The 131,469-nt window shown below is 40.3% G+C and overlaps 6 protein-coding genes and 1 pseudogene across 11 annotated transcripts; 6 read left to right on the forward strand and 1 right to left on the reverse strand.

The window, feature by feature from the left end:
- Window positions 1-23,113: 23,113 nt before the first annotated feature.
- Window positions 23,114-31,402, forward strand: LOC117549051 (arylamine N-acetyltransferase, pineal gland isozyme NAT-10-like). Of its 5 annotated transcripts, XM_034220634.1 has the most exons (4): window positions 26,335-26,554; window positions 26,639-26,697; window positions 29,397-29,649; window positions 30,674-31,402. In XM_034220634.1, the coding sequence occupies exons 3-4, from the start codon at window positions 29,399-29,401 to the stop codon at window positions 31,296-31,298; spliced, it is 876 nt and encodes a 291-aa protein (XP_034076525.1). In that variant the 5' UTR covers window positions 26,335-26,554; window positions 26,639-26,697; window positions 29,397-29,398; the 3' UTR covers window positions 31,299-31,402. The 5 variants fall into 5 exon arrangements, with proteins under 5 accessions (XP_034076527.1, XP_034076524.1, XP_034076525.1 ...); XM_034220636.1 differs by lacking the exons at window positions 26,335-26,554; window positions 26,639-26,697 and adding an exon at window positions 23,114-23,137; XM_034220633.1 differs by having other exon boundaries at window positions 26,284-26,697.
- Window positions 31,403-37,934: 6,532 nt separating this feature from the next.
- LOC117549056 lies at window positions 37,935-39,150 on the forward strand. The gene is made up of 2 exons (XM_034220645.1): window positions 37,935-38,060; window positions 38,332-39,150. The coding sequence occupies exons 1-2, from the start codon at window positions 37,990-37,992 to the stop codon at window positions 39,005-39,007; spliced, it is 747 nt and encodes a 248-aa protein (XP_034076536.1). The 5' UTR covers window positions 37,935-37,989; the 3' UTR covers window positions 39,008-39,150.
- An 8,540-nt stretch (window positions 39,151-47,690) lies between these two features.
- On the reverse strand, window positions 47,691-62,900 carry LOC117549054 (alpha-2,8-sialyltransferase 8F-like). 2 transcript variants are annotated; one of them, XM_034220643.1, is made up of 8 exons: window positions 62,680-62,900; window positions 52,326-52,400; window positions 51,806-51,880; window positions 50,908-51,055; window positions 49,479-49,591; window positions 49,283-49,375; window positions 48,838-49,205; window positions 47,691-47,763 (listed from the first exon to the last, which is right to left on the reverse strand). In XM_034220643.1, the coding sequence occupies exons 1-8, from the start codon at window positions 62,778-62,780 to the stop codon at window positions 47,738-47,740; spliced, it is 999 nt and encodes a 332-aa protein (XP_034076534.1). In that variant the 5' UTR covers window positions 62,781-62,900; the 3' UTR covers window positions 47,691-47,737. The 2 variants fall into 2 exon arrangements, with proteins under 2 accessions (XP_034076534.1, XP_034076533.1); XM_034220642.1 differs by having other exon boundaries at window positions 47,693-47,766.
- Window positions 62,901-67,502: 4,602 nt separating this feature from the next.
- On the forward strand, window positions 67,503-71,785 carry LOC117549057 (annotated as a pseudogene).
- Window positions 71,786-77,236: 5,451 nt separating this feature from the next.
- Window positions 77,237-81,992, forward strand: LOC117549058 (arylamine N-acetyltransferase, pineal gland isozyme NAT-10-like). The gene is made up of 2 exons (XM_034220646.1): window positions 77,237-80,102; window positions 80,871-81,992. The coding sequence occupies exon 2, from the start codon at window positions 80,873-80,875 to the stop codon at window positions 81,746-81,748; it is 876 nt and encodes a 291-aa protein (XP_034076537.1). The 5' UTR covers window positions 77,237-80,102; window positions 80,871-80,872; the 3' UTR covers window positions 81,749-81,992.
- Window positions 81,993-83,424: 1,432 nt separating this feature from the next.
- On the forward strand, window positions 83,425-88,244 carry cnep1r1 (CTD nuclear envelope phosphatase 1 regulatory subunit 1). Its single transcript, XM_034220638.1, has 6 exons — window positions 83,425-83,543; window positions 84,303-84,374; window positions 84,743-84,816; window positions 86,325-86,434; window positions 86,615-86,669; window positions 87,945-88,244. Exons 1-6 carry the CDS (start codon window positions 83,519-83,521, stop codon window positions 87,984-87,986), a joined length of 378 nt encoding a protein of 125 aa, XP_034076529.1. The 5' UTR covers window positions 83,425-83,518; the 3' UTR covers window positions 87,987-88,244.
- A 379-nt stretch (window positions 88,245-88,623) lies between these two features.
- Window positions 88,624-121,406, forward strand: heatr3 (HEAT repeat containing 3). Its single transcript, XM_034220644.1, is given in 16 exon segments — window positions 88,624-88,907; window positions 89,683-89,855; window positions 90,605-90,692; window positions 93,982-94,079; window positions 95,008-95,117; window positions 97,196-97,336; window positions 99,919-100,199; window positions 103,958-104,048; window positions 105,132-105,286; window positions 108,174-108,256; window positions 112,642-112,778; window positions 114,260-114,348; window positions 115,955-116,098; window positions 118,157-118,315; window positions 118,317-118,334; window positions 120,326-121,406. Coding segments are annotated over 16 exon segments (2,022 nt in total). The 5' UTR covers window positions 88,624-88,766; the 3' UTR covers window positions 120,440-121,406.
- The last annotated feature ends 10,063 nt before the right edge of the window (window positions 121,407-131,469 follow it).

Genomic DNA, 131,469 nt, shown 5'->3' on the forward strand with positions numbered 1-131,469 from the left:
TTCTCTTTGTGATGAATTCATATTGACAGAGACTCCCAGCTAACCCAAAGTATTCTGACAACCACTTTCACAAAACAGCTGTCTCAGTTGATGAAGTGATGGAAATATATTTGTATTCTGCAACGTGTCAGGATGTGAAGTGTTTATTGGCTAAATGACAATGATCTATTTTCAATTTCTCGCTGATGCCTCAAGCTGCCAAAAAGATTTAACATGAGTTTTTCTGTGTTTTTTAAAATGACACCTCGCCAGCAACAGACAGCAATATATACTGTGAAACAAACATATACATATATTCAAGTATTGAGATAATCCTCGTTATGTTCTGCAATTCAGAATTTTCAAAACCTTTTTCTGACCCTCCTAAAGGATGTTCGGTCCACCCCCCACTTGTAAAAAACAGCACTGTACCCCTGATATGGAAGCAAACAAGAGACAGAAGTATTTGAATTTGATTAGACACCGAATTTATGGCATTGAAAATAATTACTTTGAAAATCATGTATCTGAATGTTTTTGCTCCGAATGTACCTATGTAAATAAAAAATAAATTCGAATGTTCAAATTCAGATCCCAAAAATTAAAGTGAAAAGAATTCGACGTCAAAAAATTCGATGTATAAAATTCGATGTCCAAAATTGCGATGCAGCATCATCCGGGCTACGCAGACAGGATAAGCAATCGAGCCCTAATGCAACTCCGACTTCTGGCCTATCAGAGCACGGCTTTGTCAGTCATGTGATCACAACAACCCGGGAGAAAAATGACGGAGAACAGCGGGGCTCGCCACTCGGGTAAGTAATCAGTTTGTGCTCTTTATTTTACAAGCAGTGAGGGCTCGACAGCATTTGTATCTTACATTAGCTAGCTAAATGAGTGAAGTAGCCTTGTGCCTTGCTGTTAGCAAGCTCCGTTACCGTAGTTATCATTAATTGAAGTGAATCACAACGTCACCGTGTCCTTTTGTGTGTGTGTGTGTGTGTGTGTGTGTGTGTGTGTGTGGTTGGTTGGTTGGTTGGGGGGGGGTTTGACGGTTTGCAAAGTAACGTAACGATCACTTCGGTTAGATAAGTCAAGTAGACCATGCTACACTATACGAAATACTCTCTTACAAAAGCCCTGCATTTAAACATGTTAATGTTACTTTAGTAAAAGTATGCTAGTATAATTAGGAAAGTGTTGTTAAAGTATTTAAAGTAGACACAAGTTATACTATTATATTATATCATTTGATGTATTGTTATTACCGATGCACGAGTTGACTTAACTGTTGTAGTTGGAGCTCATTTTGAACAATGAGCTAACTAATTATTACTTTCATAATGGTGTAATGTGCCGACTATTTTCTACATTAATAGATGAAGGTCTGGTTTGTTCAAAGTCTCAAAATAGTAGGACCAGAGCCCTAGAGACTCTAGGGCTCTGAGTAGGACATGCTGTCATAATTAGTCCGAAGTGACACCTTTACAATGTTAAAGCTGTTAGATAAATGTAGTGACGTAAAAACTAAAGTATTCAAGATAGTGTGGAAAAGAGATGTTTTTTTAGTTTTTTTTAATGTTACCAAAACAAAATCTCTTGTTTTGGACTGACAGTAATAATTCAAGAAATAGTAGATAAATAAATACACACACATCAATTTGTTGTGGATGGAACACAACAAATGGTGCTCTTACCTGTGATGCCTCCTCCACACATTATAACCAGACTGTATCATTCAAACTATAAGTAACAGTTCTAGCTACTTGACTTCAGACAAACAATTCAAAAGACAAAATCAACACAATTTATTGAAAGACCAATCTTTATTTCTCTCCTTTTGTTTGTGTTATTAAACCCTTTCAATCTAAAAAAACTGAGCAACTCAACAGTTAACTTTATATTTCTTATTGTCCAAAGCATCTATTACACTATTTGTTCCCCTCTCATATTGGCCTGAGGGAGGAGGACCAGACCTGATGGAGGAGGACCTGCACCAGCTGCACCTACAGAACTTAGCCCATGCTGGGCATAGCTGTTACCACCTGCACAGGCCTGTCAATTAACAGATTTAACATTTAGTGTAACTTATGTATATTATTTCGTTTTTATTTAAAAAAAATGGTGATGGTTCATGCTTGATAACTTTTAGTTCACATTTCAATAAATTGTATTTGCACTCCTTTTGTCCGTTATTCTTGCTGAAAATGTTAAGTTACACATTCACATCTGACTGAAGATTGGCACCATTTATTTATGACGTTGCAAACTCTAAGGTACAAGGCACAAGTGATATGAAGCTCATAAAGTGAGGCAAATGCATTTGATCAGCTGACTTTTTTTTTTTGCCAAACTTTATAGGCCTGACAATAATCACACTGTCTCTGAGGTGCAAAGTAAAACACAAAACAACACAAATTAAGTTCCTGTTAGACTACAAAACTAGTCAGTGTGCAGGTCTTTGTGTTACAATATAAGTGTCTCTTAGTGAATGTCCTGTACTGCTCTTAAATCTCATAACATAAGCTTTTCCTTTCCCTCTTGGATGTTCTTCTGGACCCTCAGAGAAAGAGAACATGGTGAAGCAGTCCTGTCTCTCAGGCATGTCCTTTCCTAACAGAAATATCAAAAAACATATTATTGCAGAGCAAGTGTGTTATTTAAGAAAGAGGTGTGTTTGTTTGTTCATAAATATAATGATTTTTTTATTTGAATGTGTTTTTTAAATCCAACAGTGTACTACAAAGATAATCAGATTATGAATAAACCGTTCTAAATTCATCAACATTTAAATAAATGTATTATTAAAATAATATTGAACTGTTATCAAAACTTAGTGCAACTGTAGAAGCTTGCTATGTCCGGTTGTCTCACTGAAAGACAAAGGGGCGCAGCTCTCACTGTGTTCAATAATATTTGCCTTAAATACATTGAAATGTGAAAGTTGAACAAAAAAGTTATGTTGCTTGGTCAAATGTAAATGTAACCTTTTGCTAAGAAAGTACACTCAACATCACTGATGTGTAGGTGATCTAGTATTCACTCAGTCATGTTTAATGGCATGTATATCAGTGTATTAGAGTCATTACTTTATGCATTCTTTGTAAAGCATGAAAAAGGTGTACCTTGGAATCCGTGCTGAAGTTCTCTGCTGTGAGGAGTCCAGATCTGTCTCTCCTCCTCTGGTCCAGCCTGTCTGGATCACCTTAAGGACACTTTGAACAAACAGATGTAAAGTTACATGCGTGGGTTACAGACTTCTTTACATGCAAACTACTTTTTATCTTCTTTTAAAAACAGGTCATAATCTTATTGTTATACTTAAGAAATTGCTGGATATCACAGTTCTTATACTGTATCAGTTTGATTGAGTATTATTGTGTAGGTCCTTTTTATTTTACTGTTACTTTGGATGAGGTTTTCATGAGTCAGTCAAATTAATTTGTTTTCATATGCCATATTCATATGTATCACACACGTAGGGGTAAGACACAAACCTATTTAACAAATACAATGGATACGCTTAATTTCCACTGAAGTCACAGATAACGTCATATATAATATTTAAACAAATCATTTCCTTGTCACTAAAGCATTGACTACTACGCTATTCATCGTCCTTAAATGCAGGAATGAAGTTACATGTTCCGTTGTACAGCCACGATAAGGCTGTTTCTCAAGTGTGATGATAATACAATTAAAAGAGGCATTGGTAATAATATTAAAAACAACAATGTTTGTGTCGTTCGTCGGATAGGCGGTTAGCTGCAATAAATAACTCCAGTTCAACAAACCATATTACAATATCTAAGGGAGCGTTATTTCTGGACCATCTGGAAATGTGACGTTCATATTTTAAAGATACACACATTTCATTGTGAGGTTAATTTAATATAAACTAAGCCTCTCTTCAACAATACGTTGAAGTTAGCTAGTATATTGTATGCTATAGTCAGGGCTGCACATAACTGGTGCGCAGGTGCGCATGCGCACCTCCGCCAAAAAAAGAGCACCGGGTTATTTGAAACAAAGCGCATTTGCGTACCAACATTGAGAGGGAGAGAGATAAGAGAAAAGAGAAAAGAGAAAATAGAGGAGAGATGAGGAAGAGAGAGAGAGAAAGATATTTGCGAGTTGCATATGAACCATGATATGAACTCAGGGCCTAGGGCGCCAGATCTGGGGAGGTGCTGCGCTTGCAGTTCTGGGAGGGAAAAAAACATTTTGACCGTTGGGGCTCATCCTAATTTTCGGCCTTGATATAACAATATTCACAATTAAGTAAATGTAACACCCTTTTCACCCCGGTTCCACCTTTAAATTTGCCCTGTACGATGGGCGCTGTAAGTGATGAAAATGGGGGATGTTGGCTTATCTGGCGCCCGCAGCTCACAGACAAAATGCGAGTGAGCGAGGGAGGGAGGGTGGTACCAGCGCTGTCGTTATTATAATCTGGTGCCGTGCTAGCTGCTCTAACGGAGATAAGAAGATGTTTCTACAATAATGTGGAGGGAGAGTCCTCTCCAGTCAGACTGAGAGGCTGATAAGTTAACTACAGCTCAGTGAGGTAAAGGACTCTTAGTCTAAATTCAAACGGTTTGGTCACAATTTATGTAAACACATATTTCGAAGGCACTCCTTTATAATTATTGGGATAAACAGGTTTTAAATCATCCAATGTATACTATAGGACAGTAACCAAAAATATCCTTTAAAACTGGAGATAAAAAAAAAAAGCATAAATAAATCAATGTTAAGGTAAAATAAGATATGAATGAACACAAATAAAATAAGTTACATTCATTTGTTATTGGCTATGGTAGGTTATTGGTTATGTTCACATACTTATTTGATTACATCCACTTGTCTAAGATGACATCAGAGACTTTCGACCCAAACCCAGCTGTTGACTTGTGGATGCAAGCAGCTAATCACAGACTCAACCAGAGAGGAAGAAGTAGGCCTACATCATCAGCTACCATGTCTGACAGAGAGGAAGACAGTGAGGAGAACAGTCAGGAGGAGTGATGATTGATTGATTGATTGAAAAGTTTATTAACAGCTTGTATATTGGGTACAGTACAGCTCAAAACATACAATTGTTAAGGGGATGCAGACCAGAGAAAGACTTTCGTCTTGTTTACATCAGGGTCCCCTATTTCCAATTCATCATGTCATTTAAGACATATAAGACATATTTGACATACAGATGGCTTATTTACAATTTACATACAGGTGGTTTTTTTACATACAGATTGCTTGTTTACAAATTTCATTTTAGATTTCGTTCTAATACATCCTAACCGGACATTTAAGACATACCAAGTCTACAGATATACAGTTAGTAACAGAGTCTAAAATGCGAGTATATACATAGATGGGGGGGGGAAGCTGTCCATTGAACGACAGGTTGAGATTTGTACCATTACCGGGGCCAGTTTTGAAATGCTCTCCCCCGAAGGTGCTCTTTAAGAGAGGTTTTGAAGGTAAGTATAGTTTTACTTTCCTTTACAGTTGTGGGAAGAGCGTTCCACCTTGATGTGGCATAATTGCGAAACGTGTATTCCCCCTTTTTTGTGCCAAATCTGGGTTTCACATGATTTGTGGAGCTCCCTCTGGTGTTATGATCATGGTATTCCTTGACCTTTGGGAAGAATTTTGACATGTACATGGGTACCATAGAGGTGTAGTGGATCTTGTAGACCAGGCCCATTGCAAGTAGCTGTACTCTGTCGTCTATTCTAAGCCATCCTAGGTTGTCAAAGTGGGCAGAGGTGAGGTGGGTTCTAGATGAAAGGTCAAGCAGTAGTCTGACCAGTTTATTTTGCGATGTTTGAAGTTGTATTTTTAGCGCCTTGGAGGTGCTATGGTACCATGACGTGCAAGCATAGTCATAGTACCCTTGAATGAGTGCTCCTGCCAGAGTTTTCAGGGTGTTTTTGTTTACCAGAGAGGAGATCCGGTATAGGAATCTAGTTCTTTGATTGACTTTTTTTATTACATTGGATGCCATTTTGTCACAGGAGAGGTTTGCCTCAAGAATAGATCCTAGGTATGTAATTTCCTTCTTACTTGTGACAATAATGTCGCCCACTGCAACTGAGAAGTCGTCGGATTTGCTGAGATTATGTTTCGAACCGAAGAGAATGGACTCTGTTTTACCCAGGTGTAATGATAATTTATTATCGGCGAGCCAGGTGCAGATTCTGCCGAGCTCGGAGCTGAGGGTTTTTTCAACCTGCAACCCGCTCCTGCCAGAGACCAGCAGGGCTGAGTCGTCCGCGAACAGGAACAAGTTGCAGTCACATGCTGATGACATGTCATTTACATAAATTAGGAACAGTAACGGACCTAATATGCTTCCTTGTGGAACACCACAGCTCACTGGGAGGGGGGGGGGACAGAGTACCGTTTACCTCCACCATCTGTTCTCTCCCCTCCAGGTAGGATTGCATCCAGCTCACCGATAGTTTATCAAAACCAATTGCTTTTAGCTTGTCAATCAGAATGGGGTGATTGACAGTGTCGAAAGCCTTTTGTAGGTCCAGCATCACCATGCCGCAGTACTTGCCCTCGTCCACCTCTTGTTTGATGTGGTCGCTCAAATAAAGAAGGCATGTGTCAGTGGAGTGGGATGTTCTAAAGCCAGATTGAAATTCATAGATTAGTTTCTTTTCCGCGAGGTACTTTTCGACCTGTTCATATACTATTTTTTCCATGACTTTCGAGATGGAGGTAAGTATAGAAACAGGGCGGTAGTTGCCTGGGTCCAATTTGCTGCCCTTTTTGTGCAGGGGGGTTACTCTCGCAATTTTGAAGTCTTTGGGTACTTTTCCCTGTTTTATGGAGAGGTTAATTATGTGAGCTATGACTGGTGAGATGGCGGTTGCTGAGTCTCTGAGGAATTTGGAGGGGATATTGTCGTGGCCAGTGGCCTTGTTAGGTTGGAGGACGCTCAGTTTAATGAGTACCTCTGCTGTTGTTACCCTTGCTAGACTGAAATCATCTTTGCGTACCCCTAGGTTTTTGTAGTAGGTCATGATGTGATCTACCCCAAAAAGCCCTGAGTGGGAGGGTAATTTATTTACAAGAGTTGTGGCTATGTTTGTGAAAAAAAATGTTCAAGTACTTGGCCACATCCAGTTTGTCTGTGATGAGCCTGTTATCTGTCTTTATGTTTAAGTTAGAAAATCTCGTTTTGAGTTTTTTACTGCAGCCAAGCTGGTTATTGAGTAATTTCCAAAGTTCACGGGGTTTATTTTTGTTTTCCTCAATTTTGACATTGATGAAATTCTTTTTGGCAGTTTTGATCATGGAGCTTACGTCATTTCTTAGTCTTTTTCTTTCAATTTTGAGTTCAGTCACGTGGGCCTGGAGTTCACTGCTCGTGCTTTTGGAAAGCATTGACTGACTTTTATGAAACTCAGAGCATTTTTTGTCTCTGGTTTTCATGGCGGTCAGTATGCCGGAGTGCATCCACGGCTCAGCGCGATTTTTTACCCTGGTTGTTCTTAGGGGGGCCAAATCATTGAGTATTGCAGAGAATTTGTTTTTGAAACCAAGCCATGTTTCTTCAACTTGTGTACCACTGAGCTCATCTGACCAGTCCAGGCTCTCCAGTTCTAGGTTAAAGGCCTCGCTAGAGTAGTTTTTGAGGTCTCTAGATATGACTGTTTTGTGACAGCCGGCCCTTTGTTTTAGCTTTTTGCGGGTACAGAATATCATATAATGATCACTTAAACCGCATGCTATAACGCCTTTACTGGAGATCCTGGACTTGTCAGAGGTCAGAATGAGATCAATGGTAGTTTGTGTTGTTTCACATACCCGGGTGGGTTGGGTGATTAGCTGGCTGAAGCCGTGCAGATCACAAATCCTACTGAAGGACTTGAAGACGGACGTGTCTTTACGTTGCATATCCGTGTTCCAGTCTCCAATAATAATTGTCTCTACATCCCCCACATCAGCCAAACCCCCATCTAATGTATCATAAAAGTCACTCTGTTCCGGTGGTCTATAGATTGTCCCGACTATTACAGATTTAGCATTGTCAAAAAGAATTTCAACCCACACAGATTCAATATTTTCATGATGCAGGTCAGTACGGTTTTTGAAATTGGTGTCTTTATGTATGTACATGCAGACACCACCTCCATTCACGTTCCTGTCCCTTCTCACTACAAGATAATCTTCAATTTCAATCTCTGAATCTGTAATGGAATTGTCCAATTTGGTCTCAGAAAAGCATAATATGCTTGCCTTACCGTTCATGAATAGCTGCCTGAGTTCAGCCAGTTTGTGTCTCAGGCTGTTAGTGTTCAGATGAAAAATATGTAGTCCATTTTTGTTTCTTAAATGCACAATGTCGTCAGCTTGCAGATATTTGTCTTTGTCCGTTACAGCAACCGGCTTGTCGTGGTGGGGTGGTGGTGGGGGGAGGGAGGCTCCGTTGTAGCTTTAGCCGTCGATATGCTAGCAGGGTGGCTAACAACATGGCGGATATTTGTTCCCTCGGATCTCGGTTCTCTTCCTCTCGTCACTGCCTCATGCGTGTCTGTCTGCCGAGGCGTCCCCGGGGGAATCTCGAAGTCTCCGTTTATTCCTTGGTCTCCGCTGTCTCCACGGTCTCTGTTGTCGTCGCGTAGTTGTTGTTGCAGTGGAAGAGATGCTAGTTCTGATGCTAATTGAGATGCTAGCCCCTCGAGCCTGCAGGACTGGCTTCTTGTCTGCACCGGGCCCGGATTCAGATGGATGTCTCCCGCTAACAATAAGACCAAGACGATCATACTTCTTCGGTCTAGTTTGCCTGACGGGGGTAAGTACTTTCGCGTCGGGTTTGAAGTTAATAAGGCATGAATGCTTGCACTTCCAAAAGCGAGGTGTTTCCTTTCCCAGCCGTTGAGAAGGTAAAAGTCATTGTGGTTCATTTTATCCCCGCTTTCATTACTCTCCTTCTCTAAGTGATGTTGCCTCATTGATGAGTTGAGGTAGGAGTCCATAATCCATATTGTCAGGAGGATGAAATATGTAAAAAATCGTGAGGAATAACCGCCAAAGCGGGAGCTCTCGAAAATGCGACCACTCATAGTGAAACCGGAGTGATGACAGCTTGTAGGATTACTGGTCGTGCTAATGTTGTCTTGTGTTCACCTCTGCATGTGTGTTCTGTGTGCACCTCTGCATGTGTGTTCAGTGCCGTGTGTCTGGCAAATAAAGTCAAGACTAGTGCTGGGGGGAAACGATTATTTTGAAAACGATTAATCGGGCGATTATTTGATCGATTAGTCGACTAATCGAACGATTATTTTTCTGTTGTTCAATTCATAAAAAACGTAATGTAAAAAAAAGTAATGTAAACATTTTTTTTTTCACAATACTGTGTCTCAGGGGATCTTAATATTTAAGAACCTATTAATGTGTTATACCAGATTAACGGAAATAATCTCAGCTAACTGACGATACAAACCATGTTTACCAACACAAAACAAAACACAAGTCTCATAAGAAGCAAACTAAAATGCTATCTAAATGACCCCTGAGCGAAAAATGCTAACGGACATTGGCACAGAACTCAAGATAACCTTTATTACTTATCGTAGCTGCACATACAAGATATCCGATTAAAGCTGAGACTCCACAGATTATGTAGGTACATAGTATCATCACTGAGTGATCCGGACTCGCGACAGGGGAAGCAAATACAGTCATCACAACACGTACCTTCACAGAGCTTCTAGGGAGATCGTCTCACCGCCGTAGCTGTCAATCTGATCAAAATACGTGTTCAATGGCATTAAAATGAGAAAAAACGCGGCTGAATCGGTTAATCCATAGGTTTTTAACGTCTATGTATAAAACAATTATTGAATTTATAATCCATAATTCCATTTTTATGTAAAAATCGGAGAGCAAATGCTAGCTGCTAATGGTTGCCACCACAGCTAGCTGCTGCTTCCGGTCAAGCAGCAGACTCAGTGAGATATAAATATATAAATATTAGGGCCGGGACTTTAACGCGTTAATTAAGATTAATTAATTATACAAAAATTAACGCGTTAAAAAAATTAACGCATTTTAATTAGGGCCGGGACTTTAACGCGTTAATTAAGATTAATTAATTACACAAAAATTAACGCGTTAAAAAAATTAACGCATTTTAATCGCACTTATTTTTGCACCGCGGAACGTTTCTCACTGGATGAGTTTCAGGCGTATCGATTATACTGGAGCACCAACTAACGTTCATGACTTCAGACAACAACAAACCACAGTGAACAACAGTGGGAAATGTTGTTTTAAAAAACGGACGGATGGAAGCGTCGATAAGAGCACGGTTGTGTGCAAATTATGCAAAAAGGAATTCGCATATCACCGCAGCACATCAAGCCTCAAGTATCACCTCAATGCAAAACATATAGCAGCTAGCGTGGAAGCTAGCGTGGACGTTAGCCTCTTTTATCGCGTTCACATCAAAAAGAGCCGGTACTAAAATTAGTTCATGAGAACCTTTTTACCCCCACGAAAGTCCCTGCTAGAGAGCAGAGAGCTGCTAGAGAGCAGGGACTTTCGTGCGGCTCTCTTGTGAGAAAATAGCTATATTTCTGATTGGCTGGGCGGATTGCAAACCACGCCCCGTAAAACTCCCAAAAAGTATTGTGAAGCCGCCATTTTATTATCCTCGCATTAGCATTATTAGCATTAGCATTATTAGCATTAGCCCAGCGCAGAAACGCAGAGAGACTAACTTATGGCAACACAAAATAAAACATGGGAGCGGTGGAGATGAGGAGGTGTCGGCGTTCTGGCGATTTACTCGGAAGGCTTCAGTAGAAGCTGCTGGGACTCCCAGCAGCTTCTACTGAAGCCTTCCCCAACTCCGGGGACTTCCGGCCGGGGACTTTGGGCGGCAGTATACGCCGTGAAGTGGTTTGCGGCCTGCCAGTAAACCCAAAGCAGAAGAAGAAGAAGTGACGTCAGCGGCTTCATTTGCCTAATCCACCCCCAGGTTCAAAGAGTTCTCATGAACCTTTGTGGGAAAAGTACTGCGGTGTGAATGCGCCTAATGGTATACTAAAATCCATGTGAAAAAAAATTGCTTCTCACTGTTCTTAGGTCAAATATGTATATGCGATTAAAAATGCGATTAATTTCGATTAATTAATTACAAAGCCTCTAATTAATTAGATTAATTTTTTTAATCGAGTCCCGGCCCTAATTTTAATCGCACTTATTTTTGCACCGCGGAACGTTTCTCACTGGATGAGTTTCAGGCGTACCGATTATACTGGAGCACCAACTAACGTTCATGACTTCAGACAACAACAAACCACAGTGAACAACAGTGGTTGTTTTAAAAAACGGACGGATGGAAGCGTCGATAAGAGCACGGTTGTGTGCAAATTATGCAAAAAGGAATTCGCATATCACCGCAGCACATCAAGCCTCAAGTATCACCTCAATGCAAAACATATAGCAGCTAGCGTGGAAGCTAGCGTGGACGTTAGCCTCTTTTATCGCGTTCACACCAAAAAGAGCAGGTACTAAAATTAGTTCATGAGAACCTTTTTACCCCCACGAAAGTCCCTGCTAGAGAGCAGAGAGCTGCTAGAGAGCAGGGACTTTCGTACGGCTCTCTTGTGAGAAAAGAGCTATATTTCTGATTGGCTGGGCGGATTGCAAACCACGCCCCGTAAAACTCCCAAAAAGTGTTGTGAATTTTATTATCCTCGCATTAGCATTATTAGCATTAGCCCAGCGCAGAAACGCAGAGAGACTAATTTATGGCAACACAAAATAAAACATGGGAACGGTGGAGATGAGGAGGTGTCGGCGTTCTGGCGATTTACTCGGAAGGCTGCTGGGAGTCCCAGCAGCTTCTACTGAAACCAGTCCCCAACTCCGGGGACTTCCGGCCGGGGACTTTGGGCGGCAGTATACGCCGTGAAGTGGTTTGCGGCCTGCCAGTAAACCCAAAGCAGAAGAAGAAGAAGTGACGTCAGCGGCTTCATTTGCCTAATCCTCCCCCAGGTTCAAAGAGTTCTCATGAACTAAGTTCTCATGAACCTTTGTGGGAAAAGTACTGCGGTGTGAATGCGCCTAATGGTATACTAAAATCCATGTGAAAAAAATTGCTTCTCACTGTTCTCAGGTCAAATATTTATATGTGATTAAAAATGCGATTAATTTCGATTAATTAATTACAAAGCCTCTAATTAATTAGATTTATTTTTTTAATCGAGTCCCGGCCCTAATAAATATCTTTGCGTTTTGGACTAACTTTAAAATATTCCCATGCTTTTGAAGACCTAGGGCGAGATGTTTTCGTTTGAGGGCTTCGTGCGCAATCCTGTGAGGTTTCAGTCTCCATTGTGTTAGAAGTGCGATTGCGAACTGCTTGTTGCTTTGGGTGACCCACGTGTGTGTGGCGACCATATATACAGTCTATGGTGGCGACGCGTCGACGCGGAAATATGTCGTCGACGATATTTTGAAGTCGACGCGTCGACAGCAAGACCCCCTCAAAAGTTACGGTTTATTTAATTTTAAGGATGAGCACCAACATCTCCAGGTGCTCCTTTGAGAACCAGGGCAAAAAAGTTATGTGCACCCCTGGCTATAGTAGAGCATAGCGAATTTAAATGAACCTTAACAATGCATACAGTAACCTAAATAGCAAACTAACTATCTAACGTACAAGGATGACCTTATTTTAGCAACCTCGCACAGAAGCCTTTTGGTATACAGTATCATCCCACTTAATGTTTTACATTCTTGGATGCTACGCATAGCATCGTTAGCACAGATGGAGCTACGGTTGCTCAAATGCTAACCCAACTCTAAACATTCATTAACGTTAGCTTAATAAAAACACCAGTAACATAACATAAAGTACGCAGGGTTGACTTACCGAAGAAACTGCATTCATGGACGGTCTGTTTCAACCGCAGATAAATCCTATATTTGCATGACGAATAGTCCACCAGGAACCAACACAACAAACACTGCCGAGTTCAAGTAGTGTTCTCCTCATGAGCTGAGCCGCTGTAGCATCACGGAGCTAGCAGTGAGAATAGGAGCTAGGAGCAGCAGTCCCGTTGTCATGAAGGGGGAATCTAACTATATACAGAATATGTTTTTGTAGATCCAGGCTAGAAACATGTTCATTTTCTTATGTTAAGTTGGACATTTTAACATAGGGTCTACGGGAATTGCTCCCATCTGCATCCATCGCCTACAGTTTGCAGCATTGGGCTTCACCGCACTGCCCCGGGGTTTGCCGCTTGGCTCTGATAGGCCAGAAGTCGGTTTGATTGCATTAGGGCTCGATTGCTTATCCTGTCTGAATAGCCCGGATGATGCTGCATCGCAATTTTTGACGTCGAATTTTACACACCGAATTTTTTGACATCGAATTTTAAACACCGAAATATTTGACGTCGAATTTTTTTCACTTGAATTTTTACATTTTTATTTCACATAGATAAATTCGGAGCAAAACAAATTCAGATTCATGATTTTCAAAGTAATTATTTTCAATGCTATAAATTCGGTGTCTAATACAATTCGAATACTTCTGTCTCTTGTTTGCTTCCATAAACGGAGGGACTATTTTATTTTGAACATCATTATTTACTAATAAAAACTATTTCAATTAGAGTGTGTATTTTCTTTCATATTGCCACACTTGGTAACCGTTCGCGTCGGGCCGAACCACGCCCCTTAGCTGTGATATAATGAGCATATACCACGGCCTGTCGTGAGCTATTGCTTAAATATATATTATACACACTGCTCTGCTTTCTGCACGGACCTCACAGCTGTTCGCTCTGTAAACATCGCGTTGCGATGAGAGCAGTTAATAAAATAATATCCAGGGGATGCATGCAGAGCTGTCATTGGCTGAGATACTCTTTGAAACATCTCTGTTCCCGGAAATGCATCCGCGAAGGAGCCGTGGAGGACCGTGGAGGACCCATCAGTGTATCCTCGGTTATAGCTCCTCCAGAGAGCCTCCTCGACGCTCGATCCTCGGTCCTCGAAGTGAATTTAGAGAAATGAGATGTCCTTCAACATGGCGCGCTGAAATTCATTTCCGGGTCACTACCGGAGGACCGAGGAGTCGACGAGGTGGATTTGATGAAATGAGAAAGGGCCCTTAGAGGCTTCTCAATTCTTAAATTTCCCCTCCTCGACTCCCCTCCTCGAGACTTAGTCCCGCCCACAGGAAATGCGAGCGGAGGACCGAGGAGGGGAACCGAGGAGAGAGGAGGGGAAGCACCAGACGTTTAAAGAAATGAGAACTCTCCTCTGAGCGGTCATTTTAAAGAGACGTCCGTTCATTATTACGTGGCAACAGCTGCATCAGCTGTCGAGTGTTTTGTCATAGCGCTGTATTTTATAATCTCTGTTAGATCAGCTGAACATTGTTCCCCCACATATTTACTTTGAATTCATTGAGAGTGCGGTATAATGAGACAATAACAGGCTACAGATGCGGACACACACACACAAATATATTTATATAAATATATACAATTTAAAGTATGAGAGCACTCTCATAATTCTTTCACACACATACGGGTTTTGGGCCGGGCGCGACACCGTATTTCCGGTATCCGCCATTTCACACGAGGTGCAACCAGAATATCATAGTCTATTGCCTTAATCAATATAGTCAACTCTAAAATACCACATATATGCATTGGCATGATAATATTATTGTGACAAGTGGGGTATTCACCTGGTGTTTCCAGAAGATAGACGTAGATGCTGCCAAAATCAACCGAAGGCCACTTTCGAGAGTCGTTTTTCCATACATCTGCAGGCAGTCTGTAAGGGCAATCGGACAACCCACACAGCTCTAGTTTACGCTGGTAACGACCTAGAGCATACCCCTCAAGTCCAGAGATGTAATCCGAAGACATGCAGCGATTTCTTCGGTCGTTAATTCAGAAAAAAAAGCTAGTGCGCTCTGCCTGGCTACGTTAGCTAGCTGTTTATATTAGCACCTCCAGGATATTAGCACCTCCAGGAATATGGCGTATTTATATATATATGGCGCGCGTTGAATTGTGGGTAGCTCGTGACGTCACTGTGTGTGAAAGAATAACGTAACACAATCAACTGGATATATCCCCCCCTCTCTCTGGTCGCTGAAATGGGGAATTGAAATTACGGGCCAAAAGTTGTATTTACAAGTATTAAAAGTAAGCAGAGGACACCAAACCAACTGAGACTCGTCTGTCCGCCGCATTTACGCACTGTACAACACACACCTACACACACACACTTACACAGTGTACCACACACCTACACACTGTACCACACACACCTACAGCTCCTAAAGCATAATCAGGATACAGCCGTTGTGTATTTTATTATGTGAAGCACTAAATGGTCTTAGAAAAATATCGACTCTTTGTTTGTAGATATCTACTAAACTAAAGCAAATAAAGAGAGTAGGCTTGTTATACTGAGTGATATTATATACACTGCTCTGCTTTCTGCACGGACCTCACAGCTGTTCTCTCTGGAAACATCGCGACACGATGAAAGCAGTTTCTAAAATAATATCCAGGGGATGCATGCATAGCTGTCATTGGCTGAGATAAGTCCGGCCGTGCGTCACGCCTCCACCGTTCCCGGAAATGCATCCGCGGAGGAGCCGTGGAGGAACCATCAGTGTCTCCTCGGTTAGAGCTCCTCCAGAGAGCCTCCTCGACGCTTGATCCTCGGTGTGCATTTAGAGAAATTAGATGTCCTTCAAAATGGTGCGCTGAAATTCATTTCCGGGTCACTACCGGAGGACCAAGGAGTCGAGGAGTCGAGGAGGGGCCCTTCTCACTTCGACTATTTTCATTTCCTCGCTCCTCGGTCCTCGGTCTCACCGGAAGTTGAGTTGTCTGCGCCATCTTGAGTAGCGTCCCAATGGCCTTATTTCTGCCGGAGGAGCGATAATGGAGGAGCTATAAGCGAGGAAACACTAGACCATGGGTCGGCAACAGGCGGCCCGCGGGCCATTGTTGGCCTGCCAGCAATAATATTTGGCCCGTAATTTTGAGAATCAAAAATAAAATAAAAATTTGAATTTTTTTTTTGAATTTTTTTTTTACAACATAGGACCAGAGAGTCGCACATCAGGGTTTCCGTTAGCCGGTAATTACCGGTTTTTATCTGGTAAAATTCATTACAAACCGGTAAATTCAAAACCTGCTGGTCAAAATTAGGGATGCTCCGATCGATCGGCCGCCGGTCATTATCAGCCGATATTCACTCTTAATAGTTTGATCGGTGCTCTCTATAAAGGCCGATCAGGAGAGCTGGATCTGATCGATATGGACATAAACACGAGTGAAGTATAACCGGACCCGAGAGAGAGATCAGATCAGCTGCTGCATAATCACCTGAAGCCCCGCCCACTGTTTAGCGCGCTGCATGAGAAACTGACGGGCTGTCAGGAGAGAGAGGGAGGGAAAGAGGAAAAGAGAGGATCCGTTTCTTCCATGTTATTATCCAAAGTTAATGTAAACTTTTGAATAATGTACTTCATACTACAAGTAGTTTGTTTGAATGTAATAATTATGTTGTTTGTTGTTTGTGGAATCATTTATTGAAAAATGAATCTGATTTGGCGGTTAATCTGTAACGATTATAAACTGAAGCAATATAAAAATTACTCCCATTAACTGAGTTTTAAACATCAGCATATCCTGTCATAGTCCGGTGATTACCTGCTAACGGAAACTCTGCTACACAATTCTTATTATTATTGAAACATGACCGGTAAGTTTCAAATTTGTCCGGTGAAATAAATTCTGTCCCGACATATCCGTTTACATTCATAATGTCAGCGGAGGGAGGGGAAGCGGCGCTGTGGAAGAGCAGAGTGGCGAGGGAGAGCTGTCATCTTCCCTTTACAAGCTTCAAACATGTATTTATCGTGTGATTTTGGAAATAAAAGTTCCATATTCTGAAAGCCAATACTTTGTTTATTTAAAATCAAACAAAACACCCGAATCCCGAAAAACTAGTTTTTTACGCAAATCCACGTTTATTTTGAAATGAGCCGTTGCGACTTCCGACTGATTTCGATAGAGCGGGTCACATATGGCAAATGTGTGGTTGTGGGGAACCAGGTCAATTAAAGTACTTATTTAACTATTAAATACATTGAGTTTGAGTAAAATACTTGGTTACTGATTAATTTAGGTTAGAATATATTAAATTGCAAAGCAAAACATGCTGTAATTGATTTATTTTGTCCTTTGATATTTTTTAAAGGTTTTCAACCTGAAAGAATCCTAATGTGTCCTTGAAAAGTTGAAATAAAGAAAAGGAAAAAGGATTCTCTGTTGCCCCTCAAGCCTCTCAAATGTGGGCAAACACTCAAATAAATGCCAAAAACCCAGAGAACTTGACAATACTTATCAGAATATGTTAAATAACACTGCTACCTAGTTAATAACTCTACTTTACTCAGTGGAGGCTCGTCCATTGAGGAAAGGGAGGACCATCCTCCCTAAAATTTCAGAGAAAAATAAACTTTGAAGAGAACAATAAATACACCTCAATTTAAAAGATAAGTCTGTTAAAATACAGATAATAGCCCTGGCTTTGGGACTGAAAGAGAGGACGACCCTCCCTTTGGGCGGGTCTAGCCAGAGGCTCTGGATTGGGCGCCTATTGAACCAATCAGCGGATCGGACTGCGCATCAGAGTGTTGATGGGGACGGTTATCAGCGATATCAGCGTTCTTTCTGAACCGGGGAACAGGGGCTCTTGCCCTCTTACCAAAATCAATTCCTTGAATTAGGCTTTGATTATGTTCTGGCCCGCCATCTTGTGGCTCAGCAAAAAATTGGCCCAAGGCCAAACTTACTTGCCTACCCCTGCACTAGACCATCCTTCGATGAAATCCTCAGACACTCGCCCCGCCCCCTTACTGTGTATCGCTCACTGATTGGACGATGCAGCGCATGCACTGATCTGATGCTTCTTGACATGAGAGCAGTTTCCCAGCGGAGTGAAGAAAACACATGAACCTCACGGGAGTCACTCCTCAGTTTATACCGTGTTTTGTTTCAATTAATGTCTCATTTAGTTACAAATATGTGATATATCTGAACAACAAAGTGGTCAAAAACCATTTTATTCATTTTTTGGAAACATTTTCATGATCACTTTTTTCGTTTTACATTTTCAGTTATTGTCATTTCCATTCAGTCAGTCATTAAGTGCTATTTAAAATGTTAATTTGCTACATATCCACACAAACAAACAAAGTGTGCAATCCAATGAATGTTAATCTAACTTGGTTTTGATAGATAACATATCTCTTTTTCTTCTCTCAATTATTTTATTTCTATTGTGCACTCTAATCGATATTAATCAAACTATTGTTCGTTTACACATTTTAAGAATGGCGTTTATCTTTTTTGAGAATGAGTTCTTATTTGGTTTAATGTATTTGGGTCTACAACAGATGATACAAATGTTTGTGTCAGTAAATGTGTGCTAACAGAGGCGGGGGTGTGTGTGGAAATAACGGGGACAGAGCTGCTGTCAGACGATCAGCTGTGCGGCGTCATCACAAACGGACGTCGCTTCACGTGGCGCCCCGGAGGAAAGGACGTCCCATTGCTCTTAAAACTCATTTCCCTGCTTCTCGTGGTTTCCTTGGCGTCTCTCCATGCTTCCCTGGTGGAGGGACTAGACGCAGGGAAAACAACGCAAGTGAGGGACGCAAGGAATCCATTAACCGAAGTGAGAAGGACCCGAGGGGAAATTTGAGAAGCCTGTAGTCCTAGAGAAATGAGAAGGGCCAATGTCCTGTCATGAACGCACATGTGTAAACCATGGATGTATAATAAGAACTGGATACAGCGTGGGAGGCGGGGCCTCATTCATTAATGAGAGTTGCTCATTGGCGCATGATGACAAAATGGCCCAACTTTTGAGAGAGTGAAACGTCACAGATTACCCGGCATGCCTGAGAAATACCCGTATGTGCGCTCATAGCGCATGCGTAACTTTGACCAAAATGCTCGTTCACATCAAGCACGTCAATTTGCGTACACGTAGCAGCACCGCGCGTTCATGACAGCATGGTAATGATTTGTTATTATGATGGATTTGATATTAACGAGGCGGCAGTTAGCAGCTAGCGGCTAGCTAGTCATATGCTCAGTTTATACCGTGTTTTGTTTTAATTACTGTATCATTTAGTTACAAATATGTGATATATCTGAACAACAAAGTGGTCAAAAATCATTTTTCTTCATTTATTGGAAACATTTTCGTGATCGCTTTTTTCGTTTATACATTTTAAGAATGGCGTTTATCTTTTTTGAGAATTAGTTCTTATTTTTATTTAATGTATTTGGGTCTACAACAGATGATACAAATGTTTGTGTCAGTAAATGTGTACTAACAGAGGCGGGGGTGTGTGTGGTGTGGAAATAACGGGGACATAGCTGGCTGCTGTCAGACGATCAGCTGTGCAGCGTCATCACAAACGGACGTCGCTTCACGTGACGCTCCGGAGGAAAGGACGTCCCATTGCTCTTAAAACTCATTTCACTGCATGGTTTCCTTGCATCCCTCCATGCTTCCCTGGTAGGAGGGACTAAACGCAGGGAAACGACGCAAGTGAGGGAAGCAAGGATTTCATTTAATCGACCTGAGAAGCAGCCCTGGTGTAAACAGCTCGAGGACCCGTAGCTGCGCTACTTTAGCTGTCCCTAAATGTGCCTGACTAAAACACGAACGATATAACGCAGATCAAGGAAACCAAGGGGAATTTACAACACTAATTGAAATCTGTTATGCATTCACACAGTCGAAGATGTATTTTGTTCTTTCAAACTATGTTGCTTTCAGCCTGTATTATTTATGTGTGTGTGTATCTCATTGATGTATAATGTTCAGTGTTGGGATTAACGCGTTACAAACTAACGCGCTGTAACGCAACAACCTTTTGCGGTAAATAATAACGTTACTAGTTACCTATTCCCATCAACCTGATCTCACCAGAATGCGTGACTCCACCACTACTCCTTAACACCACATTGCGTGGTGGAGTCACTAACTTTGTTACATTTACGTGTCGGCACCACGCAAACAACCCCAATGTAAAGTGAATGAGGCTCCTTTGTCGTGGTGCACACACGCATTTCTACAAAGTCCTGCAGTGAGCTTTGTATTCTATAAAACGTTTTTAAAATCTACTTTATAGCTTGTAGTAACTCACGGGAGGCTTCTTTTATTTTATTTGTATTCATAATTTAAAAAAAAATCAGAATTCAGTCAGAATGTATTATGGTGCATTATTTACCAATTGTTGTTCTCAAAAAACAGTGCATTGTGTGTAATACAACTGTGATTTAAATTACTTAGTTTTTAAGGAAGGCCAGAGCTTCAGCTGTGTCAAATAGATTGTTCCCTTTAGTTTACGTTTTTTAAAAGACAATTATATTCCTATTTGATCAATAAAAGGGGTATTGTAGGCCAATATTAGCCATTTAAAAAATGCGTGACTGCACCACGACTGCTTAACACCACATTGCGTGGTGGAGTCACGAACTTTGCTACATTTACGTGTCTGCACCACGCAAACAACCCCAATGTAAAGTGAATGAGGCTCCTTTGCCGTGGTGCACACACGCATTTCTACAACGTCCTGCAGTGAGCTAAAAACGTTTTTTAACTTTATAGCTTGTAGTAACTCACGGGAGGCTTCTTTTATTTTATTTGTATTCATAATAATTTGTATTTTTCGTCAGAATTATTTATCAATTTCTGTTCTCAAAAAACAGTGCATTGTGTGTAATACAACTGTGATTTAAATTAGGCCTACTTAGTTTTAAGGAAGGCCAGAGCTTCAGCTGTGTCAAATAGATTGTTCCCTTTAGTTTACGTTATTTAAACAACACACTCTCACTCCATAATCGTCCAGGAGCGACGTTTGGTCAGTGTCCATGGCGTGCAGATGTGACGCTCCGAGGCTCCTTCAGCTTCATAAAGGGACGCAAATAGCTTTCAACTGATTAAAATGTATTCCCATCTGTGGCGGGATTTGACGCTCATGGAAGCACGGCATTCGTTTGTGTCGGCTGCCCTTAAAGGCAATTTGAGCGTCCATTCTCATTGGATAACGGAGAATTGTACACCCGGAAGTAAGTATTCCCCTTACTGTCGATTGATTTTACAGTGATATCTGCACTACTCATCGACTAAAAAACACCAGATTATCCTTGTTAATTACACAACATTGATTGGTTTAAATTGTGTGCAATGCTTTTGTATTTTTCCCCTTTGATTCGGAGAAACAAATATTTTTTCGGAGTAAAGGATGGTAGAAGACACTACACTACCCAGAATCCCCAGCTATCGTTTTGACTACACCATGTGCTCTGTTTGACAAACACAACACTGTTTGACACTAAGGTCAGAAGAGCTTTATTTAACAGCTGGTCTTATGTTTGTGACCCCTGTTGTTAATTGATAACATTACATTACATTAATTAATAAGCCTGAAACATGCACTTGGCAAGGTTCAGAGGCACATTTTGCAAATATGGCAGTAGCCATCGATCAGCTTAAGATAAGATATACTTTATTGATCCCAAGTTGGAACATTTGCGTTACATCAGCATGTGTAACAGTTGTAAATATGCAGTGGTGTTTATTTGTAAATCATTTAGTATAATCACACAAATTCTGTGTTTTATATTTAACAATTCTGTGTTCTTTATTTATTGATTGTTCAATACCTGACGAGGCCGGAGATGAAATATCTACATACATCTTATAAGAGTATAATACATATGTATAATATCAGTTAAAATAAGTGCTTCAACATATAGTTAACATTGCTGGAGGTATGCACAAATATTGATAGATGTCTTGTAATGCACTATTGAGGAACCTGCGACACAAGTTTTTCATTCAATGCATAACTACACCATAGTTGTGTGGGCCTATATGATATGTCAATAAACCTTAGAAAATCTTGAAATCTTGAAAGGGATGTGCAAAATAGTCATTATATACAGTCTTTAATTAACTATTAGTAGAGAATAACGAGTAATGAATATACTTTATAGGGATCCTATTAATATCTAATAATAAAAATAATGAAATTCAATAACATGCTTTAACCACTAGGTGTCCCTTTATATCAGCTGTGCACCTTTATGGTGTAAATACAGCCTATCTACCAATTGGATCAAATATAAAAGTCAGCCGAATTAGTGTTGATACTGCAAGGAGACGTATTGTGTGAAAAGAAATGTAAGATGTTGTTTAACTGCTGATATATTTATGATCCACCTCACGTTTTCAGTTCCTTATGTTTGTCTAGAAGTCTTCTCATCAGGGCTCTATAAAGAGAACTACGGCAGATATGTAATATTTAATGCAGCCGAACCGTGTATTACAATGCCGTTATGTGATGACTTTCAAAGAGAAAAGCAAGCACACTCGGAATAAAGTATTTATTTTTTTTTTTTTAAATGTTTTCGGTCTGTTTCCGGTATTTTTTAATGACGATGTGCTGTGATCGAATGGATCTGGCCCTTCCTACATCCAGGACATGGTTAAACCGTACACCCCAGCACGTGCACTCCGCTCTGCATCAACCAAACGACTCGCTGCACCATCGCTGCGAAGGGAACCCAAGTTCCCATCAGCAAAAACACGTGGGTTTGCTATCCTGGCTCCAAAATGGTGGAGTGAGCTTCCCATTGACATCAGGATAGCTTACACACCTTCCAGCGCAGACTGAAAACTCATCTCTTTCGACTCCACTTCGAGCGATAGAACTATTAACAAAGCACTTATATACTAATAAAGGGCTGGCTTATCTAAAGCCAGTTGAGTAGCACTTGAAATGTTTTGGCTCTATGAAGCCTGATGTACTTATATGATTCTGTTTTCTTCAAGTTTGTATTTTGTTGGTCGAACGCACTTATTGTAAGTCGCTTTGGATAAAAGCGTCAGCTAAATGTAATGTAGGCTAATGTGTGTGCACCACGACAAAGGAGCCTCATTCACTTTACATTGGGGTTGTTTGCGTGGTGCCGACACGTAAATGTAACAAAGTTAGTGACTCCACCACGCAATGTGGTGTTAAGGAGTCGTGGTGGAGTCACGCATTCTGGTGAGATCAGGTTGATTCTCATTCAGTAACGCCGTTATAGTTACTGTGATTTAAATGGGTGCGTTACTGCGTTACATTATGTGATCCAACTGAACCGAATCTCCCTGCGGATGTAACTTACAGGCGAATACAGTGATGTCCTCTCACAGTACCATGGAAAAGTGAAAGTGACCAGAGAGGAGTGATGATTGGTTAACGCGGGGTAACATTTCAGGGTAAGCCAATCAGAGACAGAGTTGGGCGGGTCTTGCCTTACGGGGAAAATACACATACACACACACACACACACACACACACACACACACACACACAGACAATGGCAGATGCAAGTATCAGCGAGAGCAGCAGCGCATTTACAACTTGGAGATATAACCACTATTTTCAATTTGTGGGGATAAAGGACGCAAAAAATATTACGGTCAAATGTAAACTGTGTGCAAGACAGAAAGCATTGTCCACTTGATTGTTGAGGCTACAATAAAGATGCCTGTCAAAATGTCTAAACATATCTTTTGTGTTTTATTGTTCCACTACATTTCATAATGGCAATTGCTACAATGATGGGGAGTTGTCTTTTCTCTTACTGTGCCACAGAACAACACAAAAACTTGTAGGCCTATTGTTATTATTTTTAAAGTAAAGTAACTTGTTACTAGTTACTTTTATAATTTAGTAAATAAAGTACCTTGTTACTTTTTTGAGAGCAGTAACTATTGCTATCACTAGTTACTTTTTAAAAGTAACTTGCCTAACACTGATAATGTTGAACTTCTTCGTATTTGTTGTTTTAGTTCACTCTTCATTTCTGAAACAAGACGCTCGGTTGGTGATAGGTCAAATGCTGAAGCCCCGCCCCTCGCATCCAGACTGAGGTTGCGGTCGGATAATACAAAAATCAGCTCCTAACGTCTAACCCTATCGTCTATTCCTTGACCTCTGAGTGAAACGTCATGGGTGTAAGGGATAGTGGATAGGAGAATTCAAAAGGACTTAGGAGAAGAGACTGCGGGGTTGCGTTCCGATAATCCAAAAATCAGCTCCTAAATTCTAACCCTATCACCTATTCCTTGACCTCTGTGTGAAACGTCACGGGGTTAAGGGATAGTGGATAGGAGAATTCAAAAGGACTTAGGAGCAGGGGCGGCGCCAGGGGGGAGCTAGGGGGTGCTGAAGCACCCCCCTGGATTGCCAAAGCACCCCCTAAGCACCCCCAAGAAATATGTGTTTTTTTTTGTTTTTAAAAAAAATATTATTATTATTTTTATTAAATTAGAAATATTATTGATTACATCAATGCATATGTGAAACAAACACATTTTGACCAAAAACATAAAGCCAACACAGGTGATATGATTAGGCCAATGGCCAGCACCCATTCGATTTTTGACCTACTCATAGGCTAAATTACTTTGTGACACTTGAGTGACTTCCTGTTAGCTAGAGCGCCAAATGATTTGCTAACAGCAATGTGAAAGATGGATCGTTTTTTAGTCCTTAAACGTCCACGTGTGGACACTCAATCAAAACCAACTGAAAGCGAGAGGGATTCTGCACATAATAGGCCTCGTGAATACAAGTAGCTAACCTCTGGGTCTCTGTGTTTCATTCAAGCCCTGCTCTGTGTGTGTGTGTGTGTGTGTGTGTGTGTGTGTGTGTGTGTGTGTGTGTGTGTGTGTGTGTGTGTGTGTGTGTGTGTGTGTGTGTGTGTGTGTGTGTGTGTGTGTGTGTGTGTGTGTGTGTTTGTGTGGCACGAGCCATTTTGTGTGCGTGCGTGCGCGAGCGAGAGAGCTCGCCTCGCGCACCAGTGGGTATCTACCGGAGATCGTTGTGGTTAGCATCTGGTGCTAGCTAGCCAAGCTAATGGATATAAGGAGCTTTTTCAACAACAAGGTGGAGGGAGAACTCTCTCCTGTCAGATTGAGAGTCTCAGATAACCTCAGCTCAGGTGAAGTAAAGGACTCTCAGTGTTTAGATAGTTAACTTTAGTCTAGTTATCTCAGTGGGTCTCAAACGGTTTGTTTTAAAAGGGGAGTGATTTGTAAAATATCTATAAAGAAATAGAAAATCTGTAGACAGTTCTGTTTCGTATGGGTGTTGAGAGATGTATCCATAGATCTCTTAATGTTGCTCTCAAAGTGCACCAGATTGATGCTTTTAACTTCAATATTTAACAAAAAATCTTCGCCTATATGCCGTGAGCTGATTATCGAGCCTTCATTGTAACAGTCGCGGGTGCACTGTGTGTGCGTGGGGAGTGTTGCAGTAGAACATTCAACTGTAGCGCTGGTGCATTAATGGGAAACCCTAAATGTTTGAGCACCCTCTATGAAACGTCAAGCTACCCCACAGCACCCCCTAGAGAAAATCTCTGGCGCCGCCACTGCTTAGGAGAAGAGACCGCGGTACTTTAGAGAATCCGAATGCACTTTCACTATCCGACGTGTTTATGATGCGCCAGCGGACGTCATGAATGTGCGTCTGCTGCTGTGGGGAAACTATGGAAACTACAGTTTTCTATACAGCGGACTACAACATGGATGTATAATAAGAACGAGGGACTACTGTAAACTCATCTAGAGACTCTGCACCGTGCTCTGATGCTGTTGTTTTATGCTTTATGAACGTGGACAACAGAGAAACATATTCTTCATGACCAAAGTTGGAATTGAAATAAAAAAGGAAAGTGAAACTTATGCTCGTCACCCTCTCCCTCCGGTCCACTTTAATACAAATGATCCCAAAGATTGTATGAACTATGAAAAGATCTTAAAATCAATACAAATGTATTTATTATAAACGTTAGTCCTTAACATCTATCACTGTGTATATCACCATTCAAAGATCTTTTAAAAGTTGAACAAACCCCACACAGCTCAGTGAAATGTTGACTTTATTTGATAATTTCAGTAAAAACTAACGTTCACATTTCTCTTTTTGATTATAATACTGATGAACGTTCAAAACAAAGCACTCTGGCAACTTACCACATACGTTTTAAAAAGCTTAATAAGCACCGTAACTTTCATGATATAATTTATCCGTCATAATCGTTTGTTTCCGTGAACGGCCGACTGTTGAGTGACGGCAAATGCTGCGGCTGCAAGGCATTGTGGGGCAGCATTTTCTCCTCTCCTTTCGGGAAGGGAGGTCCAGTGGTTCCTAAGCTAAAGGAGGTTATAAAGGAAGTTTGAAACCTCCTTTTCTATCATGTAGACTAGAGAATTCGAACGGCACTTATCATGGCTGCCACTGAGGGACTTCTGGGTCATTTCACTCGGTTAGGAAGGTTCCTAAGCTAAATGGACTATTCGACTTCAGCCCGAGAGGAAATCTCTGGGCTGACCTGATAACAAAGTCTCAGCACCGCCTACAGTGGGATCGCGGTTAGTTGAGCCAGAAAACACAAAGATATCCTGGGTATGTTGAACCGTTTTGTTTAGGACATCCAGTTCAGAATCCCTAAAAAACGTTCTAACTTTAACTTTAAGTTGCTCCTGCAAGGCACAGTGCTTCCTCACAATACACCATTTTGATCGTTTGCACATTCAACACACACCAAGGTAAGGTAAACATTTCCTGCATATTTCCTGCTGCAGAACGTCAGATTCTAACACTTCATATTTGTAATATATGATCATTTTAAATGGTAATAATGTCTAATGTATAGCATACTATGTTTCTTTTATAGATGAAGTATATTGGTATATGATAGTATATTGTAACCAGTGGCGTTTTTATATGTACAAAAGTGGTGGGGCACAAAAAACTTAGATGTCTATATATAAGCTTCTGCAGTGACGTGCAGTGAGGTTCATGGCTGGTGAGGCACTGGCACTGACACATTACAAATATTATATTTTGACCTAAATCAAAATATAATATTATTTTCAAAAGATTTTTTAGTCTGATGCTTCGATTAATTTTAAACAGACAGTTCAACAAAAGGATACCCAAAAAAATAAATTGTATCATTTAAATATTGTTCTCTCTTAGTAAGATCCCATTTTCAATACAATTGCGGACTTGAAGATGAAGTCCATTTGCCTATCCTTCTGGACAAAAATCTCTATTACTTTTTTGTAAAATTCCTCCTTATCTTCTTGTAGTTTCAACAGTCTATCATAAATATAATCGATAGATTTATGATTCGAAAATGATAAAAGTAGGGTAAACATATGGATATTATCGGGCTGAACAAAACGTGCATTTATCCAACAGGTACGTTTCCCACAGATCTTATTTTGAGCTATTTTCTAAAATCCTATGGAGAAATCTCGCAGCTTACTTCCGGGTTTTAGGACGCGTCACTGCAGCTCTCTCGTCTCCTCTTCACACTTTTCGCGGCACACGTACTTACAGCCAATCAGCTCTGAATTATGTGAGATGACGTATGGTGGGGAATGGCAGCTCAGTGACCCTATGGTCATTATTTTTTTTGCCACACACATTAAATAGGAAAATACTCTGAGCATGCGCAGTGTAGTTTTTACAGTCACCATTTACTTAGACAGTGAGAGGGAGGGGCAGGATCGAGTTTTGTCCAGTCTATGGTTTTGTCCCACATGGCTCTAAACAGCCCAATAGGCACACACTGTAGACACTAATTAGAAGAACACAGACTAAAACAGCAATGTACAGACGAATCAGATGATTAAACATGATCTTAAAATATATTTTATATATTCTTTTATTTATTTTTTTGTTATCATTATTTTTAATACTTTCTGCTGACACTAGGTGGGGCTGTGCCCTAATTACCAGTCGCCACTGATTGTAACATATTACTTTATACTGTATATTGTGTATTCTAGGAACTCTATAGATATCTTTCTACTCTTGATATGCATATTTTACTGTTTGTTTTACTCTTGTATATGCCTTGAAAACCTGCTGCTGCCACAACACATTTTCCCAGTTTTAAATCTATCTATGAGTGTATCTGTTTATGACTTTATTTAAGAATACATAACTACATACATGCGTTTATATATGATTTATTTGTGATATTGTCAAACACAGAAAGCATACATACATAGACCCTCACATGTACAATAAAGGGAGTAAAAGAGACCATTCTACCAGGGTCATCATACATGCTTTTAATTTTAGCTGTAGAATTGCATTAAGTCAGTGGTTCTCAAACTTTTTCTGTCAGGCCCCCCCTTTGGAGAAAAAAAAAAAGTCTGGCCCACCCAACACAAATAGTCACGTAATGGGCCAAGTTAACATTTATTAAAATACATCAATATGAACGTGAGCATTCCTTTGCTAGAACAGTGATAATAAAACAATGCTCCATAAGTCTGTGTGGTCAAAAAAACAAAAACATAATACAACAGTGCAATCCCTTTGAGAACAATAGGTTATAATACTTTGCAATCTGTGCAAAAAAATGAAAAGAAAGAAAATGCTGATATTATCGCAGCATTAGTGGCTGCAATGAGCGGCGCCAGAGATTTCTTTTGGGGGTGCTGTGGGGTAGCTTGACGTTTCATAGAGGGTGCTCAATCATTTAGGGTTTCCCATTAATGTACCGGGCGCTACAGTGGAATTTTCTACTGCAACACTCCACGCCAATACACAGTACACCCGCAACTGTTACAATGAAGGTAATCTCGATAATCAGCTCACGGCATAGGTGTAAGCAGGGGTAACGTGCTATTTTTATAAGTAGGGAGTGGACCTAACATCCTCTAGGGGGGGTCCGGGGGCATGCTCGCCCGGGAAGATTTTTTTTTAAATATTGAAGTTAAAAGCATCCATCTGCTGCACTTTGAGAGCAAAATTAAGAGATCTATGGATACATCTCTCAACACCAATATGAAACAGAACTGTAAATAGATTTACTATTTCTTTATGGATATTTTACAAATCACTCCACTTTTAAACTTTATTCTTTTTTTACTGTCATATAGTATTTCATAACTGTTTTTCATTTATTCTCTTATTTTGTTTGTAACTATAATGATCAACGTGTGCCTCGGAAATGTGTGCCTCGGAAATACGCATATACGTGATCAAAACGTTTGAGACCTGCCCACTAGCTCGCTAGCACGCACACAAAATGGTTCGTTCCACACATACACAGAGCCGAGCTTGAATGAAACACAAAACCATTTTTCCTCCTGGTCTCTCGCCCCCCCCCCCCCCCGCCACTTTGAGAAACACTGCATTAAGTGCACAGATTTGAGTTAATGTTGACTTTGCAAAACTGTGTAAGTTGGCCATATGTAATTATTAACTATCCTGTGTCTTACAGGCATGATGAATTTGCAGGAATACTTCATAAGAATTGGTCTTCAAGGCTCCTTTGATAAACCGGATCTCGAAACACTGAAGCTGATCCACAAACGGCACGTCATGTCCGTTCCTTTTGAAAACCTCAGCATGCACTGTGGCGAGCGGCACATCCTGGACCTGGAGTTCACGTTCAACAAGATAGTGAGGAGCGGCCGGGGGGGCTGGTGCCTCGAGAACAACTCCCTGTTTGGCTGGGTGCTGAGAGAAATGGGTTACGACTAGTGCTGGGGGGAAACGATTATTTTGAAAACGATTAATCGGGCGATTATTTGATCGATTAGTCGACTAATCGAACGATTATTTTTCTGTTGTTCAATTCATAAAAAACGTAATGTAAAAAAAAATTTTTTCACGATACTGTGTCTCAGGGGATCTTAATATTTAAGAACCTATTAATGTGTTATACCAGATTAACGGAAATAATCTCAGCTAACTGACGATACAAACCATGTTTACCAACACAAAACAAAACACAAGTCTCATAAGAAGCAATCTAAAATGCTATCTAAATGACTCCTGAGCGAAAAATGCTAACGGACATTGGCACAGAACTCAAGATAACCCTTATTACTTATCGTAGCTGCACATACAAGATATCCGATTAAAGCTGAGACTCCACAGATTATGTAGGTACATAGTATCATCACTGAGTGATCCGGACTCGCGACAGGGGAAGCAAATACAGTCATCACAACACGTACCTTCACAGAGCTTCTAGGGAGATCGTCTCACCGCCGTAGCTGTCAATCTGATCAAAATACGTGTTCAATGGCATTAAAATGAGAAAAAACGCGGCTGAATCGGTTAATCCATAGGTTTTTAACGTCTATGTATAAACAAATTATTGAATTTATAATCCATAATTCCATTTTTATGTAAAAATCGGAGAGCAAATGCTAGCTGCTAATGGTTGCCACCACAGCTAGCTGCTGCTTCCGGTCAAGCAGCAGTCTCAGTGAGATATAAATATATAAATATCTTTGCGTTTTGGACTAACTTTAAAATATTCCCATGCTTTTGAAGACCTAGGGCGAGATGTTTTCGTTTGAGGGCTTCGTGCGCAATCCTGTGAGGTTTCAGTCTCCATTGTGTTAGAAGTGCGATTGCGAACTGCTTGTTGTTTTGGGTGACCCACGTGTGTGTGGCGGCCATATATACAGTCTATGGTGGCGACGCGTCGACGCGGAAATATGTCGTCGACGATATTTTGAAGTCGACGCGTCGCTACAGCACTAGTTACGACACTACCAGGTTGTCCTCCAGAGTTTTCAACAGTAGCACAAATGCATTTTCCCCCACTGATAGTCATCTCGTCCACAAGGTCGTCGTCGATGGAAAGGCTTATATAGCAGATGTGGCCTTTGGGATGTCTTTCCAGATGTGGGAGCCCATGGAGCTCGTCTCTGGAAAGGATCAGCATCAGGCCGCGGGTGTATTTCGCTTCATAGACAAGGGGGAAAAGTGGGTTCTGGAGAAGACGAGCAGAAAGACCAAGGTTCTCAATCCAGACTTTGCTGATTCTAGTCTTGTGAAGAGGCAGGAGACGAGGACGATATACTGCTTTACCTTGGAGCCTCGAGAAGTTGAGCATTTCTCCGAAGCAAACAACACACTTCAGACAGATCCTAAATCGCTGTTCATGAATAAATCCATCGTCTCTCTGCAAACAGCGGCAGGGTTCAGAGCGCTTATGGGCTGGACCTACAGCGAGGTCACCTTCAAACCAGAGGAAGGTGTCGATGTCTTCGACCTGAGAAACATAGAAGATGAGGAGAAAGAGCAAGTTCTTCTGGAGAAGTTCAATATAAAGCTGCAGAAGAAACTGCAGATTGTAAGCAACAAAACATGGTACACACTCTGAAATAATAATAACAGATTTATTTTGTTAGCGCTTTTACAGGTGCTCAAAGATGCTTTACAGATATAGTGAAGAGAAAAGAACAACAAATAAATATATATAGTTAAAGGTGGGGTAGGTAAGTTTCAGAAACCGGCTCGAGTGCACTAAAATGTGAAAGTACACAGCCGAAAAGAATCCGCCCCTTCCTTCAGACTTCCTTACAGAGCACCTCCTCCAACACACATGAACGCGCACATGACGTCAGCAGACTGGTGAAAGTGGCCGCCTGTTGCTGGCGAGTCATTGAAGTACTGCTGCAATGCACGCCCAATGACGGCAAGAGATACATTTGTGCGTGCACAAGATGGAAGTCTGACAGACAGAAAAAAAGTGTATCTCGAGCCGGTTTCTGAAACTTACCTACCCCACCTTTAAAGTCAAATTTAAAATAGAGCAATACAAAAACAATCACACATTAAAAGCCAGATTGAAGAGGTGAGTTTTTTGAAGGTGGTGAGGTCAGTCTCTGATCTGGTAGTCAAGTTTTCGTGGCTTTATTTTGTTTCCCATAGGGTTTTGGTTTGATTTCTGGTTAGGGGAGGGAAGCTCTGGGTCCTACGGCCCGTGGTGTAGCTGGCTCGGGCCCCCTCCTTTTAGTTTATTTTGGCCAGTCCTCCAGACCTCGTTCGTTTACCGGATGGCATGTGTGAGTAGCGGCTGTACATTAAATAAATGATCACTACTAAGTACTGGTTTTGTTGTTTTCTTTTATGTTGCGGGTCTCCCCACGAGCCACTACCACGGAGTAGGGGGCGGGTCGTAACCGTCGTAACATATATTTTCTACTTTCTTGTTTATTTTTTGTCTTTTAATTTGTATTGTTCAATGCCTTGTCTTTTTATGCTGCTGCAACACAAACATTTTCCAAATTGGCATCAATAAATTACTATCTTATCTTATGTGTGGAATAAACAAATAAATAATAACATTAAAAATAATTTAAAAATATAGTAAATTACAGTATGGCAGTATTTACAATTATGTCATTACTACCTTTTTCTCAGCCCGGTTGTTAGTCTCCTTGTTGGTGTTTTTCTCAGCCCGGTTGTTAGTCTCCTTGTTGGTGTTTTTCTCAGCCCGCTTGTTTATGTTCTGCTTCTCCTTGTTGTTTTGCTCCTTGTTGGTGTGTTTCTCCGGAGCTTTTCCCCCCTTCTCTTGTTTCTGTCCCCCCAGCTGCAGCTCCTCCTTCAGAGCCCTCCGGAGGTGCAGCAGCCGGTACCGGAGCTTCTCATTCTCCGTCCTCAGGCTCTCCAGCTCCGGGGAAACCTTCGCACCAACACCGGCATCCAGACCCTGACTCAGTCCGTCCCGAAGAGAGGATATTTCTCCCGAGAGGAGCCGTATCTGCTCCTCCTGAGCAGCCAAACGTGCGGCCATGCACTCCGCCATCTTTAAATGACCACCCTTTATGGCAGTGCTTCTCAAAGTGTAGTCCGCGGACCACTGGTGGTCCGTGAGCGCCCCCTACTGGTCCGTGAGTATATTGGTAAAATTTCACATTTTAAATAAATACATTTATTTAAGTTTTTCGCACTCTCGCGGGAATATTTCCGCAATGGAACGAGCTTAAGTTTCACTTTCGAATGCATGATATAGCCCAGATAAACACCTTGATCACACATGTGGCCACTTGTTTGTACCATTGTCAGGCGATTTGTAAAAAACGATGTGTTTTTGGATATTTGTGGAGTTAGGTGGTCCGCGAGTGTTTTTTTATTGGTTAAGTGGTCCTTGGTATGAAAAAGTTTGAGAAACACTGCTTTATGGTGACAGCTGACTTCCGGTGACGTTGTTTCAAGATTCAAGCAACGATTTGGACTTGATATTGAATATTCCTGCACATGTTCTAATCTACAAGAAGAGACTATTGGCCATTTATTTTATGAATTGTTGTATAGTATAATATTGTGGTATGGTGTAGAATGTTTTATTAGGGAAAATACGGGACAAAAGGTTCAACTCTCCAGGACAAAGACATTCTTATGTACTTTTGTGCAGTTAATTGTATTTTTAGGGACATTTCATATCCATAAAAAGAAATGAGCTAACTCCAAACCACATTTTGTACATTTCTATCAAGAATGTAAACAATATATTAGCACTATTAAAAACATTAGGAATAAGAAGGCAATCAAAACAAATTAGATATTTAAAAAACATTTAATCTGAAGAATCCAAATGTATTTTTCTTTCTATTTTTCTTTCAAATCAAATCAAATCAAGTTTTATTTATATAGCACATTTATAAACGATTTTTGGTCGAGCCAAAGTCCTGTACATATAATAAAAATAGCCTACAGTAGAGACACTTTACAGCAAATACAACAACACAGATTGTTCAGAATATCAGTAAAAAACGACACCCTCTGTCCTTAGACCCTCACATCGTACAAGGAAACACTTCCAGAGAAAAGCCCACAGTTTAAGGGGAACATGGGAGAAACCTCAGGGAGAGCCACAGAGGAGGGATCCCTCTCCCAGGACGGACAGACGTGCAATAGATGTCGTGTGTAAAACGAAGAGATAATACATTTTACAGGATATAGACCGAATGTTAGGAAATGCATGTGTCTGTAATAAGAAGATGAATCCACGAGGATGTCAGCTCCAATCCTGTGGAAGCCATCAGGGAAGCAGCATGACGAGACCCAAGGCAGGACCGCAGAGACAGGTTCAGCCTTGACCCTTTATTTACTGTATGTAATGTCTTGTTGCTTTGTATGTCTTGTATATCAAATGACAATTGAATAGATTAATAAAAAAATTCAAAAACGATTCAAGATTCAAGGCTTTTATTGTCATTCGTACATAGCTACAGTGTAGTTACGTCGTTGAAAATCTTAGGTCACAGGCTCCTCCAACAGTGCAACACTATAAAAAAAGATAAAATAGTGCAAGTAAATACAATAAAAGTTGTGCCATAAGAGTCTCCATACAAGTGATAAATAATTTGTAAGTTGTACAACCAAGCATGGTTTGTTGTTCATTTTAGTTTCCACATCCCAACCAAAATCAGATAAAACTACCAGCAAATATTACACAACCTAGATGTGAAAGAATAATTCATCTTTTTGGTGGCCTATATATTGTATTACATTTTCGAAATATTTTGTTTTTGTTCACACATTTTTATTTATGTTTTACACTTCCCCTATTGGTTTATGTTAATACATCATTTTCGAAGGTACACAGACTTTTGCATTAAAGTTTATGAAAATAAAAACGAATGTTCTTAATTTTGGGCATTATTCTTAATGGTTATTTTTGTAATTGTTGAAGATTGAGATGCTGTTGATGTGCTGCCTACCCTAACCACTGAGCCACTATATATACATGGTTACTGAGGCATGACCATTTTACTTTTTTCCCTCGGCCCCTTACCAATGGATACAAAATCTATCTCTACCTATCTATGTCTCTATCCCTCTATATATATATATCTCTCTCTCTCTATCTATCTATCTATCTATCTATCTATCTATCATGACGTGAAAACTCACAAAGATAATAAAGGAAAAGAAAACATAAAATGTCCTTCGTTTGTGTGTCTTTCTTAAACTACGTCCCTTTTTTAAATTGTATTTTTTGTAATTGTTATTTTTAATTTGTATTTTGTCATTCCATTTTTTTGAAAAGAGTATTTAAAATGAATTATTTAATTTATTTGTTCTCACTGTTTTCTCCTTTTGTTGTTATTAAAACATTCTTTATTAATCTATTGTATAAAAAAATGATATTCAAATAAAATAAAAAGTTTAAATACAGGAATAAATACATTTCAGAATAAATAAATTATAATTATAATTAGATTTGTCTACTACCAAAAAACGATGTTTATTGTCTGCAGGGCTTATTAAATAATAATTAAAATAATGAAATAAAATAAGAATTAAAATTACAAAAATAACAATTATTTAAAATAATAAATACAAAAATAAAAATAAAATGATAATATAATACAATCGTAAAAACTAACTTGAAAAATAATATATAAAGATATTTAATATTAAAAATGTTTTTTGTATATAAAACTTGAAAATAATATTGAATTAAAAAGTGTTTTGCATAAAACAAAGAAAGTTAAATAACAATTACAGTTTTTTTTGGGACAAAGATTTCTATTTGCTGCTTTAAGAAAGAAACATACCAACCCAGTCTCACAAAAAAACGTGTAATAACTACGTTGGTCCACAACGTAGGACGTAGTATTTCTACAAAAACGCCTCTGAAATTGTAAGATCCCTACGTTTTTTTTTCACCATTCATTCCAATGGCTGGCGTCTATGTCACGTGATCTTCACATTTCTCCCTGCAGAAAAAAAAACATGGCCGAACTTCGTTTTATTCTCGGTGTAAAATGCCTATTTTAAAGTTAGTTTGGCCATTAAAATGCGTTTTGATGTCATTTGATGCGAGAAATATGAGTTTTTATTTCAGATTATGTGTGCAGTGGATGCACGTGATCTTTAGTTTGCTAGTTGTTATGAAGATTACTTCAGGAAATTGTGTCTATACAACGTTTTCATTGTCACCAAGGTGGTTGCTAGGGATGCTGCTATCGATATTATTTCTGTTATACGTTATTTTCCCCTGTGCAATTCTCCATTTACTCAACAATAACACATAATTATCCTTGTGTTTATTTATTTAACTGTCCTGAGAGTGGAGGTCTGCAGGCACAGGCAGGCTCGCATGGTCAGGACCGAGGGTCAGAGCAGCTCATTTGCTTTACAGAATATTACACGCGGAAGTAAGTATTCTCTCCGCTTCGCTTGACAAACCCCGTGATAGTCCTCAAGCTCTGTGATTGGAGAGTGTGCCGAGCGTCGAACAGCACTTGAAATGGGATGGAACCACGGCAGACTGTCCAAAACTGGATTTGAACGGGTCCACCCCGTCCCCCCCTCCCCCACCCCGTCCCCAGAACTACACATGCTGGCTATTGTGTTTCGCAACCTTCGCAACATGCTCTATGGCACTCCTCTACTGGGAGTTGTAGTTTTAAAAGACGTTTTCGTATTTCCCATAATAAGAAGTGGCCAGTATTAAACTGTGTCCATCCCTGGAGGTTTAGGGGATAGGAAACACTCAAATGTAAAACATATAATTAATAAATGGGTGAAAATTGCTTGTGTCCATAATGGGCAGCATTACCCACATGCCAGCTAATAGGCCGCAAGGTGAACCTCGAAAAGTCCTTTAGAAAAGAAATCCCGCTCCACAGAAGTGAAACTACACAATCTTTAGTTCATAAAAAAGAACGATTCATGCTTATCCACCAAAAAAAATTTCGTCGCTAAAATTCCTGCCAATTCTTCTAGGCACGTAATTATTGGCTGAACTAGTCCCTTCGAAGCGTAATAATATCTTGGTCCAAAGTCGTGCCACGGTTCATCACGTGATCGTGCTACACCAATTGGGTAGCTGCATATTGTCAACAGAAGTGAAAGATGGCGGCCGCCATGGTTTCATCGAGTAGCGGAGACGAGGAAAACGCACCAGAAAGTCTCAAAAAGTCAAAATTGTCAACACACAAACATTGTTACATGCATATTACGTCTGTGAAGCACGAAAAGGTTGATTGTTTTACCAATACAAGATGGAATACGTACAGGACAAGCTTACAACGGTCGCTCGGCTTGAAGGGAGACTCTCGGAACGTGGTGGCTGAAAACCACAAGCACTGTCTTGATTTCGAGTTCGAAGATATTCCTGAGGACGCTGGCTTCCACCACACATGCTACATAAGGTTTACCGACACAAAGGCCATGACGAAGGTGGAAAGACGGCTCGCACGTGAGGGAGATCAAGACGTTAGGGAGGACCTTGAGGTCGAGCCCATCCCATCGACGTACCGAAGCCAAACAGAGAAGCTACGATCAAGGTCAGGCCTGCCAATCGCAGGCTCTGGCCCCGTCCTTCCTGCCCTGTGCATTATATGCAAGATGAAGGAGGAAATGATCATCAAAGCAGGCAAGCGACAAAGGGATCAACTGTGTAAGTCTGAAACATTAAAAGCAGATAAGCAAACCCCCTCCCCCACCCACACACCACACACACTACACACACACCACACACACACACACACACACACACACACACACACACACACATTCTCTGTGGTTGAATAACTGAAAGGTACAATTATGTGTGAGAGATACGTCAACAAACTCATTGAGTTGTCCTTTTTTTCCGTTTAGTCAAATTGCAGAAAGCTGCTGAGAAGAAAGATGACCAAAGTGTTCTTTTACATATAAAAGACAAAGACTGTGTGGCTCTGGAGGTGCGGTACCACAAAAGCTGTTACAGTCAGTACACCATGTTTTTGCTGAGACCTGACAAACCAGAGACAGAACAGTAAGTTATTTCTCCTTGGATTGCTTTACCTATTTGCACTACCACCAGACTGAAGTCCAGGTGTGTGTCGGCGATGGCTATATATATATATACACATACACATACTTAACATTATAAGTAAACATCCAATTTCCTTCTGTTATATGTGCACACAATCACAACACTTATTCATTTATCCATTTATTTACTTCTCATTCATGTGTTGTAGGGATGAGGCAATGTTTGATGCCAGTTACAAGCTGTTCTGTGAGAGGATCATCGCCAGAGGCTGCTTGTCAACAATGAGGTGCTTAGAATGGGCCAGCTGAGGCAGGCCTTCATTGACATGGTGAAAGCAAACGAAGGTGTTGATGCTTCAAACTACAGGTAACTGCAATGTAATACAAGTCTTATTATTTATCATGTGCAAGGCCAGCTTTAAACAAAATGTGTATGACAGGCCTGTTTGGAGAAACCCCCATGATGTGTAGTGTGTAGTGTTGTTTGTGATGATGTGGGCCTTTATTTGGCTTCTTTGGTGTTAAATGTGCTGTATGGCAGATAGGTTCTAGTCTGTAATGTCTTGTATCACCTCCACCACTCTGCTTTTGATGGTACTCCTGTGACTCGTAATTGTCACTGTTTTGTTGTGTTACAGACAGGATCTGTTGAAGAAGAGGCTGGCTCAAGATTTCCCTCAGCTAGCGTTTCACATGCCCACCAAGCGCAACGTCTGCGAACTGGTTTTTGCTGAGACTCTGTCAAAGGATGCACTCGTGGACATGCTACCAGATCCATCCGGTACGGAAACAACACAGTCCAGTGAATTGAGCCAGACAGACAGCGACAATGAAACAGGGAGAACAAAGTGCCCAACAACACATGAGGACACAAGGACACTGTATACAGTAGCGTTGTTTTTGAAAAGACTGCTTAGTGACACTCCTGGCATGTCATGCCCATGGCCTCCCACTTCTGAAAATGTAAATGTCACTGAATCTCAAACTGTTGTCCCCATTGGACTATACAATCTGCTCAGCTGGATTATAGGTTCCACTGAGGAGCCAACACTGGATCATTATGTCAACATTGATGATGACGTACATTTGAAAGTGTTGTCTGTTTGTCAAGACATTGTGTACCTTGCTTCCAAGGGCCGCAAGCAGACACCCAAGTCCTTGGCTTTAGGTTTAACTGTTCGACATTTAACTGGATCATCACGCATTGTATCACTGCTTAACAGACTGGGACATTGTGCATCATGGGACACAGTTTTGAGTCTAGACACTAGCCTTGCCCAACTGACACTAGTAGAAGTGTCACATCACTCATAGATACGTTTGTTTTTGGTACTAGAACAGAGTATAATCAGCAGGACTCTTTTAACCAGCTGAGGCAATCACAGCACCAATCAGCCGCTCCGCCCAGCCTGACACCAATCAATTATACTACATTACATGTCCTTCTACTGTTTTCTATGTCATACCTTTTATATTTGTAATAAATCTCGTTTTTTATGGTTCATCAGTGTTGTTTTCATTTGTGGAGGGATGAATGAGTAAATAAATGAATCAATGGACATTGGTATAAGTAAGGCAAGGCAAGTTTATTTATATAGCACTTTTCAACACAAGGCAATTCAAAGTGTTTTACAAAAAATTAAAGACATTAAGAAAATGGCATTTAAAATCAGGCATTAAAAAGAAAAGCTAATAAAAGAAACATTAAAAGAAAAAATACATGGATAAAAGTTACAGTGCAGTCTAAGATATGAATAGTTCAATTAAAAGCAGCAACAAAAAGAAAAGTCTTCAGCCTGGAAGTACTGCATTTTATTGATCTAAATTACTTAACGTAACAAGTTAACCTTCTTCTTGGACGCAGAAATCAAGTCATGTTTATTTTAAGAGTGCATTTAACGTGTACAGGGTAACAACAGACAGACAAAAAGTCCTCAGTCTAATGGAATAATCCCAATGAACCTAGCGATGTGAACATGGCAGTCCAGGAATGATAGTTTGATAAATATGAGTTTGATATACTTTATTAATCCCCGTGGGGAAATTGTTTGTAGCTGGAGTTGGCTGATAAACGCTGCTAGTCAATGTTGATTCGATGGTCAACTCTGTTCCCAGATAGTAAAACCTCTCACAAATACCGCGTATATAACGCAAATACCTCGGACTTAGTGATGTATTAAGACATATGACAAAACATGACATAAAACAAGCATACAGCACTGTTTAGAATCCATTTGGTCTGGTTTAGCGTAACCATGGCGGCCGCCATCTTTCACTTCTGTTGACAATATGCAGCTACCCAATTGGTGTAGCACGATCACGTGACGAACCGTGGCACGACTTTGGACCAAGATATTATTACGCTTCGAAGGGAATAGTTCAGCCAATAATTACGTGCCTAGAAGAATTGGCAGGAATTTTAGCGACGATATTTTTTTTGGTGGATAAGCATGACTCGTTCTTTTTTATGAACTAAAGATTGTGTAGTTTCACTTCTGTGGAGCGGGTTGAAACGATAACAGGGTTCACCTTATGGCCTATAAGGTCAGAAGAGCTTTATTTAACAGCTGGTCTTATGTCTGTGACCCCTCCTGTTGTTTATTGATGAGCCTGAAACATGCACTTGTCAAGGTTCAGAGGCACATTTTTCAAATATGGCAGTAGCCATCGATCATCTTAAGATAAGATATACTTTATTGATCCCAAGTTGGAAACATTTGCGTTACATCAGCATGTGTAACAGTTGTAAATATGCAGTGGTGTTTATTTGTAAATAATTTAGTATAATCACACAAATTCTGTGTTTTATATTTAATAATTCTGTGTTCTATATTTATTGATTGTTCAATACCTGACAAGGCCGGAGATGAAAAACTTTGGTCGCAGATTCCTCAACAGTGCATTACAAGACATCTGATCAATATGTCACCATTAAACTGTCGTATTCTGCACATTTCTTATACTATCTACATACATCTTATATAAGAGTATAATACATTATGTATAATATCAGTTAAAATAAGTGCTTCAACATAGTTAACATTGCTGGAGGTATACACAAAGTGTTTCATTCATTGCATAACTACACCGTTTGTGTATGTCAATAAACCTTAGAAAATCTTGAAATCTTGAAAGGGATGTGCAAAATAGTCATTATACAGTGTTTAATTAACTATTAGTAGAGAATAACGAGTAATGAATATACTTTATAGGGATCCTATTAATATCTAATAATAAAAATAATGAAATTCAATAACATGCTTTAACCACTAGGTGTCCCTTTATATCAGCTGTGCACCTTTATGGTGTAAATACAGCCTATCTACCAATTGGATCAAATATAAAAGTCAGCCGAATTAGTGTTGATACTGCAAGGAGACGTATTGTGTGAAAAGAAATGTAAGATGTTGTTTAATGGCTGACATATTTATGATCCACGTCACGTTTTCAGTATGGGCGGCAGTTCCTCATGTTTGTCTAGAAGTGTTCTCATCAGGGCTCTATAAATAGAGAACTACGGCAGATATGTAATATGTAATGCAGCCGAACCGTGTATTACAATGCCGTTATGTGATGACCTCCAAAGAGAAAAGCAAGCACACTCGGAATAAAGTGTTTTCGGTTTGTTTCCGGTATTTGTTTATGACGATGTGCTGTGAGATGTGAGACTGGAATTGCACAGGGGAAAATAACGTATCTATGCCACAATTTTAGATGTGGATTTTGTTAAACTAATACGTTTGCGCTGTGGACCAACACTATACATTGACGGGGAAGGGGGTAGCAATAAAGATTACACCATTAAACTGTTACACAACATAACAGAAATAATATCGATAGCAGCATCCGTAGCAACCACCTTGGTGACAATGAAAACGTTGTATAGACACAATTTCCTGAAGTAATCTTCGTAATAACTAGCAAACTAAAGATCATGTACATCCACTGCACACATAATTTGAAATAACAACTCATATTTCTCGCATCAAATGACATCAAAACGCATTTTAATGGCCAAACTAACTTTAAAATAGGCATTTTACACCGAGAATAAAACGAAGTTCGGCCATGTTTTTTTTTCTGCAGGGAGAAATGTGAAGATCACGTGACATAGACGCCAGCCATTGGAATGAATGGTGAAAAAAAACGTAGGGATTTTACAATTTCAGAGGGGTTTTTGTAGAAATACTACGTCCTACGTTGTGGACCAACGTGGGTATTACACGTTTTTTTATGAGACTGGGTTGAACGGGTTGAACATACACAAAGGTACAGGACATTTTTGTGTTTTTATTTCCTTTATAATCTTTGTGAGTTTTCGTGTTTTGAGAGATTATTATTATTCTGACTTTGATTACATCGTTTCAGATCATAATAATAATAAATAATAATGATAATTCATTCTATTTAGAGGCGCCTTCCATGAGAAGGTCCGATCCAGAAACACTTAAATAAGGTAAGGATTTGAAATGGTGTTGTTTTAAAGGTGAATTAGTTTTTTTCGTATACATTTAGTGTCAAGATAGATAACTAATTTACTGCCTGTCTTAGTATTCGGCTATGTGTAAGCAAATATGAGCCGCGTGTTTGCTACTTTTTTGAAAGGCTTGCTTAACCAGATCATTTTCATAAATGTATCATGCAAAGGGCTAACTTTGTTGTTTCTGTTTGACTAGTGAAAAGTTGAAATTGTTGCATATGTAATATTGGTTTCACATAAGATCTTTGTATAGGGCTATGGGTTAGCAAATATATATATATATTAGGGCTGTCAAACGATTACAATTTGTAATCAGATTAATCACAGCTTAAAAATTAATTAATCATGATTAATCACCATTCGAACTATGTCCAAAATATGCCATTTATTTATGTATATTGTTGTGGGAATGGAAAGATAAATGAAAGAAGGCGGATATATCCATTTAACATAGCCTACAGTATCTATGTTTATTATAACATTATTCTGCGTGTCAAAATGAAAGACAACCCACACACCTATCAATTACTCTCTTTATAACGTGTACAATCACATTACAACGTTGTTGTATCCAGAGATCCAGCAGACTCGTCGCCATGCACGAATCAACAGCAAATTCAGCCCCTCCTCCGGCTCCCGCGAGAGTCCCGTGAGCCGTGAGTGAGCCGTGAGTCGTTGGACTCGCGGGAGCCGTGAGTGAGCCGTGAGCCGTGAGTGAGCCGTGAGCCGTGAGTGAGCCGTGAGTCCGCAAATCTCTGAGTCTGCTGCGACTCGTCGAGGGAGCCGTGGGACTCGCGGGAGCCGTGCGAGCCGGAGGAGGGGCTGAGTCGGCTGTAGATTCGTGCATGGGGACGAGTCTGCTGGATCTCTGGATCTGCTGCCTGCTATATGTTACGGCTCTGAGTCCTCGTAGGCTACTGGTCTCTCTCGATCATTGACCTGGATTCACGGATCCCGCGATTTTTCCGGCTCTAAATTAAGTTTCAGTGTAGACTTCTAACAAAATGGTCATGTTGTGCAACAGTCTCCTCAGGAAATGCAGCTATTATTACAGGAGACTCTCCTGTAATAATATCTGCATTTCCAATAAGGAATCGGATCTTACTTGGAAACTCGTTTATTTTGAACATGGCACACAAAAAGAAACAAATTATAGAACATTTCAAAACAGTTAGAATATATAAAATGTAATTATACAATTATTATTATTAAATGAAAACACAATTGTGCAAAATTATCTTAAGTACAGGAACATATTAAAATAACTATATACATACAATGCAAAACACTTATTTTTTTAAATGCACACACAAAAAAATCAAGCATATCTTTTGCCAACAACAAATGAGAGAACAATGTGCAAATCAGTTGGCATATAGGCTAAGATTTTTTTTTTTTTTTTTTTAAATTAACACAATTGTGCAAAATGTGCTTAGTACAGGAACATAATCAAATAACTATATACATAATGTGCATTGTGCAAGTGCATTATTTAAGTGTGTCACTCACAAGTTGGCATTAAGAAAGACAAGCTCACGCACTTTTGAAGGGCTGAGCCTGTTCCTCCTGTCTGTAATGATCTGCCCAGTTTTCGAGAAAACACGCTCTGAGGGGACAGATGTGGCCACAATGCAGAGCCTGGTCTTCATGACTGTGCATATATTTTGGTACACCAGGGCTCGAACTCTCCACCATTCCAGGGGGTCAGCCTTTCGGGGGATAAGTGGCTCTGCCAAGAATCCCTTGATCTCCAGCATGGCCCCAGTGGTCGGGTTCTGGACCCCTGGCCTCAGAGTGGTCACTCGCTCCTCAAAGTCAGCCCAGAATTGAGGCACTGGCTCACTTGGAGGATTCACAGTTGTGCCACCCTCCTCCTCCTCCTCCTCCTCCTCCTCTGTGCTGGGTAATGTTGGTGTTGCCGCATGTGTTGCTGCTCCCACCACTCTTGACACAGTTTCCTCTGCGTTCCTTTCAATCACAAAGGCATGCTTTTTGAAGCGAGGGTCCAAAAGTGTAGCTTCAGCAAGCACTCTGACCCTTTCAATTTGCCCAAATCTTTTCTCCAAATCTGCTGCAAGGAAATTAACCATCCCTTTGACAGGTTCGTGGGTGGAGGGGTTTCTCTGCCTGTGGGCAACAATTCTCTGGAGCCCCCGTGCCATCAGAATGGCTTTTGAGCCTGTCACAAACCTGTGAAAAAATAAATAGTCATTGAAATTGTGTTTCTTGCAGTTGCAGCCTTCTTTACTAATGACCATCAGGCCTTATACTAATGACCATCAACACAGCATATAATGTATGAAAAATGTAATTCATAAAATTGCGTTATTTTTACATACCTCTCTGAGCTCATCTCCACAGTCACCTCTTCAAAGGGCTTAAGAATATCACACACCTCCTTTGTGATATCCCATTCCTCGGGAGTTAAGGCTGGTAGCAGTGGATTGAGCAGTGCCATTGTGGAGACAAGAGGTTCCTTGATTTCGATGGCACGCTGCATCATGAAGTAGGTTGAATTCCACCGTGTGGCTACATCCTGCTTCATTCGCAACTGGACCTGCCCCATTTGTAGTTGCATTTCCCGAAGCTTTGCAGAGGCCACTGTGCTTCTGCGCACATACTCTGCGATAGATTTGACCTTCAGAATTAAGGCCTGGATTTCAGTTTGGTGAACTGAAGATCTGACCGTCAGATTCAGCAAGTGAGCAAAGCATCTCACATGGTTCCACTTCAAAATGTCATTCACGGCCTTGACAATGTTGCTTGCATTGTCAGTGACACAGGCTGCAATTTTATCTTGAATGCCCCACTCTTTTGCAACCCGGCTCAACTCTTGCGCCAGATTTTGGGATGTGTGCGACTCTGCGACAACAAAACAGTCCAGTAAATTGGATCTGAGTTTAAAGTCAGTGATGTAGTGGCATGTCACTGACATGTAGCTTGTTGTTGTGTTGGAGGTCCAGCAGTCTGTTGTCAAACATACAGCAGGAGCAGTCCTAATCTGCTCTTGGAGTTCAGCTCTGACCTTTTCGAAAAGGTTGGGCAGCATCCGCTTTGATATAGTGCCTCTGCTTGGCAGCACATATGATGGGTCCAGTGCCGCTGTGTATGCTCTGAACCCCCTGTCTTCAACAATTGTGAACGGTTGAAAATCAGTGGCTATCATTTTAACCAAAGCCTGGTCCACTTTACTCTGCTGCAGTGGTTGAATGGGCCTGTTTATAAAGCCTCCCATAGTGGTTTGTTTTGGCCTTTTTCTGGCTGCTTGTGGTGCTGTGGTGGTGGCTGTTGCAAGTTGAGTTGATGTACTTGCCACACCTGAATCTGTGCTGGTTGATGCCGTTGCAGATGTTGTCGCTGCTGCTTCTGCTGTCCCTGTTGTTGTCTGCTGAGTGTCTGCTAAAAGTGCAGTGGGGTGCTTAGTTTTTAAGTGCCTCCTCATATTTGATGTGCTCCCTCCATGAACAGATATCAGGTTTTTGCAATACTGACATCTTGCTTGTGCCTGATTTACTCCAACAAAATGCATCCATATATCACTTCTTTTCCGAGTACTCATCTCCAACAAAAAAATCCTCTTATCTTTAGCAAATAATCCTCAGTCAATGTCACTCTCTCTTCTCTTGTCACTTCTGTCTGAGGTGTTTTGGGAGAATCTTGATAGTGGGGGATGGTTGGTGACAAGTAGGGGGAGGGGGACTACCCCTAACCTTCCAATCAGAAAGGTCTTGAAGAGTGTACCTTATTGGGTCAAGGGGTCAACAAATCACCACTGCAACAACTTCACTAAGTATCTCCACCCATGATAAAATAACTTTGAAAAATAAGAAATTAATTAAAATGAACATAGTATATATATTCATTTTAATTAATTTCTTATTTTTCAAAGTTAATTTCTAAAAATAAGAAATTAATTAAAATGAACAGTTCATTTTAATTAATTAATAAAATGAACAGTTCATTTTAATTAATTTCTTATTTTTCATAGTTATTTGACCCCATCATGACATATTTGTGTCTCGTGCGGACTCAGAGCCGTAACTTATAGCAGCAGATCCAGAGCAGACTCGTCGCCATCTTTATATACAGTCTATGGTGGTCGCCATGCACGAATCTACAGCAGACTCAGCCCCTCCTCCGGCTCCCGCGAGAGTCCTGTGAGCCGTGAGTGAGCCGTGAGCCGTGAGTGAGCCGTGAGTCCGCAAATCTCTGAGTCTGCTGCGACTCGTCGCGGGAGCCGTGGGACTCGGAGGAGGGGCTGAGTCTGCTGTAGATTCGTGCATGGGGACGAGTCTGCTGGATCTCTGGATCTGCTGCCTGCTATAAGTTACGGCTCTGAGTCCTCGTAGGCTACTGGTCTCTCTCGATCATTGACCTGGATTCACGGATCCCGCGATTTTTCCGGCTCTAAATTAAGTTTCAGTGTAGACTTCTAACAAAATGGTCATGTTGTGCAACAGTCTCCTGTAATAATATCTGCATTTCCAATAAGGATCTTACTTGGAAACTCGTTTATTTTGAACATGGCACACAAAAAGAAACAAATGATAGAAAATTGCAAAACAGTTAGAATATATAAAATGTAATTATACAATTATTATTATTATTATTATTATTATTATTATTATTATTAAATGAAAACACAATTGTGCAAAATTAGCTTAAGTACAGGAACATATTAAAATAACTATATACATATAATGCAAAACACTTATTTTTTAAAATGCACACACACACACATGTTTTATTAAAGCAAAAGACACTGTGTAGCGGAGGTTAATGTAACGTTAGTTTAATATGCTGGTTAAATGCAACAACTTTTCGGTTTCACCGGTAGGATTTCTACGGTCTTGGTCATGCTGACTCATATGACTCAAATGACTCAAATGACTCGTATGATCCGGATCTCTTCAATGATTGACTCAGAAGACTCCGAGTCCATAAAATGATCCGGATTTGCCATCTCTATTCTCCGTCGGGACTTCCTGCAACAACACCACGCCGTTATCTTGATTCTGATTGGCCAGAAGACATTATCAAAGATGTTCTATTGAGTGGACGATCACTACGTGACAAAAGTTTTCAAAACCGTAGCTACTGAAATCAATCTTACTAACTGCTGTCTGTGCAATTTACTCCGCGCGAGTTGGCGGACTTTATTTGGCTTACTTTAACATCATTTTTCATGGTGGGGCTAAGCCATTTCTTGGTATGGGTGTAGCCTACCCCAGCCATACCCTGGCACTGCCACTGGTGGCACGTATGGGGCGGGCCATTCTGCACATGCGTTAAATGCGTTAAATATTTTTAACGCAATTAATTCAAAAAATTAATTACCGGCGTTAACGCGATAATTTTGACAGCACTATATTACAAGCTGGCTCTGCTTGTAACATAAGGACAACAGTTCCACACCGGAGTTGCCCAAAACAATCACTTATTTTATGCAACACAGTGGTTACAAACAACAATCAAACAGAACAGAGGAGCGGTGTCCTGCTGCACCGAGCAGGGCGGCTGAGAGAGACCGAGAGCCTGTTCTGCAGCCCTCTTATCTACTGGAATCAAGTGCCACAGGTGGGTCCCATCACTGCTGATTACAAGAAACACAGGTTACAGCAGCACCAACTGGTGGACAGGTTACAGCAGCACCAACTGGTGGACACCACAGGGTTGTCACAGGTTATCTGTTGAGGAGAAAACGTTTAGGAACACACACACACAGACGGACAGGGAGATCAAATTGAGGAGAAGGAAGTGTACATTTCAAGTCCTGGGGCGGCAGAGCCTTCTCCGTTGCTGCACCCACCCTCTGGAACTCTACTCCAATCCATCAGAGATTCTTCCTCCCTCACAGCATTCAAAACATCACTCAAAACCCACCTGTTCAACACTGCATTCAACCACTGACCCCCCCCCCCCCCCCCCCTATTTTCTGTTTTGTTTATCTCTTTTTGTCATTCTCTGTCAAAGCGTCTTTGGGTTTCCAGAAAAGCGCTATATAAGTCCCATGTATTATTATTATTATTATTATTATTATTATTACATTTGACAACGCATTATATGGATTTGGCGACTGAAATGCAAATGAGTGTGAGTGGCCTTTGGAATAAAAACAAGGGAGTTATATATATATATATCTAACTGAAATTCCTTTACATCTCACAATGTGTCACATCTTTTCAAATATCGAAACCTTTCCATGACTGAAAGTTATATTTTGAATAACCGTTTCCTTGCAATTTTGCTGGAAAAGTAAAAGATGATTATGACTATTATTATGGCCAAAATGACAATACTAATGATTTTTTATCAAAGTTGAGATCCTAATTATTTATCAAATGTATTAATTGGTGTAAGTGACAATATATTTTATTGCACCTTCTGGTTTATCCCTCTGCTCAGAGGGTCTAGGAACTGATATGGGGGGAGAGTGAGTGGATTGTATTGAAAAGGCATAGTTTAGAAACAAATTCTGAGATCAACCCTCAGTCCACCAGGAAATGTCCCGATTCTTCAGATGCCCAGTCTCATCTGTCTCTGGACCTGGGAACTAATTTCTACCCGGTTGACAGTTCCCCTAGGTGAAGCCTGAGCACACCTTGACTGTGCAGCCGCAACAACAGGTCAAACTCATCCGGCATGTAGTGGACAGTCCATATACCTTTTTTATCATCGTAATAGTGGTTTTTCACGGCATTGAGTTCCAATGGATGATTACTGAAGGGCCAGAAACCGTACAGATGCACGTTGGCACAGTGTTCCAGCGCTATGCTAACCATCAGTAAGCCGCTGCTGAGTAGGCCTCTGGTTAGGCCTCTGGAGCTCCAGAAGTCTTTCAGACTCCGGAAGTAATCAGGGTTGAAGAACATGGGCTGAATGGGACTTTCAAAGTCCCTAATGCTGTATACTGCCCTCAGGCACACCGGAGTATTGCCTGCATAGGAGAAGGGGGAAAGAACCATCATGGATTTTCCGTAGCTATGTAGACTCTCCACAAATGGACGGCGTGGCCCCATTAGATCTCCATACCTGAAAATAAAAAGATGTCAAGCAACAACACCAAGGGAACACTCTATTGGTGCAGTGAGACGCATTTATTTACTCACTCCTTCACCAAAATGCTTGGGTTGGCTGTCACGATGTCAGTCTTGGTGCCCACATGTCTCTCATAGCCTTTTCCCAAAGAAGGTAGGTTGCACCTGAAAAGGCATAACAGACGAGTCAGAAATTATTATTAGAATTATTCTGTGGATTTATGTCGCCATCAGCCTTTCAGTCCTCTGACCTTGACAGATTTCTCACCTGATAACTAACTCAGCCGAATCGATCATCTCTCCACAGCTGCTGTTTGCCAGAATCCCTGAGTTCCCGACAACAGCACACGTTTCCCATTTTTTATTTGGAAATGGATTCTCCTGGAAATAAAACCAATGAAAAAATGTATTACAGAACAATAACATGCATATGATATATAGTCTGGCAGTGGCTCAGTCAGTAGGGGCTTGGACTGGGAGCTGTAGGGTTGCCGGTTCAAGTCCCCGACCAGACCTAAATATGGAGTGTGGACTTCTACTTCGAGAGGTCCCAGTTCACCTCCTGCCCTGCCGTGGTGGCCTTGAGCAAGGCACCAGACATCCCCCTTCCCCCCCTCACTCCCATTGCTCCCCGGGCGCTGTACACTACTACCTCACACCCACTGCTCCTAGTATAGACTCCTGGTACTAGGATGGGTTAAATGCAGAGAACAAATGTCACTGTGTGTGCTCTGCATGTGTGACCATTAAAGAGGGTTTCATCCCTCCCAATTATATTCTATATCATGTTTGTGAATGAGCAAGAGCCATGGGGATCAACATGTGTTGTGTGAGTATTTATTTAATGTACAATTGAGGTGTTTGAGGTGTTTGAGTTGCGTTATTGATTTCCTAAAATATTTTACGATTTTAAACGTACTGAAACAGCGCACAATTCACAAAAATGACTCATTATAGCTGAGATAAAAATCAGAGAGTTTGAAGCTGCGGTTTGAGCTAGGGCGCAGGTAGTAGGGGGGTTGGAAGTGTGCAAGGGGCCATTGGGCCCCCAACTTTATGCCCCTTGGCCGGATTTGGCATCGCAGCTGATCTCACACAGGGAAATGTAGCGTATTCAAACCATCCCAGTATCAGGAGCAGTCGGCTGTATCCTGGAACCTGAAACTTACTCTTAATCTGTGACTGTTTTTTTCTGAACTATTCCGGTTAGTCCTGACAAAGTTGTTGTCTCCATGGATCAGACAGTTGATATCAAAATGAATGCAAACTTTGTAGACTGGTGTTGTCCTAGAAAGGGTACTGGATGCTCTTTTTTCTGGTGTGAAGCCAGTTACAAATTTGAGAATTAATGAAAATCAAAAGTACCAATTTACTAATAACTAGAATGATTTCACATTTACAAATTTGCAATTATATCATTAAAAGCAGGTCATGCTGTATATTGAAATAAGATTATAGAGTTTTTTTGAGCATTCGTCAGATTAAGGGGTCCTCACTTCAAATCTCAGTTTTTTTATAGAAAATCCTAATTCTGTGTGTGTGTGTGTGTGTTTTTGAAAGGGTGGTCATCAGTGGTCGTTTGTATCAACCAGTCACCATGTAACTAAACACATACTTTATCATCTCTGAGCCCTTTAAGGAACAATAAAGACAACAAGCACAATATGCTGTGATACAATGAATGAAACACGACATACCTTTATGAAGGTGCTGAAAATCTCTGGAGTCACCTTGAGGGTCTTCTTGTTCTTTTCCGCAGAGTACACAATAGTTGATCCCACTGGAGTGTTGGCCTGGGTAATGATGGCCCTGTCAAATCCCTGGCACTGACTTCTCAGTTGAGAGCTGGGGTAACACAAGGACTTTGTTGAACAGAAAGCTAACACAGTTTGTACAGTATATAAAACGTATTTTCTTTCTTATAAGAATTTGTATTCCATAATCATCAAGGTGAGTTAAAGTTATCTTCTGGTGAAGTCCCTCTGTTTTACCAAACTCTCTAACTCGTGCTACATTTCTTACGATTTTTGGCCACTTTTTCAATTACATAAGAAAGCCAATGGATTCAGTTGCAAATTGTTGAATGAAATCGCTTCTTTTAACTACTTTTAAGACCTACTCACTGAATAGTCCCAAACTGTGACAATGTTTAGCGTTTATACAATTGCTGACTGCAGGCCCTCCCTTCCCTACACGCAGATCAGGTGTCTGCTAGGGGCCTCACCTCGCGGAGGGGGCCTCACCTCGCGGAGGGGGCCTCACCTCACGGAGGGGGCCTCACCTCGCGGAGGGGGCCTCACCTCGCGGAGGGTCCTCACCTCGCGGAGGGGGCCTCACCTCGCGGAGGGGGCCTCATCTTATTCGCAAATCCGGCGCAATTAAGCGCGCCACAGTTTAGCCGGCGCTCCACTAGCACCCCGGCAGCCCGTCGGCGACGCTCGCGATACAGAGGGTCTCATCACATAACTTTGCGTGGTTCCACAAGTTGGCTGACTGTATGTCTTCCCCTGAGAAACAGCAAATCTTTGCCTGCATGGACTATTAATGCAATTCTGGCCAAAACCTTTTAAACAAAATGTAATCAAATACAATTACCTGAGGTTTCTGTAAAGATCTTCTTGCTTCTTCCAAGTTTTTGAGTAGCGTTCTCTTACTTTTTCAATGAGCGCCCTGTCACACACACACATACACACACACACACACACACACACACACATACACACACATACACACACATACACATACACATACACACACACACACACACACATACACACACATACACACATACACACAACATACACACACACATACACACACACATACACACACACACACACACACACATACACACACACACACACTACACACACACACACATACACACACACACACATACACACACACAATACACACACATACACACATACACACACATACACACACACACATGCACACACATACACACACACACACATACACACACACATACACACACACATACACACACACACACACACAGTCAGGTGTGTGACACCTCGTGATAACTAGATCTGATGAAGGCATTAACAGAAAGGTCCATTCAAGGAGAAGCATGGAAGGTGGTTGCTCTCACCTGCATCCTTTGCAAAGGTCAGAGGGCCAAGGGGGGATTTTCTTGGGTGAAGGTGGTCTACTTGGTACAAGATGGCTGTGCAGCAAACAAGAGAGAAACAGCACAGCACATTCATTTATACATAGTGCACACCAAAAGGCAAATGAGCTCTATGTGTGGTTTATCTAAAACAACAATTAAACAAAAGTCCACAAATACTGTAATGCAAAACACAAATCATCATGTTCAGCACCGCATGTATAAGAAACCACTTCACATTAAAAAAAACATTGCATTAAGTAAGAAAAAACGAATACATTTTGGATTAATTTACAAAACGTTCAAAAAAAATCTTACTCAGGAAAATAGACATGCAGTGATTTTAACCATTTCATATATTTATATAAAATCAGTATGTCCAGTCTAAAATAATTCAGAAACCTCTGAGTGTGAGAGTCATGTCAGTAAAATTATAATCACATTTTTGCAATAAAAGGACGCTAAAATAAGGGCACTACCTTGCTTGATGCCAATGTATCTAAGAGATGCCACTGGGAGTCTTATTACAAGTACATATTTACCAAACTCTCAAAAAATATATAGCACCTACGAACTTTTTTGATAAAGAAATCTTTCTGTTTTCAAAGTTCTTTGTGTACCCTCATTTGGAAGTACTTCAGCTTTAAAGCATGTGGCAGATAAGCCTTTGAACATACTAGATGTATATCACTGCCAAGATGATCAACTATCTAAAGAGGTCTGATAAGCCAAGCTGAACATGATGAATAGTGGCAGAGCCCGTTGAATTCATTGATAATGGCAGTTCATTTTAGACAAATTAGTTAGCAAGTAGAGAGACACAAGTGAGGTAAGCCATCAGACAACACACATAACGCTGTCATTGTTTATCTTTGTCTCACCTGGGCTCTGTATACTGGAAAGCAACATGAGTTCTTTGTAAGAAAATAATTGTACCTGTTTTTCAAGAAATCTTTCAGAATTCTAATATTTTGTAACTAATTGTTCTGTATGTGATTTTAATACATTTCTGTGAGATTCTATTTCTATTAGACAAGCCCTTGTAGGCTACTGTACAGGAGAAGGTTTACCTTTTTACCTCAAAAAGAAAACTCGAGAGAGATGAGTTATTGTTATTACAACGTGACTTCACTATTATTTAACAACTCTTTTTATTGGGTTATTTTATTTGGGGTTAAGTACATTGTCAGAATAAGTGAGAAATGGATTTAACTTCTGTTAGACAGCCATATGCCATACATTTTTGCATACATTCACAGTAAATGTTTATTCAGTATGATAGCTGTCTAACAGAAGTTAAATTCATTTCTCACTTATTCTGACAATGTACTTAACCCCAAATAAAAGAACCCAATAAAAAGAGTTGTTAAATAATAGTGAAGTCACATTGTAATAACAATAACTCATCTCTCTCGAGTTTTATTTTTGAGCTTTGCCAAAAGCCACTATGTCAAGTGTCCTACTTGGGTTGCCGTCCGGAGTTGTCCAATATGGCGGACCATCTCGCACATGCGCAGTACAGATCGGGCAGGGGGACAGATTGGGTAGTGACAGCCTGTCCGCGGAGGGATTTATTATTATTATACATTATTATATTATATTATATTATATATTATATTATTATATGATTATTATACATCCATGGCGGAGGGTGGAAAATACATACCGGAAGTAAAAAAAAGACGTGCAACGGGACGGTGTTCGCCGGTTCCCACGGGAAACAAAACTTAAAATATTAAATGAAACAATCTCATCTCTTAAAATTCACAACTTATTATGAATTAAACATTCACAAACTTATAATTATGTATTCACATGTTTAACTCTGATACATATGCACGCAACGAACAGAAGAGCGTAGGGCAGGAGAGAATTCCGTCTCGTAGCGTTTGTGCACTGTTTTGAAATGCTCTAAATGACCCTTCTTCGGTAAAGCCACGCTCGCATTGCAGATGAGACAGATGGACTTTGAATTGGAATGAACAAAAAAATAATCATCCTCCCACTCGGAGTTAAAATGATATATTTTGGGCTTTTTTGCTTCTGCCATAATTGCGGTCTTGTGTGTGTGCGGACTGTCGCTCCTGTTGACACGGACAACGTCAGCTAACTAGAGAATGCAATTACTGAAGAAATTGCTAGTGGGAATGCTTTATACTGAAAAGCTGACGCTAAACTGCTATGCTGAAATGTAATGTGTAAGAAGAAAGTGAAGAATTTAGATTGAAATGATACATGAACACTGGGGGCTTGAATGTGTGATAAGAGAAGAAAAGAAAGTAAAAAAGCTTGGAAAAGCAGCAGAATATTTGAACTGCAAACTTTTGAACTAACTTGATGGTGAATGATCTGTCGCCATGCCAACGGCATTTGATGACATCCCATAATACGCTTAGATGCGTTGATGGCTGCATCGTTACCAAACCTGTGAAGTTTTGGGCCATTTGGAGCATTTTCACGGAAGTTATGAGAAAACCGTGTTTCATGGCGAGCATTGTGTTGCCATGCCAACGACAATTGAAGAAATCTCAAAACTGTCCCGTAGATGTCTTCACGGCTGGACTGTTAGCACACGTGTGAAGTTTGAGCACGTTTTGAACATTTTCATAGGAGTTATAGTGACATCGTCTTTTATGGCGAGGGATGCGTTTCCATGGAAACGGCATATGATGAAACCCCATAATTGACGTAGAGCTGTTGAGGGCTGGACCGTTAACCATTATCTGAAGAATGGTGCTGTTTTGACCCTTTTCATAGGCGTTACGACAACATCGTGTTTTATGGCGAGGGATGCGTTTCCATGGAAACGGCATATGGTGAGATGTCAGATTTGACGTAGAGCTGTTGAGGCATGGAGAGGTGATATACAGGTGAAGATTGTGGGACGACCGGACCGTGTCCATTGGAGCTACAGCGACATCGTGTTTTATGGCGAGGGATGCGTTTCCATGGCAACAGCCTAAGGTGAGATCTCAGATTTGGCGTAAAGCTGTTGAGGCATGGACCGGTGATATACAAGCGACATTTGGGGGACGATCGGACCGTGTCCATTGGAGTTACAGCAACATCGTGTTTTATGGTGAGGGATGCGTTTCCATGGAAACGACATATGATGACACCCCATAATTGATGTAGAGCTGTTGAGGGCAGGACCATTAACCTTTATCTGAAGTCTGCTGCTCTGAGCATGTCAGTTGGAGTTATGACATCATCGTGTTCCATGACACAGGTGTTTATATTTGAGCTAACGAGGTGTCCAGAGATCAAAGGTTTCCATGGTGATCAAATAAATGTGCGAACTAATACACTTTATTGTATTGGGTTACTCATATTCTGACTATTTGGTGATGTAGCCACCTGGTATTTCCCTCTCCAAATATAATGACCATCAGAGTGAGCATTCTTAACTTATAGGCTATTGTGCCACTTCTCCCCCATTCTGAATTTGACTGTATCAGAGAAGAGGTAGGCCTATGTCTAAAGAAATCTCATTTGCAATAGAACTGTACCAGATATTTCCATACAACTACTGGTTAGTGTTCAATAGCACCCTAGACAATTCAGTAATGGTATATCTTTTAGGGATTTCTCTTTTTCTGATAAATGAGAGAAAAGTGATGGAGTCCTATGTTCCTATCACCAAAAAGTACAATTTCCGTCTAAACTAAAGCTAAGTTTACAGGACTATAATTCAGTATTTCTTTAGTTAAATGATTTTCTGAGTATTTGGTGATGTGGGACAGCCACCTCGTTCATACCTCAGCAAATCTGAAGAGGAAAAGAGTGGCCATTCTCAAGTTATGGGCTTTTTTGTCACCTTTCCCATATTCGGCCTAGTCTAATTTGGCTCTTTTTCAGGGATTGGGGTAGTTCTAAAGAACAACCAAAAAAACATTTTTTCCCCCAAAATAAAATTTGACAACAATCAATTTCATTAATGGGAAACCCTAAAGATAAGAAAAATCATTGTTGTCATTTGTTCTACCTCGGGTAGGGGTATCTCAAAATCTGAGGGCCCTTCCTGCTAGACTATAAGGTGGGGCTAAGCCATTTCTTGGTATGGCTGTAGCCTATCCCAGCCATACCCTGGCGCCGCCACTGCATGAAAGACTTTTTAATACAGCATATTGTTTGTTCTAAAGCTTGTATTCAAATACAGTGTAATGCAAGGGTTCTTTGTTTAATATAGAGTTCCACACGATGCGTAGTCAGAAAAGGACATTTTGCTTGTGGGCTTTTAGCATTAAGCTAGAGTTAGCGCTAGCTAACCAAGCCAAAAAATGATATCGGTAGTATTTAATGTGATCCCTGTTTTGAAGGTTTGCGTTTATTTGCTAATGAATCATAGAAACTTGCAAGACTACATCATAGGTTAATGTTACTGGTGCATCTGGCCAAGGTCAGGGTCCTTGAACACAACACGAGCCTAACGTGTCATCACGGTATATGTCTCGTCTGACAGGGATGCAGTGCTGACGGAGAGCACCAGAACGCCGCTCCGGCACTTCAGATAAGGAGCCGTACACATGCCGCAGTTTTTGCGTGGCTGTGTCTTTAGTTGAAAGCCCAGTGGCGATCTGTTCATCTGTCATACTGATCATACAGTCAATAGCTTTGTTGTTATTAGCATCTGGTTAGCTAGTTATGCTAACGGATATAAGAAGCTTTTTTTACAACCAGTGAGGTAGAGGCACATCTTTATATGATCATTATAGTTATAAAAAAACAAGAGCATAAAGTAAACAGGTATAAAATACTATATGACAGTAAAAGAAAGTTGTTATTAATAAACAAGAATACAGTTTGAAAAGGGAGTGATTTGTAAAAATATCCATAAAGAAAAATAAAAAAATGTTCACTGTTCTGTTTCATATGGATGTTGAGAGATGTATCCATGTATCTCCTCATGTTGCGAGTCATGGTAAAATATCTGGATTAAGAGGTTGCTTTTTCTTTGCGCAGCATGAAAGAAAGGCCAAATGAATGGGCTGTGATTTTAGTTTTTTTAAGCAGAGGTCAATAATTTGTACGGCCCTCGGAGGATGTTGAAAAAATTGAAATGGCCCTTGAGAGGAAAAAGGTTCCACACCCCTGTTGTAATGCATTTAGTGTGATTTGTTAGAGGGTGTTGTATAGTATGAGCTAAAGCTTTTCTTTCAGTACCTACTGAATGGAAAAATGGTTACATCTCTTTGAATGCACTGTCAGACAGTGGCGGTTCTAGACCAATTTGACTGGGGGGGCCACTGGGGGGCCAGTTATTTTCTGAGGGGGGCACAATAAATGCAAGACGAAAAAGAGAACTAGACAGTAAGTAATTGCGCATAAGAAAACAATGCAATATAGTTATTGGTATTTGTTTCAGTACACTTATTTATTTCAGATAGATCTTATAGTTATTACTGTTAGCTTCAGCTTAAGTTATAGTGCAATGTTTGCACTAACACCATATTTATATATAAATAAAGGCAAAGAACAGTTACATCTCTACTTTACATAATGGTGTCTGCACAATCTCACATTACAGCAACAAAATCCTGCGTTTTTTGGCAAACCGAGTACCAGAAGATATACATTTTTTTTTAAATAAAAAACTTTTCATTGTTAGGGGGGCCACAGGGGGGTCAGAGGTCAGTGTTAGGGGGGCACTGGCCCCCCCTGCCCCCCCCCCCCCCTAGAACCACCCCTGCTGTCAGACAGGGTACAGAGTTTTAACTATGGTTACTTGGAACGTAAAAACAAACCAAGTGCTTTAAAACTTGATAACAACAGCAAGACGCCAACAAAACAACAAAGACAACAAAACAACAAAAGACAACAAAACGCCATTCAGTCATTGTGTGTTCTCCGCAATACCCCACTTATCTTTGGCGATGTGGTTGAAAGAGAAAATAAGTATTGGAACTTTTTGCTCCTTTTGTTGCAAATAGTTAATATTGTTTTCTCCCCTATCCTGACAGATGGAATGATAAGTTACCTAAAACATTTGATCTGTGACCACCACAACATGTTCAAAGTGTTATTTCCTGATAAGAAATAGATTCCCAAACACCACTTAATGATTCACTATTCGAGATGTATTACACAAATTGGCCTCGTATCCATATGTGGTGTATGCGATTCGAAGCCAAACATAATTTTTTTAAAAGGTCTGTAAAAAAATTAAATAACCTTACAAACTCTCTTGTTAAGCAACACCTGCGGCAAATGGCTTTTTATTATGAAAGCTATTATTTAAAAAGGTTTGAGATTGGTCCTTTAAAAATTAAAACAATAAATAGCTTGGAAGGTCAATCAGTGTCAGATGTTGCATTTAGATGCATTTTCAGAGGTTTCAACAACAAGATGGGTCAACAATTATGGCACTGAATACCAAATTGATCCATACATATGCACTGGAACATTCCATTACCTACCTGTGTTCATGAAAATACGCAACATCATCATTCACGAGCAGCGTGCTTTCATAATTGGTTGCACTGTTCACACGCTGTACTTTGATGATTACTTTCATGCCTATATATAGAGGACCAAAGTAATGAACATGCTGTTATTTGTATTGACCAGCTCACCTATGTTAGACCCTTTGATAGGCAATACTGTAGTGAAAATGAGAGCATACATTGTTCCATATTGCTGTGTATTTTGAAATGTATTTTAAAACGCTTTTGTGGTGCGAATGTTTGAAAAATAAATCTTGTTTCAAACAACTTTAGCCTACTTTATTTTGTAGTAATTGTTAGAGTTTATTAGAGCTTTATTTACACCTTAAAGTGTTAACATATAATAATAATACATTACATTTATAAAGCGCTTTTCCTGGTGCTCAAAGCGCTTACAAGCAAGTAAAACAAAATAACAACAAAAGTAAAAAGTCCTAATCTAGGTGGAATAAGGGCAAGGGGTTAGTTGATTAGGAGTTGAAGGCAAGAGTGAAAAGGTGAGTTTTGAGGGATTGTTTGAATGATGTGAGAGTGTTGGTGGATCTGACGTGGCTGGGGAGGGAGTTCCAGAGTGTGGGGGGGAGGCTGCTGCGAAGGCCCTGTCACCCCAGGTCCCGAGCTTTGTCCTGATTGGCTGCAGTAGGTTAGCTTCAGCAGACCTGAGGCGACGGGTGGGGTGTCTCGTTGGATGAGGTCACACAGATATGAGTAACACTTTCATAGTTAATAAACTATCCTGTGATAGAGTTAATATTTAACACCATGCAAGTGTTGAGAAACTAACACTGGTTACGAAGAGTTACATTTGAACGCCAAGTTAATAATTACTCTGAATAGTGTTGACATTACATGTTACTTGTTAGACGCTTTTATCCAAAGCGACTTACATACTCAATACTGTGGACAATCCCCACAGGAGCAATGTGGGCTGAAGTGTCTCAGGGACACAAAGACATGCTGACTGCAGTGGGGTTGGAACCTGTGCTCCCCTTATCCCAACACCAAGGCTCTATCCACTGCGCCACACACCCCCTGTTAAGAAACGAATTATTTTAAAAGAGTTAAATTAACTCTATGTGGTGTGGACCCATATAGACAGGGCCGTTTCTAGCTTTTTGGGGGCCCTATGCAAGATGCTGTTTGGGGGCCCTAGTTTTGATAGTTTTTTAACTTCAATTGGGGGGATTCCGAAGCCTTTAAGATGATCTGTGGAGATGCATCAATCTGTTACACTTTAATAGGAAAACAGGCTAATTTCACGAAAACCAAGCAATTGAAAATTACAAAAAATGATATTAAAAAGGTAAACAATAAGGCTCCTCTATGTCAATAAATGCAAGAGATGCAGCATTTTCTCAGCTGTCAGCCCAACGATGATTTGGACTTTTTTACCCCAAAAACCCAAGCCACAGCTTTGCTATCATTGCAGTTTAGTCGTGTTTATATCCTACATTGGATTTGTAAGCATATAATGCTACACGGAACACTCACAGGAGGGGGCTCTGCTGTCTACAAATAAAGACGGCTCATTTTAATTCTCCCCAAATATATTGAGGCTGAACCTGAACTTTGAATTCTCTGCTCCCATCATAATCTTGGCGATCTTGTTAAAATTGTGAATGCAGAATTAAAAATACTATGTAACTGGTTTGCAGTTAATAAATGATCCCTTAATGTGGCCAAAACAAATTACATTATTCAATACAAAGTCTGAGAGTAGAAATGACTGCATTATACGGATTTTCAATACAGAGATAGAAAAAGTTGGTGCATGTACATTTTTAGGACTGCTTGTTGACGAAAAACTCAATTGGAAGCACTATATAAATTATGTACAGACTAAACTGTCAAAAACAATAGGTATTTTGTATCATACTAAGAACATTCTTGAAGAAAAGATACTCTTTATAACAGTCTATTTTTCCCTTACCTTTAATACTGCTCCGAAATATGGGGAAACACGTACTCAACAAATCTACAAAAAATAATAACATCCCAAAAAAAAGTATTACGAATAGTCTGTGGTGTTGATAAATATGAACACACAACTCCCATATTTAAAAAAAACTCAATCTATTAAAATGTGTTGAGATAGTACAGCTTAAAACAGTACTGATTATTATTTCCATAAGAAAATGCCTAATAACATTCAAAAGCAGTTCCAAACCACAGCGTGAACATATGAATGTAAAAAAAGTCACTTGAAAATAAGTGTTCACAATGTTTATATGCAATTATGCATATATTATTATTATTATTATTCATTTGCCAAGTGCATGTGTACCTATGTATATATAGTATTTTCATTTCCAAAAAAAGATAGTTGAAACTGCTATTGACATGTGCAGAAAATGACCCTATATATGTATTTATTGTTTTCCTGCCCTAACTTTTATTTAAGTTTTTCTCCTGTTTTCTTTATTTCTTTGTACTCCTTCATTTCTATACGTTTTTGACGCAATAATGCCGCTGTATTAGGATGATGCACAGGACGGCTACTTTCCACAAGCTATGCTTCAGCCCTCCCGCTTCTACTAATTTTGTTCATCTTTGTGTGTATGAATTAAACTTTTTTTGTTTTTCGGATGAATACAAAATACTTTCAGCTTGGGGGCCCCCTAGTGGCCGCGGGGGCCCTATGCCCCCGCATAGTCCGCATATAGGAAGAAACGGCCCTGCATATAGACACTGTCAAAGTGTTGAATTGACCATTTCTTCACTGAAAATACATTATGTTGTAAAAAAGGAATCAGGAGTGGAAGAGGTAAAGACGTGATGGCCTGGATTTATAAGCTTTTTCCTATAAGCAAGGTTCTTTATCTGGTATAACTATTGTGCAACATCTGACAGACCGCTGAATTTAATGACCGGGTATTTCCTGGTTCTTGTTGTGAAAATATTGAAACTATTGAACTACATCCTCGATTTGTAAATGAGAGATGCAGAACCAGTTTTACATTTTGAGATTTGTTTTAGGTTGTATAATGTTTAATGTTTAGCAAAGACACAAGTTGACAAGCACACATTCTGGTCTTTTATTAAAAGGCAGCTTGGTTTAAACAACGTCAGACAGTTGAGGGCTATTGCATAACGTATTTAAATTTTTACTGGAGAGATAAGCAAGCAAATTGTACAAGGTCATGTGCACATGTTTATGTGGTTAAGGTTGTAGGAGAGTTTTGTTAATGTTTAAATAATAATAATTTGTTAAGGAGAATATTCCTGTCTTTAATGATAGTATGTGAACTGAGTGTAATGAAGTGTTTTAAGTTTGAAAGTCAAAATTCTTCTTTGATATTGTAGTACATGTAATTAGTTTAAGGTAAAAAAAAAAACGGTATTGTATTGATTATAAAACACGTTTGCTTTTAACTAAAGAAAATATATTAATGTATAATTAAAAATAAAATGTTAAAAAATTAAAAACCTTACTTTGATCTAATAATAATAGACCAAAAGGAAAAATGAAGTTATAACAAAGTAACACATGGTGTGTTGTTTTCAGAATGAATAATCATATTACTTTTTGTGAATGTACATTTCTGTCCGACAGAATCAATATTTTTTACTTTCTGTACCTTTCATTTTAAAGTTCCACCAAATCATAAATAAAGATTTGGGATGAACTAAAAATTATTAGCTCTAATGAATTAGCAATAAATGTTTAAGTTGGTCCACACTATAATCTTTGTCAGTGATGAGCTATAATCAATGTTTATGTCTTAACGGCATTTGTACAGCTTCTTTAGCTTATAATCAGGCGTAAATGTAATTTAAATGTAACTGATTGCCAACATTGTCAAAATGCAACAGATTTCCCTGCTAGTATCTTTGCTCCTTAGTTTTGTGGGATGAATCAAGCTAGATTTTTCTACAAGTACTGACACGCTTACCTGTTGTCCACAATGATCCAGAAGGCAGTGGTCAGCAGGCTCCCCAAACAGAAGACAGTGATCATCAAAGAGATAGATAACTTCTCATGGTGTCGCTTCATCCCGATCTCTTTCAGCAAACACACTCGTCCCCTCACCTCCTGTCCACACACACCTTGTATCTAGATGTCAAACTTTGGACTTTGCTCTCTCCTCAGTTAGTAACCTATCTTCTGCCTCTTTTCTGAGGCAAGTCCTCTGTCTTCACTGCACTTTATCTGTGTCTTTCCCCTTCTATTTGCATCTGGGTCAGATAAGAACTGATATCCTTGTTTGTTGAACTCCTACTCATGTTTGGTCCACCCATTTTTTATATGTCCCTCCCTCCTTCATCATTTTTTTTACTGGATACACATGATTGATTGATACATTTTATTTCGAACCAGTAACATAAATAATTACAAAACAAAACAAATGTTGCAGTGCATTAGGAACATAAACAGTCCCACATCTAGGCCCTTTCTCATTTCTCTAACTCCCCTCCTCGACTCCTATCCTGATACCTAGTCCCGCCCACAGGAGATGCGAGCCGAGGAGCCGAGGAGGGGAACCGAGGAGAGAGGAGGGGAAGCAGCAGGTGGTTAGAGAAATGAGAACTCCTCTCCTCTGAGCGGTCATTTTAAAGAGACGTCCATTAATGATGACAGGAAGCACAGCAGCCCTCTGTCTGATGGAGAGATGTGTTCATGACCACTTATGTATTTTTCTTTTAATTCATTCACAGTGCGGTATAATGAGACAATAACAGGCTACAGATGCGGACACACACACATATATATATTTATATAAATATATACAATTTCAGAAACAAACAGAGCATACTCATAATAACTGTTACGTCCCCAGCTCGCTTAGGGTAAAAGGGAAGCAACACGAGACCAGGTGTTCTTGGTAAGAGGTTGATTTTAATAATAAACTCAAAATAAAGATGATATAACAAAAAATACAGGCTCTTAAAACCAGCTATCTGTTCAAAATATTGCAACACGAAACGAAGGCCACAGATTATCACAGTCATGGGCACTTAAGGCTAAAATAGTGAGGCGTCTCGCACAAGTTCGACGCCGTCACAAATTACAGAATACACACACAACACACATCCTAACTAACCACTATAACAGAACTAGCACAAAGCTACACAGAACCAACCTGATCTCACCAGAATGCGTGACTCCACCACGACTCCTTAACACCGCATTGCGTGGTGGAGTCACGCATTCTGCTACATTTACGTGTCGGCACCACGCAAAAAACCCCAATGTAAAGTGAATGAGGCTCTTTTGTCGTGATGCACACACGCATTTCTACAACGTCCCGCAGTGAGCTTTTATTCTATAAAACGTTTTTTAAATCTACTTTATAGCTTGTAGTAACTCACGGGAGGCTTCTTTTATTTTATTTGTATTCATAATCATTTTTATTTTTCGTCAGAATGTAAAAATTACATTAGTTACGAATTTTTGTTCTCAAAAAACAGTGCATTGTGTGTAATACAACTGTGATTTTTATTAAATTAGTTAGTTTTTAAGGAAGGCCAGAGCTTCAGCTGTGTCAAATAGATTGTTCCCTTTAGTTAACGTTATTTAAAAGATAATGATCATGTCCCCTTTATTGTATTACGAGCGTCCATTCCCATTGGATAACAGAGAATTGTACACCCGGAAGTAAGTATTCTCCTTACTGTCGATTGATTTTACAGTGATATCTGCACTACTCATCAACTCAAAAACACAAAAATTATCCTTGTTAATTACACAACATTGATTGGTTTAAATTGTGTACAATGCTTTTGTATTTTTCCCCTTCGATTCGGAGAAACGAATATTTTTTCGGAGTTTTTGGATGGCAGAAGACACTACACTACCCAGAATCCTCAGCTATCGTTTGGGACTACACCATGTGCTTAGCTTGACAAACTCCGTGATCAGTCCTCAAGCTCTGTGATTGGTTGACCTCCAACTGCATTCCATATAAAAAACGTTTCGTAAAAGATCAAATCATACTTTATTCAGCAGTGCTTGCTTTACTCTTTGAAAGTCATCACATGAATGCATTGTAATAAATGGTTTGGCTGCATTAAATATTACACATCTGTCGTAGTTCTTTATTTATCTACAGAGATCGGGCCTCAAAATAGACCGGAAACTATTATTTTACCGTTCTGTTTTAATTTCACAATAAAGTTAGTAGTAATAATTTGTTTTGATATTATTGTTTTTTATTAACTACTATACCGCTGGGTCATGTTAAGACCATCTTTTCTGTGTTGCTGTTGGGTTTTTCCATCGCTTTTATGTTACAAATATCAAAACAATAACAAAATATATCCGTTGTCAACTAAACCAAAAACAGCAGTATATTTTATTGTGTTAACACTGTAAACTTGACAGCTTTTTAACCCAAACCACCTACTGGTTAAAGCACGTTATTACACGTTTAGAGTAATTGCAATGCAGGTAGATTATGTTGCTTTTTAATGACTGTTTAAAATGCCTTTTTCTTAATGTCTTTCATTTTTGTAAAGTACTTTTGAATGTGTTTGATGAAAACATTTAAATATTAAGAATACATACAAAATAGTGGGAAAGTAGAAGGTCAATGATATAAATATAGAATAGAAAATATCAAGAAGATACTGTAAATAATATCTACAACAAAACAGTTTAGTGCCTGATAGGAGGATGTGCAAAACAGACAAACTAATAAGGCTTTATTTAAACATTAAAGAATACTTTAGGCTAAGGTCTTCTTTTAAATAAGAAAACAGCTTTGGGGGTATCTATCTACAGATACATATTAAGCCTGACAAAGTACTTAACGTCTAATATATTGTATGGTTTGTTTTGGAACTTGACAATCAACTTTCCTGCAATGATAACTATGTTGAAGCACTTATTTTAACCGATATTATACATCTTTATTATACTCTTATAAGATGTTAGATAGAATAATACATGTGCAGAATATGACAGTTTAATGGTGGAGGTACACACATATTGATAGATGTCTTGTAATGCACTGTTGAGGAACCTGTGATCCAAGTTTTTCATTCATTGCATAACTACACCGTAGTTGTGTATATGATAGGTCAATAAACCTTAGAAAATCTTGAAATCTTGAAAGGGATGTGCAAAATATTAATTATATACAGTCTTTAATGAACGATTAGAGAATAACGAGTAATGAATATGCTTTATACGGTTCTGCAGATAAATGTTTAGTCTTCTCAAGCACCAACTATCAAATATCTCTCCTGATTGTTGACACTTGACACCTTCACTGAATTTTACTCAGGTGTAACTAAAGTCTGATTTAAGGGTTGTTTATATTTCACATCATTAATCCAAATCTGTAAAGTAACTAAAATAAATGTAGTGGAGTAAAAACACCAGGTTAACCTTAAAGAAAGCCCTCAGGATTATAAAAGACCCCCATCACCCCAGCCACAAACTGTTCTGTCTGCTGCCGTCTGGCAGGCGGTACCGCAGCATCCGGACTAAAACCACCAGACTCAGGGACAGCTTCATCCCACAGGCCATAAGACTATGAAACACCTGAAATTAGAAACAACATCCATAACATTCATCTGGCTGCTACTTAGAAATTATTTATCTAATATATCATATTCACAATGTAGTGACTGCTTTTTTGTCTTTTGTTTTCTTAGTTATTTTCTCTTTTATATGTGTGTGTTATGTGTAACGTTGCTAACTTCTTGGCCAGGTCAGCATTGAAAATGAGATTGTATCTCAATGCTTTTATCTGGTTAAATAAAGGTTAAATAAAAAAATAAAAAAGATTCCAATCTGTATATAGACTCTTATTGCACTATTTCACTATTTTTTCTGTGTATCTGTTTTATTGTGTTGCACTGTTGGAGGAGCCTGCGACCTAAGGGGGGGGGGGGGGGGGGGGATAGGACACGTTCGATTCTTGTTTTGAATAGTGTGCCGTCGATGGGTTTCATTCCATTTCAAGGTGCTTTTTGACGCTCCGTGTAAACTTCGCGCACTGCCACTCCAACATACAATCACAGAGCTTGAGGACTGATCACGGGGTTTGTCAAGCTAAGCACATGGTGTAGTCCCAAACGATAGCTGAGGATTCTGGGTAGTGTAGTGTCTTCTGCCATCCAAAAACTCTGAAAAAATATTCGTTTCTCCGAATCGAAGGGGAAAAATACAAAAGCATTGTACACAATTTAAACCAATCAATGTTGTGTAATTAACAAGGATAATTTTGTGTTTTTGAGTTGATGAGTAGTGCCGATATCACTGTAAAATCAATCGACAGTAAGGAGAATACTTACTTCCGGGTGTACAATTCTCCGTTATCCAATGGGAATGGACGCTCGTAATACAATAAAGGGGACATGATCATTATCTTTTAAATAGCGTTAACTAAAGGGAACAATCTATTTGACACAGCTGAAGCTCTGGCCTTCCTTAAAAACTAACTAATTTAATAAAAATCACAGTTGTATTACACACAATGCACTGTTTTTTGAGAACAAAAATTCGTAACTAATGTAATTTTTACATTCTGACGAAAAATAAAAATGATTATGAATACAAATAAAATAAAAGAAGCCTCCCGTGAGTTACTACAAGCTATAAAGTAGATTAAAAAAACGTTTTATAGAATAAAAGCTCACTGTGGGACATTGTAGAAATGCGTGTGTGCACCACGACAAAAGAGCCTCATTCACTTTACATTGGGGTTTTTTGCGTGGTGACGACACGCAAATGTAGCAAAATGCGTGACTCCACCACGCAATGCGGTGTTAAGGAGTCGTGGTGGAGTCACGCATTCTGGTGAGATCAGGTTGAATTTATCCGTCATAATCGTTTGTTTCCGTGAACGGCCGACTGTTGAGTGACGGCAAATGCTGCGGCTGCAAGGCATTGTGGGGCAGCATTTTCTCCTCTCCTTTCGGGAAGGGAGGTCCAGTGGTTCCTAAGCTAAAGGAGGTTATAAAGGAAGTTTGAAACCTCCTTTCCTATCATGTAGACTAGAGAATTCGAACGGCACTTATCATGGCTGCCACTGAGGGACTTCTGGGTCATTTCACTCGGTTAGGAAGGTTCCTAAGCTAAATGGACTATTCGACTTCAGCCTGAGAGGAAATCTCTGGGCTGACCTGATAACAAAGTCTCAGCACCGCCTACAGTGGGATCGCGGTTAGTTGAGCCAGAAAACACAAAGATATCCTGGGTATGTTGAACCGTTTTGTTTAGGACATCCAGTTCAGAATCCCTAAAAAACGTTCTAACTTTAACTTTAAGTTGCTCCTGCAAGGCACAGTGCTTCCTCACAAGACACCATTTTGATCGTTTGCACATTCAACACACACCAAGGTAAGGTAAACATTTCCTGCATATTTCCTGCTGCAGAACGTCAGATTCTAACACTTCATATTTGTAATATATGATCATTTTAAATGGTAATAATGTCTAATGTATAGCATACTATGTTTCTTTTCTAGATGAAGTATATTGGTATATGATAGTATATTGTAACCAGTGGCGTTTTTATATGTACAAAAGTGGTGGGGCACAAAAAACTTAGATGTCTATATATAAGCTTCTGCAGTGACGTGCAGTGAGGTTCATGGCTGGTGAGGCACTGGCACTGACACATTACAAATATTATATTTTGACCTAAATCAAAATATAATATTATTTTCAAAAGCTTTTTTAGTCTGATGCTTCGATTAATTTTAAACAGACAGTTCAACAAAAGGATACCCAAACAAATAAATTGTATCATTTAAATATTGTTCTCTCTTAGTAAGATCCCATTTTCAATACAATTGCGGACTTGAAGATGAAGTCCATTTGCCTATCCTTCTGGACAAAAATCTCTATTACTTTTTTGTAAAATTCCTCCTTATCTTGTTGTAGTTTCAACAGTCTATCATAAATATAATCGATAGATTTATGATTCGAAAATGATAAAAGTAGGGTAAACATATGGATATTATCGGGCTGAACAAAACGTGCATTTATCCAACAGGTACGTTTCCCACAGATCTTATTTTGAGCTATTTTCTAAAATCCTATGGAGAAATCTCACAGCTTACTTCCGGGTTTTAGGACGCGTCACTGCAGCTCTCTCGTCTCCTCTTCACACTTTTCGCGGCACACGTACTTACAGCCAATCAGCTCTGAATTATGTGAGATGACGTATGGTGGGGAATGGCAGCTCAGTGACCCTATGGTCATTATTTTTTTTGCCACACACATTAAATAGGAAAATACTCTGAGCATGCGCAGTGTAGTTTTTACAGTCACCATTTACTTAGACAGTGAGAGGGAGGGGCAGGATCGAGTTTTGTCCAGTCTATGGTTTTGTCCCACATGGCTCTAAACAGCCCAATAGGCACACACTGTAGACACTAATTAGAAGAACACAGACTAAAACAGCAATGTACAGACGAATCAGATGATTAAACATGATCTTAAAATATATTTTATATATTCTTTTATTTATTTTTTTGTTATCATTATTTTTAATACTTTCTGCTGACACTAGGTGGGGCTGTGCCCTAATTACCAGTCGCCACTGATTGTAACATATTACTTTATACTGTATATTGTGTATTCTAGGAACTCTATAGATATCTTTCTACTCTTGATATGCATATTTTACTGTTTGTTTTACTCTTGTATATGCCTTGAAAACCTGCTGCTGCCACAACACATTTTCCCAGTTTTAAATCTATCTATGAGTGTATCTGTTTATGACATTATTTAAGAATACATAACTACATACATGCTTTTATATATGATTTATTTGTGATATTGTCAAACACAGAAAGCATACATACATAGACCCTCACATGTACAATAAAGGGAGTAAAAGAGACTATTCTACCAGGGTCATCATACATGCTTTTCATTTTAGCTGTAGAATTGCATTAAGTCAGTGGTTCTCAAACTTTTTCTGTCATGCCCCCTTTGGAGAAAAAAAAAAAGTCTGGCCCACCCAACACAAATAGTCACGTAATGGGCCAAGTTAACATTTATTAAAATACATCAATATGAACGTGAGCATTCCTTTGCTAGAACAGTGATAATAAAACAATGCTCCATAAGTCTGTGTGGTCAAAAAAACTAAAACATAATACAACAGTGCAATCCCTTTGAGAACAATAGGTTATAATACTTTGCAATCTGTGCAAAAAAATGAAAAGAAAGAAAATGCTGATATTATCGCAGCATTAGTGGCTGCAATGAGCGGCGCCAGAGATTTCTTTTGGGGGTGCTGTGGGGTAGCTTGACGTTTCATAGAGGGTGCTCAAACATTTAGGGTTTCCCATTAATGTACCGGGCGCTACAGTGGAATTTTCTACTGCAACACTCCACGCCAATACACAGTACACCCGCAACTGTTACAATGAAGGCTCGATAATCAGCTCACGGCATAGGTGTAAGCAGGGGTAACGTGCTATTTTTATAAGTAGGGAGTGGACCTAACATCCTCTAGGGGGGGTCCGGGGGCATGCTCGCCCGGGAAGATTTTTTTTTTAATATTGAAGTTAAAAGCATCAATCTGCTGCACTTTGAGAGCAAAATTAAGAGATCTATGGATACATCTCTCAACACCAATATGAAACAGAACTGTAAATAGATTTACTATTTCTTTATGGATATTTTACAAATCATTCCACTTTTAAACTTTATTCTTTTTTTACTGTCATATAGTATTTCATAACTGTTTTTCATTTATTCTCTTATTTTTTTTGTAACTATAATGATCAACGTGTGCCTCGGAAATGTGTGCCTCGGAAATACGCATATACGTGATCAAAACGTTTGAGACCTGCCAACTAGCTCGCTAGCACGCACACAAAATGGTTCGTTCCACACATACACAGAGCCGAGCTTGAATGAAACACAAAACCATTTTTCCTCCTGGTCTCTCGCCGCCCTATCATGCCTCTGCGCCCCCCCCCCCCACACTTTGAGAAACACTGCATTAAGTGCACAGATTTGAGTTAATGTTGACTTTGCAAAACTGTGTAAGTTGGCCATATGTAATTATTAACTATCCTGTGTCTTACAGGCATGATGAATTTGCAGGAATACTTCATAAGAATTGGTCTTCAAGGCTCCTTTGATAAACCGGATCTCGAAACACTGAAGCTGATCCACAAACGGCACGTCATGTCCGTTCCTTTTGAAAACCTCAGCATGCACTGTGGCGAGCGGCACATCCTGGACCTGGAGTTCACGTTCAACAAGATAGTGAGGAGCGGCCGGGGGGGGGTGGTGCCTCGAGAACAACTCCCTGTTTGGCTGGGTGCTGAGAGAAATGGGTTACGACACTACCAGGTTGTCCTCCAGAGTTTTCAACAGTAGCACAAATGCATTTTCCCCCACTGATAGTCATCTCATCCACAAGGTCGTCGTCGATGGAAAGGCTTATATAGCAGATGTGGCCTATGGGATGTCTTTCCAGATGTGGGAGCCCATGGAGCTCGTCTCTGGAAAGGATCAGCATCAGGCCGCGGGTGTATTTCGCTTCATAGACAAGGGGGAAAAGTGGGTTCTGGAGAAGACGAGCAGAAAGACCAAGGTTCTCAATCCAGACTTTGCTGATTCTAGTCTTGTGAAGAGGCAAGAGACGAGGACGATATACTGCTTTACCTTGGAGCCTCGAGAAGTTGAGCATTTCTCCGAAGCAAACGACACACTTCAGACAGATCCTAAATCGCTGTTCATGAATAAATCCATCGTCTCTCTGCAAACAGCGGCAGGGTTCAGAGCGCTTATGGGCTGGACCTACAGCGAGGTCACCTTCAAACCAGAGGAAGGTGTCGATGTCTTCGACCTGAGAAACATAGAAGATGAGGAGAAAGAGCAAGTTCTTCTGGAGAAGTTCAATATAAAGCTGCAGAAGAAACTGCAGATTGTAAGCAACAAAACATGGTACACACTCTGAAATAATAATAATAGATTTATTTTGTAAGCGCTTTTACAGGTGCTCAAAGATGCTTTACAGATATAGTGAAGAGAAAAGAACAACAAATAAATATATATAGTTAAAGGTGGGGTAGGTAAGTTTCAGAAACCGGCTCGAGTGCACTAAAATTTGAAAGTACACAGCCGAAAAGAATCCGCCCCTTCCTTCAGACTTCCTTACAGAGCACCTCCTCCAACACACATGAACGCGCACATGACGTCAGCAGACTGGTGAAAGTGGCCGCCTGTTGCTGGCGAGTCATTGAAGTACTGCTGCAATGCACGCCCAATGACGGCACGAGATACATTTGTGCGTGCACGAGATGGAAGGCGGACAGACAGGGCGGCAATCCAATCGGTTTAGCCGGGCCGGCTAAACCGATTGGTTGTACTTTTTACAGTATTACGGCTTCCACAGATGACATTTTTGTATGGATTTTTTGTCAAAGCACTTAAGATATTCATTGCTATCGGGATGTTAAGAGCATTCCATGGAATATAACAAAAAGTGTATCTCGAGCCGGTTTCTGAAACTTACCTACCCAGTGTGAGAAAAAAGTTTTTAGAGAGTACTTGTCCATGGACAAGTGAGTTTGGCAATTTACTTGTCCGAATACATTTTTCACTTGTCCAGAATGGACAAAAATTGGGGCCACTGGAATCTTCTTCTTCGTCATCGTATTTTACATTTTCCCACGGTTTTTACGACACCGCTAACGTAAGTGAGCGGTAAGATTTTACTGCATCACACATAGGGTTGGGTATCGTTTGGATTTGAACGATTCTGGTTCTGCTTTTCGATTCCGGTTATTTTCGGTTCTCAATTCCGGTTCTTTGAGAGGGTAAAAATAAGTCAAACTGGGAGAAAAATATATTTATGAAAAGATTAAGTCAAATCTGTATTCCTATTTACAAATCACTTCATACTGTTGAATTTCTTACGGTTATTGAATACAATTATATAAAAATAATCTCTGCATTGTTTAGTTAGTTCTGGTGCAGTTTGAGAATGTACAATTGGCCCAGTCTCCTCTGATGTTACACTGCAACCTGCCTGTGAGACAAAGTCCAACCACACATGTCCAACACATAGGACATAACCTAATAATAATAATAATAATGACACATTAGATGTATAGCCTATAGGCCTAGCGCTTTTCTACAACTCAAATACGCTTACACATGTCCTGCAATACACATGCTGCAGCTGCCCAGCTGCTCACTGTTTGTAAAAGTAAATAAATAGTATTTTCATTTCAATAATGTACCTTCTATACCCTGCTTCATAAACAATACTGACATCCAGTGGCGTGCACAGACATTTATAGGGGCAGGTGCTCAAGAGAAAAAAAAGGGGCACCTTCTGAGTCGTTGTGGCGGTCGCGCCGAAATTGTGCGCAAAAATTTGCCGGATAATGGCGGATTTTGTTACGTTTCTTTTTGGTTTTTGGTTACTTTATTTCGGGGTTAGGGTTATGTTATTTAATTCTTATTTTTGCCTGATTTTACTGATTTATTATCAACATTTTTATTATTTTAACATTTATTTTTATTATTCTAAATGACTTAGGGGGGTCCAATCTGAAGCTAGGGGGGGATGAAACCCCCCCCCCCCCCGGGATTGACGCCCCTGGTGGAACCGCCGGCTGCCTTAGTAGTGTGAGATTTATTAAAAGGCACATCTTGTATGTCGTAATTGCATATATATTTATTTCAATAACCATATGCTGTCTGATGCAGATGCCTATCTAAAACAAATCAAATAGTAGGCTTACTAGCTTCTACACGCTAAAGAAACTGTAGTCAGGGATGCAAACTCATCAGGTATGAAAAAGGTGACAAGGATCCGAGCCCCCGACCCCACGGAATATCGGCTTTAAAATGAGGAATAACAGAGGATTTTAGCAGTCAGAACAACTAAAGCAGCAGGTAATAATAACAGAAACGCCAAAGAGTTACATCTAATAGAAATATATAAAAGCATTTATTTTAATTGTGTAGCAGTCAGTTTATAATTTTGGCAGCACTGTTGAGCATTTTGAAAATGTATTTTCATGCCTCTTAGTATTTTTATAATACTTTTCTACTTTCACTTGAGGAACATTTTGAATGCAGGACTTTTACTGTAACAGAGTATTCCTACACTGTGGTACTTCTACTTTTACTCAAGTACAAGATCTGAGTACTTCTACTTTTATTAAGTACAAGATCTGAGTATTTCTACTAAAGTACAAGATCTGAATACTTCTACTTTTACTCAAATACAAGATCTGAGTACTTCTACTACTAACAGCTGTTCACCAGCGGTGCAGTCTGTGCCACAGTGACTCCGCACAGTTAACGAACGCACCGTAGCTAATGTAGCTGACCCTCATCCCGGAGCAGCAGAGTTCAGCCGGCCCGACAGGCAAGAAGACTCGAGCACACAGCTCGCGCTTCATATATTAAAAAATAACACCATGCGCACATAACAGCTCGCGACCGCAGATTATTTCGGCGATTAGATCAAATGTAAATTATATTTGACGCAACTTTAGTTACATTTCCATGACTTTTCCAAAACTTTGGGAAAAATATTGTTTTCCATAACTTTTCCAGGGCCTGGAATTTTCATTTTGAATTTCCATGACTTTTCCAGGTTTTGAATGACCGTACGGTACGAACCCTGTATAGTTTAGTTTGGCATCTGATTTAGGGGATTAAACAATACACTCATTGTATTTGTTACCTGTTGGTTACTGACTTGGTCGTCACTAGGGCACTTTTAATCGTGTTGCTGCGTGCTGCTGCACCACACACCCGCCGTGGCCTGTCTGACTGAGTGACTGACTTAGTGATGTGTCGGTCGCGAACGAGCCGGCGCAAAGAGCCGGCTCTTTTAAGTGAACGACGGGAGCCGGCTCTCGCCCGCGAACGAGCCATTTTTGCGGAGGGATCTAGATCGGCATGAAGGCACATTTGCAATGTGCACATTATCCCGCTTATTACATGGCCACATTCTCAACAAAGTAACGACATGACTCCCAATAGTAATGGAAATGCTTTTATGGATTTAGAAAATGATTTTATTGATTTAAAAAATAGTTTTATGTATTGATTTAAATTGACATGCATCCGCTAAGAAAAGTAGTCCGTTGTTACTGTTTGAACTAACGTAGCAACGGCAGGAACTGCTTCGATAGTGCTTTTGATTACAGATTTGAAAACATCGTTGCTTGCTTTAAAAGTAGCTCAATTCATTATGTCAAACCTTGGAAAGTATCTAGATATCCCTGCCCTAATGCCAAAGGAACTGCACACTGAATATGTGTCGCCGTTTGATGTCTATGTCTGGACCGCTGCGTAAAAAGGAGGGTTTCTGCCCCATTACTTCTCTTCTTACTTCTATAAGAATAAAACACGGAGGACGGAGATCTCTTTTTCTCCCCCTCTTCTGACAGCCCAGCAGCTGATCTCAGAGCACGCTCCCCTCTCCTGCAGGGGGGCGTGGTCAGCTGCAGCTCACAGAATCAGCCCCCTGCAAAAACAGCGCTGGATGGAGCAAAAAGAGCGAAATGAGGCATGGCTAAAATACAGGATCTTTTTGGTATTTTGAAAAAAAAACCTATATTTATATACTTTATATAGGTCGATACAGTAGCCCCTTTTTTTAAATAGTTTTTATAGGTGTTGCTATCTGTTTTGTGTAGTGTGGTTCTACAAGCAAGTCAATGCATTCATTGGGTGGTATCAGAGAGTTGCACGGGTCTGTAAATGCAATGAAAACAATTGGCCACAGCAAATCATTTATATTAAACATGTAATTTTTACTTTTGAATACTTCAGTACAAAGGATGTATTGAATAATGTAAGTGATATATGTGTACAAATATAAATCATTAGTCAAAACAGGGCTACATTTGATTTAATTAAAAGGTATAATAAGTGGTAAACTGAAGAGCCGTTTGGGAGCCGAAAGAGCCGGCTCTTCTTGGTGAGCCGAGCCAAATGATCCGGCTCACCAAGAAGAGCCGGAATTCCCATCACTAGACTGACTGTCAGCTCTGCGCGCTCACGTTGAGAGCAGGGAAGGGAGGGGCTGCAGCCAGGAGTACGGGAGTGCCGCGGGGCACGCGTGGGGATGTCTGACAAAATTACAACGCGCATTTGGGGCATTGTTGTATATATTAGAAGCTTTTAATCCAGAATTGATCGATGTTACCATGAGCCACATACAGTACACTGTAATTTTTTTTTTAAACTGTAAAAAACGAACTTTCAAAAGGGCACATTGCTGTCCAGAGGGCAAAACGGGCAGGTGCTCAAGCACTACCTAGAGTCTATGTGTGCACGTCTCTGCTGACATCCCTGTGCTCCTCTGAGTCTGGGGGTCCGGGGATGTGAGGACAGCGCGAGGACACAGACAGGGAGGTTGCTTTACTTCATAAAAGGAAATGGTGGTCAATATTAACAACATAGGAGTTAAAACGCTTAATAACCTTCATTATGCGTTAGAGAAAGAACATAAGAAAGTTTGACAAAGATGAGGCTGTTAATCGGGCAGCGGATCCGCTGTGTGTAGAAAGAGAGAGAGACGCTGAGCTGCACCGTGCAGCGATCAGCTGATACGGAGCATAGATAGAGCTGCAGTACGCGGGGCTCGGCCTCGCCTCCTGTCCTCACAACTCTTATTAATCCCGGTACCGGACAATTGATATTTGTTCCTAATCGGAACCGTGTTTTGCTTCCCAACCCTGCCACTGTGCTACACTTCCCACCCGCCCCGCCCCGTCTAACTGTACAGAAAGCGGCGAGATGCATTTCCTTAGGAATCGACAAGCAGAATCTAAACGAACAATGGCGGACACGTACAATTTGCGATTGAGTTCTGCCTTTTGTAAACTGAATGTATCAATAATTTGTCAATAAATCAGGCCGAAAAACGTCACTTGTCCGCCGGACAAGTCAATTGAAAGATCTACTTGTCCGATATTGTAAATAACACGTCCCGGACGGTGGGACGTGTACTTTTTCGCACACTGCTACCCCACCTTTAAAGTCAAATTTAAAATAGAGCAATACAAAAACAATCACACACTAAAAGCCAGATTGAAGAGGTGAGTTTTTTGAAGGTGGTGAGGTCAGTGCAGTCTCTGATGGGTTGTGGGAGTGAGTTCCAGAGGGAGGGGGCAGCGACGGAGAAGGCTCTGTCCCCCCCAGGTCCGGTGATTGGTGCGGGTGGGGATGGATAGGAGGTTGGCTTCTGATGAGCGGAGGCAGCGGGAAGGGGTGTGGTGGTACAGCAGGTCTGTGAGGTAGGGGGGGGGGCCTGATTGTTGAGGGCTTTGTGAGTAATGAGGAGGACTTTGAAGTTGATTCTTTGACGGACGGGGAGCCAGTGGAGGTTCTGGAGGACGGGAGTGATGTGGTCTCGGGAGCGGGTGTGGGTGAGGAAGCGGGCAGCAGAGTTCTGGATATGTTGGAGTTTATTCATTAGGTTGGATGGTATGCCGTAGAGGATGCTATTGCAGTAGTCGTGATGTGATGAATGCATGAATCAGGGTTTCAGCAACAGAGGAGGAGAGTGATGGGCGGAGACGAGCAATGTTTTTGAGGTGGAAAAAGGCGGTCCTGGTGATGTGATTGATGTGGTGATTGAATTTGAGCTGACTGTCGAAGATGACTCCGAGGTTGTGGATGTGAGGGGGGGGGATAGAGTATTGCTGTCAATGGTGAAGTTGACATTCTGGATGGTTTTGGTACGGGATGGGGGGCCGATGATAATGATGTCTGATTTGGCACTGTTCAGTTGGAGATAGTTTGTTTGCATCCATGCTTTTATTTCTGAGAGACCGTTGGTGAGAGTGGAGTGTGTTGTGAGGGTGATGGTTTTTGTTGAGATATAAAGTTGGATGTCATCGGTGTAGCAGTGAAATTGAAGGTTGTAGCGACAAATGATTTTGCCAAGGGGGAGCATATAGATAGAGGATGAAGAGGAGGGGGCCAAGCACCGAACCTAGGGGGACGCCTTGGGACAGAGGAGCAGTGGAGGAGGTGCAGTTGTTGATGTTGATAAACTGATGTCTGTCGGTGAGGTAGGATTTCAGCCAGGAGAGTTTAGTGTCGGTGGTGTTGAGTGATGATTCGAGGAGGGACAGCAGGATGGTGTGGTTGATGGTGTCGAATGCTGCGGTGAGGTCGAGGAGGATGAGGATGTTCAGGTTGCCGGAGTCAAAGGAGAGGAGGAGGTCGTTTGTGATTTTGAGAAGAGCTGTTTCCGTGCTGTGTTTTGATCGGGAACCAGATTTAAATGGTTCAAAAAGGTCATTTGATTGAGGTGGGATTTTAGTTGTGAGGCAACGACACGTTCAAGTATTTTTGACGGAAAGGGGAGATTTGAGATGGGCCGGAAGTTGGACAGGATGTCAGGTGTGAAATACACATATTCTGTTCCCAAACTCTAAAATGTTGATAGCTCAGCTTTTAGAGTGGGTACCAATGTACTAAATCTTACCTTTTGTTATATCTTTATGCTTAAATGTTTTCTGTAAAGCACTTTGAATAGAGAGGTGCAGTGATGACATATTTTTGTAGGGAAACCTTACACCTTTTTGTAGAATATTGCAGAAAATAAGATCTGTGGAAAACAGGATAATCTCAACATATTAACATATTATGATTGAAGCTTGAATGCGGTGTGTTAAAAAGAAAAAAACAGCTCAACACACTCTGAAATACACATATTCAATTCAATATTCTGTTCCCAAACTCTCCTAAAATGTGGATAGCTCAGCTTTTAGAGTGGGTATCAATGTACTAACGTGGAAAAGCAGCGTTCAGTTATTATGCTCCAAATATCTGGAACAAACTAGAAACCTGCAGGTCCGCTGCAACTCTGACTACTTTTAAATCCAGACTAAAGACTTTTCTTTTTGTCGCTGCTTTTAATTGAACTATTCACATCTTAAACTGCACTGTAACTTTTATCACTGTAACTTTTCTTTTAATGTTTATTTTATTATCTTTTCTTTTTAATGACTGATTTTAAATGCCATTTTCTTAATGTCTTTCATTTTTTGTAAAGCACTTTGAATTGCTTTGTGTTGAAAGGTGCTATATAATAAACTTGCCTTGCCTTGCTAAATCTTACCTTTTGCTATTTCTTTATGCTTAAATGCTTTCTGTAAAGCACTTTGAATAGAAAGGTGCAGTGATGATACATTTGTGTAGGCAAACCTGACCATTTTGTTTTTAGTATTGCAGAAAATAAGATCTTTGGCAAACAGCTCAACATTGTTACCTCTAAACTCCATGAAGCAATATCGTAAATAAACTTAAAAGACTCCTATCATGAAAAAAAATCCCAATATACTTTCCAAAAGTCCTGCGTTTATGTGGACTCTGTACCCATTTATACTTTATTGTTGAAGTAAATGGCTAACACATTACATCAGGAAAGACTGAGATGTTATTCTGATGATAGAGTAAGTGTGAGATCTGGAACCCTGCACTTCTCTTTTTGCAGCTGCTTTTTATAATCAAATAACTATTGATTTTTTTATACTGCATTCTATCTTTTATTCTTATACTTGTGTTATTATTCTATTAAAGCTTGTTTCAGTTTGTTTTCACTTGACTTTTAAATGACTGAAACGCAATGCTTTGTAATGTTTTATGTTAGGCACTTTGAATCGCCTTGTTGTTGAAATGTGCTGTATACATACACTTGTAATAATTGTATACATTTGATTTTCTATTCAATTTGTAGTTTTTTTTAGCGTATAATGAATAAACATGTATATTTGTTGCCTGCCTGAACTTGTTTTTGTGACACAGATTTCATTATTTATGTACAGCTAATTTTATTTTTAGGGACATTTCATATTCATATAAAGTGATGGCCTGACTCCAAACATTTCTTTTTACATTTTACCCAAGAACTTAAACAATATTTAAAAACATTATGAATAAAAAGCTAGATTGAAAGATAACTGTAATTGAAATCTGTTTATAATGCATTCACCCAGTCGAAGATGTATTTTGTTCTTTCAAACTTTGTGGCTCTCAGCCATATTGTGTGTTTATCTCATGGATGTATAATGTTTAACTAGTTCACTCTTAATTTCTGAAACATGACGCTCGGTTGATGATTGGTCAAATGCTGCAAACCCCGCCCCTCACATCCAGACTGGAGTTCTCTGGGCTGACGGCTGACCTGATAACAGCGTCTCAGCACTGCCTACAGTGGGATCGCGTTTAGTTGAGTCAGAAAACACAAAGATATCCTCGGTATGTTGAACCGTTTAGTTTAGGACATCCAGTTCAGAATCCCTCAAAAACTTTATAACTTTAACGAACTTTCTTAAGTTGCTTCTGCAAGGCACAGTGCTTCCTCAAAAGACACCATTTTGATCGTTTGAACATTCAACACACACCAAGGTAAGGTAAACATTTCCTGCATATTTCCTGCTTCAGAACGTCAGACTCTAACACTTCACATTTGTAATATGAACAGTCTGGTGGGTCATGGTCCAGGTCATGTGATGTTATGTTCCCATAACATGTCCATGTGCCAGACTAACACATGTGACCAAACTAGCTACATTTCAACAGCTGTTTTGTTGTTGCTAAAGGTGAAATTCAAGTCATTTAAGAATTAAAATGCTTACATAACATGTCCTTTATTACATTTAACCTGTTGTGGAAACATGTCTTGATCAAATTGGTATGAAACAAATGAGACAAACATCGCTGTGACACTGATGCAACATCGGAACTTTAACCCTAAACGTTCACAGTAAACCCGGAGTGACATACAGTGGGGCAAAAAAGTATTTAGTCAGCCTGACTCAGCCACCAATTGTGCAAGTTCTCCCACTTAAAAAGATGAGAGAGGCCTGTAATTTGCATCCTAGGTAACTTCAACTATGAGAGACAGAATGGGGGGAAAGAATCCAGGAAATCACTTTCCTTTAAAAAAAAATTAATTAATTGGTAAATTCCTCGGTAAAATAAGTATTGTCAAACACAGAAAGCATACATACATAGACCCTCACATGTAAAAGAGACCATTCTACCAGGGTCATCATACGTGCTTTTCATTTTAGCTGTAGAATTGCATTAAGTGCACAGATTTGAGTTAATGTTGACTTTGCAAAACTGTGTAAGTTGGCCATATGTAATTATTAACTATCCTGTGTCTTACAGGCATGATGAATTTGCAGGAATACTTCATAAGAATTGGTCTTCAAGGCTCCTTTGACAAACCGGATCTCGAAACACTGAAGCTGATCCACAAACAGCACGTCATGTCCGTTCCTTTTGAAAACCTCAGCATGCACTGTGGCGAGCGGCACATCCTGGACCTGGAGTTCACGTTCAACAAGATAGTGAGGAGCGGCCGGGGGGGCTGGTGCCTCGAGAACAACTCCCTGTTTGGCTGGGTGCTGAGAGAAATGGGTTACGACACTACCAGGTTGTCCTCCAGAGTTTTCGACAGTCAAACCAATACATTTTACCCCACCGAAAGTCATCTCATCCACAAGGTCGTCGTCGATGGAAAGGCTTATATAGCAGATGTGGCCTTTGGGGTGTCTTTCCAGATGTGGGAGCCCATGGAGCTCGTCTCTGGAAAGGATCAGCATCAGGCCGCTGGCGTCTTTCGATTCTTAGACAAGGGAGACAAGTGGGTTCTGGAGAAGACGAGCAGAAAGACCAAGGTTCTCAATCCAGACTTTGCTGATTCTAGTCTTGTGAAGAGGCAGGAGACGAGGACGATATACTGCTTTACCTTGGAGCCTCGAGAAGTTGAGCATTTCTCCGAAGCAAACAACACACTTCAGACAGATCCTAAATCGCTGTTCATGAATAAATCCATCGTGTCTCTGCAAACAGCGACAGGATTCAGAGCGCTTGTGGGCTGGACCTACAGCGAGGTCACCTTCAAACCAGAGGAAGGTGTCGATGTCTTCGACCTGAGAAACATAGAAGATGAGGAGAAAGAGCAAGTTCTTCTGGAGAAGTTCAATATAAAGCTGCAGAAGAAACTGCAGATTGTAAGCAAGAAAACCTGCTACACACTCTAAAACAGTGGTTCTCAACTGGTCAGGCCTCGGGACCCACTTTTTCCTTTGTCAATAAATCGCGACCCGACATTTTGAAACACTCAAATCTATTCAACAAAAATACGTGCAGTAATATATACGCTTTTCAGCATACATTATTAATTAAAGTGAAGTACAGTGCATATATCCCTTATATCCTTTCACAGAACTAAAGAATGCTTTTAAAAAAGGTTTAATGACATGATGGAATCAAAGCTGAACATAAAAAGGCACAATGCTGATAACCCAACCCCAGCAGGGGGGTCTGGGGGGATTGTCCCCCAGGAGATTTTTAGAAATACTAACATATAAACTACGCATTCTGGTACACTCTGAGAAGAAAATAAATAAATCTATTGCTACCCGACATATTAATAATATTTTATGCCATTGTTTGTTTTTCACTTAGTTCTGAAGCTGAACTTGCTGCTCCACACAGAGAGAAGAGTAAAGAGGAGATAGGCTGTGTGAATTACTTTAAATTGTGGGTTAGATAGCTCCCATTGTTCTGTGACCTGTCAATCATCAAACCGGGGGTCAGACTGAAAAAACATCTGCAAAGATGTTTTATTGAGAAGATGATCACTACGTGACAGAGGTTTTCAAAACCGTTTATGGTTTCCGTTACTTCCAGTCCAACGCCTACTGCATGCACAGCGTTAGAAAATCGGGCTTTCAAAATAAAAGTTTGACTTTTTTCCAAAAAAAAACACACACATCTGCGACCCACTCGAAACGACCCACCAGTTGAGAACCACTGCTCTACAATACACATATTCTGTTCCCAAACTCTCCTAAAATGTGGATGGCTCAGCTTTTAGTGTACCAATGTACTAAATCATACCGGTTACACTATATGTTTATACCTAAATGTTTTCTGCAAAGCACTTTGAATAGAGAGGCGTAGTGATGAATAGGGATGTGGCTAAGTGGATAGTGTGCTGGACTTTGAATCAGGGGGTAGAAAGTTAGAGTCCCACTGCAGTCAGCATGTCGTTGTGTCCACAGTACTGAATGTATGTAAGTCGCTTTGGATAAAAGTGTCTAACAAATGACATGACGTATTCTTGTAGGCAAACCTGACACCTTTTTTAGAACATTTTAATCTCTAAACTCCATGAAGCAATTCATTAAATCCTATCATGAAAAAAATCCCTCTATACTTTCCAAAAGTCCTGCGTTTATGTGGACTCTACCCATGTATGCTTTATTGTTGAAGGAAATGGCTAACACATTACATCAGGAAAGACTGAGATGTTATTCTGGAGTAAGTGTGAGATCTGGAACCCTGCACTTCTCTTTTTGCAGCTGCTTTTTATAATCAAATAACTATTGATTTTTTATACTGCATTCTATCTTTTATTCTTGTACTTGTGTTATAATTCTATTAAAGCTTGTTTGTTTTCAGTTTTTATTGCCTTGTATTTGAAATGTGCTGTATGCATACACTTGTAATACTTGTTTATATTTGATCTTCTGTTCAATTTGATTTGTAATTTTTTAGCTTATAATGAATAAACATGTATATTAAATATACATGTTTATTGATTTGTTGACTATTGAAGGCCTATTGGACCAGAGGGCAGGAGGCGGGACTTCCGCTTCTTGCCCCGCCCTTTATTTGATTTACACCAATCACATTAGAGATGAGCACGCACAGCAAACGCTGATTGGCTTACGTGGCCTGTCGTTCAGCTGAGGGGGAAGCAGCGGTGCAGCCAACAGCAGGCTGCTGGGACTAAAGGCTCAGATATGAACTCCTTGGAACAGGCCGAAGGTAACCAAGACAAAAACGAAATCACATTTTTAAATTGCTGCCGTTTAGGTTTAACCTCATAGCGAAAAAACCCAAAGCACACGTCCTAAGAACGGTATACAAAGTTAGATGTAACGTTGAGTTAGCTAGCTAGTCTTCTTACGACACCTAGCATGTTTGCTAGCTCAACCAATAGCAGCTGTTTGTATTGGTGTTAACGTTAGCTAACACATGTTCTGTTATTTAGGCTGTTAGCTTATATTAATCGAGATGGAATAGCTTTATTGACAGCTAGGTTTCACCAACAGGAAGTGTAACAACAGTACATAACGTTTTGGATCTTTAACAGTCTTATTTTGTCACGTTTTGCTCCTGTATTAGCTCAAGTTTAGCGTGGAATTGACATCCAGAGGTACTCAGATCTTGTTCTTGAGTCAAAGTAAAAGGGTGTCTTGTGAACTTACTCCAGATGTAACTAAAGTGTTGTTTATATTTCACAAGTATCTAAAGGTATTAAATAAATGTTTTGGAATACAAGTACATGTTTAACCTCTGAATTGTAGTGAGTTAGAAGTACAATGTAGAAAATGTTACAGTACTTGAGTAAGTGTACATATTTACTTTACACCACTGAAAGTGACACACATCGAGCTTTAAAGTTGAGGCTGACATTCAGTAATGTCACATGATTGAAATAAGTTGTTTTTGTGTGCCATACACAGCCATGATTTTATTTCCAAATACTATGTTTTTCATTCAATGTTTCCACTTTCGTTTCAGATCTGAAGGCCTTTGAGAGGAGATTGACAGAGTATGTCTCCTGTTTGCAACCTGCAACAGGCAGGTGGAGAAGTAAGTAACTCACCTCATACCTTTTATTCATCAACATCTATTATTTAGTAAACCTTACGCTTATATGTTATTTGCCAAAAACTTGTTTTCGATTACAATGAATGTGAAGGCACCAATGACAAGTAAACAAATGTACAACTTGTTGTGGATAAGGCTGGGTGATTTGGCAAACATCTTAAAAACGCTAATTGCTTATGTCAATAACTATTTATATCACACGTATGTTGTCTGGTACCTCATAAATAAATAGTCTACATGAAATAACAACGTTTTAAGCCTATTTTTGCACAAGACTGTGTGAACGAAATACTTGACAAAAACCAAGTATTTTCAAATGTATTTAAAAACGTTTTCTTGTCTTGTTTCAGTGATTTTGATAGTAGTGTCGGTGTGTACGGCTACTGGGGCATGGAACTGGTTAATAGACCCGGACACACAGAAGGTATGTATCAGTGGACAAAATAAAAGTGTATATCTATATTTATGGCTTAAAGTTAAGACCCATCGTAAATATACATTTGTGCTTTTATTATTGAACTATTCAGCTTACAGCATTATAGCTTTTTGTATTTCTTATATAGGAAGTAAAGAATTGAGACTAAACATGTAATCATCAGTTGACTATTGTTTCTGCACATCAGCAACAAATAAATAAGGTTAATCTAAATGTCAGACTACAGAGAAAGTTGAGTCAATGTCTGCTGAAAGTATCAAAGAGTTTGTGGTTTAGCCCCATCATGTATTTGGTCAAATGTTGTGTTTAAAGTTTGCTCTTCATCATCGAGAATCAGCTTGCTTCATTCGTACAGTATGTTGCTCCAATGAATTTGGAGATGCCTCTTCCTGCCTTAAACGCAGTCTGATGAAACATGAGGACATACTGTACTTCAAGTAAGCTCTCAGTAGAGTTACTATGCGGAAAAGCTCAAGAAACAGAATGCAGGGGAATGTTTTATGCTATAACTTCCCACATTGGATGATAGGATTCAGGTTGAAAAGGCTTAGACTCACTAATGGCGCATTTCCACTGCAGGGCCTCACTCGGTTTAGTAGTTAGGCCTTGGTAGGCCAGGCTCACTTTATGCTGCGTTTCCATTACAGTTTAGGAACTGGGGCAGTAACTATGGTAACGCAGCGTAGGCGGAGCCGTGACGTCATCTTCAATGCGAAACACAAAACCAACATCAGTCGTTAGCTGTTAGCACTCAGAGCTCACAGCTCCTCATATCTGTTCAGAAACTAGACAAAAGTTAAACAAGTACAAACCACAGACTGCCTGTGTCATGGCGAATACAGTCGCTGCTTTATTTATGTCTGTATAGGCCGTTGTTGTGAGTGTGGACGGTCGGAGCATATACAACGTTAGCTTAGCCAATCTCCATTCAGAAAACACGCATTTTAAAAGGGTTTTTCGCCTGCCGTCTGTCTGCAGACTTGTCAAAGCATTAATTCATGGTTCTTACTAACCGGTATCAGTATGTTGTTACTTCAGCATAATTTTGAAATGTGTATTACAATTAAATCACGGTCAAATATGTTCATCTTGTTGTAGTTGTAGCCCCCTTGCCAGAGATTCTCTCACTAGTTGAGCACACTCAGCCCGGTTGTTGGCCCGGAAAGAACCTCTATTTTGGAGAGCCAGAAAAACTGTGAAAAAGTACCCGCTAGCCGGAACTACGCCAAGTGGAAACGCAACCAAAAACGGGCCGGGTTTGGCACGGCACGCTTAAACCGTGCTACGCGCTGCAGTAGAAATGCGCCATTACAGTAGCCACAGTTAAAATAAAGATTGATTTCCTTTTATATACTTTTTTCGTGGGACCCGATAATTTTTTTTAAACGTATTAGTAAACTAAGCTTTTCTATTTTCCCTATAGATCAGATCTATAAAAGTGAAAGATGTTTTACTGACTTAATCATTTATGTTTCTTTGTTGCTCTTGTGTTGCAGGTCTCTTTTTTTTCATCGCTGTGGAATCATCCCTTCTTCACCATCAGCTGTATAACTCTTATAGCTCTCTTCTTCGCTGGCATACACAAACGAGTGGTGGCACCATCAATGTATCCTTTTGTCTGTTGCAGTTACAAGAAAGTAGCATGTATCAGAATTAAACTTCCAGCTCATCCAATCCCAGGATGTTACCAGAAAAGTGCTTTTTAATGTATTTTTTAATGAACTGAATCATCCTTGTTCAAGTTTCTGTCTCACACGTTCAGATCTTTAACCTTTTGCCCTGTCAGTATTGCTGCTCGCTGTCGGACAGTTTTAGCAGAGTACAACATGTCCTGTGACGACGTGAGTTAACAAATCTCTTCTATGTTTTGAATTGTTGTCTTATATATTTTTGTTTTTGGTTCATTATATAAAAAAAGAAGGAAATATGGAAATGAGAAGTATTCAAAGGAAATCTGAATTGTCTAGATTGAAATCTTAAACTTAAAGGGGACCTATCATGCAAAATGCACTTGTTGATGTCTTTTATACATAACCATGTGTCCCCGGTGTGTCGGGGAACTCACGCAGCGTCAGAAAGTAAAACCCTCTCTCTTTTCCTCCGTACCCAAATCTCTAAAAACGGGGCTACAACGGAGCTGATCCAGATTTGCGTCCGATATGACGTAATATCTGAAATGTGGACCCACGGCCCAATCAGAAACGTTGCTATCAGAAACAATGCCCGACTGTTTTGGACGTAATATGGTCGCTGTTTACATTAGCATCGCTAACACTCAGAGCTAACCTGTACTGGAGAGCATGTGTGTGAAGAAGCAGGAAGTAAAAAGGAACTCACCTTGTGGTATAACCGGCAAGAGAGAAAGCCTTTGAGCTTCAAACTGTTTCAGAGAGAATCCTTGATAATCCATGATATGGTGTTTCATCACGGCACCATTTAGTTAGACAGTAGCTGCCGGGTCCCGCATGAGCTCAGCCCCCTCCTTTTTATTTTTTAGTAATTATTTTTGTTTTTAAAGCTTTATTCCCAAAATCAGCACTTTTGAAACAGGAAGTGAAATAGAGGGATATGAGGCATGGCTAGAATGGGTGATCTGTTTGGTATTTTGAGCAAAACACTTCATAGACATGTTTTTATATATTTTCATATATCTGAGTTCTATTTTTAGACTATTGCCTAAAAATAGCATGATAGGAGACCTTTAAGGTTTTTTACTTCATAAAATACAATATTTAAATCATGTATTTAGGAGACAAAACTTGGATAATTATGAGATTACAAAATCATAAATCCCAGAATGTCTTTGAGAGTATCAAATTCAGAAGAAAAAAATAATATTGTAAAATGTGGTTCCTTGACAAATAAACCCACTATTTTCCCCAAGTTATTTTTCCAATTGAGTCTCAGAAAATGTTCAAATGTACCGTTTAAATTACAGAAAATATCCAAATGTTTTTCTCTTGTCAACTCAAGACTTTTATCTGGGAGATTCTCTTGAGTTTTTCCGGGAATATTACCCAGCTCCTTCTTTGTTCGTTGTTTGTAATTTACTTTAGTAGTGTGCTCTGACAACATATATTTTTGCGAGTTTTAACAGCTATTTCTTCTTCTTACAGACGGGGAAACTTATACTCAAGCCACGACCGAACATCCAGTAACCGTGAGCTGGAGTGTGTCTCTGTTTCTATCCGCTGATCACTCCGTGTCTTTAGTCCTTTGGCAGCGCTGAGGCGCTTCATCATGCGTTTAGAGGAAAGAAGAAATGACCTGATTTTGCCTTTTTAAACACTGTCGCTGTGCTGACTGCAGATGAATGCTCAGATGTGTTAATTTCTGTTTCTAATGTTGAGCATGTATTTTAATTAATTGTTTCTATTTTTAAAGTTATTTACCAAATAAATATTTCAGGTGTGAAACTGTCTCCCTCTTTTTTTTTTGTCATATTTAATGAAAAACCTAAAAATAAAAAAATTAATTCAGAATAATAGAATGACATAAGAAATAGGGATTTTTTTAAATGTATTTAATTTAGGATTTATCCTAATAAATACATATGAACAATATAATTACGTAAAATGTATTTAATTTAAATATTTAAAAAAACATTTTTACTATTATTATTCATCTTATGTTTATGAATTGCGTTATATTAGTATAATTTATTATCATTATTGTTATAATTCCTAAGATTTTCATTATTATTATATAGAATCACCTGTTGCTATGGATTTACGTTTGCAATGTTGCGTAGGGTTGTTTTTTGTTTTTGCGACAGCTTCTCGGCTTTCTGTTAGCAACAACCACTTCACGGCACATCTTCCACATGGCCTCCACCAGGCTGTAACTGTGGTTTGTGTTTGATATTGTGTCTCTAAATTACCAACAAGTAGGACTGAAACAACATTATATACGCAGGTCGCGCTCTCACAAGGACTGAAATGGGTAAAAGTAAAACCACGAAGTTTAAACGTCCGCAGTTCAACGCGGTCGGGCTGCCGGTGAACGCGGTGCAGGAGGCGGGGGAAGAGGCAGAGGATCCCGTGGAGGACGACTGTCCAGCTGCGGAGCTCCTGGAGAAAGTATGATCATTCATATATCACTCAAAAATACTCTGCTTATCAGTTTCTTAATGTTTAATCATTGCATTGTGGTCATGCATGCAGACACTTCAGTAAAACACCAAACAGGGAGAATCCTTCATGGGTTTAACTCAAAAGCTTGTAGTAAAGGTATATTATATAAGGTTTGGTTTATATTTTAGATGTTTACAATCAGAATTCATGTTCTCGTAATACAAAGGGGAAATATACGTTGTTACAGTAAAGTATACATTGGGACGAAGGTAATATAACACTACTATATAAAAAGGTAAGTACAAGTACAGTACTTGAGTAAATGTACTTAGTTACTTCCCACCTCTTGAAATAGCTGTTTGTTCAGCTGTTAGTTATGTTACATCCTTGCATGGTTGTCACTTGTCATGCATGCAGACCTTTCAGTAAAACAGGGAGAGAATCCTTCATGGGCTTAACTCATACTTTTAGTAAACATGTATTACATCAGCTTACCGTTAAAACATGTTTGTGCTGTTTCCATCTACCAAAATAGACACTAGAGTTAAAAAGAACTACAATTTTGCAAATGTAAAAAAAAAAGTGTATAACCAAGATTTTCTGAAAACAAAACAAATGATATTAAAATATGCTGTCGGTGCATTTAAACAATATTTTGCTGCATTTAAATTACGCTTTCATTTTCTGGTAGATTACACTTGTGTGATTTCCCTCTTAAGACTCACATTTAGGCTTTTGTTGTTACACATTTTTGTTAATCTTTTGAAACATGTGTCCCCAGCTGCAGAGTCCCAGTGCAGATGTGAGGGAGTTTGCGTGTGCCAGCATCTCCCGGGTGGTGCAGCAGAGCCAGAGCATCCCGGGCCTCCTGCAGCGGGACGCCGTGCGGCGCCTCGGCCCCATGCTGCTGGACCGCAGCCTGGCTGTGAGGGAGACGGCCGCCGGGGCGCTCAGGTGAGGAGGGGAGGATGTTAGGAAACACCACAACAACAACAACAACAACAACAACCTGAGGCTTGGACACAACAGACAGAAATCAAATAACTAGCAGCGACAGCAGAAGCGTTTGCAGGAAGATGTTGTGTCCCAGACAAAAGGGAGTGGTTCCAGTCAATTGTTATTTTTTATTTATTACTATTGAGCTTAATAACAATTAATGAAAAGACTGACAACATCAGAATCAGAATACCTTTATTAGTAGCAGCCAGGTATATATTGCACATATTGCACATAGTTTGGGAGGATGTTGGGGAACAGGGCCAACAACAACAACAACAACAACAACCTGAGGCTCGGACACAACAGACAGACAGCAAATAACCAGCAGCGACAGCAGAAGGGTTTCTGTGTTTGAAGATATTTAACAGTGGTTACTTGTTGTCTCTATCTATACCGTTACTGCTCTAACAATATATAATCCCCCCTCTGGGACGGATAAAAGGATTTCAGATCCTGATTCACAGTCATCTCTTTGTATCAGAGAGCGTCCTGTCTCCTGTCCTCCAGTCGACCTTAAGTCAGAACGAGTTTCCTGGATATTTAAATCAGACACTCGCTCATCGTACCGCCCCCAGCCCTCTCTCTCTTGCACCAACACACACGCCTGAACACAAACAGCCAGCTCCCCCCCTGCCTGAACGATGAGTGTGTGTCTCCCTGAGTGTGTGTCTCTCTCTGAGCGTGTGTGTGTCTCTCCCTGACAGGAATCTGAGTGCATGCGGCGGTCAGGAGGTGTGTGAGGACATGGTGAAGCACGACGTCATGACTCCTCTGACAGCGCTGCTCCGAGAGGTGAGATGCTGCTTCAGCTCTCCTCCTCCTCCTCCTCCTCCTCCTCCTCCTCCTCCTCCTCCTCCTCCTCCTCCTCCTCCTCCTCCTCCTCCTCCGCCTCCTCCTCCTCCTCCTCCTCCTCCTCCTCCTCCTCCTCCTCCTCCTCAGCAGCTGTTGCCGCCATATACTCAGCACATGGGGTTTATTTTTTTAGATTCTAAGTGAGAATTTCTGCACCCACACTCGCACTTATTGACCAGCGTTGGACTCAAAATATTCAACGGCTTTATTTGTCCTTTGCACAATAGCTACAGGCTCGTTCTGTCTATGAACATCTTCTCCAGCAATGCAACATACAATTTACTTTAAAGCTCCCATGTCATGGCCATTTCTACTGATCATAATTCCATTGTTGAGGTCTACTAGAATAGATTTACATTGTTCAATGTTCCAAACTCACATCGGTTTCTCATTCAGCATCTCTGTATAGTATATTCACTCTCTGTCCTAAACGCCTTGTTGGAGCTCCTGCCCCCCCCCTCCCTGTGAGCCCAGTGGCCGTCTGCGAGACACAGCGAAACCCAGCCCGAAACACACACACCCACCCGCAGCCTGGCTGGGAGTTTGTGTGTGTGCCCAGGCTGAGTTCCGCGGTGTCTCGCTGACCCCACACCAGTGAGCCAGCTCACAGTGTCCCGCTCCTCGCAGCACGGAGCCTCGCAACGTCCCGCCGAGTGTGTGTGTGTGAGGAAGTCCGCGGATTGGTCGGAACGTAACGGCTCCGCGGACGTAACGTGACTATACCCGAAATACGTCACTATACCCAAGAAGTAAACAATGGAAAATGAGAAATGTCCAACGAGGCGTTCTGGGGCAGCATAGACAGGTATTTTCTGTGTTAGAGTTTTACTCGCTACAGGGTGTACTTTGAGGGTTTGTGACTCTGCAGACCGTTTACATGCAGAAAAAGCTTCATAGCAACAAGGGGACGGGTAATAACCAGAAAAGCATGACATGGGACCTTTAAAAAAAAAAAAAGAAGTGCAATAGACACAATTATGCAAATAAGTTGCAGGAATGAGATAAAAAGATAGAACAAAACGATAGAATAATCTGATAGTTTCTGATAGGTCTGTCTCAAAGCGTGTAGTTTACATTTTGACAGGGATGCTTTTACATATTTCAACCTCAGCTCCTATAATAAGTCTATACTATTGTGAATCATCCCCGGGCGCCGTACATAATGGCAGCCCACTGCTCCTAACACTAGGATGGGTCAAATGCAGAGAAACCGATAAGTTGAATCTATCTATCAATGCAGTACAAAAACATTGCTATTTAATATCAGACTTTAAAATGAAAGCCCTTGCTTCAATTTGTATTGAGTTTTTTACCAGATTGTCAAACACATAGTGCCATTTCTTTCATGTTTGGATATGGAGAAAATGACATGCGATTTGTTTGGTTTCCACTAGGGGCGTTGCAGCTCTGTATTTTAAATGCAGTGCATCAACATCTTTGCTGTTGCTCACCATTGACATACCCCAGACTGAAATTCCCCATAGCATTTAATATACAGAAAATAATTAAATATTTCAGTTTTTTTAATTTAAACTGTGAAATTATGACAGGGTGTCTGCGGGGTCTTAAAAAGTATTAAAAGTTGATAAATCAATTTAGTGAAAATGAAGGCTATTAAAAAGTATTAAAGAGCATTTTCCAAGGTATTACATTTTGTAGCTTGTTTTCAATAAGTATATAAATGGTCCAAAGAGGTTGTATTCCACAGTCTGCCTGAATGTAATCATGGCGTAGGTGTGTCGTGTGATTCTGTGTAGTTTATTGATGGCATCCCGTTGGATGTGTCATCTGAACAGGACATCGCACGCTCACTGCTTGATAGCACGAAGCTCCGTTTACGCCGTTTGTTAAACAACATCGTTATGGGGAAATGCAAGTCTGCGTCCAAATGGTTGGAAGATAAGGAGGAAGGACAATCAATACTGTATATAGTCAATGTGAGGTAAAGTGTGTCGCCAAGGTAACCGGTTAAAACTCCCAAGTGGCGATGAGGTCTTAAAATGTGTGGAAAGGGTCTTAAAAAAGGTCTTAAAAGGTTTTACATTTGACTTCAGGATTCCTGCATATACCCTGGATGAGAACAATTCATATTTATTGGTTATCATCAGAACTGATGTTACAAACAATGATTTCCTCAATAAAGGTTGTATCTGTGACCCGCTCTATCGAAATCAGTCGGAAGTCGCAACGGCTCATTTCACAATAAATAAATAAACGTGGATTTGTGTAAAAAACTAGTTTTCAGGGTTCGGGTGTTTTGTTTGATTTCAAATAAACAAAGTCTTGGCTTTCAGAATATTAAACTTGTTTTGGCAAATTCAGATGATAAATGCAACTTTGAAGCTTAACGGCATAATTACAAGCGGAGAACGGAGTAACTTCACGTCACAGCAGCCATAACAACAGCCGGTGTTTCCCGTGAGGGTTTTCCCCGGGAAACAAACACAATACACACAAATGCAAAATTACACACACACGTATACACACACACACACACTCGCGAGCTTCCCCCAGACTAGTAATCCAAACGAAAATATCTTCCCTCCGTACTACTTTGATCATTTGCGAATAATCAATCAGATCGATGGATTCCAGAGAAGAGGAAACTTTGAAGGCCTTTTTCTCAAAACGAGGACTCGGTGATAGTCATTATATAATGTGACGTATTTTGCTTAATATTTGGAGTACATCAACAATCCTGATATCATCAGAAAGCTAGGAAGCTCCTCTTTCCAGCAGTGTATACAACTCAACATGTCTCTTCGGGTCAATGTGACTGATTTCGATGGAGAAGGTCACATATGATATTCAAATATCAATGAAATGTTATTATGAAATACTTATTGTAAGTCGCTTTGGATAAAAGCGTCAGCTAAATGCAATGTAATGTAAAAATATGAAGAAATTAAATAATTGTTGTTTTCTGTAATTAAAAACAACAACAGTAGCAAAGTAAACACACATCTAAAGCGATAAAATGTGGTATTAATGATCAGTATAAACGTTAGTGACAATATTGAAGCTCTGTTAAATTAAAAACAATATTACCATATGATTGTAAGGCAACATTTTTGTCCTCAGTACATCCAAGACTTAAATATGTGATGCCTCCACTATTATAATGACCTATATTTTCATCATGAAGCGTTAACACTTTGTACATGTGAGGATGATCGATGAAGCCGTGGTTTTGTTGTGATCTGCAGCACAGGCTTTGTTTTCTTTTCAGAGCTGTGCAGGATTTGAGAGCGCCGCTGTGCTGAAAGAGAAGAAGAATGCAGCGGAGGACGTGGCCAACGAGGCTGTCAACCTTTTGTGGAATCTGTGGTAAGACGAGGGGTTGTGTTTTTAACCTTTTGTTTATCAAGGGAGGTTTTACCGAGCATGCACAATGGCTTTTTTTTTACGCGCTACAACTTTAGCTGCATGCAGAATCTCTCCCGGGCGCTGCACTGTACTTTCTACTTTTCTACCCCAGGCCAGGGGCCTAAATTATAACGCCGTGCGTAGGATTCACGTGGGAAGGTTGCTTACGTGGTAGAAATCCAAAAAATAGGTACAGATATTTTCCGATTCACCAATCATTGCGTACCGGCGAGGAAAGTGCGTACAGCACTTCCTACGCCGGGTTCCCTTTATAAATCACAATCGACTGGAAATGCGGTGCAGCTTTTGCGGGCTTCACGTAACGCCCATATTTGCCTATAAATAGTCAAAGAAACGCCCATTCATTCATTTTGACTGACTGCATGAAGAAGATCGCAGGAAATGACGACAGAACAGCTAAAAAAGACATCTCGCACCGTGTCAGGTTTGGGTTATTTTGGGGAGGTGGAGATAAATCATATTGTTTGGTGGATGCAGTTTGAACCAGAGTCGCAGCATGGAGGTCGGATCGTCACCAACATAAATAAATAAGTGGTCTGAAAAAGGTTCATGACAAAAACAATACACATAGCCTTCCTCAGGCAGTGTGTTTGTACCGGGGACAGGAGACCCCCCCCCTTGATGAGAAACTGTAAGAAGTGATCGGGGAATCCCTCCGGAGTGGAGTCATGACGACTGGATCTGAATTATGTGTTTGTATTTGGTGGTTTGTGTCCCAGCTGTCGATCAGCTGTGCACAGCGTCTCCACTGCAACCCTTGACACACATTTACTGCCATTATCCATCATTATTCACACAAATATAATACATTATGTCTCATTTCTAATTTCTTACCCGTCTGTTTTTCCTCTTGTGTTGTTTTTTCTAGTGAGAGCAGCAGCCAGTCTCTGTCTGTCTTCAACAAAGCGGGTCTCCTGGACATGGTGGTGCAGTGTCTGGAGACACACCAACACAACATGGAGCTGGCCATATCGGCGGGTACGTCTCATTAAAGTACCGTTCATTTGTAGTCATTGTTCTATAAAGTTATTGTTTTGGCAGCACCTGGAAGCTGTTGTTAGTCTTTTTGCGTATTAGAAACGGAGTTGGCGACACTAAAACTGCGATATAATGTTTGTGTAGCAATAATACACATGACATATATGTTTTACATGTCTCCAGTACCGAAAAAAAGACCGCTAACGTCGGAGCTTAACGGTACCACAGTCTTCAATAATTCAACCCTGGGGCTCGGTACCCGTCCCTAGTCACTGTACAGGTTCATAAAGTGCACATACCTCCGAGCTGTACTGACATTCAGATCCTTTTAAAGGTTCCCTGTGGAGATGTTGTCCTCTAATGGTGCTATTTAACACGTCTTTTTATGTGTTGGCCCCCTTGTGTCTTGTGCGCGGACTAGAGGACGCATAAATGTGGGTGATGCAACACACCTTCTCTTTCCTGTGATCGACAGCAGGCCACAATGCGGCAAAGAAACGCAGCAGTGCAGACTAATGGGTAGTAAACATGTGTGTAAGCAGGGCTCAACATGCTTTGAAGACATACAGAGACTCATGCAAATGCAAACAAATACAAAAGTCTCCATTGCAAATTCATTTCTCTCTGCCAAACATTGCACATGATATTATTTATAGATGCAAAATGTGGTAAAACATGTTGTTGTAATGACAGAGTGTGAAAGCAGCTTCCACTCCCAGAAATGACTGGAGACGTGTGAACGGTCTTTGACATCAAAACATTACAAATGTCTTATAATAGCCATTACTGTGCAGACACTGGGCTTCCACACGCAAAGACATATTAATACTATTGAGCCTCATTCACCAACAACTCTCATTTACCGTTAAATTAGACTCTGACGTTCTCCAATCTGTTCTTATTTAGGATCTGTTCTAAGGTAAACACAGTTATATATATACTATCGTTTAATAATCGTATTATTAAACAAAGGCCAATGGGATTTTAACACTCCTCAAATGTGAATTAGCAGCCCACACCTCTTTTTGTATATACATATCTATTACTGATGCTCGTTTGGTTTTCACTATCTGAAGGTTTTCAAATGATTGGAGTCAGTGCTGCACACCTTTTGAGGCGTGCTTAAATAAAAATGTCTTAACTTTTAACTAAACCATGGGTGTAGGAAGCTATGGCTGCGATGCCCATGAACTAAATGCATTACCATTTTATTTGTATTGTCAGGGCATTTACTCATACCTCATTCACACCAACGGTGTTTCAGGGCCGGTTCGGAGCTGGAGCTTGAAAAGCACCGGGTTTTCCTGTTCACACCGCAGCGGAGCAGCCTCTTAGCTCCGGAATCCGGTTCGTTTCAAGCACCAAAAAATTGTCCGGCTAGAGCAAAAGCACCACATACACGCTTACGTCGAGGCGGGGCAGGGGCGGGATCAACTCCTGAACAACAACAAGAAGCCGGCGTTTTATCCAGTTTGTACACAACGATGGAGAAACTTAACAAGCAGCAGTGGTCCACTGAAGAGACCAGCTACCTACTGGGAATCTGGTCTTCTGAAGAGGTACAGAGGAAGCTGGAGCACAATCGGCCATTGTTGTTGTTGTCGGTGTCAGCTGTGAGGGGTTTCCGTTGGCTTCATGAAGCAGGCACGCAAACGGTTACGTCATGACGCGAACGATGACGCAATGACGCAGCACCAGTCGGACTCTGGGCTGTGTGAAAAGAGCCGGAGCTAAACCGAAGAACCGGTTCTGAACCTGAAAAGCTCTAGCACGGAGCTTGAAACCGGAGTTGCGTTGGTGTGAATGAGGTATCAGTAATCATGATCAGCTTGCACACAATTTCAATGTTCAAAGACAATGGGATTTATCATTGTAAGAACGCATGTCTGGCAATTCTGCAGTTTAGATACATGCCATAAATCTGTTTCTTGCTCAAGAACACATTTTAGAATAACCTTCGGAAGAAATGAGTCCCATTGTTAGTAGGCAAGGTCCATGGCCAGCCTGACCTCAAACTGAATGTGTTTCTGTAGTGTACTGAAACACTTGGTAACTCTGTCCTTTCTCTGTGTCTCCAGCCCACTGCCTGCACACGGTGACGGAGGATAACCCCGAGCTGCTGCGGAGCACCAACAGCGCCGTGCTGAGAGTCGTGGAGAGCGTGCTGCTGACGCCTGAGACAGACATGGCTCACACACTGCTCAGGACCCTGGCTGCAGGTACCACATCTCTGAGTATTAGTGAAGAAATGAATAGTATCAATAGTCCACATGACACCTTAGTAAACTAAATCAGTGTTGGAAAGTACATTTACTCAAGTACTGCACTCAAGCACTCATTTTAGGTATTTGTGCTTCATTTGAGTATTGGCGAGATGAAGCTATGAAGCTTTCCAGCCAATTGGTTCGCTAAAGGGTTCATCTCATGAGGCTTCATCATGGGCTTCATTTGAACACAAACTGTTGGTCAAAGTGTGTAAAACAGGCAGATTGGACATCTCAACAGTGTGCTCTATCTCACCGAGTTCCCATTGAGTAAAGCCTTAGAATAACTCTAAACAACGAACATTAAATCATATTTTCAAGTAAATAATATTGTTTTTATTCCAGTTGAATGATTGTGATTGAAAAGCCTAAGGAGGCTGGTAAACATTGCAAAGAGGGATTAGTATTCCTTAATAATATTCGTAAACGTAACCATGTTGTAGCCTGAGAAAGGCTAAACCATATCAAAGAATACATTTATTAACTACATTATCTCATTTAGCTGTAGCTTTTATAAACAAACAAAAGACGTATTGTTCAGTCGTTGAACCAGGGACCCTGCAGTCATGAGTCGACTGCTTTCCAGCTGAGCCACAGCACACACACTGAATCTCCCTGACAACACTGGAGCATATTTATTGATGTTTTTATTCCTACATTTATTTATGCTTGTATCTATTTATACTTATGACATGTTCCGACCTCTATAAGAGTGAGGGTCTGAGCTCTCTTGATTCCATCGTGTCACCGGGCCCGGGTACAGGAGGGGTAATATGCTTCTTATTATACATCCATGGGGAATATGAGCGCTGTGGTTCAACGGTTCAACCGATCTGAACCGCTTCTAGGGTTGCCAGAAACTGACCATGATCAAAATCGATTATTCGGCAGCCCTGGCGAATAATAATCGATTATTAACATGATGTTGGTTTATTTTTTGTTATTTTCTAAAGTGCCTGCCATTGCCTTTATTTGGAGATGTGCTATGCGCGCACAATGTATTTATTGCAATGCTGCCATTATTAAATACAGGCTACAGCTTGTATTAATAATAGCAGCATTGTAATAAATATTATTATAGCAATTTATTTATTGCAATGCTATTAATAATACAGGCTGTAGCCTCTATTATTAATAATAGCAGCATTGCAATAAATAAATTGTGCGCGCATCTTCAAATAGATGCACTCAAAACGCATTGTTGAGGTTGAGCTGTGATAGACCAACGTCTTTTCGCAGAGCTTGCATTTAACTTCCTTTGGACTTGTAAGTTCGAAGTAGTTCCACGAGGAGGAACTCTTTCTACCTGCCGCTTTGTTCATCTTTAGTCGCACGTGTGAGGGAGAGGGGGGCGGGGTGGGGGCGGGGTGTAGCGTGCTGCAGCAGCAGTCTGCTCTGCACGCAGGCTTCCTCCAAGTTTACAGTAAAACAAACTGGTGGTGTGACCAATGGCCATTTACAATTGTTAATACTATTACTATTAAAGCATTAGTCTATATTTTGGTTGAAACTAAGCCAGAAAAAAAACAAAACATAAATAATAATAAAAAAAATATATAAATAAAATCTATTTTTACAAATAATATTCGATTATGGAGACTGTAACGAATAATCGAATAATCACTGGCATCCCTACTGGCTTCCTGAAGCAGTCACGTGGTATCGACAGGCAGCGAGGCTTCGTTTGTCATTGATGACGTCACTGGCCCAAAACGATACAAGCCTCGATACAGGCTTCACAAAAAGCTTCAGGGATTACTCGACACACGCTCCGAAGCCTCGGCGCAATACGTAACATCAATATCTTTCAGTGCCACTTCAGACTAATACCCTGATAATATTTGAAGGGATATATTGTTCTTTTAACTTAACTTCCTTGTTTTGTCTTATACAAATGTAGTTAGTTGTTACTTTAAATCCCGTCTTAAAACCCACCTTTCCCCTTAGCATTCGTAAACAAGTAGATTGTTGCTTTTATTTGCTTTCAGTGGTCTATTGTTTTTACTATATGGTTGTTTTTATTTTGTAATTGTTACGTTTATTCTGGTTTGTTTTGTGGTCGTATCTTTTGTGATTTTATACTTATTTGTATGTTTTGTGAGCTGAGCTCTGTACGGCACTTTGGTCTGGAGGTTTTAAAGTGCTATATAAATAAAGTTGGATTGGATTTTAAATTCCGATTTTTAAACACAACATTTAGTACAACTTTCTAAAATATGATCCTTTGATGCAGATTAATCTATTCAACATTATATTGTTGTATGTTAAACAATGAGTGGGTATATTTTTCTAAGTCTTTAGTAAAGAAATAGTTTATTAGTAATTATTTTTGAAAAAACATCTCACAGTTCCAGCTTTTTGAATGTGAAGAATTGCTGCTTTTCCTTTTGTAATATTTGTAACATATTCAAGAGTTTTGTTCTGCCACGAGTACTTCTTCTCCTTAAGCTTAAAGTACATTTTCCTGACCATACTTATTTATCCTTTTGTGGATTTCTAATTCTAATGTCTCCTCTCTCTCCCCTGCTGTGTCTCAGGCACTCTGTGGAACCTGAAGAGCAGTCTACCGTCGACCCGTCAGGCTCAGGCTCTGAACGCCGTGGTCTCCACTCTCTCTCAGAGCTTGGATCTGGACGCAGGAACGCTGATCCCTGAGCTGAGAGGAGCAGAGGAGCTCCATCAGAGGAACACCGACGCTGCAGCCGAGAGCGAGCAGCAGGCTGCCGGAGGAGAGGAGGAGGCGATGATCGAGGAGGAGGAGCCCAAACACACGAAGAACGGGATAGCTGCAGACAACGACTTCTCCGACCTTTTACCTGTAAGTAGTGACTCTAACATTGTTCTCTATTGTTGGGAAAACACACGAGTCCACGTGATAACAAAGGTATCCCAACTGTAGCTGTGTACATGACAGGATGTCTGATTACCTAGAAGAGCATCAGGACTGTTTGAGGCATATGATAGCTATGTGATTAACATGATGATTCAGCCTCTATGGAGAGAGACATATGACAAGCACGATCATTTCTGACGTGGAGCTAATCTGAGCTAAACATTGAATACTGCTTTGAACCGGTATTCCATATAGTTCTCTATACGTGATGCTATTTGTTTACATGCTATTCCTCTTCATGCATACATTTTTATTATAAGGAAATAAACAAGAACATCCAAGAAAGACAAATAAAATACCAGAATATGCAAGTCAATCCTAAAATGAAATAAGGAGTTTAACCCCCGGATCAAACGTAATGTATTGTTTCAGGAAAAGTTAACGCTCATGGAGTCCAGATTTGTTCAAGGACACCAGTTCAATTTGTAACAACTTTGCATAACATTTGATTCAGCTGACAATAAATGGTATCTTTAAAGTAAATACAAATTTAAGAATCCTGCAAGTACATTCACTTTAAATAGGTTTAAACCATTTTAAGTGTTTCTTTTTTTTTGTTGTTGACAAAAACAAATGACTAAGGCTCTTGATAAGCAGTTATTTTATTTCTGGAAATATACGATGTGGCGGAAACTGACGTCTGTGTTTGTGGCGACAAAGCAGTTATTTTTGAGGGTCCAGTTTACGCCAGGTGAAAAGGTGTCGTGTGCGTCATCGTGAAAAGTGATCTGCACTGACAGATAAAGACAAAAACTAAACACCATTAAATATATTATTCTGTGCAGAGTAGATGAGAAAAAAGTCAAACTACACCAAAAGCAAAATAACACACCACATTTCTTAACCTGTTAAGCCCCATGCCTTTTTTTCACGAAACTTTGTCTCAGGGCTTCTTAACATTTATGAAACTATTCCATACTCACTTAACGGGAAGAATCTCAGCTAACTGACGATACGAACCATTTTTACCGAAACAAAACACGAGTCTCACAAGAAGTGTCTAAATGAGCCCGGAGCGAAGAAATGCTATCGCACTTAGCACAGAACTCACAGCTTAAATACTCTTATTACTTATCGTATCTGCAAGATATCGATTAGCAAGCTGAGATTCCACAGATTCCAGAAATATTAGTATCATCGCTGAGCGATCCGAACTCGCAACAGGGGAAGTGAAAACAGACATTACAGCACGTAGCTTAACGGAGGAAGCTTCTTACCTTAGCTGTTGTTCAATGGCAAAACGATAAAAACGCTGCTGAAGGTTAATCCAAAGGTTAATCCAATGTGTCTGTCACTTTGAAATGATTCCTGATAATCCATCTTCATATTTACTAGTTTGAGCCTATGTTTCAGTTTTCAGAGCATAACATTGCTTTCGACTGTGTGCGCATAGTTCTCACTTGTCAATGGTATCGTGTGTGTGTATGTGGAACTTCCCCCTTCGATTCTATTGGCTCTGACGGTTAAAAAGAGGTGTCAATCACCAAAATCGACCAATGGGTTCCAGAGAAACGGCAAATCCACCCAAATGACCCCAAAGGTGGGTTTTTTTTGCTAAACCTCTCTAAAAAGGTCAAATGTCACTTGTTTTGCATCAATCTTGATACAGGGTACTTATTATATGTTATAGTTTGGATTCCTAAAGCTTTTAGTCTCCTATCCCATCATTCAAGGGTGGTTTTCACTATAAGTAATGTTTTTTTTTTTGGACGGACACTAAAATTTACATTTTTTTTTACTATGTTCAATCTGAATTTACTTTACAATAAAACAATTCTATATTAATTCTGACTTTTCTACATCCAACTCACAGGTTTATCCTTGCTTTGAGAAAAAAGATTATTAATGTAACCCTTTTAGAAGTGAAGATATGGTCATTTGTTCTGGGAATGTCATTTTTCGAGCCTGAGGCCTGAAAAACAGGCTCGGGCTCAACTGGTTAATGAATCTTTATCTTATTTTATGTTTAATATCTTGTATAAGTTTCTCTCTTAATTGTGTTGCATGTATAATGGTTAGAGTGCACGATGGGAAGTAAACAAGAAGAGGTGTGCATGGGATGTGATGCACAACACAGGAGGCCTGTGATTGGCTCATTCAGTGCCAGAGGAAGGGTATTTTGGATTCATTCATTCACCATTTGTTAATCTTTTTGCATTATATACTTTTTGCTACCTTTCCGTACCTTCAGCGTTTAGGACTAGTTTCTACATCCATTTATTTTCGTAGTTTTATTTCCAAAGTGCAGTCGAAAATTGTCATAAATGACTTTATGTCCAAAAATGATTTACCAATGGCTCTATAAGGAGTTTACCCCGGTTTTAATTTCTGTAAATATACAGAACGTGAACTGACGTCTGTGTTTGTGGCGACAAAGCAGTTATTTTTGTTTACGCCAGGTGAAAAGGTTTTGTATGAGTCATCCTGAAAAGTTATCCGCACTGACAGAGCAGACAGACTGTAGGGTTTTGGGGGGGGGAGAGTTTAGGGTTCAGCTGGGGGGCTTCAGGCTCTCTGACGTCCCCCAGACTCGACCTCTGTGAGACAGAGCTGTCCCCCCTCGTCCCAGCCAGCGCCGAGACCAGGGCTGACATGATGGGGACGACGAAAATCCCCTGTTATACTTTAGATTATACAACGGGGTCATCTCCATCCAGGCTGTGGTTTCACTGGTGTAGCTTTAATAACTAAAACGATAATGATTTTCTTAATAAAGTAAGAAATATTTTTGCACGGTGATTCAAAACATTGCAAGGATAAAAAATGCAAAAAAATCCCTTTCAACAAGACTTAAAATAGTGCTATAAAATTACATAATGGTGCAATTAAAACACAGTACTAAGCAAGGAACGAGATGAAAACAGTATGTAGAATGCAATACCATACAGCAGAATAAAGTCCTCTACTTGACCTTACTACTAGTGTAAGTGTTCTTAAATTAATAAAATATATTTTTTTGAACACGTTTTGAGAAGTGCTTTTTAGTTTCACTGTTAGACACTCACACAAAACCCTGAACACACTATAAAAAAAAAGAAAAGGGGAACAAGGCGTTATTGTCATAGCTACAGCGCGGTTGTTGGCAATTCAACCCTCTTTAATGGTCTCACATGCAGAGCACACAGTGAAATGTGTTCTCTGCTTTGAACCCATCCTAGTACCAGGAGTCTATACTAGGAGCAGTGGGCAGCTATTGTACAGCGCCCGGGAGCGATGGGAGGGGGTAAGGGGGATGTCCGGTGCCTTGCTCAAGGGCACCACGGCAGGGCAGGAGGTGAACTGGGACCTCTCCAAGTAGCAGTCCACACTCTATATTTAGGTCTGTTCGGGGACTTGAACCGGCGACCCTACGGCTCACAGTCCAAGCCCCTACTGACTGAGCCACTGCCGGAGAAGTCTGTAGATGCAAAAATAAAGAAATACAATTAAACAGTTGTCCTAAAACAATCAGAGATTTAAAAGATAAATAATTTCTTCTAAAAATAAAAACTCAGCACACACTGCGAATAAAATATATAGTTTCTAATCTTTCTCTTAATGATTCCTTGATCTGTGACACCCCAATGCGGGTTTCCCTTCAGGACATGACTGTGTTTGAGTTCATCTGTAGAGAGATAGATCTCGTCCTTCAGACTGGGAGCTAACGATGAGTGTTTTGATGCTGACTCTCTCTGTTGTTCCAGAGGCAGCAGGCGGAGCTGAGGGAGGCCACGGCGCTGCTGACGGCCCAGCAGACGTCTTTAGAGATCATCGTCAACATGTGCTGCTCTGATGGTGAGTGAGACACAGCGCTGACCCCCCCCCCCCCCCCCCCCACCATTATCCTGTCCCTGCTGAGGATATCATAACGAGGGAAGAGTTCATCCGAGTGCTGGGCGGTATATCGACTCTGCAAGATATATATCGATATATTTTGATTAGACAATTACACAATGGAATTCTGGGTAATCAGAAACAGGTTTATTACCAGGTAAGTTTACACATTCGAGGAATTTGACTTGATGTCATGGTGCATACATAATAAGTAAGGGATAATGTGCAGCGATTGGGCACAATTCATTATGTCAAACCTTGGGAAGTATCTAGATATCCCTGCCCTAATGCCAAAGTAACTGGCAACTGAATATGTGTCGCCGTTTGATGTCTATGTCTGGACCGCTGCGTAAAAAGGAGGGTTTCTGCCCGTTACTTCTCCGCTGTTTTCTTGTCGCTCTTGTCTTGTCGGTTCGAAAAGCAAACTGCAGCCAAACTGTAAACAGTTAAATCGACCGGACTTCTTTCTGCAGATGTGAGCGTCCTTAACAACGGTCAATAAATCCTTGACAGCGGTCTGTCTGTTCTGGATTAACAACGTGTCACGTGTTCTGAATTGACCAATCAGATTCGAGTATTCAACTCAGCCATGTAATAACATAAAATAATATTAGAAATAATTAAATATAGCAGTATTTACATAGAAATAGAATGGAACAAAATTCGGCAGTAATACAAAAATAAAACTTGCACCTTTATGTATTTTTAAGGTAGGGATGGCAGGGGTTTAGGTCTTAGGGAGGGGGGATAGAAAGGTGGAGATTAAATGTTATTATTGTATGGCTGTATGTGTTCTTCAATAAAACATACAACATTATAATGAAAACATGTAAATATATAGATTTTGTGATATTATAAAAGGTTTTACTGCATAATAGTGAATGATACTGAAGACCATATTGCTCTATTGAGTGTCTAAAAGTGCCATTTGTTTTTTGCAATTCGTTGCACTTGTATGTGTTTATCTTCAGAGGTCATTATGCCAACCCCAATTAAGTGCCTTTTTGTTTCATTTATCAATTCTATGGTTGCCTTTCTCTTCAGACCCCTCAGACGATGAGTGGGAGGAGGAGTCGAGCAGCGATGAGAGCGACCTGGGTCCGGAGGGTCTGTGTGACGGAGTCTCCAATCTCATGTCTCCTCTGTGTTTATCAGCGGAGATTCACGACGCTTTGATCAACCACAACATCCCAGAAAAGGCAAATACATTTATATATTTGATCAATTACGGCCTGTGTCCAAATTGCGTCGGTTTTTAGCAGGAAAGACGCTCCATTTTGATGTTTTGAAGAGTACAAAACCTCTGTTGGAGAACCATTGTATCTTTCCTTTTTAATGTATTTACTTAGTATGTATTTTCAGTATTGGTACCACGCTGAAGACGGCTGCTCTCACACTTTGTATGAATGAGCTTCACCGCTCAATCAGACAGCTGTAGAGCGAGTAGAATGATCCACCTACGGAGATAAAAGTACAATATCTGTCGATCTAATCCAACAAATGCGATGATAGTTTCTCTCTGACATTAAAATCAGGATAGAAAACGCGTCCGTAAACTGTTTCCAAATGGCGTCTGTTTTTAGCAGAAATAACGCTCCAAGTTTGAAGATTTGAAGTTTCTTTGAGTACAAAACCTCCTTCTTTATATATCTACTTACTATGTTTTTCAGTATTGGTACCAAGCACAATATTTGTCGATCTAATCCAACAAATGCACTTATCAGTCTTTGTGATGATAGTTTCTCTCGGGATAGAAAACACGGCCAAAACTAGATCCTAGATTTTCTACAGCCATTTGACCGTTGCTCTTCTGAAATGTTTAGATAATTACAACTAGTTTGAGTTTGGCACAAATCAACAAAAAGGCCTCATGTGAAAGCATACTCTCTCTCCTTTCTGGGAACACTTTATAAAAGACGCTTTGGCTCAGAAAAAGTCGCTATGAACACACACCTTCATTAGCTAATAGGGGTGTAACGGTTCACAAACATTTCGGTTCGGTATGTGCCTCGGTTTTTAGGTCACGGTTCGGCTCGGTACGTTTTCGGTACAGCAGAAAAAATGATCACAAAACATAACATATATTTTTTTAAATGATTATTAAACTGTGAATAATGTATTCACTCAAATAAATACAAAATATAATAAAATAAACATTAAGGTGCAGCTTTTCGATGAACTGAAATCATCTGTATTTGAACTAGTACCTAAGCAGCCAGTTTGACATTAGGACTTGCTTGTCATTGTATGTTCATGTTTTTTTAAAGAAAGATGAACTTGTCCACATTGCTTGCTGAAAGGGCAGATCTGCTGGCACTAACAATGTCTCCTGCTGTGGAGAAAACCCTCTCGCTAGGGACAGAGGTAGCAGATACAGCCAGGTAGCGCTTTGCTAACATGGCAACATAAGGATATTTGGTGTTTGTAATAGCTTTAGCTCAGTCTGAACTTGTTGCGAGTGGTGGAGGCTTACATGCTAGCGGGAGTTGGGTTTGCACTTCAGTCTTTTGGTACCGGTGATATTCACGTTCGGGTGATGCCTTTTCAAATGAGTGTGATGTATTGCCAGCCGCGTAACCAATGTTAGTTGAACAATGCCGACAAACAGCTTTGGTTCGGTCCACCTGTCTTTGTCCTTCATCCTTGTGTAACTGCGAAACCAAAATGTTCCCAAACCGGAGACTTCAATGATGCTGGAGGATTTTCAAGCTCAACTTTATCTGCGTTCGCCATTTCGACAGTTCCTCAAATTACTGACTACATTTGAACGCATCCCTGTCACCAGCTCTCATAGTATGCCTCTCGTCCAATGAAATGACTTGCTCGCTCTAGGACGCGTTGAACCCAATGTGAGCAAATTACTCTGAACGGTACACACGTGTACCGAACCGAAGGGCCCGTACCGAATAATTTCGGTACGTGTACCGTTACACCCCTATTAGCTAATAGCTCTCAGAGAAAAAGAGTCACAAAATGATCAGATAAGCATGTGACAGGGTGTCCGTGGGGTCTTAAAAAGTATTACATTTGACTTCAGGATTCCTGCATATACCCTGTGTGAATGTAATCATACTGTCATTTAAAAACCTCAAAATATGGTTTTAATTGTGCAGCGAACACTTCTCCCTGAGGCTGACAGGTCGAATTACTTAAAGGTCACCTATCATGCTATTTTTAGGCAATAGCATAGGTCTCAGATATATACAAATATATAAAAAACATGTCTATGAAGTGTTTTGCTCAACATTTCATTTCATTTCCAACCTTTATTTATCCAGGTGTATCCCATTGAGATCATTGATCTCTTTTTCAAGGGAGACCTGCTCAAGTAGGTTCCACATGAAACATAAAAACATAAACAGAACAACAAAAAGGACATCATACAGCATCATAAAAAAAAAATACCAAATCAGATCACCCATCTAGCCATGCCTCATATCCCTCCATTTCACTTCCTGTTTCAAAAGTGCTGATTTGGGTATAAAGCGTTAAAAAAAATAAAAAGGAGGGGTCTGAGCTCATGCGGGACCCAGCAGCTACTGTCTAAACTAAATGCTGCCGTGATGAAACGCCATATCATGGATTATCAAGGATTCTCTCTGAAACAGTCTGGAGCTCAAAGGCTTTCTCTCTTGCCGGTTATACCACAAGGTGAGTTCCTTTTTACTTCCTGCTTCTTCACACACATGCTCTCCAGCACAGGTTAGCTCTGAGTGTTAGCGATGCTAATGTAAACACCGACCATATTACGTCCAAAACAGTCGGGCATTGTTTCTGATAGCAACGTTTCTGATTGGGCCGTGGGTCCACATTTCAGATATTACGTCATATCGGACGCAATATCTGGATCAGCTCCGTTGTTCCCCGTTTTTAGAGATTTGGGTACGGAGGAAAAGAGAGAGGGTTTTATTTTCTGACGATGCGTGAGTTCCCCGACACACCAGGGACACATGTTTATGTATAGAAGACATCAAAAAGTGCATTTTGCATGATAGGTCCCCTTTAACTGTGAAATTAAAGAGATTTTTTATTATGAAACTGCACTAAATTGTATTATGATGTAATATCTTTTTTTCTCCTTTCCAGGTCCTCAAAAAGACGGAGATCCCTAGAAAGGAAGCTATGGATGTGTGCCGTCAGAACTCCTCCTGGAAAGGCATGATCAAAAAGTAATCCTCTCACTTCTCATAATTATTTTTAACTTTAAAACAAGGTTTAAGGTTTCTGAGTTGGAAATGTTATGCCTCTTTAATCTGGTACTTGTTGGAAGTGTAAGGAATTTGTGGCTCTTGAATGAAAGGTTATCACTGAACCACAGTTAGGTCAATATCAACAGGTACATTCAAAAACTTGGTAACGAAATATACCATGGTATAAAAACATGTTTTTTAGTTCAATAGATAAATAGTTTGTATAAGGTTAAGTATAGTTCATTTATATATCACATTTCAGATATTAAGGCTATTCAAAGTGCTCTAGATAAGCATTTAGACAAAACAGATGAACGAAGAAAAAAAGGGTTAGATATAATACAAAATGAACATTGGAATTACATAAATTACTGCAAAAGTGTAATAACATATTTTTAGATGGCATACAGAAAAGCAAGGATTTTAGCCTTGATTGTAAAATAAACGTAACTAAATAATTGCGCTTTAAAACCCATTGATGTGATTTAAACACTTAACAAAGACATTTTGGGAGGGTAAATGAATTATCACTCAACTATGACAACAGTTAGCTCAATATGTCAAAAATCCTCTATCACAAAGTAGATCATTTCATATCTTGATAACGAATGATATCACAATATAAACTGGCAAGCCCGAAGGTTGCAGTTCTTCTTGACATTTGTTTTACTGGCCTCATGACGACCATGTTGACTGTTACTTTGGTACCTGTCATTAAAGGTCCCATGTCATGGCCATTTCTACTGATCATAATTCCATTGTTGAGCTCTACTAGAATAGATTTACATTGTTCAATCTTCCAAACTCACATTGGTTTCTCATACAGCATCTCTGTATAGTATGTGTATTCAGTCTCTGTCCTACACGCCTTGTTGGAGCTCCTGCCCCCCCCTCCCTATGAGCCCACTGTGCTCTGATGTGTGTGAATGTGTTACAATGGCGTTAGCCACCAGAAAATGGCACCAGTAATGACAAACAGATGAGAATGCTGCATGGGGTCTGGGTGCCGTGTTGGCGGGACGTTGCGGGGCTCGCTGCTGCGAGGAGCGGACAGTGTGAGCTGGATTACTGGTGTTGTTTCCTGGCTGCTGCGTGGGGTCTGCGAGACACAGCGAAACCCACCCCGAACCCAGCCCGAGCACACACACACACACACCCGCAGCCTGGCTGTGAGTCTGTGTGCGCACACACACACACACACCCGCAGCCTCCCCGCGTCCTGCCGTATCAGGCTGAGAAATCCGTGGAGCTGCAGCTGAGAAGATATTTAGTGTGTGATGAAGTCCGCGAATTGGTCCAAACGTAACGTCACTATACCCAGGAAGAAAAAGAAAAATCTCCAACGAGGCGTTCTGGGGCAGCACAGACAGGTCTTTTCTGTGTTAGAGTTTTACTCGCGACAGGGTGTACTTTGAGGGTTTGTGACTCTGCAGACCGTTTACATGCAGAAAAACCTTCATAACACACAAGGGGACGGGTAATAACCAGAAAAGCATGACATGGAACCTTTAAGGACAAAGAGGGCAAGGTAGGGAGCTTGGATAATTATAGACCAATTGCTCTAGCCAGTGTGTTATCCAAAGTCCTGGAAAGAATTTTGTTAGACAGATTATGTTCTTATTTATGTATCTCAGATAACCAGTTTGGCTTCAAGGCTAAGCATGGTACTGAGCTATGCATCTATGCTTTGAAGGAAATGGTAGAAACATATAGAAACAGAATTCCACTGTTCTGAGTGGTTTCATTGATGCCTCTAAAAGGCTTTTGACCGAGTTAACCATCATAAACCGTTTTTAAAATTGAAACAGGGGTGTGCCCAACAGTATAATTAGGATCCTGGCTTATATGCCAACCAGAGCATGCGGATAAAATGGGGGAATGCAGTCTCGGCGCCATTTGGTGTTGGTAATGGAGTCCGCCAGGGGGGGCTCCTCTCACCATGCCTTTTTAATATCTTTATGAATGATCTATCGGATGATTTAAGTGGCTGTAAAGCAGGATGTGTGATCAGTAATGTGATTGTAAACCATCTTATGTATGCCGACGATCTGGCTATTGTTTCTCCTAGCAGTGCTGGATTTCAACGGCTGCTAAATATATGTTCTGATTATGGTGTCAAATTTGATGTTAAATACAATGCTAAGAAGAGCGCTGTAATGATCTGCAAAGCAAAAGGGGATAAGAACCTTGGTTTTCCAATATTCTATCTGTCAGGGCAGGAGCTGTCTGTTTGCTGCAAAACTAAGTATCTGGGACACATCACAGATGAAATGGCTGATGATGATGACATGTATAGACAGCAGCGTGTCTTAAACACACAAGCTAACATGTTGGCTAGAAAATTCTTTTGGTGTTCAGATAAGGCTCTTAACGGTACGTCCACACGGCAGGGTCGCGTGCTTCAACGGAGACGCTTCCCATTCACTGTGACGTCAGGCTTTGCCGAACTGCATTGTGGTTCCGTCGCGTCACTTTGCTCGCTTCAAAAGTTGAACTTTTCAAGCTTCGACGGAAGCGTCAGCCAATCGAATCATATGCCAGTACAAGTGCTAGCCAATCAAACCGCGTGCTTGTGTGTCTGGGGCGGGAGATGCATGTGATTGGTTGTTGGTCGAGTTTCAGCCCCCCCCGCCGGCAAGCGACAACGCACGCCGCTGTGTGTAGGGGCCGTTAGAGCTTATTGTACTCCTCTTTGTACTGCCTCCTTGTGGGTCAAGTTTAAGAAGGCGAAGCTCCAGGTTGCTTATAATGGTTGTTTGCGTATACCCTTAGAAAACCAAGGTGGTGCAGTGCAAGTGAAATGTTTCATAATGCACCCAATTTTAATTGATGGATTCATTCTAAGAACTTGAGTGCAAAATAAACATAACCAATTCAAATGAAAAGAAATAAAAACATCTAAACGTAGCTGATAATGTAGAAAAATATGTCCAGTAAACATTTGTATATATGCCTTAACATCAGCCATCGTTTCCTCTGGATAGTCAGCGGTAAACGGAGGCCTTTTAATGAAGCTGTAAAACACAATTCTGACTGAATTCATTGACCCCATTAATTCACTTTAGTGCAAAATGAACCTAACAGATTCAAGTAAAAAAACATCTAGACGTAGCTGATACCGCGACACAATAAATGTAGAAAAATATGTCCAGTAAACATTTCTATATATCGTTTAGATGTTTTTAAACCCTCATATCACAAATCAAAACTCACCTTTTCAGAACTGCTTGAATCTGTACTTAAAGATGGGGTAGGTAATTCACTTCAGAAACACTTGTTGTATTCCATGGAATGCTCTTCACATCCCGATAGCAATGATACATTAAATGCTTTGACAATAAATTAGGGATGCTCCGATCGCCAATTTCGGGGCCGATCGCCGGAATCAGTATTGGCCGATACCGATCGCCGATCCTATCAAGTGGGCAGGGCCTAAATGTAAGATTTAAACATCACTTTAAATGGAAGATTTAAAGTGATGTTTAAATCTTACATTTAGGCCCCGCCCCACTTGTTTAAAACTCAGTTAATGGGGCTCATTCACTGGAGCTTCCACAAACAACAATCAACTTAATTATTACATTCAAATGATGTACATTATTCAAGTTTACATTCACTTTGGATAATAACACGGGAGAAGAGAAATGAGTGGAAGCGCTCTCTTTTCCTCTCTCTCTCTCTCTCTCTCTCTCTCTCTCTCTCTCTCTCTCTCTCTCTCTCTCTCTCTCTCTCTCTCTCTCTCCTGACAGCCTGTCAGTATCTCATGCAGCTCACTGATCCAGTAATGAGAGACCCGACAGTGAAGAATAAACATATGTATAACTAGTTTAGCTTGTTCCAGAGGTAGATAAACTAGCTAAGTGTGTTAGGTCTAACTCTCAGTGTGTGTTGCTCCGCTCACCGGTCCGTCACAGCGGGCGGAGCTGCAGGATTTCTGCTTCACACACGTTGCAACCGCTATTTTACTGTCATTTTCGGACACCTTAAAATAATTCCCTACCTGTCAGCCTTCCATCTGTGCACAAACTTATCTCGTGCCCTCATTGGTCATGTGTGCGTTCGTGTGTGTTGGAGGAGGGGCTCTGTAAGGAAGTCTGAAGGAAGGGGCAGATTTTTTCCGGTTGTGTACTTTCAAATTCTAGCGCACTCGAGCTGGTATCTCCATTCTTACCTACCCAACCTTTAATGTTGTGTTTTATGTTTTTTTAGTGTGTAGTTTTTATGTATTTTAACATGTAAAGTGTATTTGAGTACCATGAAAAGTGCTCTATAACTAAAATGTATGATTATTATTATATTGCCCAGCCCTAACCTCAGCCATCTTTCCCCCCCCCCCCCCCCCCCCCCCCCCCCCCCCCCTCCAGGATGCAGCGTGTTCAGTCCCGCGCTCTGACCTGCCTCCACAGTCTCGTCTCCAGCATGGACGCAGACTCTCTGGGCGGAGCAGCTGCTCTGCAGGCGGCCGCGCAGCACCTCTCCACGCTGGTGTTCGGAGCAGCAGGTTCGCACTCAGTACATTTTCTTTAGCTGACGAGTTATCTAAAGCGACTTAAGGCCCAGGCACACCGAGCCGATTTCGGCCAGTCGATAGATGTCTTCTTCTCTCGGTTATCAAGCAGTCTGTCTTCCGGTTGTTGCCTCTTTTGAATGATGAATACACACTACCGCCTCCTGCTGGTAAGGAGAGTTATTGCCACTCACGCATGCACAGTTCGTACGTGCTACTTGGCCGTCGGCTGAAGTCTTTGCGGTGTGTTGCAGAGCGACTGTTGGCCAAGACGCAGGAGGCGTGAGGCGACACACCAGTCGGGTCCGTCGGGACGTGTTCTTTGGTGTCAGATTGGTGTGTCAGGGCCTTTACAGTAAGGGGCATCCATGAAGAGGAAACGCACTCAAAACAGCAAGAATCCTCACAGTAAATTAGCTTTTAATAAGATAAACTTGTTCAACCGCTGAATATAGCAGGTTTTTTACGTATTATTATTGGCCACAGTGCAGTCGAAACAGGTTGGTTTTTATTCATAGACGGGAGATGTGTAGACTTTCTGCTGTCCTGATATCAAAGATGAGCTTGTTCTACCATTTAGGAGCCAGGATAGCAAACGGATGTGTTCGGAGCAGCAGGTTTGCACGCATTACATTACGTTTCCGTTAAACGTTTATCTAAGTCAGTGTTTCTCAAACTCTTTCATACCAAGGACCACTTAACCAATAAAAAAACACTCGCGGACCACCTAACTCCACAAATATCCAAAAACACATCGTTTTTTTAGAACAGATTACAAATCGCCTGAAAATGGTACAAACAAGTGGCAACATGTGTGACGAAGGTGTTGCGCTGGGCTATATCATGCAATCGAAAGTGAAACGTAAGCTCGCTCCATTGCGGAGATATTCCCGCGAGAGTGCGGAAAACTTAAATAAATAAATGTATTTAAAATGTGAAATGTTACCAATATACTCACGGACCACTAGGGGGCGCTCACGGACCACCAGTGGTCCGCGGACCACACTTTGAGAAGCACTGATCTAAAGCGACTTAAAGTAAGGGGCATCCACGATGAGGCAACACTCTAAACAGCAAGAATCACATGAACTTTTAATATGATCATCTTTCACGGTCAACTTGTATATACTTTACTTTTTAGTTCTGTTATATTTTCTATTTTGACATTCTACTCTATTATTTCAAATTATGTGCAATGCCTTTGTTTTAACATGTTGTAACGAAAGCCTTTCCCAATTTAGGATCAATAAAGTACATCTTATAAACTTGTTAAAGTGCTGAATACAGCAACAGCTTTTTTAAATAATTGTTGTATTGGCCCAGGTGCAGTCGAAACAGGTGTTCTTTCATAATTCACAATAAAACTAAAGTAGACCAATGATGTGTATTCCTAAAATGATCAGTGGAAGCAGTATAGTGATGTACAATGTAGGTTTTTATTACATCTGTTTACTTAGTACAATCTCGCGTTTCAGAGATCCCCAAAGATGAGGAGTTCCTGGAGGCCGTCATCAGCGCCATGAGGTCTCTTCTACAGATGATCGCCTCTAAAAATATCACCCAGGTACAGAACACCCCACAAGCTTCAGTCTTTACTTTGTGATTTCAATCTTCATGTGTCATTTTAACAGAGATGGCAAAAGTAGAAGTACAGATACTTGTGTTTAAACATACTCTGGTAAAAGTAGAAGTACTGACTAAACTTCTTTACTCAAGTAAAAGTAAAGAGGCTTTGAAATGTACTTCAGTAAAAAGTACCCATAACTACCAGCTGTTTTAAAGAGTACCTGACCTCCCTTTATATTAATAGAGCAATAATGTCATTGTTAGCTAATGAATGTTTCCATGCTGAACAACGGCAACATGACAACGTTTCCATTGGTCCCTCTTCTTTAGAGAAGACCAGGAAATGATGGATACACGGATCGTGTTCAAATCAATAGGCACGCAATGACTCTAAAGAATAATGATCACGCATCAAACACACATTCAGACTAAAGGAACCAGCTGTTTGGAAGATGAGAGAAGTAGAAAGTACAGGTATTTGTGTTCAACATGTAAGAAGTAGAAAGTACAGGTATTTGTGTTCAACATGTAAGAAGTAGAAAGTACAGGTATTTGAGTTCAACATGTAAGAAGTAGAAAGTACAGGTATTTGTGTTCAACATGTAAGAAGTAGAAAGTACAGGTACTTGAGTTCAACATGTAAGAAGTAGAAAGTACAGGTATTTGTGTTCAACATGTAAGAAGTAGAAAGTACAGGTATTTGTGTTCAACATGTAAGAAGTAGAAAGTACAGGTATTTGAGTTCAACATGTAAGAAGTAGAAAGTACAGGTATTTGTGTTCAACATGTAAGAAGTAGAAAGTACAGGTATTGTGTTCAAACATGTAAGAAGTAGAAAGTACAGGTATTTGAGTTCAACATGTAAGAAGTAGAAAGTACAAGTATTTGGGTTCAACATGTAAGAAGTAGAAAGTACAGGTATTTGGGTTCAACATGTAAGAAGTAGAAGTACAGGTATTTGTGTTCAAAATGTAAGAAGTAGAAAGTTCAGGTATTTGTGTTCAACATGTAAGAAGTAGAAAGTACAGGTATTTGAGTTCAACATGTAAGAAGTAGAAAGTACAAGTATTTGAGTTCAACATGTAAGAAGTAGAAAGTACAGGTATTTGTGTTCAACATGTAAGAAGTAGAAAGTACAGGTATTTGTGTTCAACATGTAAGAAGTAGAAAGTACAGGTATTTGAGTTCAACATGTAAGAATTAGAAAGTACAGGTATTTGAGTTCAACATGTAAGAAGTAGAAAGTACAGGTATTTGGGTTCAACATGTAAGAAGTAGAAAGTACAGGTATTTGTGTTCAACATGTAAGAAATAGAAAGTACAGGTATTTGGGTTCAACATGTAAGAAGTAGAAAGTACAGGTATTTGGGTTCAAAATGTAAGAAGTAAAAGTAAAAAGTCGTCAGCAAAATAAGTAGTGGAGTAAAGTACTAATACCAGAAAAATGTACTCAAGTACAGTAACAAAGTATTTGTACTCCACTACTTCCCACCTCTGCATTTTAAATAGTTATTCTTTGTATTCTTAAGACTTTGTATGTTATATCAAATCCACTGCCAGTTCTCACTAACCACTATTGACTGATATGTTCTTTGTTTTCTCAGTGTATGACCCCCCAGCAGCTGATGAGCCTGAGTGAAGCCGCCACCCGCTGCGATGTCGTCAGTGTGAGGGTGAACGCTGTCGCTATTCTGGGCATCACCGGCAGCACGTTAGCCAAAGAGAAGGGCACTGCTGAGACCCTTCAGGTATAAAACTCCTCCTGCAATATCTGTCCTTCCTTTACACACCAAACGCTGAAATCAGAGAAGTGTCTCCTCACGATCTTAGGCGACGAGGTGTGTGGCGCAGTGGGTTGTGAGTTGGTGTTGGGATCAGGGGGTCACAGGTTCAAACCCCACTGCAGTCAGCATGTCGTTGTGTCCCTGAGACACTTCACCCCAAATTGCTCCTGTGGGGATTGTCCACAGTATTGAGTATGTAAGTCGCTTTGGATAAAAGCGTCGAACAAGTGACATGTAATGTAATCTTAGTCTTAATCTTGGCCAAAAAGTCTAATTTGGACCCAACACAAAGACTACATCCAACCTATCACATACGTTCTGCTCCTGCGTGAACCATTCTCTAACAGGACTGAAATAGAGGGATATGAGGGATGTCTAAAATGCATGATCTGTTTGGTATTTTGAGCAAAACACATCAAAGACATGTTTTTTATATATCTGAGACCTATAATATATGCCTAAAAATAGCGTGATAGGAGATCTTTAAGACAGGGGACACATATTTATGTATAAAAGACCTGGAAAAGTGGATCTTGCATAATAGCTGACTTTTAAGACAAAGCAAATGCACAAAGAGAATAAGGGGTGGCCTTACTTAAAGGTGGGGTAGGTAAGTTTGAGAAACCGGCTCGAGATACACTTTTTGTTATATTCCATGCAATGCTCTTAACATCCCGATAGCAATGAATATCTGAAGTGCTTTGACAAAAAATCCATAAAAAAAGCCGTAGTACTGTAAAAAGTACAACATACATTGGATTGCCGCCCTATCTGTCAGCCTTCCATCTCGTGCACGCACAAATGTATCTCGTGCCCTCATTGGGCGTGCCGTAATTGCGCGTTCATGTGTGTTGGAGGAGGTGCTCTGTAAGGAAGTCAGAAGAAAGGGGCGGATTCTTTTCGGCTGTGTACTTTCAAATTTTAGTGCACTCGAGCCGGTTTCTGAAACTTACCTACCCCACCTTTAAAAATGAACATTGGAAATACATGAATTGATGCAAAAGTGTAATAATACAACATTATTTGACATCTGGAAAAACAAGGATTTTGGCCTCGATTTCAAATAACATAACAAAATAATTGCTTTAAAGGTGTCCTATCATGCAAAATGCACTTTTTGATGTCTTTTACACATAAATATGTGTCCCCGGTGTCAGGGAACTCACAAAGTGTAAAAAATAAAACCTTGTCCTTCCTTTACACGCCCTGACACACCAAACCCTGAAATCAGAGAAAAGTGTCTCTTCCCGATGTCTTCATTTGGCCAAAACGTCTCATTTGAACACAAGGCAAAGACTATCAACTACATCCAACCTATCACATGTGTTCTGTTCCTGCGTGAGAGGAAATAACTCTTCACACTAGCAAGGGCCGGGGACTGTTTTCAATATTCAAAACGTTAATCGGAAAACAAAGGTCTATTGAGTAGTGCAAGAGTCCTAAAACCTTGACAATACTTGGCATTTTACCACTCGTCTCAAAGTCAATGGTTTCCCAACATTTCTCTCACCACACCTACTCGCCAGTACACTTTCTTTAAAATAATATACAGTGCTTACTCTTAAGAGAAGGTAGTAGAAGCACAGTCAAGAAATACTCCATTCAAGATATGACTTAAGTAAAAGAACAGGATCAAAATGTACTTTTAGTATCCAAATCAAGCATCCTCATTTTGCAAGTGTTTTGAGTGTTTTAGTTATTATAGAATATAATTCTGTTTTGACCAACATACAGACACAGAGTTTTCTATAGTTGTAGCATGTGTCAATATGGAAAACATTGTGTAATATTTAGTAGATTAGTTGTATATTTATCAGAGTCCTAAAACCTGTTCTCAAAGTCAATGGCTTTCCAACATTCCTCTCACCACACCTACTCGCCACATACAGTTTCTTTGAAGACGGCCATATCGGTCTGGAAATATTAGTATCAGATGATGAGAAATAGTAAGAGACTCTTGATTTGAGTCCTTGCTTGTTTATCTTGCTTCTGTCAGGGCTTTAATAATCTGTTCTCCCACAGATGATTGGAAGCGCTTTACTTCAAGTCTCCACGAAGGACACCGACCTGGTTGTGAACGGAGAAGCTCTGGACGCTTTGTTCGATGTCTTCGCGGACGGAGACGAGGCGGAGACGGCTGCCAAAAACATTGCGTTACTCCCCGCACTGAAGGCCCTGCAACCCCATCTTTAAAGCCAAGGTACCAGAGACGTCTTACCAGGGGTGGACAGTAACTAAGTACATCAACTAGAGCAGGGGTTCCCAAACTTTTCAGCCTGCGACTCCCAAAATAACAGTGCCAGAGACTGGCGACCCCCCGCCACGTGAATTGTCAACCTTGAGCCTCGCTGCGGAGACATTCTACAGATGGCCAGTCCGCCCCTGAAAAATTTCTATGCACACGTTATTCATTTTTATTTTTTAATCATCTCGCGACCCCCACTTTGGGAAACCCTGTACTAGAGTACTGTACTTAAACTTTACTCCATTTAATGCCACTTTGAACTTGTACTCCAGTACATCTCACAGGAACATTTTGAATTTTTTACTCCAGTTTGATAACTCAATGTTTGTAGTTACAACTTATTATATTAATAACATGATTCATATTAAGATATATACAACTTATCTACTCAGTATTATACAAAGTATCCAACATTTGCTCCATATTGACACATACTAGGGGTGTAACGGTATACGTACCTGTACCGAAATCATTCGGTACGGGCCCTTCGGTTCGTTACACGTGTGTACCGAAGTGTACCGAACGAATATCACGTTAAACGTAAAAAATTGAGAACGTGAACAACTTTTTGGAAGTAATCTCAGGTGAGCGTCGCAGCATTCAGAGTAATTTGCTCACATTGGGTTCAACGCGTCCTAGAGCGAGCAAGTCATTTCATTGGACGAGAGGCATACTATGAGAGCTGGTCACAGGGATGCATTCAAATTTAGTCAGTAATTTGAGGAACTGTCGAAATGGCGAATGCAGATCAAGTTGAGCTCGAAAATCCTCCAGCATCATTGCAGTCTCCGGTTTGGGAACATTTTGGTTTCGCAGTTACACAAGGATGACGGACAAAGACAGCTGGACCGAACCAAAGCTGTTTGTCGGCATTGTTCAACTAACATTGGTTACGCGGCTGGCAATACATCAAACTTGCACACTCATTTGAAAAGGCATCACCCGAACGTGAATATCACCAGTACCAAAAGACTGAAGTGCAAATCCAACTCCCGCTAGCATGTAAGCCTCCACCACTCGCAACAAGTTCAGACCGAGCCAAAGCTATTACAAACGCCAAATATCCTTATGTTGCCATGTTAGCAAAGCTCTACCTGGCTGTGCTACCTCTGTCCCTAGCGAGAGGGTGTTCTCCACAGCAGGAGACATTGTTAGTGCCAGCAGATCTGCCCTTTCAGCAAGCAATGTGGACAAGTTCATCTTTCTTTAAAACAACATGAACATACAATGACAAGAAAGTCCTAATGTCAAGCTGGCTGCTTAGGTACTAGTACAGTACAGTTCAAATACAGATTATTTCAGTTCATCGAAATGCTGCACCTTAATGTTTATTTTATTATATTTTGTATTTATTTGAGTGAATACATTATTCACAGTTTCATAATAATTAAAAAAACCCAAAAAATATTTTATGTTTTGTGATAATTGTTTCTGCTGTACCGAACCGTGACCTAAAAACCGAGGTACGTACCGAACCGAAATGTTTGTGAACCGTTACACCCCTAACACATACTACAACTATATTAAACTCTGTGTCTGTATGTGTTGGTGAAAACAGAATTATATTCTATATTAACTAAAACACTAAAGTATTTTTGCAAAAGGATGACTTTTGATTTGGATATTTTAAGTACATTTTGCTCCGGTTCTTTTACTTAAGTAACATTTTGAACAGAGTATTTATTAACTATGGCTGTACTACATTTTCTTAATAATTTAGTAATTTAATTTAATTTGACTAATTATTCATAATTTCCATTCGTCCTTTGAGGACTTTTATCCCGTCCCTCACACTAGTTAACAATTTGTTCTGCCTCTTGTATTGCTTACAAATTATTTACGGCTTTGAATTAACCATAACACCTAAACTGATTTTTTAAATAAACAAAATGAGAAAAATGTGTTCCGATATGATGTGACATATGCTTATTTTATATTCCTTCTAGATTCGTAAAGAGGGAAGAGGCAAGTACAGCCCGCAGCAGCTGTGTGTGCTGGACAACATCAAAGTGAACCTGAGGAGATTCATCGGTTACCTGGAGAAAGTGGTGAAGAAGTAACGGGCGCTGGACCTCACGATGGTGTGGACAGAGATGCTAACGGTAGCATCAAAAGAATCAGACTGTGGTTGTGAAACCATCAAATATTTATTATGTTGGTAGTAAGCCGCCTGTTTCAGTGTTAATATTCTCAAAATAATAATGATTGACTATTTTACCTGTATTTGTTGTGAAGAAAGACAGGATTATTTTAGTTATTAGTTTTACTGCAAGTGGCAGTAAAGAAAGATTTGTATTTGTCCTCCCTTGATTTAAATGTGACAATCAGGACCAAAAGAAATTGGCTTGCATTTGAAGAGAGAAATAAAAAATGACTGTCATTTTAATATCGTACGAAGCTACCTATCCTCACTGCCAAGGTGTTAACATACATTTTTACCATTAGGAGGAACACATTTTCTCACAATCCAGGCCCCCTGTTTTCACGGAGAGCTGAATTTGTGAATGTATTTTTGTGAAACGTTTCAGTCTGCAAGTCACCACAGAAACCCATTTTCTGCTGAAAGCATTTTTTCAGGAACAAATATCAATTATGAATGAAATCAATTATCATCCAAACTTGCTGCTACAACTCAGAATACGGTTCTATAACTGCAGGTTTGAAATATGTAAATAGAGGGTAGTAGTGCCATATTTTTGCACCTGATCCAAAGTGTATCATGCTTTGAGTTTCTGACAAAGTTAACTTATAAGCTCTCATTAATTAATGCGTTCAATGCTCAAATTGAATGGTGACTTTAAACCATAAATACAATTTTCCTAAAGATCAAAATGAAGTGCGTGATAGTTATTTCTTACGTTGTAAGAGTCGAGCACAGCTTCTCTGGGTTCCCACAAGTTTTCAGGGACATGTTGATAAAAATGCCTATCATTAATATAAAAACACATTTCAAAGAACATGTCGGGGGGGTTTATGTCTTTGGGATGGGATTGAATGCCTTTTTGAAATAAATCCTGATTTCTTAAGCATTGTCTAACGTGTTTTCTTGTTATTATTTGAATAATAACAATCTCCACACGTATTATCTGGGATTTCTCCATCCCTGATAATGCACTTTTTACTCAACTACATTAATCTGACAGTTTTCGTTACTTTTGAAATTCATATTATATAGAAACAAATCTAAATTAATTAATTAATTGTGATAAATTATTTAAGGTTAAGATACCTTGCATTTTGTAAGTCATACAACAATATCTCCATCTGTATGAGATGCAACATTTATGTGATGCACATAAATCCACTAATAATCCAATCAACATGATGATTAAATAGGCAATGTAAGTATATTTTGATGCTTTGGGCTTTTACTTGGTTACCATGTGCTTGTACAGTAATAGATTGTTCTATATATATAGTATAGATATTTTTAATTAAGTAAAACATCAGGCCACTTTTGCCATTACTGTATGTTAACAATAACCCCGGTTCAATCAGAATCAGAAATACTTTATTTTAAGATTCAGAAAATGGAGTAAAATATTTATACAAACATACAAGTAAGTATGTGCACAATAAAAATACTATAAAATATGTATATGAAGAACATAATAATTAAAAGTTAAAATACCAGTCCATTGACTCAGAGTGGCTGACAGACTGAGGGAGGAGTTGAAGGCCACAGGCAGTGCGAGTAAATAAAACATGTTTTTCTTCATAGTTCTCTTTCTTTACACCTGGTCCATTCCCTCCCGTGATGACAGAATAATAAATCTCACGTCGTTATGTAACAAAAAACCCCACAGTTGTCTGTTGCGTAACCACTCTGTCCCCGCCCCCTTTTTTTCCACGCACCCCGCGCATGCGCAATGTCCCCCTACACTTCGCCATTGAGTTAAGGAAAGGGTCAGAGAGCCACTTCTTCGACAGGCAGCAGCTGCACGTTTCTACACTCTCACACTTCTCCATTAACCTGCATTTTTACCACTTGACTCACAACATTTAGTCCTGTGGATTCTCTAGGTTGTCAACCGCGTATCGTCACCACTACGGAGCGTGTTTTGTTTTTTTTCTCACCGGATTCTAGAAGTAACGGGCGGCTGAGAACCTGAGCTAGCAGGCTAGGTGGCTAACGGTTAGCTAGCGACCTGGCTAGCTGCACACGCTGAGGGGTAAGGGGTGTGCGGGGGGAGGGCTACTCGCCTACTACTGTGTCACAACGTTTGATGGATCCGAGGATCGCCTGGTTTCAACCGGAACAACGTGGACCAGCCAACAACCTGTGGATGCAGATTTGGGAAACGACACAAGGGCTCGGCTACTTGCATGTGAATAACAGCGCCGGATCTCAGAGCACGTCGAGCCGCCTGCAAGCGCTTGTCAACGGGGCGTGTGGAGTCAGAAACGGGGCACTGAGTGACTCAAACAGGACTCCGGGGATGTCATCCTCAAGGGGGAACGGGGACTTCACGGCGCAGCGGGACTTTATACCACTGGACATTAATAATAGCAACCAGAACAACCGAGGAGTCGGTGTCAGGCAGCAGGGCGGTGTCGGCGGCGGCGGAGGGGGGCAGCAGGGCGGCGGGGTCTCCGGGCTGTGGAACGGACACCCCAACAAAAGGAAACGAGACAACAAAGCTAGCACTTTTGGGTTCAATTCCAGCCTCTTGAACAGTGGATCCAACACAGGAGGCTGTGATGGGTACTCTGGCACGCCATGGAAAGTCAGGAACTACTCAGAGGGGATTATAGGGTAAGAGAGTTTGATAAAGTCACACACACTCACATAGAGAAAGCATTTAAACCCGGGGTTAATGAGCTGTTATTTTCACCTATTTTAAACACTTACACACTGCAATGACATGCAATGGAGAAGATTGGTTGTCAGTCTCACCCCACCCACTTTTCATTCACACCCAGTTGGATAACTTTTGTAGTATCACCCAGTGGTGTTAAGTATCATTTACTCAAGAGAGACTTTACTTGAGTATTTCAATGTTTTACTACTGTGTTCTTCTACCCCACTATAAGAAGTAAACCGTGTACTTTTACTCCACTACATGTGTTTGATACTTTAAGTTACTTTGCAAATAATACTATAGTAACATTGACAAGCTACCCTGCAGTATACCAAGTCATTCAAACTAGCTGCAGCTTTGAGAACACTTTCATGATCAATCATTATAAAACACATCATATATATTATTCTGAAATGAGCCTATTTGCATAATGAGTACTTCTACTTTTGGTACTTTAAGTTTATTTGTATGCTAATACTGTTCTATTTTTACTTCAGTAACATTTTGAATACAGGACTTTTACTTGTAAAAGATCATTCCCACACTCTGGTACTTCTACTTTTACTCAAGTACAAGATCTTAGTGCTTCTCCCACCTTTATGATCTGTGAAATGTAGTCCATGCACACACATTTCAATCCATTATTACACTCATACATCAAGGTTTAGTTGCAAATGTCTTTTTGTGGACAAGATGTCTTTGCCTTAAACAAAGCGAGTGATTATTTATGCTTTATCATAGATTTCAAAGAAGTATGCACCACATCTTGCACAATGCACATTATTCAAACACTTGTGTTTCCTGTTAACCTTTCAACAGAATGTCCTGGCATGAACACACACAAGTTGTTACAAAGCTTTAAACACCTAGGAGGTTTAACCATTTAGGTTTCATATTACTTTTTAAAGCAGAAATAGACACGCCTCCTCTGCACTGCCACAGATATTGCCTCTGGGTATTACTGTATCAACTAAAAATATTCCATGTGTGCTAACATCATGGTGTTCAATGAGGGGTTGCAAACCAAACATTGAATAAAGGAGCATGGACACAGTACAGGTTTGCAGCCTATTAATACTAGTTAAGATGCATATTTGAGTAAACCTGTCACCATTAAGCTGTTTTATATCGAGAAAGCCAATTGAGGGTGTAACAGGGCGTTGCTCCAAACAAGAGTGACACTTTGTTACCAGATGTGGCCCATTTTTCTGGTCCTCCACAAGATATTAGGCTGGCAGTATTTCAGAGGAAGTGAAGAGTTTATGGTTATTGAGAAACTGCTTCTGCTTACAGTGTTGTGAGCAAAGGTTGGTTTGTTCGATATGATGTAAAAGCAGAACACAAACAAAACTTTTAAAGCCATTATCGTGCACTGATTTCTGCAGGGAGCTTTCTGAAAGCTTTGAAAATCTTCATATCTGAGAGGCTGTAAAAAGCATCTTAAAGAAAAGTGCTACATTGATAATCAAATGAGTTGGCCAATAGTTTTTATGTCGATCGACTAACTGTTTGTCGTCTAATCGTAGCAGCTCTTGAGAAATCACTAAATTAAACCAGGCAGGGTGACGGTTAATCATAAATGCTTTTGCAGGGCGTGTGCGTATGGGAATTTAAACTTGAGTAATCTTTTCGGGCATGCTTCATGTGGTTTACTTTTTTATCAGATTTATAAATACATTTTTAAAAAAACACTTCCACTTATTTTTTCATAGTGTGTGCCGGGGGCGTTTCCTGGACCTGGAAACATTCGGGGCTTAGCCCACAGTTCATTAAGGTACATTACGGTACCGGGCGCTACAGTGGAAATGTCTACTGCAACACTCCCCACACGCACACACACACAGTGTACCCGCGACTGTTACAATGAAGCCTCAATAATCAGCTCACGGCATATAAGCAGGGGTCAAGTGGGGGGCAGACCTAACCTCCTCTAGGGGGGTCCTCACCTCCGCCTGGAAATAATTTGTTTTAAATATTGAAGTTAAAAGCATCAATCTGGTGCACTTTGAGAGCAACATTAAGAGATATGGATACATCTCTCAACACCCATATGAAACAGAACTGTAAACAGATTTTCTTTTTCTTTATGGATATTTTACAAATCACTCCCCTGTGACTGTGTAATGCAGGGGTAGCTTCTAGCTTCATGTCGAACACTGACCCCCTGATCCCACCGGAAGCGGCTGCGCGGCGCTGCGACCTCCTCCTGCGTCATAACCCACCAGGCGCGTTTCAAAACGTTGCGGAAGCGGAGCGTCGTGTGTGCAGCCTCGCAGTTGTTGGATGAACGTTCCACTTCCTCGCAGCGCTGCGTCAAAAATAGGATTCATCCTATATTTTAGAAATTCCTTGCGGCGAGGAGCTTCTGGGACGCTTCGAGGCGCGGCGCAGCGCGGCGGGTCTGGTGGAATAGCACCCATTGACTAGAGTGGCCGCGATCGCTAAAATCGCAGCAGCTCAGACGCTCCTCGTGGGATTAGGGGGTGACAGTAAGTCAACATTTCCCAGAGAGCTTTCTTTGAAATCACCTGCTAAAAAACATAACATTTATATTGTATGACAAAGTGTTAATTTAATATCTCTGGCTAGCTATAGCTACTTGCTAACGGTTTAGCTTACCCCCGCGATTCAAAGTAACGTCAACAACGTAGCTGTAATTTATGCTTTGCTTACATGTTCGCATAACTTGGAAGTTTTCTGACATTTACATACCTTGTTTACCTGGCTCAAGTGGTGGCTCTGGGGTTGTTGTGTGAGCCACAGCCAGCCCTTTTTTAAGAAATCTTTTTCTTATGTCCATCTTCAAAAACTCCGAGTCCGACTGACAGTTTAAACATTGTCACAGTCACAGGATAGGTACCTGTCAGCCAATAAAACACGTTTATTTCCATGCAACTCTCTGGTTGGTCTGGTGTCTTGCCTCTGTTGCATTCACTGAACACGGGAAATGACAATCCTGCCGTCCTCTCTAGTGTCATGATGAGGTTCAGGTAAAGCACGGTTAATGTATTATATTATTGAGGGAGAATTATCCGGGGCCTCAGACTGACCTTCTCAGCATGTGTACAGGAAGACTGGCTTTGACATTTCCTATTGTCGCAGAACTAGGTTAATCCTCTACTTCAATAGATGTGTTATTCATTATACAGCGCTTGCATTGAGCAAAATTAGGTCACAAAGTATAATAAACACACGAGACATTTATTAACTTCTTCGTCAGCCTTTGCTCACCAGTGATTCTCTTAGATATTAGGACTTGGGAGAAATATTTAGTGGACGAGGCTCTGTTTTAAAGACCTTTTTAGGTGCACAGATTGTCCCTTTCCACGCCCCTTTGTGTCAGACCTGTGTAGACAAGCAGGACACCAGAGTGTGGGGCTCACTGTTTGGCTGATCCTCATGTATAGTAATATGGAAGCTCAGTGTTTGCATAAAGACATTCCTCTGTGATTAGCTCTACTAATACCAGAGCGTGAACCTCAGAGGCTTGATCACAGCTCTCTGACTAACCATACTGTGAATACACAATGCCAGCATGCTCTGGAAATGTGTTTTGAAATGTAAAGTATAGACCTACAGTATGTATGGGGATTTAAACGCTCCCGCTGTTAAGCTTTGGTTAATTCTAGGTTAAAGCTCCACTTGCAGTTCATGCTTTGTTGCTTGGGAGATCCAGTCATGATGTGGGATGTTTAGAAGAGTAATAAACACTTTGGTTCACGGTTTTTAATATCCCATTTCCATCGGCTGTGATCAGCCAAATGGGAAGATGCTAATTTACTGCAGTAAGCGTTGTAATTATAGGTGCTATCATCCATGTTGTGTCAAATTTGCAGAGCCCCTTGTGAACGCATTGTTTTATTTTCCATGGGTGATGGCTTTTGCTTATATTACACCTTTTATATCATACTTTTACTCTGTGTTTACAACCATTTGCCCTTAAGGCTTATGCTTCCCTTAATAAGTCAGACAGGCAGTTTGACCATTCAGTCGGATTATGTTGTTTAGAGATAAAGTTGGATAACATAACTAAATACTCCTATGTACGTTAATTATGTGACCGTCTATGTCTCCTGTAGTTATTGAATTTCTCTTTACTGCACTGTTAGTGTACAGTTGTATTATTATTGTGCTGCTGTGTTTATTGTATGTGTGTAACTCTGGCACAACAATTTCCTTCGGGATGAATAAACTCCTATCTTATCTTAACATTTGAAAATATCAAGACGACTGATGGTGGGAGTCAGTGGCATTGCATTTTTCCACGGGACACTTAGTACACTATATTTGGCCATGGGGGTCGGCTGGAGAGGTATTTCTTCGTGGGACAGAGAAGAAGGAAAGGGTTCAGTGTTTACATGCTCCACACGGCCTCACTCCCTCAAAACAAAGCCAACCCGAACCCCTTCAGTGTCTCGCCATTCACGTTGGGAGCTCTAAGGGAGTGTTTCCACCTCGTTTTCTGGTGGGGTAGAAGAGCTTTTTAGACTCTTTATATGGGCACAGGAAGTCAGTGTAGCCTGGCAGAGCTGTGGCCCATTTCTGTCCCCCTGAACTTTTCGGTTGTGCGGGCAAGATGCAGTTCTCCAAAGTCATTTTTATAACAGAGGGACTTTGTGAGTGAGGTAGAATTGGTGGAAACACTTTTGTAGGGCAATATATCTATTATATAGGTGATATGAGACTTAATATTGTCTACAGTAAGTGTCTTTTCCTGGTTTAAAAGCTGCATTACAGTGAAATGATCTAACTTTCTAAACTTACATGACTCATCCAGGTCTTGTTTTATTTGTCTTTTCCCTCTTAGTCATTGTATCCACATTACTGATGATTAATAAATGACAATCTTGTCATGCACATATTTTGTGAACGCCCCAATGGTTCATCTCGTCTTGAGATATTTGGTCTAAAGCAGGGGGGTCAAACTCAATTTCATCGCGGGCCACATCAGCATTATGGCTGCACTCAAAGGGCCGGTTGTAACTTTAAGACTATATAAAAATACATATAAATATTGAATATGTATAAAATAATGTATTATATTACATTATTGCCTCTGCATTGGATTATTATCGGATAGGGTAATAACTTCATAATTAACTACGTCTGAAAGCAGAAGTCTGGGCAAATCATTGCAAGTCTCTTCAGTGAGAATGTCACAAAATGATTTAAAAAGAAAAGCCACATTCTGGAGAACAAGTCACAATTAAAAAAACAGAAGTGACATTTAAAAAGAAAAAGGAAGTGACATTAAAAAAAATAGAAAGTAACATTCTGAGAAAAAGGCACATTCTGAGAAAAAGGCATATTTAGAAGAAAAAAGGCAACATTCTGAGAAAAAAAGTCAAATTTGGGATGCATTGTGGGACATGTAGTTTATGGGCAACGTGCTTCTGTAAATCAGCATGTAAAGGTATTATATTCTTTGCAAGCTCTTGTGGGACAAATGAAGTCACTGGCCGGATTTGGCCCCCGGGCCTTGAGTTTGACACCGCTGGTCTAAAGTATTATAATATTTGACTTTCTTCTTACATCCAGCCCCTGTCTGCTGTTTCTCTTTATAAGTGCGCAGCAACAAGTACTCTTGAATTGTACAAAGGTAGTTATCAGGAAGTATAATCAAACAATTTAACGTAATTGTTACATTCACCTCCCGTTTAAATTATTTGAATTTAGCACATTATGATAGTAAACTGTCCTCTCAGACGGTGCTCAAAATTATTTAACAATAGCTTCACAAATGAAGAAGGAAAACATAAATGTCAGTGCCCTGTTTTATGGTCTGCAGTCATGTTAGCTCACATTTTAACTAGCATTTAAAAGTATGTTTCCAGTCCCAGTTCGCATTAAGGGTAATTCATACTGTGAGGAAACACCAGAAACTCAGAGTGAGGGACTCGGCATGTTAGTCACTGTAAGTTAGACCAGGGGTTCCCAAACTTTTGCCATGCCAAGGACCCCCATATAGCATTATCCTCTGGCGGGGACCCCCCTGTTGCAATTTTCTTTTTTAAATGAGGAGTACATTATGATGGAAAATATAACAAATTAATTATACAGCTCAATACATTTTCTTAACATATATTTGTATTAATAATCAGTTATTCTTCTAACATTTTTTGTATTTATCTTTTGTTTGTCATTCATTACATTCATTGTGTCTAAATAATAATAATATTATTTTTAAAGCATTTTGAAAGTGATTTCTGTCTTTGTAATATTATATAATTTTGAACAGTAATATGAACAATTAACATATTTTTAGCATTTTTGAAAGCTACTTATGCCTTAATAATATGATATATAATACTCAACAGTAATATTAACAATAAACATATTTATATTCATATATATAAACAACAATATTTGCTACATCCGTGCTCTCATCCAGCTGCAGAGCGAATTATTCACTAGCTCTCACTTGCTCCAAAAGCTGAGCAGATACTCAGTTTCACTCTCAGTAGCGGCAGCTCGATTCTGATTGGCTTGAAGGGCGGTCGTGTGATTTAAAATAAAATATTAATAAATAAATAAATATTAAAAGATTGGCATCAAAGGACACGTAGATTGATAGATATGCAGTTATTAATAACATCTTTTTAAAAAAAATTTCCCCTTTCCCTCCAACTTTGCGTGACCCCCCTGGCACCCCCTTGCGGCCCCCCGGGGGGTCGGGGCCCCCACTTTTAAAAACACTGAGTTAGACAACCGAGCAATCCTGACTGTTGCACTTTTGTTTCTGAATGTCTTCGTGTTTTGCCCTGTCGAAGATTAGTTATCATGGGTTTTATGAGACATGTATAGTGTCAGCAAACCTGTGTCATGGACATTCAGTCAGCAAATATTTTCTGGTCAACCAGTTCATTCGATACGCAGAGTTGTTAGTTTAGTTGCTCGATGACCCGCACATCTGTTTACCTTCTGTATGCCATCAACTGAAAACCTTTCAGAGGGGGCAATTAAATTCCGTTTTTAGTTGTTGAAAGCTATATTGACCAGTGTGTTGGAGGATAATCAGTTATGCTGTATTGCTGCACTTTGTTTAACTTTTAAACTGGCTGTCAAATCAATACCTGTGTGTTTTGAGGAAATAGAACACGTTTCGATGTGAAGCTTGTAAATCTCTCTCGTGTTGAAATGTGCCCTTAATGATAGTATTTCTCCGGCACAAGGGCACCTCGACTTTACTTCAGTGTGTGTGTGATACTTGTCCTGCATGCCATGCTTTGCTAGCTTGCCTGCCTGTGAATTCAAAGTCATTAGTTTCTGCTATCTTCTGACATCTTCAATTTAACCTCACATGTGTTGAATGTCTTATTTATGCAGCGCAATTTGCTCTGAATGTTAGTAATCTCAGAGCCGCCTATACTTGATTAATTTGACTGGAGGCTGGCGTTGGCGTTTTGTTCCAAGCAGTGAAGCAGAACATCGCTTGCAGGCTAATGAAACGTGTGGTTAATCGCTCGGCTTGTGATTTTATTTCCATTTGTTGCCGCTGTCTTTGTGGAGATTTATGATTCTCAGCCCCAGGACAAAGATTGCACCCCTGCGAGGCTGCGACTGAAGATCCATAGTTAGATCTGCGGTTGCCGGGCCTCTCCTGGCTTTGACATCGATGTCACGCTCTCCCCTTTCACTGGTTGGCTGTGGGCCAGAGCGCCGTGTAAGAGTGAGGAGCTGCATGCCGGTCACTTTGACTGCAGGTGGAACACGCCTCGTCTGAACAGCACGCGTGGGCAGCTCTGTGTAACGCACACTTCCCATGTGTACCGAGGAATGGGTTTCTCTTTTCTCCTCTTCCTGTCCAATGGAAAGCCTCGCCATGCTGCAGACTGATGCAGTCACTGAGCGACGCACCCTGCTTTTCATAGCGTGTGCTCAGACTGACCTTCTCAGCACGACTACAGAACGACTGGCTTTGACAACTTCCTATTGTCGCATCCCACTCTAATCCTCTCTCTATGTCTGTGTGTGTGTGTGGTGGTGTGTGTGTGTGTGTGTGTGTGTGTGTGTGTGTGTGTGTTGTGGTGGGTGTGTGTTGTGTGTGTGTGTGTGTGTGTGTGTGTGTGTTGTGTGTGTGGGTGTGGTGTGTGTGTGTGTGTGTGTGTGTGTGTGTGTGTGTGTGTGTGTGTGTGTGTGTGTGTGTGTGTGTGTGGTGTGTGGTGTGTGTGTGTTGTGTGTGGTGTGGTGTGTGTGTGTGTGTGGTGTGTGGTGTGTGTGTGTGGTGTGTGTGTGGGTGTGTGTGTGGTGTGTGTGTTGTGTGTGTGTGTGTGTGGGTGTGTGTGTTG

Source organism: Gymnodraco acuticeps, unplaced genomic scaffold, assembly GCF_902827175.1.
Source record: "Gymnodraco acuticeps unplaced genomic scaffold, fGymAcu1.1, whole genome shotgun sequence".
Taxonomy (NCBI): domain Eukaryota; kingdom Metazoa; phylum Chordata; class Actinopteri; order Perciformes; family Bathydraconidae; genus Gymnodraco; species Gymnodraco acuticeps.

Coding starts and splice junctions, on each gene's coding strand:
- LOC117549054 (XM_034220642.1), bottom strand. CDS start 62,780: ATGAAGCGACACCATGAGAAGTTATCTATCTCTTTGATGATCACTGTC. Junction 52,401..62,679: donor TGGATCATTGTGGACAACAG/GTAAGCGTGTCA, acceptor TTTGCTGCACAG/CCATCTTGTACCAAGTAGAC. Junction 49,592..50,907: donor TTTTCAGCACCTTCATAAAG/GTATGTCGTGTT, acceptor TTTTATTTCCAG/GAGAATCCATTTCCAAATAA.
- LOC117549056 (XM_034220645.1), top strand. CDS start 37,990: ATGGGCCAGCTGAGGCAGGCCTTCATTGACATGGTGAAAGCAAACGAA. Junction 38,061..38,331: donor GTTGATGCTTCAAACTACAG/GTAACTGCAATG, acceptor GTTGTGTTACAG/ACAGGATCTGTTGAAGAAGA.
- cnep1r1 (XM_034220638.1), top strand. CDS start 83,519: ATGAACTCCTTGGAACAGGCCGAAG. Junction 83,544..84,302: donor CTCCTTGGAACAGGCCGAAG/GTAACCAAGACA, acceptor CTTTCGTTTCAG/ATCTGAAGGCCTTTGAGAGG. Junction 86,435..86,614: donor CGAGTGGTGGCACCATCAAT/GTATCCTTTTGT, acceptor TTGCCCTGTCAG/TATTGCTGCTCGCTGTCGGA.
- LOC117549051 (XM_034220636.1), top strand. CDS start 29,399: ATGATGAATTTGCAGGAATACTTCATAAGAATTGGTCTTCAAGGCTCC. Junction 29,650..30,673: donor TGGGTGCTGAGAGAAATGGG/TTACGACTAGTG, acceptor CTACAGCACTAG/TTACGACACTACCAGGTTGT.
- LOC117549058 (XM_034220646.1), top strand. CDS start 80,873: ATGATGAATTTGCAGGAATACTTCATAAGAATTGGTCTTCAAGGCTCC.